At 39.4% G+C, this 136,583-nt stretch overlaps 1 protein-coding gene across 1 annotated transcript; it reads left to right on the top strand.

Moving 5' to 3' along the window:
• The first annotated feature begins 29,010 nt into the window (after nt 1–29,010).
• VCAN (versican) lies at nt 29,011–132,456 on the top strand. The gene is made up of 12 exons (XM_062599602.1): nt 29,011–29,080; nt 37,803–38,174; nt 50,431–50,605; nt 50,720–50,847; nt 63,158–63,451; nt 104,016–104,129; nt 104,994–105,107; nt 112,218–112,376; nt 113,176–113,258; nt 127,763–127,907; nt 129,097–129,279; nt 129,742–132,456. Exons 1-12 carry the CDS (start codon nt 29,011–29,013, stop codon nt 129,870–129,872), a joined length of 1,968 nt encoding a protein of 655 aa, XP_062455586.1. The 3' UTR covers nt 129,873–132,456.
• Nucleotides 132,457–136,583: the final 4,127 nt, after the last annotated feature.

Here is a 136,583-nt window from a genome sequence, read left to right as displayed (position 1 = left end):
TATTCTACATAAGCATCAAGAACATGATACTTGAACATAAGTGGTGTGTGAAGCTAATTATAAAAGCACAACATAAAAAGGAAGACAACAGAAACTTCAACTGCTGTGGGCTAATTGCCCTGAAGCTTACAGAAATGGGAACATTAAAGCCTGATTTACTTTATCAGGATAAGGATTAGCTCTCCCATCTCTTTCATGGTTACATTCTGATAGTCATACTTTTGTGCACCAGAGCCCTGCCTCTGGGTAGAAAACTGCTTATGGGATAAGCTGCTATAGAATAGGAAAGGGCAGAAGCTGACCTGTAATATTTAAATCAAATTGGAGTTAGTCTCTCTTTTTCCTGTGTGAGTGTGTGTATATACATATATATATATATTTATAAATATGTGTGTGTGTATAAGGACAAGAGGCAATGGGCAAAAAATGAAGCACAGGAAATTCCCCCTGAATGTGAGGAGCAATTTCTTCCCTGTGAGAGTGACAGAGCACTGGCACAGGTTGCCCAGAGAGGTTGTGGAGTCTCCTTCTCTGGAGATCTTCAAAGCCCACCTGGATGCAACCCTGTCTAACAGGCTCTAGGTGACCCTGCTGAGCAGGGAGGTTGGACTAGATGATCTCCAGAGGTCCCTTCCAACCTTACCTATTCTGTGATTCTGTGATGTATGTATATTGCTTCTACACAAAGTTCATCCATGATATAACTGAATCTATCTGTGATGAATTTACAGCAGGAAAGATTTTGCCAATTTCCTTAGCCACCCCTCCCCTGCACCACCTGAAATTATCACTCACCTTTTTCAAAAGGAAGCACAATACTTAGATGCAGTATTGAGGCTGTTGGAGTATCTTTTTTTCTGGTTCTGAAATGCATCTGCCACTTAGACGTAGTAAATACAGTAATTTTCCAAAAAGTAATTTCCTACAATAAATTCCTAAACAATTTCCAGAAAATGAATGAAGAATATATTGACTCAGCGGTCCAGTCTGCACCTGGTAAATCTTCACCTTTTGGAAAGACATTTCATTTAAGAGTGACTTATTTATTTTATGGCTGTTCCTAACTATGATCTTTTCTATGCAGGACATTTATCATGGTATAGTCTAGTGCTCAAAGTGAAATAGCAATCCCACCTTAGCCACCAAAATGTTTACATGATGTGATGTTGAGTTCATTTGTGGAGTTGACAGAATAGTTCAGTCTAGTTGCAAAGAGTTCTTGACCTCTTTGCCATGATTCTGTAAATGTGCTAAAGATTGCATTTCTATCCAAATGCAGTTTTCATTGTGGTTATGCTAGTTGTCTGTCATATGGTTTTGGTACAACAAAGAATAAAGATGAAATCACAAGTTAATTTTCAAAGACCAGTGAATATTATTTCAGGTATAGCTGATCTGATCTGAATTTGACCTGCTGATCTCATTTTTCTGCCTCCTTTACAAATTACCATGCACCCTTATACTTGATGCATTCCTCCATGTTACATTTTTCTTGCGATTTTAGGTGGCATATCAGCCTTGCTTTAGTCATAGTTTAGTGCTTGCTCACTATGAGTTTCCACCATTATAAGAATCTCTTGCTTTCAGTCTGGCTTTCTTATAAAAATTATATGGTTGTAAGTGCTTTAAGTTACTGCTGGAGAGTGGAATAAATACAGTATTGCCATTGTACAGCAGTTGTATATCAGTTAACTATCTCCTAGATGATTTACCGTATCTCTCATCAGATGCTGAACTCTCTTAAGTTCTACATACTTCTATTTGAAAAGTGATAATGTAATGACGTTTTATCATGCACTTACAGAAGTCAAAGGTGTTGCGACTTAGATTTCTTTATGCTAGTATAAGCTGGTCTGTCAAGATCTATTTTATACTTACCAACTTCTGTATTGTTATAAAGATACTGAATATTTACTGATTAGCGGTTTGTATGTGGATAGGTCACCTGACTATTTCAAACTAGTATGGGTGTATCTCAGAGATGGGTAGCTGGTAATGCTTTTGGAAAGATTTGATGATGCCTCACACTAAACTGGAAATGGCTGTAATATTCAAATTTCTATCCTTTTATTTGACTGTTAATAGAGTCTCTGTTGCTATAGAAAAGGCCTTGTTGCACAGCTTTTAATCTAAAAAGGTCATTGTGTACATACTTTTCTGTAAGAGCATTCACTTGCTATTTCGAATCCAATAATGGATTGTTCTGTATGTGGGAGCATTTTTTCCAAATTAGGAGTATGAAAAACATGTTTGTGTGACTTGGTGCATAGTAACAGAAATGTTAGTATATGGTATATAGAAGCAGAAGATCTCTACTATAAGGATATTAGAGATGAAGGAAAGCTGATCTGTGGGTGAACTAAAGCTTCTTTATGGTATGTGCCAGCAGGAGTTCCAGCACCGGTATATTTAAGTCTCAGCTTCCAATTTCTTTTTTTGGACTTATTTTTATTGGACCAGTTCTTAAGTGAACACTATAGCTGAGCTTCTCAAAGGTGTCTGCAGAACCTATTCACATCTTTCCTTATAGCGGATGATAGGTAAGTGGCTCAGTCCCCCAGACTGAAAATCTCAATCTAAAACTGTGATCATTTTCCTGAAGCAGTTGTCAACATTGGCTGTGTTTTAAAATAGCTGCAACTGCACCTAAATTAGTTTCCTTCCCTAATCCTTCATTCAAAACCACTTTACCTGTGTATATAAAAGTGTATCAGAATGTGTACTTACATCTAATTCTAATGGTACAAGTTTATCAGAGAAATTATGTTGGGCTTTCTATTTCTGTGTTTAAAATAATACCTTATCCTACTATCATAGTGACCAATTCAGAAAAGTAAAAATCCACCATGCAGTTTCCGACCATTCTGCAGAGGCACCATGCAAAGATACCTGCTACTTTCTGACAGGCTGTTGTATACATCCTATAAACACACTGATTTGCAGATAGGATGAATTCCCAGGCTGTCTCTGGTCTCCCAAAGGGTTTTTTTTTCTCTCTCTCTCTCTGCCCCCAAGCAAAAAGAATAGCTCACTTAGATCAATGCTGCCTTATCTTGCCTTTCTTCAAAGCTTGCCTAAGCTAAAACAGGGCTCAGCTTTCAGCTTGCAAACTCGGAGTTGTGAATTAAGCACCTGAATTGAATGCTGATGATTTTTTCATAGAGTAATAGGCATGCAGTAATGAAACCTGGAGAATGCCATTAGTATTCTCAATAGGTAGTGTGATGTGTATGGGTGCATGAACTCACAGAAACACAGCATCCCACCTTTTCCGATAAAATAGTTGCATTATTATGTGAAAAGCTTGTTGTAGTCTTCTGGGGAGGCTTAAATGGCTAACACTTAACGGCATACATTTCAGAAAAATAGCATTTTTCTATTTAAATATTTTCAGTTTTCCTTTTATGGAAACATAAGCACTGTCACCACATACCTTTTGTTTGGCTTGTTAAATTAGCACCTCAGAGCGTAAAATTATCTGAAGTCAAAAGAAGCCCCCAGTATTTACTTCTTTTTGAAAATTGGGCTAATCTAACACTCTGATAACAAAAATAATAATCTAATAAAACAACTGCAACTATGTGGTTACACATACGCATCCCACAAGCTGAAATTACAGATTAAACCTTAAGAATCTCATTTAGTTTCTTGGGAAATCAGAAAAAAATCTAGAGCTAAGATTGCTTTGGCTCCTTGAAGGTTGCTGAGTAAAATGGCCAGTGAAGCATCCCACTATGAACCAATTGTTTTTGTACAGTATTCCTTTCTGTTAGATTGCTCTGCTAAAGTCCTGAAACAGATCCTTCCAGACTTCGATAGCCTATTTTTTAAAAAAATTGTTATAAATGAAAATGTTATCTTTAAGATCTAATGACACCACTTATTTCAATAGAGATTTCACAGTCATGGTTTCATTCATTCTGCACCTGCTATGTGTAACTATGGCCTAGGCCCTCTTCCTGTGTGTTCAGGTACAGGATGAAGGCTATTAGGTAATAAATATTCGGTAATTAAAGACTGCTGGAGTGAGGAAGTAATCTCTCTGGCATCTCTTTGAAAAGCTTTGTTGCATCTAGAGGTTGAAAACTTTGTTAGAAACATAATATAGCCCAGAAATATTTCATACCTTTGCCTTTTTAATTTTTTCTTGATCAAGTTTTATCATATCCAGTTCACTGTTCTCCTCAAATTCCAGTAACCCCGCTCCATCCACACTTTCATCTTCTTTTTTTCTTTTTCTCACCCTCTACTCCTCCTGCTAGTTTTTTTCATTTTTCTTAGCTTATATTCCTTGTCTCTCAGCACCATTTTCTCTCTCTGACTTGGCACAGGTGTGTTGTGACCCACATTCATTACAGGCGAGAGATTTTCTCAATTTATTTCACTGTAACCAGTTTCTGATCTCCCAGTCACCATGTATTTGCTTTTTCATATTAATATGTGTTAGACCTCAAAAGATTTTTCTCCAAGCTAGATAAACTTCAGGAATGCCTTAAAGGATATTGTTAGAGCTCTGTACTAATAATGATTACCTGAGGTATTTGTCTTTTACAGAGAGTCAACTCATTAATTTTGTTTTGTTGTTTTTTTCTCCATTTCTGCCAATGGAGAAGTTTCCTGATCAAATTCAGCCCTGCCTTGTGCCATCAGCAACTGTTAAATGGTATCTCTGGTTATCTTCCTCCGCTGTCAAGGCGAGATGTGTGTAACTCTTCTGGATGGATGTACTTTATTATGTCCTCCATGCTTGGTCTCCTTTAGGGCAAGAGAGCCGTAAGGGGCATTGCTCATCTACACTGATTAGTGAACTACTGCTAGTCAGGTACCAGCCATCTTTTGACAAATCAAGGTTGTACAAGGATATATAACACATCAGAAGCGGCTAACTGCTTCCTGACTTACATCTTTGCTTCACTTTGCTGCACAAACCCAATGTATTCTTATGTCAAGATCTGGTAGAGACTCTTAGGTAAAGTATTTCTGTCGGTGTTATGCAGGAAGTCAACATCACTTCCAGTCTGAAGGTTAGTATCTTTATAGCTTTTCAGTGCCCAAAGATCATCTACAATGGGATAAGTTATCCATTCCAACAGCAAGGCATTAGTCTCAGGAATTATATATCCAGTGGGTATTTTAATTATGAACCTAATTATAGCAAACAGCCTATTACGACTTTATATCTTGGGGAGCATATTTAAGATAGCTCTTTAATTTATTTTTACCTTTTATTCCTTTGCAATTGTCTGTAAAAGAATGAGGCAAAGTTCTCCACAATGTAAAGATTTCCTCATCTTTTCCTCTGAAGATAAGAAGCAGAGTTGCTTAGCTTATTTTATTGCTATGGTATCAATTCCATTCCTGCCATGCACACAAAGTGTCAGCGAAAAGTTTTAGCATGGAGCAATGGAAGTAAAAACCTTTTCTTCCTCTGTTTGCCATGTTCAGCCCTCCTCTCTTTAGTTTCACAGCTGTTTGATTTAATTAAGAGGAACAAGGATTGTCAAGAAGATATGTGCAACATGAGTATTAGCCCCCATGATTCAGTTTACCTGGTGCTAATGGAAATGATTATGATTTCAGAAATGGAATTAGTGCTGCTGAATGCTTTTCAGACACAATCAGTTACTCTGCAGCACTGGGAATTTGCAGAATGATCCTGTGAAAATAGATGTTGACAAGGCTTGAGATCCTGTTCTCCATCAGTGCCCTGAGATACTGTAAGCATTGATGTGTGGGAACTCAAACACAAATGAAGAGTCAGGATTTTCTTGGCTTTTAAATCAAAATAGAAAGAGTGTTTGTCCAAGAAAAGGAGAGGCCCTGGAAGGAAGCAGATATGCTATACATTCAAGAAAGACATGTATGAACAGAAGACGTTAGGTAAACTTTGCAAGAAAAAGCAAAGCTCATAAAAAGATTTTTCTGCTGTTGACAAGTACAGCGATAGATTTACCAGGGCCTAACAAGGCTTTAGGCCTTCCATTAGCCCTGTCTAGTCAACACATCTTTTGGGGTCTGGTGATGCCAGCCTGCATCCGTACAACCCTCTCATGTGCACGGCAGTCTCGCTGCCTGTCCAGTGAAAAACCACATCTGTGCAGCATCCATACCAAGGAATAAATCCTGGCCTTTAAACCCAGCTCACTTCTAAGGGATTCACCAGTGTGAGAGCCCTTGGCTTGGCCCTCTATTCACAAGCTGGAGCATGCTTTTTCTTGTCAGCTGCGAATATTATGAGGGAAAAATGCTTTCACCTTTTATCCATCCAACATTTTGTACTGAACATTTGTTCTTTTTTTCCATCTTACATACCTGGATTGTGTATAATGAAACTATTGCAGTGTGTGCCCTCAGCAACATAATTAGTATTTGTTAATAACGCACTAACGTACAAAGGGGTGTGTTGAAAGTCTTTAGGGGGATGTTGAAAGCAGCAGAATGGACTGAAATATGTTAGAAAGTTTTAAAAAGCATTAATCCTAAGGGATATTGAGTACTCACAGGCAGAAACAATCCAACCCTCTGTGAATCAGAGTGAAATTATTGCAATACTGTAAGAACTGGAGGGCGATCAGCTGAGTTATACTATGTGAAGGATTTAATTAGAAACCACTTAGACTCTCATATCGCAAAAAGATTGTAACATGCCTTTTAGTCAATGAAATGAACAAATTCTAAGAAGAAAGCATTATTCCAGAATTTCTTTGTGTTACTTCAAGCCTATGAGAGCCTATTAAATCATTCCACAAATCTGAAACGATGTGTTCCTATTCACTTTGATAAATATGAGGACTTCTGTTAAACTGAATGTCTCAAGCCGTTTCACAGAAACACAGACCCTGCCCTGCAAAATAAGGCCTTGATCCTTCTGTGAGAGTAATCCCACTAAGCAGAGAGGAAGGTGACTCAACACAAAAGGGTGTGCAAGACTCCACAAAACTGAAGACTCCTGGTTTGCCAAAGAACAGAATTGACAAAGGTGAATGGATAAAAAGGAAAAAAGTCAATGGGAGTGCGAAGGTATGAATATAGCTGATCACAGATGACACAGTATAGATACATGTGTGTGCACACATTAAAAATATATAAATCTCCTCAGAGTCTTTTCCCATTTGCATCCCACATGCTTCCGCCAAGCCACTCAAAACTGTGTAAAAGAGCCCACTGTTTGTCAGAAACTGGGGTCTGAGCACAGTGTCTGAGTTTGGAAAAAGCCACATTTCACTTATCTTTCCTCCTGTCCTTGCACCCAGATGCTTTGCAAAACAAACAAGCTACATATCTACATATCATAGCCAAAACTACATATCAGAGTACATTCAGTGAAAGCCTTACTGTCTGGAGCTGTAAGATTCAGCAAACCTTGGCTGGGCTGCCTATGAGCCTGCTGGTTGATTTATGTTTTCAGATGGAAACTATATGGAGCTCTTAGTTATGCCTGGTTTTCTGCCAAAATCGGTTTGACCTAATCTAGGCTTTATAGGAACTTAAAACACAAGGTGAAATGTCATATAATCCACAGTAAAACCTCTTTAACCTGGCTTCTTCTTTTTTTTTTTTTTTTTTTTTTTTTTTTAAGAAGTGTATAGTTTCTTGGGCCAAATTCTCAAGTTCTCACTCAGTTTAAATTTTCTCTGTGTAGCTGGAAGGCCCAAATTGGCTTTCCTGTCTTGTCTTCTTTCACAGCGTATGGGTTGAGTCTGATACCAAGGCAACATAGAGGGAATGAATGTTGAATTGGGACTGAAAGTTGTCTGTTTTCAATAACAAGCACTATCTCTAAAGGAAAGGATCCAAGTTTATATACATGTAGGAGGCTGACAAATTTCAACAAAACAAATGCAGAGGCAAAGAGCTCATTGTGAGATCTGAGCATCTGAAGAAAACAAAGATAAGAAGCTAAGCTGTAGAATATTCACCAATCTTGTCTAAAAAAAATTTATCAGGCTTAGTCTCTTTTAGCCTATTGAAAAGAGTGGGCAATGTTCATTATCAGCATCAGATGTTCAATTTAATTACAGTAATATGTAAGAAGGGAAGTGCCACCTAGTGGTAGCGATCCTGTCATTTCTCCCATTGTAGGAGCTCAGCGTGCATGAGTATGTGTTGCATTGCCAGAGGCCTCCACAAATACTGCATTTGCTAAGTTTCTAGGCTGATATGTTATTAATTCTTTATCAAGTGCCAATGGGAATCATGGCACCAGGTAAACACAGGGGGCCTCCTAGTCTAATTTAGATGGGACAATAGATCGCAGAGACCTAAGATGGATATCCTTAGTACAGATGCATGCCTTTAATTCTGTTTGGTTTACCAAATAGGAATTCCTCTAGAAAACCTCAACAAAGAAGTGGATTAATGAGAACCCTAGCAGAGAGTGTTTGCTGTATAAGCAATTCCAAGCCTAAGTAAAGCAAGGGGCAAAGTCTGATCAGCGTTCAGTACCAAACTCAAATAAATTCTGACAGAAGTGGGTGAAAAATGCACCAGCTGCAGGTCAGCAAGAAATGCTAACAACCCTCAAACACTGGGCTGCCTATTTTCATTAAAAAGCAAACAAAGAACAAAACAAATACTTATTTTTCCTGCCTTTTGTTGTTCTGTGGAGTTTGTTTTGACACTCCTTCTCCTTCAGCAATACTGTCTCCCAGTTCCTTCCATTTTGTAGCATGCCACTGGTTCTCAACCCTCTTTGCTTCTGCCTGGCTACATCTAAGACAAACCATTCCTGTGATCACGCCCCAGCAGCCTTCAGAGTACTTTTGCCTTGCTGCTGCCTGGTTGGTTTTCTGTCTCTGCTTTCCCGATGGCTCCTCAGATTCCCTGGTGCACTGAGATGAGCAAACTCTCTGAGTATTAAAGCAGGAAAAACCTCCCTGGCCATCACTACAGCACATATTCTGCATGTTGGGGGGGGGAAGAATCCTCTCTTGTCTTGATCTGACCTGACTCTGCCATGCTAAAGTCTTCCTTAAAGGAAAAAAGGGAGGCTGCTTTAGTATAAAGTGCTTTGTCCTAGCAGCCTGGTAATAGTTGGTATGTGGTAGCTATGTCCAAAGGACCAGCCAGCATTTACTTCACTATGAATTATTGCTTCCATGCAGTGAGATTGCCTCCAACTTATACACTTAGTATTACTCTGCTTTCTTGATAGGCCTTTTCTTTTTTTCTTTTTTTCTTTTTTTTTTTTTTTTTTGGTGGGGGGGAACACGACGTATCCCATGGAATACTTGATAGGAACTAGCCAGAAAGTAGTCTACAAGAGGGAAACTTCCTAAACCCTATGATTCCTTTCCTACCATCCCATGACCAACATGGCCTCTGGGGTGGCTGACACCATCGTCAAGTGGTTTACTGTCCAGTACAAACTAAAATGTGTGAAATCCTGCAATGTTGATAATAGGGAATACACAGAAGCCGTGAAGGAAGTTCCTGGATAGCATTACTTTTGGTTTCAGCAGCGACAGTTGCAAACACAGCTCCCCTTATCTCCTGTGTGTTTGTACTAGGAGGAAAAAATGAGAAAGGAGATGATCAAACAGGTGCTTCTAAGTGGCTTTTCTTGGAATATTCTGTGTAATAATATGGTTGAGGATAAAAACAACAAAAATAAATATATCCCCACTCAATCTGAGCAGACCTGGATCACCTTTCATCCTTTGAAATAGAATACCAAACAGATGAGTTTATCTATGTTTGTTTTATCACAGTCCACTTCATTTCTCGTCTCACAAAACCACTACTAATGGCAGGACCGGCTGGAAGGACGTGGTGATTACAAAACTTCCGTATGGCAGGAGTTTTCTGCAAGTCTGAGAAAAGTCCACACCGATGTTGCTGAGGCAGCCCCCAGCATCCTTATCTCTTCAGGAGCGTGCCACCATCCTCCTTTGCAAACTCATCACCCAGAATAGGTAGATAGCACTAGGCACTATCTAACCCCTTTGGGCATGGAAACGTCAAATGTTGGGCCTATTGTGTTGAAGGTATGTGCTCAGTCAGATGTCTGGTTCAAAACAGAGAAGAGACCCCCTCCATTGTGCTCCTGTGCCAGGAGGAATGAACTTACTTTGGTAAGTTCATTGACATTATTATGGAAGAGTCTTATAAAGTTCATGGTACTTTTGTGTGATTTTCTATGAAAAGGACATTTTTTTAGTTCTTACAGCTAATGTTATGAACGCTAAAGCTCTCCCCATTCTCTCTCTCCTGAGAGATAATGCTCACCATGACAGAGGAAACTTTTCACTGAGTATTTAGATACCAGCAAAGCTTTGTTTTATCCTTCCTTAAGCAGCTACAGTATAATAATGGAACATGCCTTTGGGAGATGGCACGTGCTAACAGAGTGGCAAAAACTGCTGAGTAATACTTGCTTATAGTTGAGTCCTGCTGATACTTGCTTGTAACTGAGTGCAGAAACTGTGAAATGGGGACTTGCAGCTTGCCAGCTCTTTGGGGATTTGGCAGAATACCTCATTCTGTGTCTGCAGAGGCATGTTATGAGCAGAGCTTGATGCATGAGGTTCGAGGAAGGAGGTCATCTGGGGAAGTGTCCTCATTGTTATACTTGCCTGTCATGGCTGTTCGAGTAGGCGTGATAGCAGATTGTGGTGTCCTTGTGGTTTATGTTGAGGTGTGTTCCTGTCAGCAATCATATATTTGGCCTGCAGAGAGATCAAAATAACTGCCCCAGAATATTCTACATTTGTTCATATAATCTGGGGAAGGTCTGTGGCTGCAGATATCCATGGTGCACTGCTGTTCCTACTGGGAAGGACTCTACAGAATCAAGCCCAGGGATGTTTGTGGCTGCTATGATACCAGCCAAATGCTGAAGTTAGAATTTATACAAAGGAAGAGGCAATATTAATTCTTTCCCTATTAATATTTGTATGTTTGTTACAGTTCTATCAGCTTTAGATTTTAAGTTCATTTTCTGTTTCTGATGACTCCTTGGTCACAACAGACCCTCTTTGCTCCCCATCCCTTTCAGCCTCCTCTTCATCTTCCTGGACCTACTTATTGTGTTTCTCACAAGTACTTCAGTGGGGTCACTATTTTCTCCTTTCTCCTTTCCTTTCCCTATTAAATTTATCAGATTTCAGATAATTAGTAAGGGCTGTGTTTTGATGCTCTGGGAAGCTAGTTATGGAACTAGAAGATGAGAATACAGGCAGTGATGATTTATTGTTTAGTTTTCATGTCAAGGAATATGTATTTTTTTTTGTTTGTTTGTTTGTTTGTTTTTTCCACTTTGTAGTTTTCAGGTGGCACCTTCAAAGTTAATAGGTTATAACAGTGCAATTCCTTTCCTTACTCTTTTCTTTTACAGTCTAGAAGTCCCTGGGGTCATATAGGCCTGGAAAGGCACAGACCCAGATTCTTGCTCTGTCAATCAGCCTTTTGCAGCTCTGGGCCTATATCCAAAGGCTGCTGCAGCATTAGTCAAAGTAGGAATTGGTGCAGCTGTGGCCATGTCTCATAACATACATACAGGAATACATGTATCACATCAGTACTAGAAGAGCAAGGCTACAGCTTGCTAGTCTATGGCTGCTTTGATGAGGACTGTTTGAGCTAATATGAAAGCTTTAGTCAGGCATTTGAGTCAGGCAGTAGAAGATGAGTGAAGCTGGGACTGGTATTTCAGACTGATCATTGCATTTGCATTTCTGCAGGTCATGGATGTTGTGTGTGATTGGAAGAGCACAGCTGATTCTGAAGCAAAGATGAGAGCAGCCCTACTTCGGCCTAGAATGGCATGGTACCAGGATGTGTTCAGTCTCCAGAAGCCATTTTACATGTCCCATAGATGTGCCTTCATAGACTGAACAACCTTACATCAAAGCAGAAGGGGAGTTTTCTGTCATTCTCAAGGCTTGGGGGACAGTTTTGCCCCTTCTTTGTTAACAGCGCATCATTGTTGACAGTCCCAGACTTTCCAAAGCATTGAGCTCAACTCTATCCAAAACAGTAAGATTGCCTTATAAATCGTGAGAGTTTTTTGTCTTCAATTAGTTTTATTTGTGCTTTGAGTCTTTACAATGAAGTTGCTTCCTGTTCAGAAAGTTTTCTCTACTGCACAGAGATTCATGTATTTTGATAAATACAAACAAGCTTCTTGAGTAGTATATTTCCTGCTTTGAGGCCTTAAAAAAAAATTAAAAATCACAGGACACTCAGCAAAATGGGATAGTTTTCAGTCTGGCAGGGACTCATCAGACAAGGACTCTTTCAATGGCATAAGGGATAGAGGCTGTGATGAGGAGCCGGTAGTGGTTGGAGCTCTCAATGGGTAGCCAAACTGCTGGCAGAAGCCAAGACTGTGCCAGCCCTGCCTGCCTGCTCCACTTCAGAGAGACGTGTTCCCTAAAGGAAGGGATGGATATGTCTCCCTGCTTATCTAGCCTTTCCCCTCTGAGCAATAAATGATGATAAACATAGCAAGAAAGTGATAGAGATTTTGTACGGAAAATCTTTGCAAATACCCGAGAATCTTCTGAATTGCACATTGTATTGCAAGAGGTATTTGAAGAATTCCCTTGCCCTTTTTATATGAGATTTTATATAAATTCATCAGAGATACTTATCCTGGACACGTCAGAAAACCAGCCAGCGGATGTGAGATATCTGGAATAGGCCTGACTCAGGTTTGCAAACCTGCTTACACCTTCTTTTCCTCAAGGTGGATTATGACTCTGCTTGTAGACATGTATCTCTCTGCTTTTCTCTGCCCATAATAACTACCTCATGGTAAGACCTGTACTAACAGCTACCGAAATATCTAGCTTTTTATTTTGATCTGCCAAAAATACTCACTGGGGAAGAAAACTAGAGATTTTTTCATGCATGATGGAGGACAAGGGAAAAAACAGCAGTGTCCCTTTTTTACTGTTTTGGGTGCCTTCTTGTTCCATTTTATTTCTTTGTTCCCCTTCATATGAGAAGAACCTACTGACTGAAACTAGTGTAATCAGTGACATCTTTCTAGTGACTTCAATGGTTTTTGGATTAAACACATTGCAAATGTTTGTTATTGCTTTAGTCAAAGGGTGAGAAGGCCCAGGAAAGAGAGATTAGTTCAAAAAAAATCTCTCTTAATCTGTTTGAAGAGCTTGCCCTATCAGTGTGGAACCAGACCCTGTGAGTTTATTCTTTGCACAGTGGTGGTACCTTCATATCATAAAAAAAAGAAGAGAAGTTATGAAAGACTCGCTTCATTTGGTAACAGTAAGTGAACAAAAACACATTTGATTCTTCAGGATTACTTCTGTGTTGAAGCTTATGATGCAGCCACTGAATTATCAAAACAAAAATAATGTGTGTCCAGGATAGAGTTTATCAGAGGAAGTGCAGGACAGTAAGGATTAGCACAACACTTGACTATGGCTCAGACTGCCCTGTACTGATAAGTTTCTTCCCCCTGTGCTTTCTTAGTGCTGTGTTCTGTTCTCATATGGATCAGTGTTGAGAAGGACCTCAGCGCTGACCTGTTCACCCCAATGACTCCTCCTCAAAATTACAAAGCAACTATTCTTTAAAGAGTCAGATCTGGCTGCATAAAGCCAATCTACCTAAACTGAAGACAGAAGCTGGTACTTTTGCTTGCATGGGGCTGAACCAAATGCCATCAGTTTTCCTGCACAGATTTCAGTGAGACTAGCCATGGAAGCAGAGCCACTCTGCATCAGTAAAAATATCCCAGACTGGCCCTTTGCCTTCAGAGTAGGGGAATTAGAACAGAATGCAGTGTTAAAATGTGGGAGAAAAATGTACTTTTGTCAAGGAGTCTTTACCATAGTCAAGTTCTGCTGAAAGGCTTGGTGTCCTGGACCTCCTTCTGATAAACTGTCCTGGAAGTTGACTATCTATGTTTAGATAATGTGGTGTCTACATCATTACTGTTAATGCAGAAATAATGCCTAACTATCAATTGTGGTTTGTTCTTTTACCAAATGAAACACACTATTCATAGCTTTTCATAGCTTAGTGCTCTCTCCTCCATCAGAGAAATATGGAGTAAAAATAGGTGGAGAAGGGCTTTGCCACAAAAGAAACATTGACATAAGCAATCAAGTGTTTCATTTGAGAAGGGGTTGTACATGCTACAGTTACTGCTGCTGCTAAGGTTGACTACTTTTAAGAGTTTTAATCTGTCTGTAAAAATGTATTTGGCTTGAAGCATACGAAAGAGAATGACTGAGAAAAGCTTTTCTTAAATACAGGATCAGAGAACTTGCAGAAGTCTATTCTGAATGATTTTGTGGCATTTGAAAACACACTAATTCTAGAGAACTGATTTATATTAGAATCAGGAAGCAACATACATTCATATACCTTTAAGAGGAAAATTGGGGTGATGGATTAATTTTCAGCACAGCTGAACTGAAATGGCAGCTTACAAGTAGAAGGCAATGAGAAGTTAGACCGTTAGAGCTAGTAGGCCAAACAGAAAAACTTTACAGGGATCGCTAATTTGCCTGAACTGACCTTAGTATTGCTGGCATCCAAATTATATGAATTATTTCCATCACTTTTATGTAAGGCTTTTCACTTACAGCAGTTTAGGAGGAAAAAGGAGAAAAAAAAAAGAAGCATAGGAAAAGACTAAGAGAAAGTGATAGTAAAACCACAGAAGTTGGCTCAAGAGAACCAACATTTACCAGGCAAATGTGTTTTTCTTCAGTTGACTAACCTCTTTAACCTGGCTTCTTTTTTTTAAGAAGTGTATAGTTTCTTGGGCCAAATTCTCAAGTTCTCACTCAGTTTAAATTTTCTCTGTGTAGCTGGAAGGCCCAGATTGGCTTTCCTGTCTTGTCTTCTTTCACAGCGTATGGATTGAGTCTGAGGCTCTGTTTCAGATTCATATGCATAATATTCTTTCAAGGAATGGGAAGCTTTTTCTCCACATATACTCAGTTTGACATCTGCATGTTGGACCTTGATCTGATTAATTTCAGATATTTCAAAAACAATGGTTTCTCATAAAGAAGCATTTAAGGTCTGTGTTTCACATGTAAAATGATAACCATTGTTGAGTCAGCAAACATAAAACCTGTGCTTAAAAAGTCTGTTATGAAAATAATATTTTTCATCATCTCAGGACTATGATGTAGCTAATAGGACTTTTTTTTTTCCTCAAACAATATTATTTTAGGATTGAGACAAAGCCTAAACATTTTCCTGTTGTTGGGGGGGTTCACAAAAGTTTGAACATCTGAAAACAATGATTTATCATGGGAGACATTTGGCGGCCTATGTAAAGGTTTACTATTTCTACTTTGCCTAAACTACTTACAAAGAAAAATGTTTGACATTCACAGTAAATCAGACAATGTTTCAGGCCCCAGATACAGAGGAAGTTTGCATGGTCTTGCTGAGAAGAGAAGATTCCTTTTCTGGATGATTTTGGTTCAGCGCAGAAATGTTAGCTCTCAAGGTAAAAGGAGAGTGTTAAATAAAGCAGAATGGGAGGGGGGAGATTTTAGAGGTCTGTTTTTCTAGCCTGATTAGCTCCTCACCTTCCCCAATACTTCTCACCATTTTTAAAAACCCTGAGGGTCTCTAGTGTAAATCAGCCTCCTTCCTCTAGTGTTTTCTTTTCTTCTTGGATTGACGATCCCTTGGATGACTTCCTTTCCTCCTCTGACCCTCCACCCCAGCCCCACATTTCTCGCAGCCTGCTGAAGCACGCTGTGCAAACAGGGCTCGGAGGAGCCAGCTGTACCCTGCTTTTACCTTTATTACTTCTGCATGTGCCTTTGTCTCATGCGGCTCCTGAGGAGACATAGGAGCTTGAAAGCCTCTTTCCTAATCAAAAATGTCCTTTCTGCTGCAGTTGCGGGTGATCCCTGTGAAGCTCAAGAAAGGGACTGTGTGTGTGCTTTCTTTGTGCAGTTGCTAGCTGTCTCTGCATAATCAGTGTTTCCCTCCTACAGGCCCTAGGTCGGTCACTTTTCCTCGCCGGAAAGACGAGAGGCCCCGGCGGTGCCGGGCTCCCGCCGCCGCAGCGCGGGGCCGCGCAGCGCGGCGGGCGCGGAGGCGGCGCGGCGCCCCGCGGCTCCAGCCCCGGGGGCCGCGAGGCTCCGCGGGGTCGCCGGGAGCTCCGGGCCGCGCCGGCCCGCGCCGGGCGGGCGCACAAAGGCCGGGCGCACCGCGGGGGCGCCTCCGCCCGCGCTCCGCGAGCCGCGTTTCGCGCCGCGCATCCTGCCGCGGCCGCGGCGCTGCGAGGCGGCGGCGAGCCACGTCCCGCCGGGCCGCGGGCGGGCGGCAGGCCCGGGCGGGGGCACGGGAGCCCGCGGGGGGGGGGGGGGGGGGAGGAGGAGGAGGAGGGGAAGGGGCGGTTTCGGCAGCCTTGCGCTTTCTTCCTAGCGCTATGAATGAACGTCTGGTCGTCCGGTTCCCATCAGGGCTCTGGTACTTGGGGGGGGGGGGTGTCTTTTTCTTTTTTCTTTTTTCTTCTTCTTCTTCTTCTTCTTTTTTTTTTTTTTTTTTTTTTCTCCTATGGTGAAAAACGAGATACAAACGAGAAAACCTGAGGCTGTCCCGCACTCCATTAGCCCAGGGGTTAACTTGTCATTTCTTCTTGGTGGTGGTGCTAGACAAAAAAAGAGTAACACCCCCCAAACCCTGTCAATACCTACTCATAACCTCCTCCCAGCATCTTCTTCCCCCCCCCCCCCCCAGAGGGATGGCCAGGAGCAGTGGGCAGCCCTCTGGCTGGAGCCCCAGGCACAGGGGGTGCCCCAAGCCCCTGTGGGCAGCTGCGCCTTCCCCACCTTGAGTATTCCTACTTGCTCCTGTGGTGGCCAAAGCTGCAAGAGCAAGCTCATGCCCCAGCCTACTGGTGCCAGGTCTGCAGGGGAATTAAGATCTTCTCAGGGATAAAGAGAGGAGGAATTCATTGACTTTTCTTCCCTTCTTTTGCCAAGAGCAATTATTCAATCTTCAGTAGCCTCATGTCAAGAGGTGATGGAGAAGCAAGTGCAGGGCTGTAGATCTAGCTTCTATTTTGACTGTTAAAAATCACCTCTGTTCTGCCTGAGGCCAAGGAAGGCAAGCAGAGCAAGTGTAGACAAAGCTGGAAAGATATGGGGGGTGGCAGAGGCTAGAGCAGAGATCTGAACTAGCATCAATTTGACCTTGACGCCTGATCATTTAAGAGTCCCTCATTCATTTGGTAGTGCTTCTGGAGGCTTGACTAGGAGAGATGGAAAAAAAACGATGCCCTTGGGCCCCTGCTCCCTTTCCTGTAGCCTAGGGTGGTGGTGGTAGTCCCACCCCATAGTCTGAGAGCTGCGGAAAAGGGAGTGGGCCATTGCCATGGCCTTGGTGCTGACACAAAAGAGGGGATCCATCCAGAGACTATGCGAGTGTCTTCAAAGGGTTTGATCTGTGGCCCACAGACCCGTGGGGAGAGGGGGTAGTAGGGAGTAGCACCTTATATGCATGTATTGCATGGCACCTTATGTCATGGAGAGATGAAGGGGCTGGTCTGAACCAATGCTGAAGAAATGCAAAGTTCAATTTTCTCCTTTAATCATAATGTTGTGCAGAGGAAGTGCTCATGGCTTCAGCAGGAAGGGTGGCCATCTACATGCAACTAGACAGCAGGAGTCAGGCTCAAAACGGTGGAAATAGAGAGCAGTTACACCCTCCCCATCCCCCATGGCTTAAAAATGAACTGTAATGCTTTTGTGTGAAATTTCTTGCATTAAAAAGCCTCAAAATATGCCTGCAACACTTTATAGTGCACATTTCAAAGCATCAAGTTACATTTCTGTCAACTGTTTCACTGCATGATGTTTAAGGATTAAAAAAACGTGCAACCCAACATTCAGCAGGTCTAGTCTGCTCGGACAGGGCATAGCATAGTCAGGACTGGCCCACTGTACATGGGACTGGAGGGGCTGTTGCCAGGGGGCCAATGTGTGGGGCTGCTGTGGCCAAATATAGCCTAGGCTCACACGGGAGAAGGGATTAGCCACGTCTTAAAGCTCTTGATAGCAAGTAATTATGGATTTACCCTATTTAAGGAGGAAAGAGCAACAAGTCAAATCTCTGGAGCTGAGATAAGGATTTGATCCTGCAGTCCTGCACCGTTTGGGCCTGGCCCGGGGCTCAGACAAACCTGAGCTGAGTTAAGCCCCCAGGTCTCTGTCTCCCCCTACTTGGCTGTGATCTCTTCCACCTCTTGCTTCTCCAACTTGGCACTGAATGCTGTGTTTGGAAATGTTCTGGGCTTGTTTCAAACCCACTGTCAGCAAAATCCAGGGATAGAGGAGCCGCAACAGTAATAGCAAGAGTTGCTGAAGGAAACCCCCTCCTGCACCTTCCTAGCATTCCCATATGGGACTGCCAGAAATGTACCCCGAGCACTGTGATCAGACACACCTATTTCTCCAGGCTTTTCTCTGCTGAATCTGGATTTACACCCTCATGGAGGGGAGGAGAATGTGGTACACGTTCCTCTGGCAGTGAGTCTGTCAGTGGCACTGCTTCTTGCTCGTATTTTGTGCCTGGTGAAGGGTGCCTTTAGTCTCTGTCACACAGCAAGATAGGTACATCTTGGGAAAGGCATTGCATGTGAAATACAAGCAGACCTCTAATTGGTGAGAGTCCCTTGTAGAAGGGTGGGTTAGAGTTCTGCTCATGACTTCATTTCCAAGAGTTTTGGACAGCAAATACAGCCTCTAATCTCAATAAAAAAAGAAAAGTGGCTGGAGATGCGTAAAACTAGGGTGGGGAAGCTTGGCTTGGGAGGCTGTAGATGTGAGACTGCCTGTGAATTGGCAGTCAGGGGAAGTTTGGAACAATCACCAATATATTCTTTTATTACAACCTCCGCTGAGACTGGGGAGGCAAAAAGGTTTAGGGGATTTCAGTCCCAGTCACTTTCCCCATTTAACAAGCTTTGGAAGCCAGAGCAGAGGGGGTCTCTCCATTCTCTTTCCAGTTAATTATTTAACTGGAACAACAATGTTTCTTTCACACTTTCCAGCGGGCTGATGCCCGTGCACGGAGAGGCACAATCCGACCCAGCCTCTGCCGAGCCGTGATTCTAAAGACGTTTCTGGGGTGCTTTCGGGCTGGGGCTGCGGGGACTCCCGAGGTGCGGTGGTGGGGCCAGGGCTGGGGCAGTGGCGGGGCCGGGGGCGCAGCTCCGCGGGCAGCGGCGGGGCCGGGGCTGGGCGCGCAGCTCCGCGGGCAGCAGCAGGGCCGGGGCCGGAGCTGGGGGCGCAGCTCCGCGGGCAGCGGCGGGGCCGGGGCGCAGCTCCGCGGGCAGCGGCGCTCCTCCCGCGCCGAGCCCGCCGGGACGCCCCGGGCGGGCCCGCGGGTGCCCGCGGAGGCAGGCGCTGGGGGCTCTCCTGCGCCGAGCAGCTGCGGGAGCTTTGCGATTGCAACGAGGCTCTTGAAGAGCTCGTGAACCCTCCTCTCCCCGAGCCAGCGCCCCTCCTCTGCAGCGCTGACGGTACAAGGATATAATAGTGATGGGTGGCTAGGGCTCGCATTTGAACTTGTAGGCGAGCTCCTTTTGCCCACAACTCAGTTCAGGCTCAGCAGCTCGGAGTCAGGTGCTCGCCAGTGGGGAGGGAGGGGAGACTGAGCTCTGGGAGAAGGGGAGACCCCGGAACCAGCATCTCCTTCCAGCACTAACAAGGGGATTTACTCTTTCATGCGGCCACTGGGATCTCTGGAGTAGCCTAGCACCACGTTGTGATTTTTTGCAATCTCTGCAATACACTACCTTTTAAGGTAACTATACTCTTTTAATGCGTTTTTTTCCTTGCCAGTAAGCACCTAGTGTTAGATTTAAAACGATTGCTTTGCTGTTGGTACCTGTAAGGACAAAGAGTTGAACTGCAGACCTTAAGGGGGAGAGAATGAATATCAGTGACTGGTGAATTTAAACAACCTGGGGTAAGTCCAACGACACGCGGGGGGAAAGGAGAAGGGATTCTCAGGGACCCACAAAAATACCGTTGTGCAAAGAGGAGAACAAAGAAAACTAGGAAATAAAAGACATTGGGGGTGGAAGCGCTGACAGAAGTCTCGGTGTTGGTTGTTTGAATGGATGGGAAGGTAGAGCTGCACCTTGGTTTGTGATGGGGCTCAGGAGGGAGAAAGGAGGAAGCTATTTTGTACGGGTATTAAATACACAAAAGCGCTCGTGTAGCGCAAGCGACAAGAATGGTCCGAGGAAACCTTTCCGGCCACCAGGTTTTCTTGCATTTGGAAAAGTGTGTGCTCAGTCTCCTCTGATGTTATGTGCTCCTTTTTTTTTTTTTTTTTTTTTTTTTTTTCCTTTTTTTTCCTCCTCCCTGATGTTCCTGGAAAGCCGTTTTCAGGGCAGACCGAGGCAGTGGGGCTGAGAGGCTCAGACAGCATCCCTCCAGAGGAGACGGAAAGCAGGCGTCCTTGGAGCCACATTTTCATATTAAAAGGGGGATGGGGGGTGAGGAGGAGGATCACAAGGTCAGTGGAGCAAAACGCCCCCTTTTACCCCCACAGGCAGCTTCTCGGGAGCGCGGGGCACTGCCTTCCCCCCTCCGCTCCTTGGGGTTCCTCCTTTGTTTTACAAAGAAAGTGAGAGCATCGTGAAAGGAGCCGAGGGAGTTTCAGCGGCGGGAAAAAAAGGCGGGGGTGGGGGGAGCCTCCCCCGCCGGAGGAGCTGGGGCCGCGGAGCGGAGCCCGCAGCGGCGCTGCCCGCCCCGGCGGCCCCGCGCCGACTTGGCCGCACAAAGGGGTGCGGGGCCGCGGCGCGCCCGGCGCATCCCGCCGGCTCCGCTTGCCTCGCCCCCCGCCACGCACCGGCTCTACCGCACCGAGCCTCGGAGGTCTGGGGCGGGGTGGCGGCGTTCCCTTTTGTTTTAAAGAAATGACTTGGGGGGGGGGGGGAATTAATTTGCTGTTGAAATGTGTTGCAGAAATCTATCCAGGGACGGGAGGACTTTAAATGTTCCTTTTCTTTTTCTTTCTTTTTTTTTTTTTTTTTTTTTTTTTTTTTTTAAAAAAAAAGGACTGAAAGAAAAGAGTTTCCTTCCAAAAAATGAGTAAGACTTGGCAGATCTGAAACAAAGTGGAGTCAAATATAGGAATGGGTGGCTTTTGCTGTGAAGCATGTTGCTGGGAAGGGAAAAGCAATCGGTGGCTATAACGTGAGAATGTATATGTAGATATACGTACATGTCCCGCTAAGGAGCCTTCTCCCTGGCCTGCTCGGGAGTTTCTGAGCAGGGGAGCGCTCGGAGGTTCCCTGCATGCGGGAGGGCTCGGGCCCTGAAACTTGCGAATCTCGAGCCTGTGGCTATTACTCAAGCATACTACAACGTGCCCAGATTTCTTTTAAATGTCAGGGTGTGGGACGGTCATTTCGATACAATGCAAACGGGAGGGGAAAAATCTATGTCATCGCTGGAAGTAATTGCTTCCCGAACCCAGCTGTTGTACCACATCAGCCAGCCGCCGCGCCGGGGGAAGCGCGGGGCTTTCTCGGCGTGCGGGGACCGGCAGGAGCCGGGCAGCGGCGGGGGCCGCGGGCGCGGAGCGGAGCGCGGGGGCCGCGGGCGCGGAGCGGCGGCCGCCGCCGCCCCCCGCGCGCTGTCGAGGAACGGGGCGGCGGGCGGAGCCCGGGCGCCCCCTGCGGGCGGCGGGCGGCAGCGCCGCGGCGGCTCCGGGCGGCGGCGGGGGGCGGCGGGGGGCTGCCCCGCGCCCGCCGGCGAACCGCGCCCCGCCCGACGGGGCGGCGGCCCGGCGCCGGAGCCCGGCCTCCCCGCGGCGTTTCGGCCTGCGGGCCCCCCCCTCCCCTCCCCTCCGCCTGCCGCCGGGCTGCGCCCCGGGGCCACGCCAGGATCACGGCCATGGGGCGGCCGCACACAGGGGGCCCGGCCGGGGGGTGTGGGGTCCGGCCGGTGGGAGGTAGGGAACCCTGTCGAGGGGCCACGGGGCCTGTGGGACACGTGGGGGGGCAGCCAAGAGACATGGGGTCTGTGGGGAGCAAGGGGCCCTGCCATGGGGACGCAAGCCAGGAGACCCAGGGCTCAGGTGAGGATCGCAGGACCTGTGGGTGACACAGAGGGGCTTGGAGCCAGTGGGGGCCCGGGGGCACAGTTGAGGGAACATAGTACACAAGACCTGTGGGGGACGCAGGGCTCAACGAAGGGTCTGGGACCAATGAGGAGTGCAGGGGCCCAGCTGAGGGGACGCAGGACCCAGCCAAAGGGGCCGTGGGGCCCAACCAAAGGGGCTTGGGGGCAGTGTGGATGGTGAGTGAGCTGGGACTCGAGTGTAGTAGCACAGATTGGTGCTCCCCAGTCTTTGGCTTTCAGGCATTATGTTGCCCCCGTGCCAGCAGCCACAGGAAACTTGCCTTTTGGAGAGCAAGATGAAAGTATATGCCTCCAGCACATAGTGTGCTGAGTGTTAACCGCAGGGGAGGCTGAGGACCACAGGTACAGACCACCTCTGAGGCTTTGCTTGACTCCTCATGCAGGGCTGGACTCTTGTTTGCAGAGGCAAGTGTGCACAGCTGGTAGGACTTGTGGTAGCACCCGAGGTGGTGAAGTTATTACGTGCACTGTGAGGCTGTGCGTGGTGCTCTTCTGAACATGTCACAACCATTTTTAAGGAATGAGAGATATACCTCACATAGTTTTAATAACACTTTTGCAAAAAAAAAAAAAAAAAAAAAAAAAAGCTGAAAGCCTCGTTTAGTCTTTTGTAGAGGTAGAACAGACATGTTAATGTCTTCAATATGTGTTGCATGAGTACCTCTTTACAAATGTCCTTGCATTGTGTTGTATACATGTTTATTCAAGGGCCTTAAGGTCCCTGCACATAGTGCAAATGTAATATCAGCCCTACCAGCCTCAGAGCACTGAAGTTGGAAAAGTCTGTCAGATGTGCAAAAAAAAATCTCCTTCACAAGTGCACTGGCTGGTCCTCGTGCCGAGTCCTTTGCTCAGCTTGTGGACTGTAAATTCCACAAGCTGTGTTTAAGTTGCAGTTAGGTGTGTGCAGCATGTGCAGCTGCATCCGTGCTCCAGGGATGAGCCTGCTGTGTGCTTGGGGGAGGAGGCGCCCTCGTGCTTTGCCTGCTAGCTGCAGGCACAGTGTTTCCTGTCCCATGAAGTTGGATGGGTTGGAGAAAGATGGTTGAGGGGCCTTGTTTTCCCCTTACCTGGGATAAGAGCTCTTGTTCTCTCTGCCCTCCCTCACTCAGTTTTTCTTCTTGTTTCCCCTGCTGCTCCTTTCACTTTTCTCTTGCCTGCATTGCCATAGCAGTGATCTCAGTGCCGGGCAGAAGAGCTGGGGAGAGGTAAGGCAGGAATGTCCAGAGGAAGCGCTGTGGGAGGCAGGAAGGCAGGGCTTGTGTCACGGGAGCTACAGTGGGCACAAGGTGTGGGGGACCCTGCAGGCACATGGGAGCTAGGGCACCCTGCTCTGTGCTCTACCTGAGACACTTTTCTGTAGTATCCCTGTGAGGCTGCTTCCAAGTCCAGAGTCACTGCTGGGATAAGTTAGCGCTGGCCGGGGCAGGGGGGAAGGATGTTCTAGCGCAGCAGCTTCCCTGCAGCTGCCAGAGCAAGCGAGGGTTGCCAGAACATGCTGTGCTCTGGTCACTCTCCCATCTGCTCTCCTGCTTATGCTTCGGACTGGAGACAGCTCTCCTGGCCTGGTATGGCTCCAGCGTGAGCAGACGTCCCTCCTCCCCTGTGGCTGTTGGTGCTGGAAGTGGTGATGAGCGGTTATGGCAGATGCCCCGAGGACCTTCTTGACGGCCTTGTGCCCTGTCATGAGAGGCAACTTTGTAAGTGATGATGGGCCAAGCAGATGCCGGTGATGAAGCAGATACAGGCCAGGCCAACCGAGTGGCAGCACAGTGGAGTAGTTAGTTAATCACATGGCAGAAATATGGTGAAACTGGCAAAGTTAATTAAACTGGGCTTAGGGTAAAGTTAATACATGTGAGCAGTTAACAGTCAGCTGGCATAAAAGGATCAAAGGACAAGGAAAGAAAAAGAAAATGCAGACTGTATGTATTTGAGAAAGGATAGCAGCTGTGAAGGTTTCAACCAGCACTCAGAAGGCAGCAAGAGATGTGCTACATCTGGGTTAGGTCATTTCTAGCTTGTCTGGTTTTCACTGGAAAGTTGTATAATTTACTGTTTTATCCATTAGTAGGAGCAGCAACCTCCATTCGCTTCTCTAGTGCCAGATCCCACTTGAGATTTTTTTTTTTTTTTTTTGCTATGAACCTTAAATTTACTCTATAGGTGGAGAGGATAAATGAGAAGAGGCCACTTTTTTTTTTTTTTTTTTTTTTTTTTTTCCTACGTAGGTAATGTATCCAGCTTTCAAAATGTAGCTATAGAACATGTCACTACGTCATCTCACTATGACCTGAGAAGCTCCAGTCTCTTTTGACAGTGCTACCTCTGTGAAAGTAGCTAATTTCTTACTTTCTCAGCTTCAGGAGAAAGAAGTTTTTGGTGGATCTTACAGGGATAATTCACTTTCTTAACCTGCAATTTCAAAAAGAAAGAGACATGATATTCTCCAGTCTGGTTAAATTAAAATTGCACTGGTATGACATCAAGCTTTCATTGTAAATTAAACACAAGCTGGAATTTGATCAGAACTTATTGCTCATACAAATTCTTGCTCAGCTAATGCTTTTATAGGGCAAAAAGTGAGCTGTAAAAATAGAATCTGTATTCTTGCCTCCCAAAAGAACATGTTTTCATCTTTACTGTTACATTTTTAAATATGTAAAGTTTATTAGGGACTTGGCATCTTTCAGTTAAAAGACACTGTGCTCAGGGTTGCCTCAAATTTAAAAATGACCGCCTAGTGCAAATGACTACCGTAGATCAGTCTGTTTGTACGTAATAGATCCTAGTAAACTGGATCACCCTACTTGGAAACTAGCCAGCAGGCAACCCAAGTTTGGCCACATAAAGTAGTTTTTTTTTTTTTTTTTTTTTTTTTTTTTTAGTAGAGAGTGGAAATTAAACACTTACTCAAATCTTGCAGCCTTGGGTTGGCAGGATTTCCTTACGGTGTCCGTAGTATTATGGCTTTTTCTTACTCTAGGCATAATGACACCAAGTGAAAAAAAGTGTATGGAAAAAAGTGTGGTTAGAAAACTTTTGGCTAATTACTGACTGTGGACTGTGCAGAGGCCTTTGTAAAGTGTAGAGCGTGCAGGAATGGGAAATACAAACCAACATTAGAGCAAGGGATTTTTTTCCAGAAAGCTACAAGGGAGCAGAGTCAGCTGCAGTCTGGATTTGTCAGCACTGGGAGAGGGGATAGAAGTAGTTGCATTAGGCCAGCAGTTAAAGTGGCCTGGAAATGTGGGCAGCACTGAATAGACTGGGGTGCTAACTACAAGCAGTAGCCTCTGTCTCGCCTTTAACTCCTGAGGAATATTGCTGATACTGGATCTGAAGAGTTCTGCTTTCTAATTCTAGACCGAGTTGTCCTTCGGCAGTGCCATTTAGATCTGCGTGTCACCGTTTCGGCGGGGAGACTGGGGTAAATGCACGTCCCGTTCTGGCTGCTGTAGTGGAAGAGCACTTCGTAACCTGCAAGTGTTTGTGGGAGCCCTCTGAGGACGAGGGTGTGAAAACCCTCATGCTTGGAGTGTTGCATGGGACCCGTACCCAAGAACCTAAAGGGTGAAAATTGAACAAACATCTTTCAGTGCTTGAATAAGCACCTAAGGGTAGAGAAAGTTTAGAAAAAGAAGCCATGGATACTCTGTTCTGTACTGATGGTTGGTACCAACTGGGTTTCAGCAGTCATAGGACATCTTGAAAATTATTCTTCCACAGTTGTCTTTCTGTTTTCATGTGCTGCTATTGCACATATATGTGGCGTTTTTTTGTGTTTAGTGATCAAAATTTGCTGCTGATTTCTTTATGTGGGTCCTCAAATTACATTTGGAGTTTGGTTACTGATGTGACGTCTGAGCTAGCGTGTTCTGTGTGTGTGTGCATGTGCGCACACGCAAACTGTAGTGGAATGGGGAGAGGAGGTCCTGCCTTGAGCCTAAGGGCAGCAGGTGCTGCTGGCTCTCACAGCCCCTGTACGGGGCAGTAGTGTTCATGGAATTATTTAGGTGTGGAATCAGTTGCATCACCTTCTTCGTGACACTACTGCAGTGAGTTTCTGAGGGTGAAGGACCTCCTATTGGTGTGTGATGGGTATGTAGGTCTCAAGGCTTGCACCAGAGCCTTGGATTGTCAGTCCTGTTGTGCGGTAGTTCTGAACAGGCTGCTGTCTTATATTCAAGAGTGCCTCATTTAAAAGGCACAATCTAAGATGTCTTAAAAAATTTCCGAACCTTTCAACAATTACAGAATAGATCCTGGATTACCACAGCTTATTCAAGAAAGCTTTCTTGCCAAGCATCAGTTAGATAGAAGCATTTTCACACCTGCTTTTCCTACACTCACTTTTGCCACCCTTGTGAGTAGGGTGATGGGCACCAAGTAATCCTTGACTTTCAACATTGTCTGTCCATTAGAAGCTATTAACCTGAGGCCTCTGAAGAGACTATCAATGATTTCTTAGCCTTCCTGTCTCTGCTTTACTTGTCTTTCTGTTGGCTTTCTTTTTCCATCTGAAGAAAATGCTGTGGAACAACATGCAACTGGCACTGTTTAGGTGTAGCACACCCCTTTTCCAGGAAAGAAATCCTGTATTCTTTTTCTCTGTGAACTTCTTTGATTCCCTTGTTTCCAGTTTGAGAAACCAAGGTTGCCTTCTGGGGGAGGAGGGAGATAAAGGGTATGGGAAAACATGAAAAGCTAAGCTTATAAACAGTTTGTTCTTGACTGTTTTGTTTTGTTTTGTTTAGCTGTTGATGAGCCAGTGGCTGACACATGGGAAACATGGACACAATATCTCAAAAGAAGGTCTGGAGCAACAGTGCTCTCATGAAGGCCAGAATTTTTGCACTATCTTGAAGGCAGATCAAGACTTTTGCTGTCTTTGATGGTGGCAAATTCTACAGGTCTTCTTTTTGTGCCTTCTTTAGAGTGGTTTTGTTGCTGGAGGAACTAATTTGTAATAACTTCTGTGCTTGATGCTTCACAGTAGTTTAAGGATACAAGGGCTACTTAAAGTGCCTTCTGGTTTGTGCACATGTGTAGGCTTAGACTAACTGCTCATTTCCTGAGATGTTGTGTAATGATGAGGGTCATTTAATAAGTACCTAAGCAAATACGTGACTGCCTATATTTGAAAACTGATCCATTGCATTAAAATGGACTCTGATGTCTGCAGCTCTCTTCCTGTGTAACCTTTTCCCTCATGACAGCCTTCCACAATGAATTTCTGAGGAATACAATTACTGTCTAGATTTTTAAAGTTAATTATTAAAGGAATGGTGTTGTTCTCTTCGTGTATAGCTTGCTTGGGTAAGTAGGGGAAAGATAAAATGCAGGTTGGGTGCTGTTAGCGGATATGTGTTAGAGTCTTCAAAAAAAAAGGGTTAGTGGAAGTTAGGGCTCACTAAACGAAGTCAAAGAGATGTCAGTTCTTGTGTGGGATTTGGTCATAAAAAGTGCAAATTCCATGGAGTTAATATTGCAAAAGAAGTGATATCACATCATACTCTCAGTGCTCTTGAATGGATGAAGCAGAGGTAGGGCGTCTCTGGCAATGTGCAGTCAGCTGCATGGAAAGCAGCTGGGTTCTTTCCCCACACACCCTGGGAATAGGTTGCAGCATGTATTTCCCAGTGCAGCCAGCCAGCTCTGGCCATCCTCACACAGGGAATCAAACGCTGTTGGGTTTTCAGTGCTTTTGGGTGGGAATTCTGAACTGCTATGCAGTTATGTTAGAGCTGGGATGCTGTTACGTTAGGGATTGCCTCACTGTAAAGGCTTGGCTTGAGATGTTTTGCATCCTTTCTGAACCATTCAGCTATTACAGGCTAGATCCTAATTTACTCAGAATTGTGTAAAGTTTGGGCTACAGCTCAAAGTTGTGTGGAGGATTATCTTGAGGTTGAATGCATCACCGGTAGTTTTCTGAAGATACGGCTCTGTACATGTTCGTGTAGCTGTCATGATCCATATAGCCTGTGAAGGTCTGTGGATGTATTGGTTAATGTTTTAACCCTAAAACATTATATGGAAATATTAAAGCACTAAAAAGCTAATGTATAAAATACTAAAATATGTAAGTGTAATACAAGTTCTATAGTTATAATGTAGATGTATATCTAATAAATCTCCATTCCAGGGTTCCTAATAGCAGTTAAACTATAATCTATCTTGGACTAGAAAAAAAAATGTCAGTTTGGGTTACTGGCTGGAGTAAAGAGCTCAAGTAGTATATTTTGACAGCAATATCAGGAAACTCAGAGTTTTCATGATAAAAACTTTTCAACAGCAGTGTTTCACAAACTGTTACTGAAAGCTATTTCTTATGATTGATAGGTGTAGCATATGTGTAACTATATGGATGAGAGACTATTTATAAAACCATTATATTAGTAGACATTTATGGGAATTGTATTTTTTTTTAGTGCACTTCTTAAATTTTCGTATTATCTACATATTCAATGCAGTAACTAAGAATAAAGCTAGAATAGGCTGAACTAGAATAAAAATTGCAATATACTACTATGAACACACTATGTATTTTAGAGAACTTTTCAATTGTTAGACTAGGAACCTAAGAAGGAAGCAAGAAGCAAACACAAAGGAGATTGACAAGTCTGACTATCACTTCAGAATCAGTAATGTGAAGTTCATTATGAATCTGTACTAAATATGGCCAAATTGTCATTATAATAAATCTTCATCATAAAATATATGGAGAAATCTTGAAAACAGGAGGTCCTTGGGCAGCATGTTTGCAGATGGAAAGGATCATGAATTGCTTCTAATATCAATGACATATATTGATGTACTAAGTTATAGCACTTGACAAGGACACAGTGGAATGCTTCTGACTAACTTCTTTTTTTTTCTTTATCTGTAGGTCAAGATGTTATTAAATATAAAAAGTATCTTATGGATGTGCTCTACATTAGTTGTAACATATATGCTACCTAAAGGTAAGTCTATCGTACACAGAACTATTTATTATAATTCATTTTATTGACAGTGAAAGGCATAATGGTCCAATTTGTAGAGTGTATCCTACTATTTCCTGCAGTATTGTGTATCCAGCTTCACTTCTATGTTATATAACAAACCTACAGTTCCACTATATATATAGAGAGAGTCATAGAACTGGTAAGGTTGGAAGGGACCTCTGGAGATCCTGTAGTCCAACCCTCTCCCTCCCCCCCCCCCCCCCCCCCCCCCCCGCTCAAGCAAGGTCACCTAGAGCATGTTAGACAGGGTTGCAGCAACTAGAACCCCCTTGCTGAAGCCCAGGCTTGAACCATGGTCCTTTAAGACTCTGTGATGGGGATGTTTCTCCCTAACATTCGTACATGCCCATCTGATGTCTCATGAGGTTTTAAGTGCCACTGTAAGTTAAATAAAGTGCTATAGTGCTTTACATTATGTAAAGTAAACCAGATTCTCTTCTCCAAATTTTCAAGAATAGGATTTTAATTCTGCAACCCGTGCTTGTGAAGTGCTTGACCTGTGGGTCAGACATGTCTCATACTTTCATCTGCATGGTCTGGAGGGGAGTTCCCCTGCAACAGATGAGGAGAGGGCAGCCAGAATGGCTGACTGTAGTGGAGGACAGACACCTTCCACGGGAGCTTCAGCCTGGCACTGTGGAGGGGGCAGGGAGCAGTGCCTGCAGCATGGCACTTGAGAGCAAGAGCAGGCTCCTGGGACTGAGCTAGCCAGGCTGCAGAAGCAGTGCATGAAATTGGGGCATCTCTAGACTACAGGAATACTGGTCCCTTGCACCTCGCGGTCAGACCCCAAAGCATATACTCATGTATATCATGCCACAGCACCATTTTGGATTTATAGGACATACACTCTTCTACAGTTCCTACTTTCTGTATTCAGGGTAAGAGGTTGCATGTAAGAAGGACAGAGAATAAACCAGTAGCCCCAGTTTCTTCTTTGCTGTTAGCTAGTGAGGAGCAGTTGGGGCATGCATCTGGAGTGGGCACGGTGTCAGCCCCCTTGTTGATGGGGGGCTGTTATTAGCTGACCTATGTGATTTGAGTGGCCTTTAAGGTATTGAGAAGAGGCAGGTTCAAGGCTGTTGGGTCTGGAGCAGGGGTGCATTAAGGCAGATGCAGGTGTTCGGTTTATGTGATAAGGAGGAGTCTTTATTACTTCTCATGGTGACTACATGATAACACTGAAATATATATTCATGTGTGGTTGTCATGGTTATTTGAAAGCTTGATTCAAGACTTCAGTAAGGAAGCTACTGCAGACTCACAAAGTTATGATAACAGCAAGCCTCAAAGCAAGACAAGAGTAGTTCTTTTTTTCTGTTCTATTCTCTTTTTCTTTCCTATTCTGTCCTTATCAAACTGATACTAGTCCTGGAAAAATCAAACGTACTTTATTTATTTATTTATTTATTGCCAACTTGTCCATTGACTCTAGCAAAGCCCTTAGGTGGTGCTTTAAGATAAAAGATTCTTGTGCTTAGCAGAGTCAACTAAAAAAAAATGTAATTTTTCTTCCTGGAGCAGGTTGGGAGCACCATGTTTTACTCTTTTCTGCTGTTGCTTCTTCCTTAAAGCTAGTTTTGTTTTTCCGTTCTTCATTAAGTAACAACAGGCCAGGAAGACTACAACTGTCCTCAGAGACAACAGATTCAAAGCCTCAGGGAGATGGCCGGGGACAAAACCTGAGCCTCTGTTCTTTTATTCGCAGAGGGCTGAGACTGATTTGGTTATTAAATATTAATTTACTATGTTGTTCATATGAAGCATTCTGAGTAATTCTGTATGTTCTAGAATAAAATTCTAGGAAGTGTTTATGAGAAGAGGTCTTGGATTGCAAAGTCTATGTGGTGAACTTAAAATTTTTTTACTTCATGAGTTATAGCTTTCTTTAAGGTAGAAATGTCTATTTTAAGATATAGTAAGTGAGGATAAAATGAATAGCTAACTATAATTAGTTAACTTCAAAATGGAGCAAGTAGTTTTATGTCATTCACTTGAGGAAAGGTAGAAAGATAAGATTTTACCTGGAAAGCAGCTTTGGGATGGAGAAGTGCAGGGAAATGGAATAAACAAGGAAAAGGAATCGGAAAAGAAATTTAAACTTGACATTTCTGTTCTGACCTGTTTAAAATCTCCTGTTTACTTAGGGTATAGCTCCATGTCCATTATCTGAAAGATAATCTATTACATTTGTTAAAGGTCAGTTTTTAGCTGGATAAGATCTTTGATCTGACTTTCTGCTTTGCACAAATGCCAATGCTAGCAGAATTAGGGGATTGGGAACTCATCACTGGAAGCAGGGAAAAGTAAGACTGAGCCTTGTAGTGGTAGAATGTGAGTCTGCACCTTCAGATATCCCCTGATTTACTCTGCCTTTCATCACCTCTAAAATGACTCGTGTGGTCTCCAGAGTGGAATTTTTAGTATATAGACAAGTTCTGTATGAGCATCCTGGTTAGAGGTTCTCAAAAGTAGTAGTCGAGGTTCTGAGTAGTCCTTATTTGCCAGAACATTTGGGAAGGAATGTAGAAAGAGCCTTCTGCTCCTAGAAGTACGCTGTGGACATTGCGGCTTTTATTTTCAAAGTCAGGGCTGTACTTTTGTCAGAGATTCTTAAATGTATCCAAAGCATGGCCATAGTGAAGAGAACAATGATCATAAAATATTTTTTAGAATATATAGATTCTATAGGATTGATTCATATCCTTTTACTTTGAGAAATATCAGCTAATTCATGTATTACTGTTTCTGAGTATGGATATTACAAGATCACTGGCAAACCTTTCTAATACATCTGGTTTCTTTAGCTTAAAAAAAAAATCCCTGTCTTTGTGTCTAGAATAATAGACAGGGATTTGTGCAGCTTCATTTTTTTTTCTTTTTAAATTCTGAATTGGAATACAAAGCTGAAGCCTTGAAATCTTTCATGAAACACAAATTTCCACATCTCCATTCCCCAAATGGATTGGGGCACTCCACACATTCTATTTAAATAGTCCCTTGAATATGATGCATAGCAATATTTCCTTTCAAAAGCTTTCAGGCAAAATTATTCTGAAAATTTAAAATCTTTCTTTTCAAGAGTCATATGGGAAATTTGTCAAAAATGACACTTATATATTTAAAAAAAAGTTGAGCTTTGTTGAGCTGACATTTTCTTCTGGGAAAATGCTGTGCTGAAAACTTTCTAAGCATCCGTAGTATTTGGAGACTAACCTATTTTTCTGTCTGCCACTGTACTGGTCTCTAATCATCTGTCATTCAGTCTAAGGTTTAATTTTGGTATTATTCTAGCTGCTTAGTTTATTCAACAGCTTACCATAACATCTTCCCAAGCAACTCCTTTTCTCTGCCAAGTTCCCCAAAAGGCTTTATTTGGATATTTCAATTGAGTTGCCCCCTCCTTTTTTATTTTATTTAATTTTTTTTAAGTGTAAATCCTGGAATTCAAGAGTCTAATAATAGTCATAACAAAACTTTAGCTTTATTTAGAACACAAAGTTATAAGCATGAAACAACTCATCTTTGAGAATGGTCACATTCATAAATACCTAACATAGTTGCATGATGCACTCATTAGATTTTATGCAGCAACATAAGTATTTTTCTCTGCAAGCAAGTAGAGAATGGTCTTGTATGACTTCTTTAAGACTTTAAATTCCCAGGAGATGTATTTGTCAGGAGAGCAGCAGGAAATAGTGTGTAAGCTTCTGGGGTCACAGGAGCTCCCCTTCACAGGACCTGCGCTGTGTGCTCTGGTATACATGAAGGATTAATGACAGAAGTTAATGAACAAGGCTTACACCTATTGCTAGCTTGACATTTAGTCGTTTCAAACTAGCTGATGTTAGGATATTGTAGTTTACAAGCTGGATCTGGTGATTGTGCTCAGTAATGGCATTTATCTTTTAAGTAACTATTTGCCATGTCATGAAAGCCTTGTAATCCAGAAAAGAGTCCAAATCCCCTAAACTGCAGTATATGATATATTTCTAAGGAGTGTGTGCATATACATACATATCTCTATATAAACACTAGTTTATCTGTTGTTGTTGCATATGTGACATAAAATACATACGGGCAATGCATATGACGTTTGCATGTATGTGTATCTGTATACATGCTACATTGAGTTCTGCAGCTGGGATTTACTTTTGCTTGACTTTCTGTGATTTACTTGTAGAGTGCAAAACTAATTTATTCTTTACTTTTTATCTTCTTCAGTTACTCTGATTGCTCTGAGAAATTGCCTGGTAGGCAACTCAGTGAGGGTTTTTTGCTGGGTATCAGTCTCCACTGTCATAGCCCTATACAAGTTTGTGCAAGCAATACATTAATTTTGATTATTTTTTAGTATTCCCATTGAAAGATTTAGGGTTAATGAACATACGTCTCAAGTTCAGTTTTAGTAGTCACGTTCACAGAACACACAAGTTTCATTGATACTTTCTATGACTTCTGACAGGTGGGCCTCTGTAGCATATATGTAGGTAGGCTGTTGAACTCAAAAAGGAGATTTAAATATTCTTGTCTCACAAATTTGGCTTAAGAATTAGAATCTTTTACTCTTTAAATGTATGTTTTTGTCTGCTTATTCAGTAACAGCATTCTGTTCAGTTAAGATTAATTATATAGCAAAATAGTTTTTCTAAACCATGTTACCTCATCTAGGGCAATTTTTTTCTTTTTTGGATGCAGACTTTTTGTCCATTACAAAAACTGATGTTGTGGTTATGGTTAGTGTAATGTAACACTGCAAAGTTCTGTCCTTTTTTTTTCTTCTGATTTCTATTTTAAGAAGTTTGTAACTTTTACAGCAAAAAAAAAAAAAAGGTGTGTGTGTGTGCGCACACATAAACATACATATATGTATATGTACACACTTACACAAAGAATTCCAGGGAAAGAGACCTTGCTTTTGAGCAAGAAGTATGCTTATATTTTTTGTTCAGCTTCAAAAGAAAGATGTCAAGTCATACTTTGTTGCTAAGATGAGCTGATTTTTATAACCCAGATGGTAGACTGGGAGGACCTAAGGCGGTTTTGCTAACAAAAAAGGGATGGAGGGGAGAAACGAGACTTTTTTTTTTTTCCCCTCTCTCTACCTTGAGTAAAGCAAACTATCTTTACTCAAGGTAGAGAGAGGAAACCCTGCCAAAGAACTCCAAGAGATCTGGGTGCAGATTTACAGCTTGCTGAGCTACCTGCTTTTAAGAATGTTCCTTTCTTAACAATGCAGCCCAAACCTATTGCAGCATTTGGTTAGGTGATCTGGTAGGGAATGCCTCCAGGATGTCGGGGCATATGATGGGAAAAGGCTTTTGGCGGCCGCTGGAGCCTACCCAGCCTTTGCATACAGCATTGGCATGTGTCGCATCCCTCAGTGTTCCCTCAGTTCCACATACTGTCACCTCCTTGATAAACTGATACAAATGCATGACCTCAGCTTTGTCTTTGGGGAAGATGAGGCAGGAACAAGTTGTATGGAAGTCCTACCCAGTAACTGAGACATTACAGGCCTTTTTTCCATCAGGATGTCACATGGAAAAAGTTTTCATTCTGCCTTCTCATTACTCATTCTGATGTCTGAGATATTTAATATTTAAATTGAGAAAGACACAAAAGAATAACTGCTGAGGCACAACATCTAGTGAGTCTGCCGTAAATTGACTGTTTTGTGCTGCTCTGGGCCCAACACTGCGGTCTCACCTCATGCAAAACTCTCATTGACTTTGCTGGGATGTGCAGTAGGTGCCCAGGTGATTTGAACTTAGCTGTGTATTTTCTTTCTTTATTTTCTACATATTTTCCCTAATGTATTACTTGTGCTTAAGAGCTGTATGTATTAATTACCAACAGAAAAAATGCTTATTCATCTATTTGTCATCAGGCAGTTTAGTCGCTTCAAAAAACTGTCCCTATCTTTTTAAGGTGCATGGTGTTACTAATATTTTAGGTCCTACGTGGCTGAGTGAAGAGATGGGATTAAAGAATGTTCAATAGTAGAGAATTTCTGTTCTAAAAAAATGGCAAATACCTTCCCGTCTCGGCTTGCGTTCAAATTTACAAAGAGTTACAAAATATTTTGTCGCTTGATGGCTTGTTTCTATTTTGCTGGCCATGTCCCATCTAAAGAATAATTTATACATTCCATGAATAGTAGCTGAAAAAGAGACATAATATGGAGTGTGAGCCTGAGGTAAAATGTAGAAGGGATAAAAGGGGTACATATATGTATATGAGAAGAGATTGATGCTTTCTGCATTGGCCAGTAATTCTGCTTGACTAACTAGCTTGGATTGCTGCAGGAGGTCCTGTTTTTTGGAACAACACAGGAACTTCACTTAATCCAATGCTTCAATTACAAGCTTGTATTCTTTCTCTTCCTCTTGTCCATCTGCAAGTCAAAACAGAGAGTGCTTTTATAAAGTGCTTTATAATACTTTCTACAGTTAGACAGATGTATTTGTAGCTACACAGTCTTCCTTATTCTGGGATACAGCCCAATTTATGATAGATCTAGTTTGCGTATCATGATGATTTGTGTTTGCTGCCAAAAGCTTTCTGTCTACTGAATGTGAAGACACAAATTTTTAAGGGAGGAAATTTCCTCAAGGTTCAATACTGATATTCCAGATCACTTGCAACCAGAAAGAGATCTCTAAAAGTTATTAAAATTCTGTTGGCTGGGATAATTGAGTAGGTCATTTTTCATCTAAGAAGTTCCTGTTACATATCTAAATGACAAGAGATCATGATAAATAGTAAATATTTTGAGACTGATTTTAATCTCCCACCTGTGCAATTTGGCAGTAATTCCATCACAACTGATAGGACTGAGCCTTCATTTTTTTTTTTAGTTCTACTGCACTGTTATTCACTGAAGTTGCAAAAAAAGTTAAAGGTGATATAAGAGCTACTTTTATTTTCCTACTTATAAAGCCAGTCCTTCCTAGTTTATAGCAATCAATTGATTCTAGGGAGACAATCTGTATTTCCTTACAGGTGGTATTCATTACTTCTTTTTAAGAAATATATACCATCAGAACTTTTGAGCTAGTCTTTAAAAACTTCTACTGGCTTGTCTGTAAGCCTTAGGAGTTCTCCAGCCTTCAATTCTCTTATTGGGCCTGGCTTTATCTTTCTGATCTTACAAGTAGGTTCTTGCTAGACCTGAGTTAGGTATGAATGGAAGTAACCTGAGCACTTCTGTTCCAAATTCTGACTCTTCCTTGCTCAGTCCAATTCTTTCATTTTTCTAGTTATTTTCTCTAGTATTGAAAAGTATGGATATCAAGTTGATTATTCTTCTATTGAATCATTTGAAGGTAATACTATTAGTATTTTAGGCTGTATAAAGGTCTCTATCTCCGATTAAAAATAATCAACTTAAGCATTTTTTTTTCTATTTTTCATCCTCATTCTTTTCTTTCAAAATCTCCACTGTATATGCAGAGATGATATTTTTGATGATAGATGGACAGAGAGATAATATTCTTGTGGTGATGTCTCTTATTTCACGCATCACTGTGGTCAGTATTTATTTAAAGATACTGTATTCCTAAACTTTATGAATCCTAGCTTGCTTCAAATTAATGATCAGAATTTTCAGCCTTTCGAAAGTGTTTGAGTGCAGGACAATGAAAGATTAAAGAGATATATGTGTGTGTGTGTGTATCTACGTATATATGTAATTGTACCATACTTAATGTTAAGATTGAAAGCTGCTATATAATAGTGTCTAACAGAAATCCTTTTTTCAGACATTTGCTTTGTGGAGGTTGGATGAACAGTAGTCAACTTTCCCCTCAGGATATTGTCAGATGGAAGCATTTCGCTGTAAAGTGTTTGCAGCTGGCGATGTCGTAAAATTGATAAAGGTCCTATCATATCAAATTTGAGTCAAGTAGGGACTTTCTGTACACTTTATTTCCTTCTTTGTTTTAACATCCTAAAATACTTTATTTCTGCAGTATGTTAAAGGCTCTGTGGCTGCAAGGAAATAATTTTAAAAGAATGACTGGTTAGAATCTGATGGAAAGACTTTTGTTTCAGCATATACGAAATAAAGAGAGTTAGCCCTTGAAAGAATAGTGGAGTAGGAGATGTAATCTATGCAAAGTTATAGGCGATGTTTTACTTTTAGGATGCGAATGCATAAACAAGCAAGTAAGGTAAGGCAGAGTGCGAACGTAGGGCGTGCCAGCGACTGTGCAGGAGCTCCTCTACGTGCATGCTGCTGGCCAGCAGTATGTGCGGCAACTCGCCGTCCTTCACTGAGAGCGGTTTCGCTTCTGTGAAGTAACAAAACATAGCTCTTGCGGTTCAGCTGTCAGCTGAAAATATCAAAATAGTTCGCAAAGGAGCTCAATAACTTTGTGGCTATAACAAATGGAGAAAATAAGTCAGAGCAGTGAATTAATTTGGCCAGATAGGAAAGGGGTGGAGGCAAAATTAGAGCCTTTGGGCTTAATCAAGGGCCCAGGATATTGGAGCATGTTCTCTTTTTAGATTGTACTGATCAATCTGGGTATGAATCAGCTAAGGACCATGAGATTCAGATCTTCAATGACTGTGAATAACGATGAAATAACAATGATGTGATTTCTCTTTTCCTGTTTTCCTGGTGCACTAATGTGATTTCTCCTTTCTCCCCTCTCCCCCCCCTCCTTTCTTCTAGTTAAAGCAGAAAAAAAAGCCCTGGTAAAGGGATCTCTCTCTGGAACTTCAGTCCTGCCATGCTTCTTTTCAACTACACCCACTATAGCCTCCAGCTATGCAGCCGAATATCTTCGAATCAAATGGTCAAAGGTTGAACTGGATAAAAACGGAAAAGATGCAAAGGAAACCACAGTCCTGGTGGCCCAAAATGGGAACATCAAAATAGGCCAGAACTACAAAGACAGAGTGTCTGTTCCAACCCACTCAGAGGAGACCGGCGATGCTTCGCTGACTTTCTCTAAGCTGCGTGCGAGTGATGCAGGGGTGTACCGCTGTGACGTTATGTATGGAGTTGAAGACACACAAGGCATTGTGTCGTTGGCTGTTGATGGTAAGGATTTGTTTTATTTATTGTCAGCAGTGATTCCAGTTAAAACCGTAAAAGCTAGTAATTGCCATATAACTAGAAGTCATTTAAAGGAGCGTCTTTGGCAAAAAAGTTCTTCCTTAACTGTTGACTCTTCCAGTTCTCTTCTTTTCTTTTGTTTATTCTTAAGAATCTTTTCTGGTCTGCAGTTTCCCTATTTCTCCTTTTTACTTTTTCAGAGGCTACTCCTGATCCTCAGAACAAATATTACTTGTTTGTTCTTGAAGTAGTTTGATACTTTGTTTAATTTCATATCCTTTGCAAGATGAGCTCCTGCTTTTACAATCTTTTTTTTAGGAGAAATCTCTAAAGTTTTCCAAAACCAGCCCTTTTGAGCCATGGTGCATAGTGTAATAATATAATGTGTCTGAAAATGTCTTTACAAGTGTCTTTACAAGAAGATAGACTTGGCAGGCAGAAGCAATTTCTTTTTAATTGTTTATGTAGGATGAGAAGAAGGAACCGCCTTGTCACTGGAGCTCTAGTTGGCCTATCTTGCCACTGGGCATGCAAAAAATAACTAAACTGAGAACCACTCTTTTTATGACAGAAACATCAAACACAAAGGAAGAATTTCCTTTTTTCCCAGTTACAAAGTTTGGATAGTTAGGAGGAAATCTATCTGGCTGAAACTGCAGGAAAACAAGAAGGGAGATAACTGCTGATGTCCTCTGACATGGAAGATCCAGGACTAGGAGCTAGCTTTCAAATACCAAGGAAACAGCATCCAAAACTTTGAGGGGAAGAAGTGTCCATGTAAAGGAATATAACCGACAGGACTTTCAAACACGTGTAAGTGACAAAGGAGCACCTGGTCTATATGTTTTGCTCCTAAGAGCATTCTTATGCAGCACAATAAGTACAGGGCAGAGACTGCTCCAGAGCCCAGTGCTGTATAGCCCTGTCAGTGTGGCACTGAGCCTGAGCTAATAAATTGCACTGAAAGGCAGGACATACTAGCCCAGGCACTGTGCCATGTTAATGCAAATTCTGGACACAAATTTTTCTGTGTGCTCGGGGCAATGTTGTGCTAAGTGGATGTACCAGCTTGCATGAACATTAGCTTGCACGCTTTGCCATGTGCTCCTTTGCACTTAGGTGTTTTTTGAAAGTTTCGTGAGAATTTATTCCAATGACTAAATCCCAAAACAAACATTAGTATCGGCTGCTGGAAGTCATGGCTTTGGCTAAGATTTTTCATACGCTTAATACTGCATTGTTCTTCCAATATGTCTAATACAACTTTAGCAGTCTTTTGGCATTGATTCAATGAAAGATTTTGGAGGTGTGGTCTTAAATTGGAAATACAATAAATCAACATAACTATTAATGTCTGTATAACTTCACAGGCTGCTTATTCCTATTGGCAAAAGCAGAAGAAATTCTGTTTTGAACATTATTTTTTCAGTAACTAATGTATCTAGCATTCCTTATTCATTTTAAATTGCTCCCCTGACTGCCTGTCTATATCCAGGAGCAGCAGACATTTACTGCAATAAAATATCTGATGATTTATTCCAATACTTCAGCTTGTATAGTTAATGATGTTACAAATACTATATGAGATTCACAGTTCTTTTTTTTAATTAAAAGAAAGTTTCACACACCTTTCTGCAATGGCTGTTTCTTATGGTTACTCTAATGTCAAAATTTAGGAAAAGGCCAGATCTTGATCTAAATCAAAATAGCATTGTTAAGTTCTCAATTGTGCACTCATTTTTTTTATTTTCTCTAATAAGTAAACAAATGTCATTTATTAGGCTCAAAATTTTCATATGAATATTATTGCCTCTCAATATTTGTGCCCTCATTTCATTACAGATTTCTGGATTCTATGTGATTTCAGCTTTTATTAAAGTAAAAAGTTGGTCCCAAATCCAATCAGTTTTCATTGTGCTGTCTTTTTGAATCTGCAGCCTAAAGTAGTAACAACAGCCTAAGGAGAAATATGATCTTTTGTACTTACTTTGTGTACGTTCCTCACTGACTGTCATTACCGCAGTAGTGGAGAATCTTCTTTTCATACTGAAAGTGTTAACTTCAAAGTTGGCAGTTAACATAGTTCAGCACTGTGTTTTGGTCAGCTCTTCTGAGCTAAGTGGAGCTGATGCAGGTGCTCGTGTGGGAGCCCTGGGAAGCCCTGGGAAGAGCAGTACCAGTTTTGCTGGTACAAGAAATCAGATAACTGATTTCATTACTCCAATATAACAAGTGCCAAGTGTTAGCTGAAGGGCAGTAGCTGAGCATGCGCAAACTTTAAGCTCATCACAAATGGAGAGTGAAATGCATTCTTGTAGCGCGCTTTCTCTGAGGTCTAAATGGTCATGTTTTACTTTGCTTTGCGGTAGATTAAAAGCATGTAGAAAAAGAGGTTATTCTGTCTCGGCTGATGCTGCAGTAACTTGATTGTTGTCCTGAACCTAAAGTGAAGCAGAATCCTTTCATTTAAGATAGGAAGCTTTTGCAAAATTCCCTGTGTAAAGGCAATTCAGATGTAGAAAGAAATGTTATTGATATTTCAGAAAGCAACATGCCTTTTCCTTGTACAGAATGCATATGTTACCTTTCAGATAGTGGAAGATAAAGATTTTGTAAAGCACATGGTCAAAGTCACTTGTAACCATTGTTTGCCGCTATTCTTTAAGTGCCAACACCCTTACGTGTGTTGAACTGAGTCAAATTTAATAAATTTGTTAGAAATGGCCAAATAAACTCTAGTTCAAGTCTCATCTGGCATAAATCTGTATAGTTCTGCTGAAGTAGGTGAATTTTTTGCTTTTATTATTATGATTACTTTCTGGGTTTTGTTTACTGTTTTATTTATTTATTTTTTTTTAATCAATGCAAGATTTGAGTCCTGTATGTTTCTAAATTTTTCCATTTGTTTGGACACTGCCTCAAATAATGACTTTCAAACAAAAAACACACTCCAGCATCAATGAAGCTAGTTGGATAAGTTTAGATAGTTGTGCTGTTTTTTCTTTTTTTTTTTTTCCCCATTGAACTTGTTACAAGTAAGTTAACACAACTGAGAGAGCTTACCTGAATAAGAAAAAAAAGAAAAACATAGTTGCCATTTCTTACCTTTCATCTGGGTTTGTTAGGAATAAAAGCCCTCACTGAACCCAGTGTGTATCAGATGAACAACTTACTAGTGATGCAACTTGCGGTGCAAAATGTGATTTTGCAAAATGAATTCTCCCTTTAGAATATAATTTTTTTTCCAAGTTAAGCTTTACAAAATGAACAGTTGATATCAGACACTGAAAATAAATAGTAAAATATTTGAGACTTGATTTCTTTTTTCTAAACCTCAGAAGACCAAGATTGCTCACAAAAAGATGCATATAATTGTGCATCTAGTTTGTCTGTGTAGGTATCACAAACATGGTTACAAATTTGATAGTTTGCATGTGAATATCTAGTTAATTCGCACTTTTTAGATGAAAAAATAAACTTCTGAAGTTCAGAAGAGTCTGATTTGTATGTTATTAAGCAACGGGATAGTATTAGTTTTATCATTAAATGGGATGTATATGCAAAGCCACCTTCTTTAACCACTAGGAACCTGTTCTCCAATGTTTTGATTCAGGATGCCACAGCATCAAATCGTACATCACCATATGATTATTTAGGTGAGAATCTGAGTAGAAGATAGCATATTTCCTATTCTACAGTCATTTAATGTAATCATTGCATAATTTATGCTCCTCACAAATTAGGCTTAGAACAAACTCAAACCCTAGAGAATGTCTGTACCATTTCAGATGAAAATATCCCCGAATTCTATTCTGATAAAGGAGAGATAGCTGACAGGGAAGAGCAAATGTAACTGTTTTCCCCTGTATGATCTCTTACTGTCAGATTTACAGCCCGTGGTCTTCCTGAGATAGAGGGAGTAGTTTTGTTATATACCCTGCAAAGATTTTTTTTTCAGTTACTTGCTTTTTGAAAGCATGTAAATTTTTTAATATCCATAGCTGGAGTCCTTGTTTAGTTAGTTATTATTTGCAAGGAGACAAATATTTAAGCATCCTTGTTGTCTTTCTTGTTACATATTTCTATTAAGTCCTTCTTGACAGATAAAATCTATTTAAAGAGCAGTCAGCTCCTCTTTGAGAATTTGGAAACTTTGCTAGAATTCTGAGTGTTTTTCTTTGTTTTGGCTATGTATACAATTTATGCCTAGTATTCAAATGATCTGTAGCAGCTTATATTAATTCAGTTTGTTAGGAGCTCACATACACCATCAAGATACTGTAGTTTAACATATCATCTTGTATCACCTGAACAGTGCTCACCTGTGTGCATTACTAGCCTGTGGTTGGTTTGAATTGTTTGATTTTTAACTTGGTTTAAACTGTTCCCACCTAAGGTTGTGTCTGAATACTAGGCATGTAAGAGCTGACGTGAGGCTGGGCTAACTCAGTCTTGCACACTGTCCTGAGGATCTGATCTGATCAGTGTAGGATTAGAAGGACATCCTGGGTCATTTAGTCTAGTCTCTTTGGTACTGCAGGTAGGCATGTTATTTGTTCTGGGTTGTCTGCCTTAGTTAATCCCCAAATAAAGTGGGAAGGTGCCCATTAGCAACAGCTAATGGTTATCAGGTGTTTTGTACAGCTCATCGCAGACCAGTGAGGTTAGATTGAACTGAACCTACCACCCGTACTACTATTTTCGTTCTACAGCCGGTGAAAGTGTAGCAGAGAAGTGTGCAACACTTAATTTGAGTCCACACAGGAAGTTTCAGGGTGGCCAGATGTTCTTGCTAGTTAACTGTAACCACGGAATTGTCCCTGAGGCAGGAGATGAGACAGTGCGGACAGGTCTGCAGCCTACTGCAGAGGGGCGCTTTCATCACACTAGACACCTCCTTTTCTGCTGCTAATTGTAGGGAATGCTTTCCATACACCCTGACTGCAATTATAACTACATTGACTTCATGAACAGGAAAATGTTATGCTCAAAGTAGAGCTAATAGTCTTAGAGTGTTATATGCTTGGACCTATTACAAAAAGTGAATTATGCAAAATGCCTCATTCATATTTATTTTTCCTTTTGAGGTGTAGTCTTCCCTGTCATCTCTATACTTTGCTCTGAAATCTTCCCTTTTTCTCAGGAACTACCCTTCCTTTGTCAGCTTCGGTAATTTTATCTTTCTATAGCGTTTTAGGTTTTTTCTTCAGAATCTTTTTGTTATCAGTGTTATTAAATCCACAGTTCAAACCATTTTGTGGTAGCAAGCCTCAGCATCCTAAATTTTTGAATGCTCGGCGTTTTTTTTCCTTCATTCTTAGTCATTACCTTCCCATTGTTATCTAAAACTGTCAAGCCTCCATATTCTTAGAGGAATGGCTCTTCCTTCTCATTAGCTACCACTATTAGAAGCATCTGAGCTGCCTCTTCCTTTGCATATCAAGCATTTTTTTGCAGGGCTATGGGCTTTCACCTGTGTACCAGCAGAAGCGTATGGATACAAGGTAGAGGTTGACTACTGGCAGGTAATGCCTTCTGCAGATCACCCCTGAGTATTCGGCTGCCCACTAATAGTTCACCAAATGTGATTTCATGACATTGATCTTATGGCTTATAACTCCAGCTTTGAAATCAGGAACCCTGAAACCAGCGGGGGGGGGGGGGGGGGGGATTTATTTTAACTTCAACTATTGAAAGTTGGATATCTAATCTAAGTCCAACATGTAGGCTATTGCCCCAGTCAACTCCTCTTTAAGTTTGGGGTGAGATGAACTCTCTGGCAGTCCATATTACTCTCCATAATCCTTGGATGACTAATTTAGCTTAGACTTCTAATTGTTAGGAAAGCTAACATGGATGAGATGACTCCCACAAAGATTTTAAAAGGAAGTATTGCTACATCTCTCTATATCCCTGTTTATTCTCTCTCTCTGTAGAAACAATAAAATTGACTTTTATGGAATAGTTTTAAGACATCTTGGCAAAAAGCTCACCTAAAAATGCAGAGTAACAGTACTCTTCATTCTGGAGCATAACTGAACATCTAATGAACTTGTTTTGTGTTCTGCTGTAGTGTTGGGCAATAAAAAAATCACATATATGATCAAATGTAATCAAAAAGAAAAATCTGAATAAACTACTTCTTTAAGCTGATGTTTGGTAACCTCCCTGGAAATGTCTACAGATTTTAAAGGGTCAGAGTGGCATGTGGGATACTTGCAGCTTTCTTGCCTTTTTTTATTTATTTATTTTTGCATTCTTGTGAGTGGATATTTTTTAGTAATAGTGTTATCCTTTTCTTTCTAGTGTTTTAGGAGACTGCTGCTTTCATGGGTTTGTTAGTTTTTAATGTGATTTTTGCTGCAAGTCTGAGAGACTTTTTAGAAATTAGGTAAGAAAAGAGAAAGCAAGTAAGGAAAATCCTAGGCTTAAAATACTGACCTAGTTAATGGGAAGAAGCAGCAATTAGAGAAGCAGATTTAGATGGTAATTCACATTTTCGTTTTTATGCAAACTCTTCTTTCTTGCAGGCATTATAATGACAATAAATGGGAATTGTTTCCAATGTGGGAACAGTGCCACTCAATTGTGCTCTTAGCCCTGAGAGATTGTATGTTGACAACTTAATTGATTTATTCTCTCTAAAGCCAGAACTCTCCTTCATTATCTCTTAAGTATGGCATTTGAAGAGATGGTTTTTATTTAATCTTTTAGAATTATCTGTCTTAAACCCTTACCACTTCTTGATGTTCCACTTCTGTGCTTCCTTGCTAACAAATTAAAAAAGGCTGTTACATCTATAGACTTGTGTTTTCCTGTCTCGAATTCCTCATCTAAGGAGGCTCCTGCTTCCATAGCTGAGGAGGAAAGAGCACAATGGTTAACTCGTATCAAAGAGAAGGAGAAAGGAGTTTATTTCTGGGTCAAAAAGACCAGGGTTTATGCACAGTGCATCTCTGAAGCAGGGAAGTAAAAATACCCCAAGAAAGCTGCTGTCTTCCTCGTGCAGGGATTGGCAGAACATTTGCTAACATGCAGGCTGGTGGTGTTTTGTGCCAGCCTGGAGGACTTGCAAGTGGAGAGCTCTGCTAGCTGCATCAGTCTTGCAGCACGGGCTCTCCTGCAGAGGAACTGTGGAGGGCAGTTGCTGGATGTGGCGTATTTTTTTTAAATGAATTAGCACTGCCTTAGCCTTCTTGAGCACTTGCGCCTGTGGCCTAGTACATTGCTGTGCAGAGATAACAAGGCAGGAGATCAGGCCTGGGTGTTCAGAAAAGTGAAGAAGTCCTCCAGTCTGGTAAATCAGCCCTGTGAAAAATACAGGTAGAGATCAGCATTAATTGCTCATCTCAGGACCAGCTTGTTCAAAGCAGCTTGTGTACCCCTGCATACATCAGTGTTGTTCTGTGCAGCTCAGAACCCCAAAACTCCATGCAGAGGAGCAAAATGAGAGTTAGTTTTAGCAGTGTCTGCCTCTGGAGAGCAGGAAGCCCTCATGGGTGCATGAGAGCAAAGTGGTTGGTCTGCACTTTTTCTCCACATTGAGAAGTTCCCAGAGGCATTTGGCAGTGAAGCTCCTGCTGATGCAAGGCAGCCTGTTCTCCTCAGGTTGCCAAAGCCTACAACAGGGGTCAGAAGATGGGTGCAAAACCTCGAATGAGGAATACAAATGAATTATTCATGCAGGAAGCTAAAAATGCTGCGGTATTTTTTCCTTTCATACAGCGTTCTGTTCTATAGCCTCTATTTGGGTGTGCGTTTGTGATGTAAATTGTTTTATGCATTAAAGGCGAGGAGGATTGCCAAATTTATGTGGAACTTGATTAGCTTTGGAAAAAAAAATTGGGGGATATTTGAAGGGTCTATCCCACCAAGACTATCATTTGAACCTAAAAATTAACAGAGTATCAACCTCTGCCATCGTAATCTTAGTCTTTTCTCTTGGCTTGCTATTTGAAAAGGCCAATTAGATATCCTTTGCTGGATCAGACAGCTTGCCAGATTCAGGCTTTATGTGACTCCAGGAGTGTATGTTGCAGCCATATGAGTTCACTAGTGAAAGTGAATGGTAATCTGTTAGCTGCAGTGCCCTTCTCTAGCAATTCCACCAGGTTTTGCCTCACACTGGCAAGTAAAAAAGCAATATTGCAACCCAAAGATGAGGAACCATAGGACCAGTCTCTTACGTAACTATGTCCTAGCTTGTTAAAAGTGAAATACTTTACATTTTCTCTCATTAGTTTACCGCACAGATAATTGACCAGAAGACATTCTTGCTGAGACAGAATTCTGTCATTTAGACAGTGAATTTTGGATACCTCAAATTACTTTCTTATGAGTGCTCTTTCTTACAGTCACTGCTACTCCTTCCTGTAATTATACTTATTTTGTTTGCCAGATGTTCAGTGACAATGTTACACTGCTGTAGTCTGTTTTCCAGTTGCTTTATTTGTCCTAGGACAACTTCTTTCTTGCCTTTTCTTTCAGCAAGCAAACAGACAAAGGGAAAAAAAAATCCTTTACAACTGTTTTAAAGTGCAAAAACTCGGACAATGGATTTTGCCCCTCTCTCTGTGTCTAACTGAAACAATGAAAGTCCTGCACTTTAATCTCCTTAGCCCCAGGGGGTCTTCTAATTATTGCAGCTGCTGCACAGGCTTATACATACTGACCTCCTCCTTCCCATTCATCTTGGAGGCTCTTTTATGTCCATTAGCTCCTCACTGAAAATGGAAGAGCCTTAAACTCTGAGAATAGGTGAAGTTTACCTTTTGGATCAGGGTGAGGAGAACAAAGCATTCTCCAAGTTCCTTTCCAGGATTTACAAATGACCAAAGGCTTTTTCTCAGTACTGCAAAAGCTACTTTAAATTGGGGGTGATACCAACATTGATACAATTCTTTAGTTTTGCCTTATTCAGATATCACAGAGATTACCGATATATGCCAACTGAGAAAAGCAGTGGCTCCTTCAAAAAGGGAAGAAATGAGAGTTGAAAGATAGTTACTTCTTGAGAATGAATTAAACTTACATGTTTAAGCAATATGTGGCTCTGAAAAATGAGTTCAGAAAAATATGTTCCCATCTCCTGCTAAATTAATGAACCTTTTTGTGGTTGCGCTAAGCAGCAATGCTTTTGATCCCAAATGAAATCATGTTGCATCAGGCTAGCGTTCTGGGGAAAAAACCTCAAACATTTATTACAAGCAATGAATCTAAATTCATATGAAATACATTTTAATTAAGATTGGAATAGCAGACCAAATGAACAAAGTACTTCACATACTTGTGAGTTTCTGCTTGGAGTCTGAGTTACAGTCAGAGTCGAATATTGTATATTAGAAACACAGAAAAGTTTTTAAAATGTTAGTACCTACTCATCATAATAAAAAGCAGTAAAGCCAGATGTTCATTTTGCATATATTCTTATAGGTTTGTCCTTAATATTCAGAATAAACGTTTTATCCACTTACCCATTTCTTATTTCTGGGTGTAGAATATCAAGCAAGTCAAAATTAAAATCGTATTTTCATTTTCTACTCCGCTGCTGAATGGAGCAATGGTGATTTATATCAATAAATAACTGGCCCACAGTGTCAACTGATATAACTAAATACCTAATATAGTAAATACTTAATATATTAAAATAAATATTTTAATTGGTACTGCAGCTTTTTTATTAAACCTCTTATTTTTGTTGTTTTATCTGTTAAAACCACAAAGTAATTGGTTGCTGCTGTCTAACTCTTTTTGTATCATAATAGAGTGCTCTATGATGGAAGTGTGATAAGGGACTGTGTGTTTTGGGATATAAAAAAAAATTACTTTTATGCGCATATCTCTCTATATCTCTCTATCTGCATGCCTCTCTATATACATTTTTACACAACTTAGTGCAAAGAGTCTACAAATTTTTCCTAATTAGGTAACAGTGGATGCCACAGAGCAGTGAAACTGCAGAAATGTATGAGCTAGTATAGCTGTCTTTCTGCCATCCCCTCTCAGTCTCTCCCAGTATGGATATTTTATATTAATAAGGAAATGTGCTTGAGACAGTTCTGCAGCACTGAGGCCAGCTGGAAGGATATGGCCCTTGTCCATGCTGTTAGACTATTTTGCCTTCCAAAAGAGGATGGGCCCCTTGAACACGACCCATGGGGATTCGTCCCTGGTCTTTGCTTGCTCCTGAAGTTTTCCCAGAAATTGTTTGGAAGGGTTTAAGGGGCCTGGGCCAAATAATGCAGTGAACTAATCTAACAGTTTAACAGTTTTGATGATTGACTTCCAGAGACCGAGAATGCTTAATTTATTAACATAATTCATTAACATTATGAACAGAGCCATGGTGTTTTAGGATATATTCTTCACTTGTTAACTTGGGTTCATTTGATGCTGTCTGAACTTGTCATTGCTCTGAAGAAACATTGTATGTTAAGGATTAGGTCAGTCATTTTGAAACTGCAGTTTATGGGATGCTGATGCTCTATAGGGTCCTAATAAGTGGCCTGGCTGATGTGTGGATCCATATTAAATAATGAAATATTGGAATTCCCCGAATTTCCTCTTCCATTTCCTATTTCTCTGCCAGTAGTTTTGATGGAATTGGGATTTGATGATTGAGGTTTGACTTAACTGTGTGTGTGTGTTTGTAGGTTTTACGCAATGTATTCCTCTTTCATTTGGGAAACTTTCTTAGCAAAAACATGACAAGAAGAGAAGAGTGTATTTTCTGCATATTGGTCATTGATCATACCTTTGGTAAAATGGCAAAATTTCATTGAATTACTCTCTGTTGGAACTTCTTGAAACAACGTTTTACCAAGTTAACCATATTACTACTTACTGATAAATGATCAGACTATTTCTGTCTTTCAAAAAAGTTGTAGTTAAATTATTTATTGCTACAATGCCACCATTTTTCAAAAATACATTGGAGTACATTATTTCCTCATCATGAAATATTCCAATCAAATTATCAGAATAAAGGAACACTTCATGTTATTTTTCTTGCTTTGTAGCCATTCTGTGCAGTAGATAGTTTATAGTATTGCTGCTGTTTCTGCAGAATTTAGAGTGAAATAAGTGAGGTAATATGCTAATAATGCTCAAAGATCATCAGGAGACATCCTTTTGACACCGGCCTGTAAAAGACATTCACAATAGGAAGAGAAGTGATCCTGCTGAAAAGAGCAGCTGATTTCTGCCACCTCCGTGTTGGTACTGCCTCTGGTTTGTTTTAACTGTGCGTGTGCAGCTGTTGTCGAATTCAGCTGGAGTTATGGACATTCAAGCAACCAGAAAGCGACACATTGACAGAACTCATGTTTACCAAAACCACCTTCACTTGGCCCTTCTCTCTCCAACTGCTGATACGTTCAAGAAACTTTTACAAAAAGATCTAGATTCTTTCCAGAACCAGAAAGGCACCAGAACAAAAGTTTTGTTCAGTCTATATCATATCCAGTGTGTGTAGGAAAACACAGTTATAAAAGATATGGCTGTCGGTCAACTTTTTATAAGTGTTATATTTGTAGTAAGCCTTGAATGCATAGAAACAGATGTGAGGCCGGCTCTGATGATCAGATTTTCATCAAAAGCACAGACCTTTTGGCATCCCCCTTGGCCATTTATGTCGCTGCAGCTGACAGGCCTCATGCACTGAAGAGATCCCAATTCACTGTTGGCACTTGTGTGTGCAGCTACTGCAGCGGGCTGCGTCAGAAAGTCTATTTTTTTAATTCGCCTCTTTCCAAGGGCTGGAAGTGCTTAGCCTCCTCTGGCCACACATTTAGACTGGCAACTGGATGTGTCATATAGGCTCATTCATTAAGCTAAAATGGCAGGCAGCACTATTGGTGTAAACACCCTGCTTTCTGTCCGGTTAGCTGAACACCACTTTGCGTTGAAGGAATCCAAGTGACTATTTGACATAGTTGATGCATTTAATCATTCATCCTCCCTTTTGATTATAATTCACTGTAATGCACCTATTGAAATGCTTATACAGGTTATTTTTATTTATTTATTTTTTTCTGTGTGTACAGTGAAAATAACTTCTCCAAGTATAGTTACTGGTAGCAGCCACTAGAGGTAGACATCATTTATATGACAGAATGTCTTGAAGACTTTTCCTTTTTTTATTATATCAGTCTGTAACAGTATCTCGGTAAAGTTACAGTATAATGAGGATTGCAAAAATGATGCAAGATGTATCAGTAATGTGAATCTGTTATCCTTTCAGGTGTCGTGTTTCATTATCGTGCTGCAACCAGCAGGTATACGTTGAATTTTACACAAGCTCAGCAGACTTGTCTGGACAACGGTGCTGTCATAGCAAGCCCTGAACAGCTGAAAGCAGCCTATGAAGATGGCTTTGAACAATGCGATGCTGGGTGGTTGTCTGACCAGACTGTTAGGTGAGACATTTAAAAGGCCTCTACACAGCGTTTTCCAAAATTAATATGCCTCACCTGTACAGACTTGAAATGCTGACTTACCATAATAACAAATATGATCTTGCTGCTTTTCAGATATCCAATTAGACATCCAAGAATTGGCTGCTTTGGAGATAAAATGGGAAAGAAAGGAGTCAGAACATACGGACGCCGTTTTCCTAATGAAACTTATGATGTATATTGCTATGTGGAACACATGAAAGGTAAGATAGACCTATATTTAGTCTGCACTGCAAAATCTAAAATAACTGGAGAGTCTCATGTGGAAAGGTAGTGAAATAAGAAGTTCTGTGTAAAATACATTTTTGGTTGTTTTCGAACTGAAGAGAGTTGCTGAATGAAGTGACACTTACAGTTTGTGGTCTAGCAGGCCTTTACTTAATAGGGAATGTGAAGTTGTACAGCTTGCAGAGGGACAGGCAGGTTTAAAGCTGCAGCAGTTAGTGATGGTAGATCTCCCAAAAAAAAAAAAAGTTGCTGTTAAAGCATCTTCTTATAGTTAGAATGTTAATAAGTATTTGCAAATACGTTTAATGTTTGTGAAAATGTGTATGTATACATAAAGGTGAATATAGCACATATACTAACTATATTATAGTTCATGATGTTTATAGTTAAGGTTTTACATATTCAACACTTAAAATTAGACAGAATTAATTGGATTTAATTGCCATCTAGGGCTAATAAAATCTTGCCATCAAAAGCACACAAACAAGCAAAACTTTCCAATGAGGAATCTGCATCTTCTTTAATAAGGTGCTTTATGATTCCGTAATGTGGCCACAGCTTTTGCAAAGGCTACTATTAAAAGGCTCTAGTGCAGAAGAGTGGTTGTGTTTCTGTCACATGGTATCTCTGAACCATGGATCATGTTGTGCCATGGTACCCCATGCTCCATGGAAGAACTGGATTCTATGATCAGTATTTATTCAGGAAAGCTGTATGGTAAAAACAAAAAATACTACAATTTTTCCTGTGATTGGGGTGTTCCAGTATGCCCAACTCTCCATATTACCGGTGTGATGCTATAGTAATTTCTTCTAATCTCTCTTATAGAAGTGAATTTACCTATATTCTTCCAGTGCACTTACAGATATATTCCACATACTAGATATCCATGTGCTTACACATTGCTATGACTAGTTAAATATTTATACTTAAAATGTTAATGTAGAAATATCCATTTCTTTCCTGTAGCCTTTTTGTATGTTTTCCCTTCACTGCAGTGATCTGAGTCTGTAACTCTGCTTTATTCCATACCAATTCCATTGTTATGTTCTAAAAAAATACTTACAGTTCATAAGCATAGATCTTAAGGGGCAGATCCTTGCCTGATATGCATTTGGTATAATGCTTTTGACATCAATGAAACAATAAATCAGCTGCAGCTCTGAGCAAACCTGCCTTTGCGTATGTATGTATATTCATAACAATCAATTGTAACATTTAGGTGCTCATTATTTTTTCTATTCTATGTTAGAGTAGAGCTAAATTAGGTAATCAAAAGGTTTTTCTGATGATGATGACCTCTAGAGACTTCAGTCATTAAAATCAATAAATGTTGTTCTCCTGCCTTAGTAACTGAAAAATCTGGCCCAGACTACGTTCACGTTAGAGAGCTATCAAAAACAAGCAATACAAGTTTTGCAAAGAATTTTAGAAGATACAGGCTTAGGAATTCTGAAAACTAGGGGAAATAATTTCATTAGTGCTCAGCACTGTCTTAAGTCTAGTGCTTTACCTATACACATCAGTGAACAGCACACTCAAATATCTGGTGTTTATGACATTGATCCTCCATAAATCCTTGATGGAATTGAATTCTGAATTGAAATCCTGATTCAAGGATTGTAAATTCAATCTTGATCTTCCCTAGCTTGCAAAAGGAAGTTGTGAACAATTTATATCATTTCTGAATGACAGGTTGAGGCCTGGAATCTTCCTTCCCTTTTAAGTACAGATAAATCTAACTACTACTGAGAAATTCATTCTGGATGTGTTCTGACCAGCAGTTTCTCATTGTCAGATTTTCTAACTGAGTTTGAAAAGAGTAGTCAAAACTGAAACCTGTTTTACTGAGGTTAATATTCTGTACTCAGAACAGGCCAGAACCAGTCCATGAGAGTCTCTCAAAGAGGCTGCAGTTATTGCTCAGTCATCTTTGGTGAAGATTCACACGCATAGGTTTTCAGTTCCTCATAAGCATCAAGTAATTCTTCACTGTTACTAAATCTCATTTACCAAGATACATGAGCTGTTTTTCTCCTCTGGATGGCTATATATCTCTGTCCCATTGTAGAAGGTTATGATCTGTTTTCACATATTCATGTCTTTGTGCCTATGAGCTGAACTGCAATAATGTGATCTGTCTGGCTATGAAGCTTTCAGCATTTTGCAAATATAAGCTAGCACAGAATACTGTGGAGATATATCAACCCAGGCTACAATAAGCACATTATTTTTACCTTCTTTATTGCATAGTGGTTTCCTGTGGAATACTGATGAAATCAAATGTACTGTTTCAGCCTTTTTCCTGAAGGTTCTCTATAGTCTAGATCAAGGTTTTTATGAACTGCTTGAAAGTCTGGCTTGAAGCCTGTGATTGACAGCTTCACCTCTTTGATTCAGTGAAGTTCTCAATGACAATAATAAAGCCCATCTTGCAGCGATAGAAAATTCACAGAAATGGATACAAGTTCAGAATGAAATTCTACAGGAAGCAAAGATGCCCACGTTTCACTACCGCTCTTTCCAAATGAGAAGTGTGCTTGACATTGTCTTATTTAAATGATTACCAGTATATATATTTATAAAAATGCACAATAATATGTTTCCCCAAATTAAGAAACCAAAGCATCTCATCTTACACTGGGATATGTGTTGTACATGTTTTTCCTGCTCAAGATGATATGAGAGAAAGAAGGTGGTATGTGATAAATGATGGTTGCATGTTTGTTACACTAGTAGATGATAGTATGCTACTAGGTGATTCTTTGCTGTGGTAAAAAGCTGAATCAGAGAAGACAGGAGAATTCCTTTTAACTCAGCTAGTTTAACCATTGACTTCCAGGGAACAGAGTTAAGTCAACGCTGATCATATAAGAAAATCCTTAAGCTCTCTATTTATGCAGTTTTGTGAAGAGAAAACTGTCTAATAATAGCTGAACACTCTGCCTTACTGCATAATGTTTTTGTTGTTTCAGATTATCTTGATCAACTTTAATGCCAGGTGGAGATCATAAATAGTAGCTAATCGAAGATTTTTGCCTCCTTTTTTTTTTTTTTTTTTTTTTTCTCTACTTTTGCCTATTTGGTCAGAAGTTTTCAAGGAACTGGAATCAGAAAAAGATTTCTCAGACTCTGAAGTAGTCAGAGTCTGATGGACATAGATATGCAGTACAAAAATGTTGTATTGACATGCAAGAGGGGTAGTTTCTTCTCTTTGGATGAGGGAGAAGAGCTGCACTATTAGGAATACTTGGTACCACATCATGGTATGGTGCTTGTTCTCCAGTACCTTCACAGAAACTTGAGCCACTGAGGTAGACTTTCTTTTAAAGATAGAGCTGAAGAGCCAAGATGGTTCCGTCTATATAGTAGAAACAGTTTTTGTAAGAACAAGGGATAGTTTCAAATACTGAACTTTGAAGTTACATAGCACCAAGGGGATTACACTTCGGAACCACTTATCCACAGAAGGCAGAGAATTTTATAAACTACCAACAGAAGTTACTGAAAAGTGGACACTGCATAAAGATAGATCCTTTGTTTTGTCCGAGTGTAACATATTCATCCATTGGTAGAAAGCTTTGGTGTTTAGGGTGTAAGATTGTGTTAAATCTCTGATTGCTCTATCTCTATGACTGATTCTGAAGGGTTTAACATTTCTCTTGTAAAGTATTGTGTGCTTTCAACAAAAGATACATGTGGCATTTAGTACATCGTAGGACTGTGCTCAGACATGATATTTTCCATCTGAATTTGAAAATATTTGTGCAGTGCCAAATCTAATAGACTTACACTAAATAGGTCTTTATTCAGACAGCTGGAGATAACAGGATGACTATTCATGGAATAAGATGGTGTTTGATTAATTATATCAAAATTTAGGCCCTAGTGAGAATCTCATCGTGAAAGCCATCGAACAATTATTGGTCTGTTGGCCTGGTATCAGAGAGAGTGTTAGCCCAGAAGGCCATAAATGGTAGTAAGAATAATTGCAATTCTTTTTAGATTAATTGTGTATTGAATTTACACCACTAATTTGGCTAGTTACACTGAGGAGCAGCACCATTTCAGCTTTCTTCCTTTCTGGTCATATGAAATCACAAAGTTAGCCAGAGACATGGATTTCTTCTTGAAACACAAACAATTAGGTTAAATTAAAACCAGTTGTCTAGGCTAGGTCTTACCATTTCCTTGCTCTGAGAAAAGCCAGAGAGATTAAAGACTGTGTACAATTATGACTAAAATATTTTGAGTCTTGCTAAAGAGCACAGGAGAATTATTATGGGAAAGATTTAAAACTTTTGAACTCATAGCGATAAAAAAAAGAATCTAGAGTCAAAATTTCAACAAAGTAGGTGTGGACATGGTCTCTTCTTACAGACTGGTTTACATTTTTCGTATTTCATTGCAACTCATTTATTAAGCTTTAAATACTTTTATTAATAAATCATGTCCTGCAGTTAAAGGTATCCTCAGTATTATTTTTAACCTAAAGTGATTCAGCTCCAGAGGTCTGGATGTAACCTGAAGGTATACTTAACACCTCCAACTGAAATAGCGTCTTCTCCAATGTCTTCTATAGACTAATCCCTTGGATGGAAATGGGTGATCAGGAAGGAGAGTTTTCTGTTCTGTCTTCAGATAAGCATGTATGTGACTAATTTGTCAGTACTGTGATGTCAGAAATGGAGACAAAGTGAAATCTGCTCGCCAAAGCCCACTGATGAAGTGTGGGGCTGTGAGTATGTGGTGCAGAGCCAAAGCTCAAGCTGCTCCATGCAGCATTGTCTTTTGACCAAAGCCAATGAGAAGCTATATATGTCTAAAAAGCGTATGTAATATGCAGATGGGGAGCCATGCAAAGAAAGCTATTTTGGGGTGGCTGTGGGGAGGATTATAAAGTCTCCTTTCCATGCTCCATTTTCCCCTGCAGTGAGTGTGGGGGAAAAAAAAGAAAAAACCAAAACCAGATGTCCTTTAAATATTTTCCACTTAGTTTCATGCAATTTTTCTATTGTTGTGGGTATTTGTGTGAGGATAATGATAATTTTAAAAAGTCATAGACTAGGTAAAGCTTCAGGAAGAGGTTTCTTCTGCATTTTTGGCAGCTGAAGATCTTCTCTAGATTCCATTCTAATTCTAGAGCAAGAATTAGATTGATTTGCTATTAAATTTAAACTCAGGACACAGAGAAAAAGTTCTTTAATTTTCTTCTATATTTAGAGCCTGTGATAGGGTCATATCCTTTGCATTGGGCTACACTGGACAGGTCTCCAGCTTTGAACTGTGTGACCTAATGTACTTGCAGGATACAAGAGTTTTCAAGAGGAATATAGGGCCCAAATATAGGAAGCTAAATAAGAAATAATGCCATGATGATTTTTATGCATGACCTAATATTTCTCATAACATGAGAAATCTCATCTTTTAAAGAGATCCAAAAATCCTAACTTCTGAATGCTCATTGTGAGAATAAGGCATAGAGAAAAAGATCATACACAATTCAAAATTAATTTTTCTTCTGTGTGTAAGTAAAGGTCAGTGGCACTCTACAACTACAGCAGAGCTCTCTAAGGGGATAGGAGTTACTGCACTACTCTTCATGCTTGAGGGCAGCCTATGGAATAAGTTCAACTCTTCCAGTCCTGCCACATGCAATGAATTCCTGTTAAGCCTATCACTTTGCATCCTAAGACATTAAGGAGAGTTTAGTTAAATCATTACTGATGTATATCAAAGTGAATCAACTAACTTGTTTTAACATGTGAAAGACTTCAACTTATCTAGCTTTCTACTTTGAAGTCATTGAGCTCAAATGTTCAGAGCAGAATAAGTCCATCTATTTTCTCTAAACTATAAGCTTGAATGAAGTTGTACATCCAAAGTACTTAAGTGGTTTCACAGCGCTAGAAAGCGTTTCACAGCAATTTGTGCCTTTGTTAATGGTACTTCTTTCCCAGTTTGGGGTGTCAGAGAAGCAGCCCTTAATAACTGCAGGATGGGGGAAGAGAACTGCAGCTGAGACAAGACATCTTGTCTGTGCAGCTTGGGAACGAGGGGGAAGGCTGAAGCTTAATAAGTAGGACCTTGAAAAAAGTGGAGACAGCTGAAACCTGCCAGGTCTGTTTTGACCCATGTGTATGTTTCTCCAGAGTGATCAAGACAAGGGTGCTGGTCCCCATTGTCTTCACCCATGTGCAGAGGGAAGGGAACAAGGTGGGTAGTGTCTCTACCTCCTGGGTTCACAGGCAGTCTGATACTCCTGTCAATGACTGCTGCAGCTTTTTTTTGGAAGGACCTTTAAGGTGGGCTAAAGTGAGAGAGAAGAAGAGGAAATGGGAATGCTTGGAATATGTGGTCCCAAAGGTGCAAGGGTAAATACTTTAGTTGCTACCTTATTCATTTTTCTCTAGACACCTGTATTCTAGAAATCAAGGGTTAGAGAGCGTTCATGTTCTGAAGAAAAGATGTTAGGATGGCAGAGCCTTGTGGCTGCTTAAGCTTTGAACTGGCAAACATGTGGCTTGAGGCCAAACAAGAATGGTATTTGTGAAGAGGAGTAACATCAAGTTACAGCTGCAGGTGTGGAAATGTCCTCAGATAGTTCCATATAATACCATCAAAAATGATTTTTATCTGTTTTAGCTGTTGTTCAAGACTGACTCAGGACCCCCAGATCTAGCATATTCATGAAGACAGCTTTGCTTGATGATTTTGATAGGTTTCACCATGTCTCAGAGCCAACTAACAAACATGTCTGGAGTTCACTAAGGACTCATTATACTCAAAAACAAGAACTGCCAAATTCCTCGTGAGGAATACTGGCTCTTCTCCTCAAACATGAAGATCACCAAGAGGCTAATGTGGAACATTGGAATTTTTTTGTTATTTTTTATTTAAAGTTGTTAGGAATAATTGGATTTTTTGTGTATTTAGTCTCCCTGTGGATTTCTCTGATGATTCCTTTTGTCTTTCTTAATTGACACTGGAATGTGGTGAAGGTCATGGGATCTAACCACCACCACAAGGTAAAACTTCTGAGTGTTTCTTCCTCACTGGTGTTGCTGAATTTCGGATGAGACAGCAATTAAGGGAAATGTTGCTCTGGGAGAGTAAGATGAGGAAAAAGGCTAAGAATTTGAAAAATAAATAAATGTAAGTTTATAAGGTATTTGACATGTTACCAGATGTGTCAAAAGCACTCAAAGAGAGGTTACCTCTGTCCTCAGCTCCCCTGCAGTTTCAGGGAATCCTTCAGGCATCAGTGTATGTCATGTCATGGAGTTGCATGTGATGCTTTCCTCTACCGGGTGCAAGTGCCTTGTAGCTCATGTGTTCTTCCTGGCACACTGGGTGATGCCATGTGAAGCAGAGGGGATGGTGCTGTGCTCCAGGTGGAGAGAGTGACATAGAGAGACACAAAGTTCTCCTCTAGGAAGTTGCAGCACACCAATCCCTTAATATGATTTCATCTATGGGAAAAGAAATTACTGATGAGATCTATGCCAGAAAGCTATGTCTAGCTTCATTAATGTTGTCCTAGTCAATATATGTTGTGTATTGACTCCTGGCTGTGGTTTAACCTGCTCATATGCTTGCTTTTTGTGATGTGCAATTCATGGTATTCAAACCTACAGACATGCCCAACTTGGGAAGATGTCTCCTGGTGAGAGAGAACAATTGAATTATCCTTCAAAAGAATGAAGCTTGCTATAAAAGCAGCTGATGAATCTTTAGATCTTAAGCTTTTGCTTAAGGGGGTTTTGGTAAATCAGCTTCTGTCTTCAAGATAAAAATTGGCATCTTCATCTGGCTTGAAGTATTTGAAAGAGAGGAATAAAGGATGACTGTAGTCAGGTATCTTTTAAAATTAACTAAACCAAACACCTATAACAGGAAAATCCCAGGGATTCTTTGAGTGCTTTGACTGCTGAGGCTAGGCAATAAATCCAAAACTTGATTTTAAACACATTGCATTATTGTCTGCAGTCTAAACATTGTCATGGTCTCCATTTCACCCGCTGGTACTATAAGACTAGTTTATCTTCATCTGCTGGTCTAAGCCCTGGGGTTTACCTGCATAATATTGCTAGATTATTTAGAGTGGACTCCAGCTATCAAAACATTGCACATGGCTTTTAACACACAGAAAATTTGAATCTTCTCAGCTTTGGTGTTTGTGGCTATGTCATTCATAGCCATTTATCAACTAGACAAGTTTTCTCTTTATTCCTTGGGGTGCACTCCCAAAGTTTTGGCTTGGGAATTGGGGTGTTTTCAGACATCATAATTAAGACACCGTAAGAGTGTAATAGGAGTACAATCTTCATGCTAAATATGGAGCTTAGACCAATTGTGCTTCCAAAATAGGAGTTATGTTTAAAGAATACGTGGATTAAAAATATTTTAGTAGTTCCACCACTGATGACTTATGCTATTTAAAGGAAGTTTTTGTGTAAGAGTCAAATCCTCTTCTATTTTATACTTTAAACAAGCCAGGCTTTCACCTACTGTAACTGACACAGTGCAAGGCAGGATTAGAGCATAAGTCCTTTTTCTCATGCCCTCTGTCAGTTTTGAGGTTGAAGCCCTGAAAGCTGGATGCAGACCCTGAGCTATATAAAAGAATTTCTCCCTAAACGCTTGGCTTTTTCAGAGGAAATTCCAAATGTTCTTCCTTTAAATACCAAGCACCTCTCTTCACACGCATTCTTCTGTTATTTCCCTCCTGCTCTGTTACTCAGCTTGTACATAGACTAAATGGGGAATGGTGTAACTTCCAAACCTAGTTCTTTTTATCTATATAAAATAAAAAGCCAGGTTTACAGTGAAGTAGAACCATCCCCCTTTTCACATGCTATAAACAGAATTACCTCACTCTTGTGAGGACAAAATTGCAGGGGACAAAGTGAGGGGTTGTATAAGCAGCCCTTCCAGAGCATGCACCTTGGATCATTAAACATCAATAATTTGGTAGCCATCTCTTTCTGACCTGATACTCGTGGAGTACTAGCGAACGCCTTAGCATTAATTATATCGGAGAGGTGATGTGCATTGCAGAATGTCCTCTGCGCGTATGCATGGGGGTCTTCTGCAAGGGCGCGTTATTATAGAACGGCCTTTGGGACATACCTGCTGTGCCGAGGGAATGTACACGAGCACTTCCCGTACACAAGCAGGAGGTCCTGACTGGTGACCTATTGTCACCTGTTGGTGACAGTATTGGCCAGCGTATCCCTGAAGTGCTAAGTCCACTGCGTGATCTGCCCATGGTTTGCTCCAGGTGAGAAGGGCAGGAAAGATTGTACAAATGCTTTTGTCACATATCTTAAGGCTGCTGTAAATCAGATTGATGCTATCCTGCCCTTGAATTGTCTTGAGTGCTGTTTCCTTCCTAAGCACTCAACAGAAGAAAAGTCACCTTTCTCATTTCTTTTAAATGTGATTCTGGAAAATAGCAGGACAACTTTAAATGTTTTCAGGTTTATACCGCAAAACCTTTGTTAAACATTTGCTTTGTTTCTTACATATCATCCCAACAGTTATTATGCAGATCAAGTGTTTGTTCAAATGCACAAAATTTTAATTTATTTTTGAACTGGACAGACCAATTGCAAAATCTTATCTTCTAGCATAAATGAGCACTCTTTGGAATTTGCCTTTTGCACTCTGCTGGGTTGTTTTTAAATAGGAGTTCTAGAGTCATAGCAAAATATTCCTTGACTGGGGCAACTGTGAAACTGCATGTTTTAACACAGTTATACTTATGTTGCTGTTATCATTCCCAGAATACATGACTCTATACTCAGTGTACAATGGAATGACAATAAAAGTATTTTGCTGGTTGCTCTGGCACCTCTTCACATTATCTGTTCATTTATTCTAAAAAATTCTGTAATATATCAAATAGATGGCAAAGAATGCAACTTTGGACTTCACTTGCTGGAGTGTTCTGGTTAGCCTGCATTTTTTCTTAAACTTCTACTTTTTATGATTTTGACTTTTCTGTTAAAACACACTTTAGACAAAGACGGTATCTATATGATAGCAGCTGACTTAAGAGGTGAGCCAAATAAGTGGGTCTTGGGTCTCCAGGATAGTTTTAGCATGGAGGGTTCGCTACCCACCTTACAAATGCGTGTCACTATATCAGCACTGTGTATGTAAGCATATTCCAAGGCCAAGCTGAAGGCAGACTTTCATATAAAAATGCCCTTGTGCAACTTGAATGGGTAAGTTTTCAGCAAAGTGGCCTTTCTTATATGAGTACAGTTTGAACCCTGTGCTCTGAAGTTTTGTAGTAAGACATAAGTATTCTCTAAGTTTCCTTGCTTTAACAGTGCAGATATTAGGTCAGAGGAATAAATGCCCCTAACTTTCATGGTGCTCTGCACAAGCTCCATTTGGAGGCAGTTGGCTTCTTACATGCAGTGATCCAGATTAGTTGATGGAAAAATTGCCATTATTAATCTCACTCTGTTTACCTATTTTCCTGTCTTTTCAGCAAGTTTTTGCCCAAAGGGATGTTGTGGGTTTGTTTGACATTATTTACTTTTTGGTGTATCATGTTTGTTAATAGAAAGCCATTAAAATATGTTGGTTTTCTTACTTTTCTTACTGTCTTGTCTAACTAGACGTATAACCTCCTTTCTAATTACAGTCGTTTTAACTACTAATTTCCATACACTTCAAAACTGCTACATAAGGGGATAACTGAACAGTCCTTGAAAGAGGGCGAGCTGCTCTGCAGGGCTCTGTCCTTGCTCCGTTTGTTCGCAGTCCATTGGGACAGTGCTGTGGGTAACTCTGTCTATCGTTCTGTGTTGACTATGATACTAGATCTACCCTGATAAAGACGAGGCTGTCCCCCACGGAAATGTGTGATAAAAAGCGTATTTTATGTGTGCTCTCAAGAGTTGAATAAAACATTTTAGGACATTTGAGGGTGAACGATTGTTCACTGTCCTTATCTTAAAGTTTGCCCACCAGACATGCTCAACAGCTACAGCACTTTATCTCTATATTAGAAACACCCTATAACATGTGTAAAGAAACTTACACTATGGAACTGATATTACAGCTGTAATAACAAATCAGAATTTCTGCCTAGGAGGAAAAAGAAAATTGGCACATTGCCTTCTTTCACACTTACATTCTTTTCAAGCCTGAAACAAGTGTAATGGGAATGAAACTGCTTGGGGTGATGTAGTCTCTGTCTGTCTTCTGCTAGTTTGTCCTGAGAAAACTGAAGAGGCGAGACAGATTGCATGCCCAGTGTGAATTAGCAGCCCTAAGCAACCGTAACCGCTGTGTTCTGATCCATGGTAGATTGGGTGGGGGAAGAGAACATCTCACTACATATATTTTGAATTTATGCTGTTTTCTTCAACTGAACTTCTGGATTTTAAGTTTCACTGGTTCTATCTGAAGCCTGAGCAAAAACTAGAAAGGAGTCAATTTGCTACTTCATTCCCAGGACGCAAACGTTAGAACCTTGATTTTGTTTCTGATAATTTGGTGAGTGAATGGGCCAGCTAAGCCAGCTGCCTAACGGTGACTTAACTTGGAAGATGTGCCATTGGAAGACACTTGATGTGCTGTTTATTTTGATTCAGTGTCCACATAGAAGGGTATTATTTGTAAATTATTATTCCATGGAAGCTAAATTGAATTAGAGCTGTCTAGCTCATTCATCTTTTTCAGCTGGAGTTATGGATTTGGCGCACATATCATGTCAGATGGACATTTTTTTGCCCTCTTGAGGCAAGAGCAAAAGAAATGGAAATATGGCATTAGAAGCTGCTTTGGAGCAGCTAGTGAAGAATATTTGATTTTTGTGTGTGTCTCAAGTGAGATTTTAGTGATGACTAAAAAGGCTGGGTAAGTGGCCTGCAGAGGTAGAAGATTTATTTTACTGAGAAAATAAATGCTGTCAGATAGGATTTAATTAGTGCAGTTAAGTTGCAAAGTCTGCTGCAGTAGAGGTCACAAAGGAGCATCAAGGCTCCCATTACCTCTGCCTAGAGACTTCACCTCCAACCGCGGTGTAATTCATCACATAAAGTTAATATATAAATATTTCCGCTTTGAGGTGTGTGCATTTCTGTATTATGAGCCATTAGATTTTTTGTCTATTTAAATTTTTAAGCAAAATTTTAATAAAAAAAAATTTAAGCCAAATTTGACCAAAAAGCTTAGGGGGCTTTGGCAGGAAAAGGGAAGCTAGATTGACTTGATAACAGAACATGATACTCTGTCTTCATCATCTGTGTTTTCTTCCCCTAGATGAAGTGGTTCATGTTTCAGTTCCTGAGAAGCTAACCTTTGAAGAAGCTAAAGAGTTATGCCGGAAAAGAGATGGCGTTCTTGCATCTGTTGGGAACCTGTACGTTGCCTGGAGGAACGGCTTTGACCAGTGTGACTATGGCTGGCTGGCTGACGGAAGCGTTCGCTACCCTGCCTCTGTGGCTAGGCCCCAGTGCGGAGGAGGTTTACTTGGGGTGAGAACCCTGTATCGCTATGAGAACCAAACAGGCTTTCCTTACCCAGATAGCAAGTTTGATGCCTACTGCTACGAACGTAAGCTTTTTTTTTTAGTTATAATTTTCAGTATACTCACAAATTCTAACCCTGAAAAGTGTTTACTTTAATATATGCTTTGTTTCAGTTTTTTTGTGGAGCGCATGAGTTTAAAACAATTTTTGTTATCACTATAGCATTACAAAAAAAGGAGAAAGCCAAATGTTAAAAAAAGTCTTTAAAAACATTGGCCGATAAAGACTGCAAAATTTTAAGGTAAGATTTCAGCCTAGGCTGTTGTATTTAAGCAGAATGACCCACTACGCGTGGGGCTGTAGTAGGTAATTCAGTGCCTGGCTGATTGCACTTCAGTATCTTCTGTTTGATGTCGATTAACATAGGAAATGAAGAAATGTCCCAAGAAGAAATACTGGATCAAATGAATGACTATCGTCTAGCCTGACATTCTATTTCCAGTGATGGCGATAAGAGAGATTGTTTACAGACTGCACACAGACCTGGTCATTTCCAGGTCTCCCAGATGACTGTTATTTTGGGGCTGTCATTTTGATTCCAGGCATTTTCCCCCATCTTATTTTTTTTGGCTTCTAAAATAGTTTTAATTTCTGCTCTCACTCGGTCACTTGATATTTCGTGTGTGCACTGTGGATGTCTAAATTGCCTTTCTTACTGCAATTGTGCTGCTTGTTTCCCTCCTGGTATTTTCAAAGGCACATTGATTACATCAGTCTAAACCAGATTCTCTTCTATGCCAGTTAGATTTTCTCTGGCTTTGAGCTTAAATATTGTTCTGCAACCTTTTACATCTTCCATGCCAGCAGCCTGGCTCTGCTAAGATTACCATGCAGCCTACCCTTCTTGTAGATGTTCCTTTTTGTCCTCAAAGATTCCCTACCTTCTAATACACCTGTGTTCCTCTTTGCTATACTGTGCATTACAGATCCAGATCCCTGCCTGCTTCTCAGGCCTCCCTGAAACTGGCTGTCTCTCAGTCCACTACCATGGAGGTCCTGGACTCATCTAATTAGCAGCCTCCAGAACATCCCTCCTACATTTGTGTGTGTGATGACTGTTTACTCTTCCCATACTCCTCCAGATAACCTATCCATGCATCTCATGATGTTCAGCATGCAAATTGCTGTGCAGACCTCTCAGACATCATGAACCCAGCTATCTCTGTGTCTGCTAATAGAGACTTCCACCACCTTATTTCTATCCTTTAAGATCCCCTCTGTCACAGAAATGTTCTTGGTGCAAGAGGGCGCTATGATACTAGCTGGAAGGTGAGTCACATCTAAGAGACTGGAGCACTTCTTCCCAGCTGAACATCCTCCTTTCCTGAAATTTGCAGCTGCCTCAGCAATATAGAGAGGTTGAACTGCTCTACAATGTCCTTGTAGGCCTCTCTGTCAGGTGAGGCTCCTGTGGTTGCAAGTAGTATCCTTGACAGCAAGGAGTAAAGGCTACTTGTGTTGAGATAGAGTTCAGAAGTTGGTCTTTATCTAGTTTTCTTGGGCTTTGTCCTGTAGCTGTAGGTCACAGCTGCTTGAAACAAACCTGTACTGTCCCCATTTTTGTGAATGATGAGCCAGCTGTAGCTACGGATCTTTTCAGCTCAGGCACTTTGCTGCTGAAAGCAAATCCTGGCACCTGGTGTAATGTTACGGTCTAGTGACTCTCACTTCAGAAGTGTGTCAGTGGGAGCTGGAGGTGCCCCATGTTCTCACACACTCTTATCTGCAATATTTTAAAATAAGAGGGTTTTTTTCACTTTTTTTTGTGGGTAAGATCTTGCAAAAGTGTGTGTGGAAGCAGTCCTAATGGACTTCAAAGGACCTGCACACAGGAGTAAGGACTAGTTAAACTCAGGAGTATGCATTTTAATCTGCATAGTAGTATTTTGTCATATTGCTTCTTCTGCCCCTCCTCTCAATTGTCTATGATCATTTATGATTGACTCTAATAGGAATCAAATTCATTGTTCTCTTCAAAAAATGGAAGTAGAGAATATACAATTTGCCTGTAATCTTGTGTTAGAACAAACTCCAACTTTCAAACCCAGATGTGTGAGTGAATGTCCCCCATTTCAAACAAAATGTGCATTTTGACTATTCTTTCAGGAAGTTTTACTTAACAAATTTTAGTGACATGCTGTGCATCCTAAAATCATCACTCATAAGCATTTGGTTGGTGCCTTTTTTCCTAAGTGCTCTTTCTGCAAAGTCTTGCCCTTGATACATAGAGAATAAATATTTCATCAGTTTGCAACCCAGGAAGTAGACAGTCTACTGCTTTGGATCCTTTTACAAGAAAAAAAAAGACTAAACAAACTAACATAATTTGTTAGACAGAGGGCTCGCTAGCCTTTTTAATTGAAGTCGATATTACATTAGAATTACTTAAAAGCTGCTAGTTAGATGACTCGGATTTTGTCAAATACAGCTCTTTTACTGTATGGAAACAGAGCAGTGTTAATACTTTGAGCCATGTACCCTCCTTCAGGGAGCCTGCGGGCCACGTATTTCAGAAGTTCTCTAAAGCTCTCTCTTTCCCTCTCAGAAGGTGCTCAGGATCTCACAGGAACCAGCTGTAACTCTTCATTTACTTTGGTAAAAGATTTATACAAGTGGTGAGTAATGAGACTCACTGTCTAATATCTTGGCCTTACACATCTCAAACAGCAGTGACTGTAGAGTGAGTCACTCTCTCCTGTTGGAGTCGGTCCCTTTTCTGGGGAACAGAAGGGGAGAGAAAGGAAAAAAAATGGCTCATGCGGGAAACATGAATATAAGTCCTTGTTCCAAAGGACCTCGTTCCAGTCCTTTGGGCTGGAAGTTTCTTCTGAGACATTTCGGTGAAATCTGTTTCAAAGTTTCAGTGTAAGAATGTATCACATGAAGGTCTGCTATCCCTAAGCCCAAGCTGCTTTTACTCTGTATGAAGCCACCCTGCACAGCTCTTCCCACAGTGCCGGACGACGAAACGGTCCTCCCAAAGACCTTGATTCTTTACGCAGAACTCCGACACAATGCCGATAGCTCTTAGTATGCTCATTAGGTATCTTGTATTACATTGTTAAGTTTTCCTCCTAGCTTGAATACTCAGTCAAACAAACAAAGAACTTTTTATGTTGCTGAGAAAGAATAAAAGAGGGAGATCATTACGTTCATTCGTGGGATCAAGGCCTGCCAAAGGGAAAAACACAGAGTTCCTCTGTGAGCAGGGCAAGATCAAGCTGGCTATCTAGGTAGCACCAGTGCCGAAGGTCTGCAGAACAGAAGTTTCATGCAGTTGAAAACAGTGATGTCACATTTTTACTGTGTCCCAGTAAAGTTTCCTCTGCCTCCTGTGTGAAAGCTAGAGAAGTTCCCACTGACTCAGCTTCGAGAGTGGTATGGCCAAGTGCTGTGCCCTTAGTCTGAAGTGAAATGGCAATGATTAAAGATCTATATCTGCCACTTTTACTCATGCTGAGTAATTTTTTACTCTCTCAGTAAGTCCACCAAAACAAACAACTCTAAGCCCCAGAAAGGATAAGGGTAACTCCAGAATTTTCCCATACTCTGAAGCAATAGATCTGTGTCAAAGCAGACATCTGGTTTAATCATTACAAAAATAGGTCTTCTATTTACAAAGAGGATATCATTCTTCAATCCAGCTTACAGTCTTCATTCCTATTTTGTGATTAAAAGTCTCATTGATAGAAAATCTCGATATATTAATTTTAAATTGTAGTTAAGTTAGAAGAAACTTTAAACCATATTTTGAAAAAATTGAATGATTTTATAAAATGAATTATATGGATTAAAAAACATAAAAAAGTAACCCAAGCAGTAATTTCAAGTTACAAGGAGTAGGCATTAATTTCAGTAGCACAGCCAACCTGGACAATATTTAACTGTAGTGTAGTTAAGTTCAGGATTTTAACTTTAACTTTATTCTGGTTACAAAATCACATTGTACAAAGTGTCTTGACCTTTGGAAAGTAAAAGAGACTTATAATAATGATCTGTGATTTTTAAATATAAATTTTTTTCTTTTTTTTTTTTTTTTTTTTTTTTTTTTAAAAAAAGACCTTCATTACTTTGGTCACAAATATTTTTACTCCACAGAAGCTACATGTCTCTATGTTTCTAAAACACTAGTCATGTTTTTTATCTCATCCCTGCAAAACTTTCTGTTTGTAGAGACTCTTTAGTTCATTTTTTTTCTCTGAAATGTACCTAATGATGTATCTGATGAGGCTTAAAAAATTTTAAAAAGTTAGGTGCATAATTAAGTACTCGAGTCTCCTTGAGTGGCATCAGAAGAAATGTATTTGAAGTGTTAACATACAGGACTCTTCTTCAGTTAAAAAAAAAGAATATTTAAAAAGAGTGGTAGGAGAACAGTTACAGCAAAATGATATTTATTTGTAATTGAATACAAATCAGCAAAAGCTATTTCACTTCTAATGGGTACCTGTTTAATGGCTAGTCACTGCATAGAGATATGGACATTTAATTAATGTGTTTCTTTCTTATTCTCTCATGCTTTCTCTTGCACTATCTCTCAAGATTTGATACACTGAAGTTTGTGGGAATCTTGCCACTGACTTCAAGAGGCTTTGGATTAAGCATCTTATACTGTATCATCTCTAGAATAAATTACGCTACAGAAATGCACTAATCAGAATGAATAAGGTTTTTGTTTTAAACACTGTAACAAAAATGAACTTGATGAAGCTGGTCATAAATAGCGGTGGTTGAATTTTTGAAAAGTAAATCCCTGTTTTGCTGAGAAACACTGAATATTTAAAGCTGAATACTTTCATGTACCTGTATTGATTTTGGTGACCCTTTCCACAAAACATTTTTTGCCTGACTCAAAACATATGTTGACCATTTTGTCTTCATTTTTTTCTGGGTTGACCAGTTTGTTTCAGTTCTGCTTTTTCATTTTGACTTTCTATTTCATGCAATTTTGTTGTTTCTTTTCAGTGTTGCCATTTTGGTTTGGATCTATGATTTTACTTTAGCTGGAAATTGGAAAATTCCCATTTGGAGATGTGTTGTCCTATGTGCTCATTCACTGAATGAAGTCCACATTGTTTTGATTGCTTCAACATAGCCACATCAAGGGTGACTCCAAGCCTTCCTCTCCTTGTGACTGATGGCCTGTTTGTCTGATGCTTTGTCTGTCTAAAACTCAGAATTAGACCATAGTTTTGGTAGAAGAAACATAGGAAGCAACAGCTTTCATAGTATTTAATATGTCAGACCTTTGTTAAATGATGGAAATGAAAAATGTTGTCTCTGTGGCAGCCTCTTCCCTGACCCCACAAAACTTTACCGACCCAAACCCTCTGTTTCTGACAGTACTGTCAGTTTGAGTAAGTATTTCAGCACGTCTGTGTGCAGGTAGTGTAAGGCAGCTTGCAAGCACTGCTCTTCTGTGGAGACCTTTGGAATGGGGAAAAAGAACCTTTGGCAGATCCTATAGCATCAGCCACCATGGCTTCAGGCTGCTGCTTAGAAACCGCTGACTGTATTTCACTTGTCTGGTAACAGAAAGGATACGAGTTTTAGACATAGCTAAAAAGTTGGCAAAGAGAATATTGTCTTCCCTTTCGCTATGTGGACTTAGCTTGGAAAACTTTGGATAACTAGAGAGTTCTGTCTTCTTCAGGTCAAGTGTCAGTAGCTACAGCCGCTCCCCAGAGGAGAGAAATATTTCCAGCCTGATATCAGCCTGGTGATTGTACCCAGGTCTGTGGATTTTTGATCAGTTTTGGAATGATCACAGAATATGGAAAACATCAGACATAATAAAACGTGGAAAGCAAAATTGTAAAGCAAACGGTCTCAAGGAAAAGAACACTGAAAGTTTAACTTAGAAGAAACACAATAGACTGCTAAACATAACAAAGCCAAAGTGTTTCACTATTTTGTCAGCTCAGTCAGTATCAGAATGGGCAAAATACCTTAGAGTAGGGAATGATCTCAGGGTCACAGACTGCTGGCTCTTCTCATGCTTCCTTTTTCCTCTGTGAAGATGAAGGCTTAAACTGCCTTACTGAGGCAGCTACCTTCACGTAACAATTCTCTGGATTTTATTATCTTGCTAAGAGGATAGATTTCTGTGCTTTTTTCAGAAATGCAGTTTAGCAAGACCTACATACCTGCTAAAATCTCCAGTAATATCTTGGATAAGCTGCAAGTTGAATACGTCCCTAAAGCTCTCTACTGGCCAGTGTTACAAAGGATGTGCACAGGAACAGCTTCCTGCATGTTTCTTATCTCACACTACCTTGGTCATATTGTGAAGGAATTTTGAGAAGTCATTCAGACCATACTGAAAATTATCAAAAGTATCTGAATCCTCTTCAGGCAATCCTGTGTTGTATGCCACTAACTTAGAGCAGGATTAAACAAAATACCTCACCCTTAGAAGGAGTGAGAGGTGGTGGTTACATTAATAAAGTTCAACATTTAAATACTGTATGAAGTATAAACAGAGATAACTTGATTTATCCATCAATTCCCTGAACGAGGTCCTCTAAACTTTACCTAGCTGATGAGTGCATTTGGAGAAACTCTTCAGTGCCTCAGGAAGTATAGCTTCAGGAGAATACGCATCTCTTGACAGAAGATGCGAACTTGCCTATGTCTGAATGAATCAATACTGGGATCCTGAAGAACAGTTCCTGAGTGTAAAGATTATAAGCACATGGAAAGAGGAAAAAATGAAAATGAAAAGGACTCTACTGAAGGCATTTTCATTCATTCAGATCACTGAAAGGATAAAGAAATAAGGAGGGGATTAGAAGCAACAAAGTGAAGAAGTAAGCTTGAAACTTCTCTTAGGTATTTAAGTACAGGAGAGATTGATCATTTTTCCTCTTTAATACATTTGCTCACTACTGTGGGAGCTGTGCACTGCTCATGGGACATACAGGTAATTTACCTCCTCCCACATTAGATGGAGAGCGCAAAGGAGCACAATTTTTGGTGTCAGCTCCTGACCCGAGTGACGTTCTTGGCTCTCTTCATTCTTCCATCTGTTTCCTTGGTCAGGAAACAGACTGCTGCTTCTCTTTGGTGCTGGGATACAGATTTCTACAGAAAGAGCTGACTAAAGAAGCCCACCTACTCCTTGTCCTCTTTGGCAGTTTTATTCTTGATAATGTGGAAAGAGTAATGCTTTTACTGTTGCTATTCATTTGTTGATAGATATTCACGGAACTGCACTTACATGTGGGGAAAACAGGCCATAACATACACTTCCCCTTTAGCCAGCTCACTAAAGACATTATGAAACAGCAAGTGGTTTTATGCAGATCACAGAACTAATAGAGCTGCTGCTTTGACGGTTTTCTCTGCTGGAAGAAAAGAACTTTGGAGACTGTGTGAAGAGAATGCATAACCTTTCTTTCCTATGTTAAGCTCTTCCTAGAAGTAGCATAGATCATTAGCTTTTTAAACTTTTTTTTTTTTTTTTTTTTTAAGAATCCGATTTAATTTCTCTGATTTTGCAAACATTTGGAAGTGGCAAAGGATACTGAATATTGATTAGTCTTTTTTTTCCCTCCTTCTCATTACATTTATCTCTTGTTTTAATATCAAAGCACAGTATGGATGAGTGGGACCGTGTTTGGAGCTAGAGGAAAAATCTTATAGTATAGTATCTGAATTTCAGTCTTCCTTATGCCATCACACATTTCATAATTTGTGAACAAAACTCCACAGCCTCTGTCCACCTTGCCGCTTCCTCAACTGAGTGAACAAGTAGGTAATAACCTACTATGCCCAGCTCTCCCTTCATCTTCTAAAAATAATTGTTTGTGCATGTGTGTGTTATCCTTCCTCTGTCTCACCTCCACCACAAAGAATACAATACGATTAGAAAACAAAATAAGCACCATGCCTAAAATGGGCTGGAAGGTATTGAATGATTGATTTTGATTCTCTCTTCGTATACTGACTGATATTTTGGGAGAATTTCATTTGTCTTTTGTGATTTGCAGAAATAATTCACTATTTACAGATTTTGCTCTGATTTAAGGCAATATGTGGTTGTCTCTGGTATTGGCAGTGATTCAGAATAACTCATTTTCTAACTATAAGGTCTACGTCTGTCCAGGTTCTTAAGTATGTAACTGAATGTAAGCACGCAAGCAATGCTACTGAGTAAAAACAAACTGTTCAAGTGGTTCAAGTTAGACAAGTGATCAAAAATTTAGTGGAATTGCTTATCCTGAAAAAATATATATATTTCAATTACATTTAATATAAAGCTTATGCTTTAGAATAAGTATTTTCTCCTCCAGAAAGTATTTTTAGATACCCTGAAAGTATTATTAAGCAGTGCAGTTTATATAAAAATCCTTATTTGGTATTCTCAAAGTCAGAGTCTGCACTCTCAAGCTGTATATTGTGCTTTCCTTGGAAAAAAATCTTAAGTTTCAATATTGCTTCATTATTTTAAATCCTTATTTAAACAATGGTGGGAAAGAAGGTGAAAAAATACACAGCAAAAGCATAAAATAAATAGAGAATGAAACACTATAATATCTTTACAAAACCATATACTTCATCCAAAAGCAACTTCATTCAGGTTGTTCATAACATAAAAGGAATCAATAAAAAAATACGAGATAGTCTTTGATATAACCAGCTGCTGGTGAGATAACTTGCTTTCTTGCTGCTAATAGATTGATGAATTTTATTAGGAAAAATCTGCCTCATGTCTTGCCTCAGAAGAAGAACAAAGGAGATAACATATTGCATGCATTTTGCAAGGACTACAGTAATGTAAAACATCTGGGTGGACCTGACAGTTAAAGCTGGCGTTCAGTCTACTAAAAAAAGCATTAAGAGTTTTTGTTTTCCCATAGAAAAAAGAAAACATTGATAGATTTCTCCATGAAGAAGAAACATCTTTTTCTGATCTACTGAAAAGTTTGCAAACTTAAATGAAGTGTATGAAAGATCTTGTTTCTCCTATTTATGCCAGCACAGTTCTAGTTGTCCTGGAAGTTGATTTTAGCCAGTACAGCTCTTTGAATATTACTAGACTCATGGCAGTTTGCACATGAGAAAATTTGGTTGTTTGTACTCTTCAAAAGTAAATACTTTTCTTACAGCAGTGTGCAAATGAGCTTTTGCTGAATCAAATACCTTTGGTATTTGCTCTGGTTTTCTTCATAAATGGATACTTATTTTATTAAGAAGTTATCAGATAATGAGTGATGAATAAGTAGCTGCATCTCAGGCATAAATCTGTAAATCTCTGGGTCTTCCAAACATTTTCTTGGAGAGTGGGAACTTACCAGTTGTGAATAAGCATACACAAGTATCCAGCAATAAGGAAACAAAAATTAGCTTGTTCTTCACTGATTTTAGAATATGCTTTCTTGCCCTCATTTTTGTCTACCTTTGCTATGGAATATTAGATATTGATACCCTTTCAAACAGTAATCTTCATTGTCACTTGAAATGTATTAATTGGACATTGAATGAGTAACTGCTGTTTGCTTCAAAACAAAGTCTGTCTGCATTAGGGAAACTCATTTTGTGGTTAGAAGGGATAATATAGGATACGTTTTCTGCTTTCCACTTTGCATGAAAAAGAGCCGTAAGACAAATCTGCAAATTCTTTTGCAGAAATACGAGCAGGAGATGGTCACATAACTGGAAATGATTTCAGTTATTACAACACAATAAATCACTACCAGTTAGTAGAAAAAAATGTTAACTAACTTTTAACTAACTGTTAACTAACTTGTGTATACTCTTAACTCCTTAGCTGTGAAGTGAAACTCATTGGTTAAAGTCATCCTCATGCACTTGGGGATGAAAAAAATTTCAAGCATAGTAATCTATTATTTTTTGATTATATGAACACTGTTTCACATTCAAATATCACAAGCATTGTGAAGAGTAATAAACATCTATTTTAGGTCTTAATGTCATTCATAACCCTGCAAGAAGGAGTATAGAAATAGCTAAATCTTCTCTATAAAACCACACCCCCAAAAAATTAACATATGGTAGAGAAGCGAATCCATTCGCTTTCCTGCTGAGAAAGAACACCACTACTTTTTTACCATAGCAATGGCATATCTTTTTACCCTCATAATAACCTTTTCACCTTCACTCCTTGTTCAAGGAGGTTGAAACACCAATTCTTTTCCTCTGTTTTCCTGCTCCATAAGTCTACCCATTCTTTCTGAAATTCTGAACAGCCAGCATCTCGCAAACCACTTCTACCTACTTCAGAATAAAATCAAATAGCTGGCCTGCAAAAGTGACATTTTCAAAGTTTGGTGTGTAAAACTAAACAAATATTTGAGTGACTCTAGCTTACGCAAGCAGAATCCATGTATACAAATATCAAAGGGGTACCTAATTAGACATGGACGTGTGAAAATAACTGATTTGTGCATATATGCTGAGTATGCTTGAGTATAAAATGTCATGACATAGATATACGGCTACAGTTGAGTCTTTCTAAAATTTTCCTTTATTTTCTACCTCTTCTTTGCTTGTACTCTTACATACTCAATTTTTCCCTGTGTTCCTTAAATCCCCAGTCAATAACAGAATGCTCTGTCGTCTAGAACATCTTCATGCCTGTGTGTCAGGCAGTAAAAATCTAACTTCAGAACTCACTTTTTCTCTGAACTGTTATTCATACTTTACACTGAGCAGAGTTTTCCTGATCTCTTTTATTAACTCCCAGCTGTAATACTGAGCTTTTGGCTTCAAGGTTGTCTCATAAAATATAATAACTAACTGCTGCATTTCTGGCAAGTTTGAGAAATAGCTTTCTTTGCCCAATTAGATGTTTGGCAATATTTTCTTTTGAAATAAGCTATACATGTACTTGTATTGGTGTGGTGATCAGTTAGCCCTGATGATCAAAAAAACCCATCTAATGTATACTTCATATACATAGTATGATTTAAAGGACTGTATTTTGCTCTTGACCTGCTTCCACGTAAGGCTTTTGACTCTCGGTCACTTAGCGACTAAGAGCACAGATGTAAGATGTTAGCATCTTCCACCTACCTGTTCCTATTGCCCTTCTGCAGGATATTGACCTAGTAGAAGAACTGGAGAAGGGAAGGTGTTTTCACTCTGGGATTTTCCTGAATAAATCCTGGTTCCTTAGCACACACTCACATTTATCACTGGCTTGAAGTCAGATCCCAGACTTGGCAGTGGAATGGCTGTTGGCACACATTTCCTTCTCGTATAGGGTGGAAGTCTTTGGCAGAAGGAGTGGACAAGGAGTAAGGTTCATTAAACCACAGCAGCTAGATTTACTGGAAAGGCTTTACTTTGGGTCTCTTGTGGATCAGGGGTAGTTACTTAGTAACCCGCTTGTTCACAGGGTTCAATATTCTGTCTTTCCATGTGCAGCTTTCCTGTAGAAAAGCTTTTGTGGGTGAAAGAAGTTCAAATGTATACCTTTGAAGTATTTTCCCGAGATCAACATCATTATAGTACTAAGTTTGTGATCTTAGGGCTTGCTGTTCTCACCTTTCCCCATAATCTAAATTTCTCTGAGTATAATTTAAACATACAGTAGCAAGTCTTGTGGCATTGTAATACAGTGTTTTCTCATGACATGTTTGCTTCTATTACTGAAGTATGCACTCACTCCTGTGAGTGCTCCTTTTTGCAATTTGTAATTATGTGCTGAAAATAAACTAAATTGGTATTTCACTCCCTCTATCCATCTGAATTGGAAAAAACCCACAGATTTGCAGATTCATGACATCATGGAATAAAAGTTTTTATGCTTTGATCAGTCTTTAGCTACCTGATGGGCACATGTATAGTATTAGGACTTCTAGGGGTAATTATGTAAATAATAAATATGAAGACTATTGCTATTGTTCTCATTTCATCTCTAATTGAAAATCATCCAAGTTGGATGTTCTGCAGCATTGTAATGTGGTATTTTATAATGTCATTCAAAGCTCTACTGTATTCTAAACAGCTGTCTAAAACTTTTGACCTTTGTGCTTTCTCTGTGTTTGGTTTTTGTTAGGAACATTCAGACTGAATTAAAATAACATTTGTTTGTGCTTTTACTAAATGATTCCTTAACATGTTTATTTTTTTCTTTTTTTAAGGTAAAAAAATCATACCAGAGTCTACAACTGTTAAGCTGGGTACATCTCTGAAAACTGCATCAGACAGTGGGAAACCGTCATCTGCTAAGATTACACTTAAACCTCCTGTTTTTGAGGCTTCGGTTACTGAAGCGGCTGTCACCAAAACAAAGGTCCCTGATTTGGAGAAAACAACCCTAGAGACTGAAGAAGACACAGAAATAACTGCTGGCCTGGCTGAGGAAAAAAGGGAAATGGAGGTGCTTATGGAGAACATTAAGTTAACCACTGTTCTACCTCAGACTGTCACAGGCAGTGAAATAAGCACTTATGATACACTGGGAAGGACTCAATACGATGTTTCACCTAGCTTAACAGAGAGCACATCTGCAGCTTTGGAACTGGAGCCAACTTCCTCTGAAGCAGAATTGCCCGAGGAACAAGGTAGGTCTGAAAGCATTAAAGACGCTTTCTTGACCTCTGTCAGTTTTCAGGATAGCACAACTGTATCTAAGAGTTCTGCTGGTTCGTGGGAAGATATTGAAACAGGAGATTCAAAAAAGCATGATGCTGATGATCAGACTGAACAAATAGAAGTGGGGCCTATGATGACACCTACAGACAGCTTGGTACCAACTTCATGGAGAGGGTTTCCCAGAACAGGGACTTCAGTTTCACTAACAAAAGAGAAAAACTATCTTGGTAGCCAGTCAACAAAAGAACCCACAAAAAAATCAATGGAAGCAAAATCAGACAAGAAACTTACAACTGTTGTAATCCCCAAAGCTTTATTCACTGATCAGTATGATCTTACTACAGAGGGGGAGGGCAGTGAAAGCTTGTACACTGTTATGCCTGATAGGATTTCTGGCATGGTTACTGGTAGCAGCCCAGAATCAGATGTTCCTGCTGTATCAGAAACATTCTCAGATGAGCATGTGGTAACCACCGGACAATCTCCTACAGCAGATAAGTCAACTCCCTCGGTTAAATTTAGTTCCTCTGTAGCTTTGTTTGATGATAGTGAAGCATCAGCTGAAGGAAGCAGAGAGGACTTGAAAGATGTGCAGCCTACCACATCATCTGGAATATCTGTATCTTTTTCTCCATCAGCTATTAATCAGACAGAATCTGAGGCCATCACTCTCTTAGGAAGTACTACTTCCCCACAAAGCTTTGGAGAAGGTATCACATCCATCATCCGCTCATCTCAACAAACAGAAGGATCAACCATTCTAGAAGGACAGGAAAAAACAGAAGAGCTAGAAGCACGAACAGTAGATGTTACAATCCCTTATGTCACAACAGTCATTCCTGTTTCTGTTACAGCGGAATCTGAGGGACATTTTGCAAGTGAGAAGTTCACACCCACTCCTCCGATTTCCAGCATATGGCTACTGACAGAAAAGGGTCAGGAGCATATAACAAAAGAGTCATCTCATGTTAAGAGAATAAATGAATTAGGTACAGAAGATGACGTATCTGGAATGGAGCCTACATTCTCTCCAGGGCAAATTACAGAACATACAAAGCATCCAGAAGCTACAGGTTCAGAAATAACAGAAGAAATTAAGATAAGCATTGAGCAAATGGAAATAAAAGGTGATGAAGAAGCTGTATCATCTGATTTTGATCAGAGTAAGGATATTACAAGTGTCTTCTCCACCAGCAGCTCTTCAGACTTGGAACTGATCACCGTATCCAAAATATCAGTGGATGAAGGTAGTGCGACAATAAAGCCTTTTAGGTCCTCAGATGATACTGAATTAGCAACTGCTATGCCCACAGCGTTGGAGGTCACTGAACATGAAGGGTATGAAACATCAGGGTATATTTTGAGTACATCCATTCCTACCGCAGAAGTTGGACAAACAGAGGCTACTGAGAAATCAATAGCAAAACCTACTGATGAAGACATCTCTACTGAGGTTTCAAAATATACAGTGGCAGAGGAAGACAAGACCAGCATTCCAACAGTAACTGGGGAGGAATCATTGGCAACTCTTCAAGACATAGAAGGAACACCATCAGTTGGCTTTGTAGGGACAAAAGAATCTATAATATTTACAGATGTAACAAAGATAAGTACTAAGGTTGCCCCAAAAGAGCATGATGCTTCCCTAGTTCCAGCTACTGTAGAAAGTGAGATAACTAGAGATACACAAACTATTGATCAAACTGGTTTTGATGGTGTCATTCATACAGAAGCAACAGAACCATCCGTCCAAATACATGAACAAAAGACGACATCAGAATCTGAATCATCTCAATCAACTGTTCAAGAGAAACAGGATGAGACAGGTTCAGCCTATGATGAGACATATCCAGCAACAGAAGTATCAGTGCCTACGGTAAAGCTGATGGATTATGGAAGAGTTCTAGGACATGTTGAAACTACCACTGGGACCTTGCACCTTACAGTGACTTCCAGTGCTGCAACTGCTACTGATCAAGAAGAAAAGATCACTGAAGCAGTGTCTGTAACAGCAGGTACCCAGGCGAAAGCAGATGAAAGCAGAGGAACCCCTGTCAGAGAAGAGGACAGCAGTGCAGTGAGTTGGGAATCTGTGTTGCCCCCTCATACAGTGCCGACAGGTCATTCTACTGCAGAAAGCATTACTCTTCTGACGTTGGGAGCTTCTCCAAGTCAAACGCTGGAAGGTTCAGGAGTATTAGAAGAACCTGAAGAAATCAAACCAGTTACAATTTCAGCAAATGCAACAGAAAAGCCAATCCTCAGTGATGTAACTGCATTTTCCGTTAGCGCTGTAGACAAAATTCAGCCTGCTTCAGCATCCAAACCTTTTGTTACCCCAAAGTCACCACGTATCATTCTTGAGGATGTCGAGGCAGCAACAAGTAGCGACATCATAATAATTGATGAATCTATTTCTCCCAGTAAGGCCACTCCTGATGATGATCTGACAGGAAGGATGTCAGAACCAGAAATTGATAAAGAATATTTCACATCATCAACTGCTACTGCGGTTGCACAACCTACCGCACCACCCAAAGTGAAGGAGGCCACAGAGGCTTTACAACCTCAAGAGGTCTCTCCTCCTACTTCATCCCCCGATAGTGGAACTGATATAAGATTGTATGTTATTCAAATCACAGGCAATGATACAGGTAAGATTTTGCCTTTTAGACCTACAGTCCAGCACAAGGGACAATTTATCATAACAAACTGGTGTATTTTAGAATATACTGGAGGTGTTTCTTGGATCACTGAAGCATGCAAAGTACCAAGTTTTATCTAGACAGCAACTTACTAAATTTTGGTAGGTCTATTTTTATATCCATTAAAAAAAGCTTAGAAATGTGTAATATATATGATTTTGTGCCAGATTCCTTCTTCTATGCAGGAATGAAGATGAAACACTGTTGTATTTCCTATTAAGAGTCATGATGGTTATACTCCTGTTTTCTTATATGATTTTGTCAAGTCACTGATTTAACTTCAGCTATCTGTGAAACAAGCATTTTAATTTCACAGCTTCCATTCCATGCATTACTGGTCTTAAATGAAGCACTAGTTTATTTTAACATTCCATTAGTCTGTAGCTATTAACAATGCCATTTACAGTGTAGTCAGCTAAAAAAAGTTTAAGACACTTTAAGTCCACAGGTGGATCTCCTGTGGTTTGGGGGAAGGATGTTTGCAGGTTTTTGTAGTGTATCATAATATTTTTCTGACAGTTTTATAGAGTCTGTGATGCAAATTGACATAATTTGTACAGTTTCATCATATTTTTTAGCTGATGGCACTGTATATGTGTACGCTGCTTCTATTCCATGGGTATCCAGAACAGAAACTGCTGAAGTAGCAATGAACTGTTGAGTTTATGATAAATGTGTTTCCATAATATAATAGCTGAAGGCTATACAGTTTCAAATTGAAGAAGCCTGTTATCTGACCATTATTCAAGATCTCTTGATCAAACCTTATTTTTTTAAAATGAGATAAGAAAACTGACAAAAGTGATAAAGCTCAAAATAGTTATTTTAATATTGTACTGTTTAATTTTTTATAATTATTATTTTCTTTTTGGAAAGAACATGGTAAAGTTACATTTTATGTATCTTATGCATCATAACTATATATGCTGATTTTGAATAGTTATAGAACAAGGTGTTTTCCCATTGATTTTTGACCATAACTTCCATATCTGTGAAGGACTTATATTGCTATCTTAATTTATGCAAGTCTTTTGATAGATTTTGTCAGGAGTTATGTTGTGCCTAGCAGAGTTATTTTCAAAAATCAAAAGGCAACAGTAGATCCCTTGAGATCTGCAGCATCATTATTGAACCTTTTATGCAGTGGATTTTCTGTCTTTATTTACTTTATGCTTATTATGCTACTTTATATTTACAAGATTGTATAATTGCACAAGTTATGTCAGTGGTGGTTTAACCTATTTCAGAAAATAATAGCTGTGTTGCTTTTACATTTAAACACTTCCATTTCTGGGATACTTTATAATTATTTTGGCTGAAGTGATATATATTCACTAGTGTATAGGAAGTTGCAATTAAAGGAGACAGTCTGGTAAGTCAGAAAGAAGGTAATTTCTGAAGACTAGAGCTAAGCTACCTATTGAATACTTTTGCAGCTGTGGAAATTTGGTTAATTGAACTTAATAATTAATAGCTGGATTGTACAGCAGTGAACTAGTTTCCTCTGTTACGTTGTTAGGCTATGCTACAGTTTACTGCACACAGGAGAGTAGATTGCATTGAGTAGTTATATCTTCCAGGTAGATGGGAGGAAGTCGTGTGGTTTGGGAGTAGGTAGAAATTTTACATTTTCTTCCAATAGCGTACAAGGTATGTATTTCAAGATTTCTCAGCATATATATCAGGAGAGTCTTGTTTGACGTTTTCCTCGGAACAGTGGGGATATTGAGATTCCATGAGTTGTTAATCCAGACTGTACTGTCTGAAGGACAGTGGATCAGTGCATAGCCACTTCCACAGCTCAGCTTGCTCTTACTTGAGTGATCTAGTCCTGCTGGTGGACTTTCTTCTAGATTTACCTTCTGCGTCTTCACAAACTTTCTAAAGCTGTGCAGGCATATTTGCAAGTGAATGCCTTTGTATATTTGTGGATATTTATATGCAGTTAAAGGTATACAGATTCTGCTTTTAGGAATGATTCATTCTATCACATAGTATATAAAAAAAATTTCTTTTTTCTTGAAATATTACAAAATTCCCTAAATGGCAGAGTCTCTCTCCTAAAACACAAGGAGCTTTATCATGTATTTAGTGCAAGGTCTCAATGGAATTTTCTTTATTACTCTGTTTTCAGAATCTAATAGTACAATTCCTCCAATTTTAGCTACATGCAAAGAAAAGCCACCCTACACCTACTTACCAAAAGTTATGTTAGAGCTGCCAAAGATTTATTCTGTCTAAGGATTTGTATTAGTGTTTTCTTTTCTGTTCTTTCTGGAGAAGTGAAAGATTGCATCTGAAAAACCCTGTCAAACGCATTTTCACTTCATTGTTCCTCAGTACATAAGCTTTTCTTTGTGCTGAAGAAAGTTTATATATGAGGTGGTGGAGAGGAATGGATTTGGCAAATATTACTAATGTATGCCCCTCACTAGGACGTAGTTCAACTTCTTACTCTGTCATTCTTGGTTTGGAAATTGATTCTCAGTCATCCAGGAACTACGTAAACTGTACCTTTAGTTCTCAGCTAAATGGGAACAAGAAATATTTTTCATCATTAAAGCTCTCTAGTAAAACAAGAGTTTTTCCTTCTTTGCCTTGGCATATTTTCAAGGCAATATAGCTTAGCATTCTCAAATATTATAACTGAGGAAGAATATGAGCAAAGGCCTTCATGATTTTGAAGCCAAGCGTTCAAAAATGCATGCTAAAAAATGTCAACTTGATACCATGACCTTCAAATAATAGCTATTGTGAACAGAAATTAATGAGTGGTTTACTGTATAAAAGTTGTTGTATATGAATGAATATAATATTTTCCTTTTTATGTACATAATAGCATTGAAAATATTTGTGAGGGGCTTTTTTAATCTTTCTTCACCTCCTTATTATTCAATTCATGCTAGGAGCGACAGTTTATAATTAAAGCAGAACTCAACGGAAATACGCTATCGTATTTTGTTTCCTATCAGCCGTATCAGTTAATTACAGTGAAAACTTACTATTATGCTAGCACAACAGAATATTGCTCTCTGTAGCTCTATTTCCCATCTGTAGAGTAGGCACAGGAATATTTAAATGCTCCATAGAGGTGCTGTTAGGCTTTGTTAGTTATGAGCAATATTTTATACTCCATGTGGAAAACAGGGATCATGGCAAACTAGAGGAGTTTTGAGAGAGGCAGACAGTTTCAGCAGTTCTCAGCAAGCAGGGCAGCATGTGTCACACGTAGTGTACGACTCTGCCTGTGACCTGTGGGATGTCCTAAGTCCTGGTGAAGCGAAGTGAAGCAGAGTATAGCCCTTCGCTGGTCCAAGTCTAGTAACTGCACCTGTGGCCAGGGTCCGAGAGAAGTAAAATCAGGAAGCATTTCTTGCACCTTTTTTCTCCTTCACAAACCCTCACTAAACAGGCACCGACTTTGCTGAAGTGCTTTGAAGTCTTTAGGTGGAATGTGTTATGGATGTATGGAATGTGTTATGGGTGTATGGAATGCAGGGGATATTATTCTTTATTATTATTTTAGATGCAAACCACACTTGAAAAATGCTGAATGTTCATAGGGTTAAGTTCAATTACATGTACTGGCAAGAATCTTAGGCTGTCCTAGACCCCCTAGATTAGTCCTAAATAGTACAATATATACTTCAAAGATGATGTTAAATATATATATATATATATATAAATACAATATACCCTTAAATTTCTTCAACCCGGCATCCAGAAAGACTTTCTCCTAAAGGATCTCTTCTCTTTGCCATCCAAGAGTTAAATTGTTATACAACTAAGTTTCTCATATGTTTGCCTGCAATCAGCTAAAACTTTCATAAATTAAGTTTCCTTTGCTTTTAGGTATAAAATTTTACACATGGAAACAAAAATAATTAGGAACCTGGCGGTAGATCTTGGTCATTATCTTACAGTTTGGCAAATGCACTCAAACGTTCATAAGAAAGAACATATAGTAGAATGGATTAAGCTGCTTATTTGGATAAGAATACAGCAGTTCTGTGTGAGAAAGCGTATTGTACAAACAATCCATATACTGCCATGTGAGCAAATGTGAGGCAGGTGCACGAATTAAGAGGAATATAAAGCATGCTGTTTCTGAGAGTTTACGGCATGTGAACAGACCTAGGACAGGTGTCCAGATTAATGAGGAAAATAGATTTGTGCATGGGGAAACATCCCTTTTTGTATAAAAAGGAACACACGTGATTCATAATGGAAACTGCTTGAGATGTCATTCGCTTACGTGGCACAACATGTTACTCTCTTTGGCTCGTGACAATGTTGTCAAAATGAGAAAGCTAAATAGCCCTGTGACATGTTACCATATGAGCGGATTTCCATTGCAGCAAACCGGACACAGGAGTTCTGTCTTTCATCGCAGAGAGGTAAAACTTACCACTTTGTGCCCTTTCGTGTTCCAAAAGCTCCTGTGTATTGTAGTGGTGAGCTCTGATGCTGTTGCTAGAAGGTAATGGATTAGCAGCTAAAAAAAAACCTGAAGGAACTTTTCAGCTCATAAATGTTTTATGAGCTGAAAAATGCTTGTGGGGGTGTTGTTTAACCGTGGTTGAAGGGATACTGGAAACATAATCCTGTCTGTATCAGAACTAATTTGCACACCTGCATTTTTTGGAGACATTTAAAAGTCTTTACTTGGTGAATATGTTTCAAAGTGCTTATTGGTGGGACTCACACCAGCTCTGTCTGGTTTCTTGTACCCTTCAGCTTTGAACAGAATGAAATTGCAGGAACTTGTGCTTTGTAGATGTGGAATTTTATTGAAAGAGGTTATAAACCTTTGTGTTTCAACATGCAATTCTCCCATGTGCATATTTCTGTCTTGGAAATGTAAGAGAGTATGTGAAATACTCTGTAGAGTACAGAAAGCTAATGACTCATAAAACTTTTTTTTTTTTTTTTTTTTTTTTTTTAAAAAAAAGGCAGAATAGAGTCTTTTCAGGTCCCTCCTCGACCTTGTCTCAAAGTTCATTTGGTCCTCTTCTCCGCAGTGCTCCTACTGGAAGGTTGTCCCAGAATGTCATGATGCTTTTATAAGTTTGATTCTAATATCTAGCCTAAGTCATTCCTTGGCCAGTTTGTACACATTTATTCTTGCCAGCATTGTCTTTAGCTTGAGTAATTCTTCTTTCTCTCTGACATTTGTCGCTTGATACTCTTATTTCTCTGTTGAGTTACAGTGAATAATCATGTCCCCTTCATTTTGCTAACTCTAGGGGAAACGTGGGCATGGAAGAGTAGCAATATTCTGGGCCAGGAGAAGAGAAGCTGGCTCTGTTCCTGGGGCTGTGGGTGCTGGGATGGTGCTGGCTAGATTACTATCTGGAGGGATAGGAGTAATATGCCTAGCAACGCAGTTTTCAGGCACCACTTTACTTGCACCAGAGCCAGCTTAAAATCATGGAGCATGTATGTTTGTATTTATCTGCCCCCGTACCCACATAGTTCTCCTTTAAGTTATTCTGCTTACACCCACTGGCAAATCTATCTGGACACTGTTCTTTGTGGTATATATACATGTGCTATGTGCTATTTCTGTTGTACTTTTCAAAAATTATGTGCATGAACTATTGTGTTAGGTGGTGAGGAGACTTCTTCATTTATTTTCTGAAATCACTGTCTGTCTTTCCAAAAATGATATGTGTTACGTTACTAAAACCTATTATTTATTCTTAGCACTTATTTCAAATCTAATTTTATTGTAAAGAAAAGTTGCTTTATTGCAGTCATTTCGTCCTACTGTATTATGCAATGACTGATTACATGTCCAAATGAATGTGTATGAATAGGGTTTCCCTGTCTGCGCAAGCTGTTTAGCATCAGTAGCAAGTGCTTAATTCTTGCAATCACTGTCATACATTTAACAGAAAGCAAGCTCCAAATTTGCCTAGGCAACATGGTAAACAGCCTGCCATCTAATTTGCCAGAGCCTCTTGACTTGTATACATTCTGCTCTGATATTCTGTGGCTACAGTTTTATTGGTATTGTGCTAGTAGTCTAGCCTGCATTCATTTCTGGTGAGATGTTGGATCAATAGTAAAAGTGGCTGAATGTAACCTGAACCATCTTCCCAACTTACTAAAAGCAAATTCTCCTACTGCCTTAACTGAAGGTTGGGCCTGTATCCTTATTAACCGTAATGCTTTGGCTGATATTATGGCAGCTGCTGGCTCTCACCAGTCCTGGAGAAAGGATACATACCCTGCTTCCATGAATGCACTGTAGTCAATGGGCATGGTCTTATTTTAAAGCTGCAATCATTAATGTGGTCCTTTCTAGTAATGTTTTGTTTCTAGCACTGTGCTTCTGTGTTCAGCTAAGAAAGGAAAACACCTAATGGTTTTAAAACACATTTCCAAATGAAAGAGGTTTGTTAATGTCAGACAGCTATTCAAGTAATTTTCATATCCTGAATGACCAAGCTCTCCACATTATTCCTAAAACTTGGCATACATTGAGCCAATTTCTCATTTTGTTTAGAGTAACTCAAGTGTTAAATGCTAAGTACTGTGGCCAGATTCTGATATCATGTTCCCCAGTGTAATTACAGCATAATAATTCCAGTGAGCTGACTGAGAGCAGAGTAGTTTTGGGGATGGTAGGTATCAGAATATCTTCATAACCTTTGCCACCTCTGTTTCACTTTATAAATCAGGGTATCCCTTTCTTCAGAATGGATTTGTGTCATAGGGAGTTAAATGAACATATTTAATCCTAATTAATAAACCTGTTGCTTACTTAATCTGGCTGGAATTTTTCTACATTAGAATATTCATGTTGTATTAGCACCGTGAAAGGCTTTTTAAAATGAACTGGAAACAATCACATATAAATTAGGTTTAAAATTCAACTACAAGAGGGTCCTGTATGACAGAAAACACTAATAAACAAATAATTTTAATAAATTCAAGCTTTTTGTACATTACTCCTTTTTCAAAAAAAGGAAAAGAAAAAAATCCAATATCATACCCAACAGAATTGAAATTTGACACTTAAAAAGATTCAGAAGGAAGGAAAACTAAGTCTATGAATTAATAACCAGTCTGTAGGCCACTATTGCTGGCTCTTCCTGAAGACTTATTATAGAACAATAATTTATTTTTTTCACATTCCTTTATAGATTCCCATAGATACAAAGAACAGTGCCCTCACATTAAATACTGTTCAGAGGATGCCTACACATTCCCTGCTGTTTTTGCATTGTTTCCAGGGAAACATCCCAGATATAGACATAGTGATTACACATTTCTAACTTTTTTTATAGCTCTTTCTTTATTCATGAGAGAAATGAAAGAATTTTATTCATAGGTACAATGCAGTTTTCATGCATCTGTTGAAAAGGAAGAGGAATCCTTTTACAAGTTCTGTTTGCACATGTAGAAAGTCTTCAGAAATTGTACTGCGGAAAAGATGAAATGTCTTTTAAATAGAGACTACATACAGAATATGTATTAGATTTTTTAAGGAAGATGATTGTCTGTAGCAGATTTTTCTGAATGAATCAACATTGTAAAAAATCCTAGTATGTATGCTGGAAATACCAGCTTTTTGCATGTTCAAAAAATGTTATCCTTATCATTTCACTTTACATGAAATGATTCCCTGGATACAGCCAAACTCTGGGTAAATACCGGATGTGGTCCCAGAAATGCAAACAAAGATGTTCTTGTAAGTGGCTCACAGACTAAAGCTCTTAGTAGAAAGTCACTCCCTTAAGAAGGGTCACTTGATAATTATTCTGATAATAGCATTTAAAAAATACTTGTTGGCTATTCTTTCTTTTAGAATATGTAGTTCTTCAGGCTATGTTTTTTTAGTAGATTTTTTTGTTCAGTTGTTTTCTGCACATTTTTGATCTCTGTGAATCTTTGAAATGATGAATTTCTTCCTGCTAATGCAGAGAATACCCCCAGTCTTTTTCCATCTCCCTCTTTTTGGCAGTGTGTAGATGATAAATTTGTTCAATAGCATACATAATACCTGTCAGTGTCTTTGAAGATACTTGTGAATTATTTCCTGGACAAGTCAGGACGTGTTCAGAGTGTCTGCAGCATATTTCCTGTAGCCTTTGGGAAAATGGAGCTGAAGTTACCTATCTTGTTCACCTGAATAATTCACATTAAAAAAAAAAAAAAGTTCAGTAAGTTGTACTAGGACTTGTCTGACCAGTCCTGCATTATTACACTTGCTTAAATAAGGAAGATTCAATTTCAAAAAATGTGTAGAAATTTCTCTTCATTTATGGTTAAAGCTGAAATTTCTGAGGAGGAAAAATGCGATTGGAAGTTTGCTCCTGATCAGGAGCAATTTCATCTTCCAGTAATCCATGCCTGCTTTCATATTGCTTCTATTGCACTTTATTACTCTTTTTTTTCATCAAGCATTATAGAGTGCATGAAAAGTATTAATTTTTAACCAAAATCTTGGATTTTTCATGTAGTCCCTAGTCAAACAAGAATTCCATAATTCAAAGGGAGCTTTTTGGCATTAGGAAAGACATTTTTACATATTTGATGTAATTACTATGTCAAGATAACATCAAAGAATATGTATATATATATATACACACAGACCAACATCCTTCCTTTCTAAGTTTTTATTGCAGGATTTTGTCCAAAATTAGTTTTTTCCTTTCTGAGAAGTGATGAGTGAAATGATCCTTGGGTAACTCATGCATTTGCTACTCACTTTCATAGTGAGTTGCCAGAGTTGTTTTCAGCTGAATATTAGATGTTACAAACAAAATTGTACAGTCTTTTGGAAATGTCTTTAGGATAAACAGCACAAGGTAAATCCTCTGGTGAAACTAGGTGGTGTTGATGGAGTTTTAATGGTGAGTGAAGCTTTGCCTTGGTGCAGGTACTCCTTTTGGTGCTTGCAGGAGGTGAAGTCAGCATAAGTTCTCGTGGAATTTCTTTGACTAATCACCTGCTCAACATTTAGTGTTAGCTGATTTTGTAAGTTGAGTCAGAAGCACAATAATGGCAAATTTATCGCAGTTTGAAAATGACTATAGTGGCCAAAGATGATGATGTTTGGTTCTGTTGTATGCTGCTGCTGGACATGGGAGTCCGGCATTCCCAAGCTGGAAGTACTGCTGAGCATCGCAGTGCCCGTAATGGACAGGAGTTTAGCACAAGCCTGAGTGTTAAGTTATCAGGATTATCAAATAACCCAGGAGGGCATCAGATATATTCTTTACCCTGAAAAATTAGCTGCTTATGTATAACATGAAACAAGAATGCCATGAAAATCAATGAAAGTGAAATGTTTCTACATCTCCAAATATCACTCAAACATTTATTTGTTCCTGCTTTATTTGAATTATTTGGCTTCATGAGTATATGGGTATTTTGCAGCTTATTCTGCTCACATTCAGAGACTGTCAGATGTGATCTAATTCTGAATCAGAAGCCATATAGCCATGTTAGTATGGCATGGACGTTATGCTAACAAGATTATAGTCAAAAGTCTGTCTTTTCCATTCTCCCCCATTTTTTAGTACTGCACAAGGCTTACCACAGCTACACAACTATTTTTTAGCTATAGTTGGTTTAAAATCTTCTCAATGTTCTCAAATATTTTCCAGCAAAAATGAATTTTTTTGAAAAACAAATGTCTCTAAAAAAATTAATGTTTTTTCCAAGAAAAAATAATAAAAAGGAAAAAGTTTTAACAGAAAAATGAAACAATTTATATATATGGATATATGGTTAGAAACAACTTGTTCTTATATATGGGTTGTATGTTCTTTTCCAGCTCAAAATAAAATGATTAAATCTTTACAGGTATTTAGTAGCTTGTGCTCACATAAGTCTTCTGCACTGATAAGCTTATTCTATCATCAGGCTTCCTTTTCTGCTATACTTTTCTTTCTATTTCAGCTGCTGTGCACATGTCACCGTGCAGAGTTGAGGGAAGTGTGAGGATCAAAGGCTTCCGAAGCTTGATCCAGGAGTTTGGGAGGAAATTATTTATCAGTTTATTGTTCAGTATTTAATTTTTGAAATGCTCTCAAGTGCATGACAATACACTCTTTATTTAAAGGTTATTTAAGGTTGCATCTGAAAGGGGGAATTACTCTGGTGTCACTCCACCTGCAACAGTGTTTTTACAGTGTTATGCTGGTATAACTGAGAATCAAGTTTCTCTCTTGACTGTGCTGGACTTTCCAAAGCAATCATTTTTATTATTCCCAATGGCTAAATTTCAAATGGATCAATCTTTTTTTTTAGCTTTTTTTCCCACAAGTCAAGAAATGATTCCAAGAACACTCCACTAAGACAGCAATTATAGAATCCATGATGTCTTTCTGAATAAAATTTACACCCAGACCTACTTGCAGAAATACACATGCCATTTATGTCAATATATGTGTGTTTAATCACTCTAGTTGTTTATATTCCAAAACATTTATTTTCACTTAAGATGTGATGAAGATAATTGTAGTAACACTAGTCATTTTGCACAAGGCCAAGGTTTATTTGCCACATATTAGGCAAAGCTTTGGTCATATTTCAGTGAAGAAAACTGAAGGCTAAAAATAGACTTGCTGTGACAGAGTAAATTTGTGTTGTCACATGATTAATAGCTCTAAATATCTCCACAAAAGGAACAGGAACTGCAGCCAATCAGTGTGCATGTGCTGGTGGGGTACTAGAAAGATAAAAACTGTGATGGATAAAGTATCAGAATAGCTTCGTAAGTGACAGCATATATACTAAACTACTCCATATTTCAGTAAAAAGAGCATTGTGGACTAGATCAGGTGGAATAATCAGCATAACTTCAGTTAGCTGAATGAAGTTATTCAGAACAAAGCCAGTCTGCATACAGAGAAAGGATCCTCTTGAAAATTTAATTACTTTTTCCTTCTCTGCTTCTTCTCTCGAACAGTATGTGGAAATAAATCTGCCATATATTCACATAAAATGTATTATTGTATATATAAGCCCAGCTGTCTATCCTAGGACTAGAACAAAAGAGTATTTTCTGGTTTTATTTTTGCTGCATAGAGTTTCCCCTTTGAGACAAATGACATTGTTTAAGAAAGTATCATTTAGCTCATGCCTTCTAAGTAAAACAATCTTTATTAATACTACACTAGTATGATATCAATCTAATTTTTTTTGAACTGCCACAAAAGCATTAATGAGTCTACCACAAGTTTGTTCCTAAAGCCAAAATGTATTTCTTTTCTGATAGTTATCAGGGAAAGGGACAAGGGAGTAAATATTTGTTATGGGATGTCTCATGTCTGAGCAACTACAGCAACAGTCTAATGGTGGGCAACATCTGCTTCAGCATTGTCTGTATCTCTGTAGCATCTTGACATGTGCACCAACTTTTTGTGGTGACAAGTCATTTTTAGGTCTGCTGTGCAGGGCCACTCTCTTCCCATGTTAATAAGAGCAGAGTTTGTTCCTCCTCATTCCAGCTGTGTAATAGAGGCATTTTGGGGTTTCCCTTGTGTAGCACAAAATGCCATGGGGTGCACGTGTAATGGAGAGATGGAGGTGAGAGTGGGCTTGGAATGGACAAAGCCAATTGATTTCACACTGTTTTCTCCTCAGCCATGAACGACCACACATAAGATCAAGTCTGAAGTAGCTTTGGTGAGCAATGGCTTTCATTCCCAGCCAGTGCTTCTGTCTGTACACTGGCCTACTGAGTTGGCCTATGCAGTTGGACTTTTCTATATATATATACAGACAAACCAGCTAATATAGGTATCATGTGACTACACAGTCTGACTTTTTGCTTTGTTTAGGGTTTCAGCTGGAGAAAAGGATTTAATATTTACCAGTTGTTTGGTTTTGGGTGGTTTAGCTCTGCAGAGTTTTTGCATTGTCTTCTCTGTGGGCAATAAGTAAAATGTTATCATTGGAAGGCTACTTGTGGTAGAGCTGCTATGGTAGGGTCCACCGAGGAGGAAACACTACTGGCTAGAGCTGTTGTTAATAACATCTTTGACTAGAAAGGAAATGTGAAGAAAATAGTTGTCCTTAGAATGTCCTATGACAAATATTCACTTATTATCCAGGGAACTAGATCCTGCACTTGCTAGGGCTTAGACTTGACACTACAGGACTGCCATTTTTAACTTGACATTTTGCTCAGTCTGTTTTTTCTTAACAAGCTTGCCACTGGCATGGTGTGCATGGGGGAGAAAGCAGGAAGCAATGAGGCTGGAGGAAACCCCAGAGGTGGTCAGAAGGCTTCATGTAGCTCTTTTGAAATAGAATGGTTGCTTTATTTCTGATATGGTTCTTGCATCATAATGTCTATTACTTTAAAATTTGGCAGAGAAGTTTGAACACGACCATGCAGGCCAGAGCCCTGTCCAAAACAGATGTCCACATAAGTGACATCCACTTTACACAGGTGTTTCTTGTTATAGCCAACAATTCTGGCAAGCTGGAGCTTGTGGGAATATACAGTTGTAAAAAGGCTACAGTTTTAGAGAACTTTCCAATCATTGATTCTCATGTTTTAAACAGGGCTGTATCTTGCATGGTAATACAGACACCTAAATACAGTAAAACACCCTGTTTAAGTGAATTTGACTAGGCAAGACTGACCACCCACCCTGAACTTCTTTAAACTTCTTCCTAGCCACCTGTGCAAAAACTGTTCTTTTCAAATGTTGTCTTCCAAAAATTTACTTGAGAACGGTTGTGAGCTTTATGCAAGGTCAATCCATATTTGATTTGATTTTCTTTTTTTTTTTCACTGCTGATGAGATTTAATAATGCAACCTTTTCTTTCAATTGTCAGAGGGTGAATAAAACATGAATTTTGATTAAATTTAGAAGACTTAAAAACCTATTGAAACACACACTGCATGTTCTAGAGAGAGCCAAAGTTAACAAAATTTTTAAAAGTATATATCCAGCTGGGGAATATTTTTAAATGAACTAAATGAAACCTTTTGTTTATTTAGACTGAACAGTAATCAAGAACTGGATTTTACTAGACCTCATCATACATACTGGTCATGTTAATGTGAGGTAGAAAGATTAAAAAAATCAAAAATGTAATTACTTCTGGACTTTTGTTTGTTATCCTTCACTTAGGTGTGTATAGTAGTAGCTATGTTTCTTTAACACCTTAGACCAGATCCTTGGCACTATTCCCACCTTTTCCTGATGGGGGTGGGGGGGAATGGGGTATGCCTGAAGCACTGATACACTTCACACGTGCTTAGGTAGCTTAATGATATTACAAGATGGCGCAAGTTAGAGGAATTGCAAGTACTGAAGGCTGACACTTGGAATTTTGCTTCAGCAGGAAACATCTATATTTCAAAATCTTATTTCTTTTGAATTGAGATGAAAAGAACAATTAAAAAAACCCTTCTCTGTGAAACACAATGACTCAAAAGATGTTATCAGAATGTTTTACTTTTATAAATTGAGTCATTCTATTCCAATTTAAACTTATCGTTTTTATGGGAAAAAAAAGCATTCCAAATGTAAAGTTTTTTGAAACAAAAAAATTTGAAAGCCTTTTCTATGAGGGTCATTTTTTCGGATTGCTTCTTCACTTCTTTAGTTTGCTTTTAAAACAAAACATTAATTGAGGCTGACATATTCCCATGGAATTGTTAGAGTTTTGTTTAACTGCAAGAGTTTCAGCAAACTGTAGTCATAAAACTGCTTGAATTAGCCTACACTGCCAAGCTCGTCCCTGGCAGAGTTGAAGTTCAGGAGAGCTGAAAAGTGACGTAAGGCTGCTTAAGTCTTTCTTTATTCAAGACCCTAAGACAAGATATGAAGCTTCACTGAAATTTATACAGTTTAAATAATTCATTTTGAACCTTTTTTTAGTTGGAGGACTCCTAAATATTTTCCAGGTGAAGTGGAGACACCTGTTGAGTGAACTCAGTTCTGCTGTTAGTATTCTTGCTCTTGATAGTTCACTTTTGTGAGCATGTCAGGAGGGTCCCACAAGTGTGCAGGAATTTTGAGACAACAGATTAAAGCCATTAGTTTGCATGATGAAGTGTGTCTTAATCAGACACAGTGTGCATGTTTAGTAAATTATTCTATTATTTTCTCTTTGGATCAGCTTTTCAAAGTAGCTTCAAACCTGAGCACAGTGTCGCGCTCAGAGAAATTCTGTGATCCATCTTACAGGGCAGGTTGGAGTAGAGGTTTGTCCTGAATCTGTGAATATACAAAAGTGTGGTATATACTGATTTATGCATCTGCCTCCATCTGTCCTCTTTGTTGTTAGTGTGCTTTTCATAGCAACTTTTAAAATTTAGGCGTGTGTTGCCTTTCTCAGAAAAGTGGTTTAGAAAGATTAAAAGGTCTGTTCACTGGAAACTGGATCTCCAGTCCATTTCCAAAGGTTGAACAATATTATTTCTCACAAACAAGTGGCCAAGTTGTTCGCACAAACACTGGGCAAGTTGCAGGAATCTACAGTGGAATTCTGTTATCTGCGGGATTTCAGCTTAGATGTCAACTATCCTATTATGAATGAGATTTTGCAAAATTGTGCTAAATCCGTAAGTCTTCTGAAAGATATCATTTATTCTTTTGAAAGTTTAGAAAGCATCAGAATCTGTTTTTCATTTAGTTCTCTATGTATTCTTCTTTAGCTACTTCTCTGAAGGCTTTTGGTAGACAAAATGCTTTCCACTGCTTGACCCCTAGAAAATGATCTTAGGAAATGCTTTCAGGGTTCTTGGTAAAATATTAAAATATTACTTTTTTTTGGTAAAATATTAAAACATGAAAAATCTTTTCTAGAAAGGTAACTTAAAACTTATTACATGGGCTTAAAGCACATCAAATGGGTTAAGAAACACTATAGGCTGCATACACAACTTATCCACCTATCTATTCAGCCTCTGTATCCACTGCATACCTGTTCACTTTCCTTAATGAAAGGCTTTACTGATAAATCTGCTCTAGGAGTTGTTTGGATTGGCAGTCTGAACTGCCAACCCTTGCTTTTACAACTTTTTACCCACTTCTTTTTAATTTCTTTTTCTAGAAATTATAGTAAGACATTCCCTCTTTGAACAAGTGCTCCTTTTTGGCTTGTTTGTCATGGTAACGTGTGAACTATTTATAAATTACTTAAAAGCCAAATTCCTTTCCCTTAAAATCCTCACTTTGTCTCCTATGGAAAAGTTCCTATCTGCATGGCTTTCCCTGGAAGAGCATTTCAGCTGCAATGGACATGAACATAAGAATTGGCAACATGTGTCAGCTCTACCTAGCCAGTTTAAAACTATTACAGATGTTTGTGTGTCTGCCCTGAAAGATCTAACAAAGTTCTCTGGTGAACAAGATCTAACAGTTTAATAGCTAAGACTTTTCCCTCCTAAATTCATATTTTATGATAGAATTCAGGTTTTCATCCCAGTGTCTTGCTTATTGTTAGAGAACAAGGTTATGTGTTATATGAGGTGTATTATTGGATAGATTATTGGCCATCTCTAGGTTTTAGAGAATTTACCATAGTTAATCATGCTGAACATCGGCAACTTGGCTTGGTAACACTGAATAATCGATGCTCTAGAAAGGAGAAATTTTGTTAGAAAGAGTTGAGCAGGATTCAGTGTATTACTATTTTTGTAGAAGGTAGTTATTTTGCTCTTGAAACAAACAAAACAGAAATGCTTAGTATATAATGAGAGGCTCCTGAAAGTTTATTATTGGAATATCATACATTTAGCTAAGGTTCTTTTATGTGGATCTTTGTGGCATGTGAGATCTTGAAAAAGCTAACAAAGTGAAAGCAAGGGCTGATAGAGGTCTTCGTGTGTGTAAGAATTTGTGTATGTCTTGGTAGTGTATGTGTAGGTGAACTTGGAACAGATGTTGTTCATTAAATTTATTACTTACCATAAATGATTTAGCGTGAGGTAGTAATTTGAGGGACTCCCAGGTGTGCAGTGCTACAAAAATAATACACTGGTCAGAACTTGTTAGTCATGGCACCCTCCTACAAATTATGGCCTATCTAGTTCCAGCTAGGTTTTCAAAAACTTTTCTGTATAGATGTGTGCAAAAGGATGCTATATACTTTGTGCAGACAATCATGACAAATGTAATTAATGCTTATTCCATTTAGTCTATATACCAGGTCATTTCTGCAAAAAGACTTCAGAAGAATCAAAAGCCTCTCACAAAGTTATGCAACAGTTTAATATGTTTTAATACATTCTTTTCCAGAACGATCACCTGATTACTATATCTTTGAGGGCCCAGTAGTCCTGCAGGTTAGATGATGCTCATATTTAGCAGAATTACTTCAAACCAGTGAAATATTTTACCTGTCATATGTTAATTCTCTTACATATTGTAGATAATTTTAATGAGGAAATTTTATTTATACGTTTTACTCCATCATCTAGTGTGTGTGACAGAATACCTGAAAGTATTTTGTGGGGAGCAACTGTTGCTGATGGTGCTCTAAGAAAGAGGTCCTCTGTGTTGGTTCAGATCCTTACTGGTAGATGTAGACAGAGCGCCATTGGCTACATCAGTTTATACCAGCTCAGAATAAATTTACTTTGAAAAAAATGGTTATAAATGTATACTTACAAGGAAGATAAATCTATGGAATAAGATCTCAGGACAAAGCTTCCAGCTGCATCAGTAGGTTAAGCTTTGTATCAATGAAAGCCTGAAACTTGGCTTTTTTTCTGAGTCAGTTAAATTCTTTTTTTTTTTCCAGAGGGTAGCATACGTTATATAGAACAGAGAGTTCACAGTGATGTTTATACTGAGAAGGAGTGCTTAAAAAGCATCTTTTGAATTTGGGATCATAAATGTTACAGAAATTTATGAGGGCTTTGCAACTAAAACCTTGTCTACTTTGAACTTTCTCCCCCCTTTCTATCTATTTGATTACTTAGAAAAAAAAGGAGAGATTTACAGTGTGTGAATAATTTGAATAATTTTAAGTGAATGATAAGCAGAGAAAAATAACTGGGTTTTGTTTGTGTTACTGTCTGGGTGATGGTTCATTTTTGTATCCAGGATATTTTTCTTATTTGCTTTGTCATTAGAATGCCAAATTGCAACATTTCCGGAATTTAGACTGAGCTAGGGTCCAGGAATAAAGAACCAAGCAGTTGATGGAGTTTTGATGGTGTTGTTGTTTGAATTAGACTACATTGAGGATAAATGGAGCTGTAGAGCAATGTTCTGGACATCCTATTTTGTTTCGAACTCTGTTGTCTAAGCTCAGTTTTCAGTAAAGTTTAGCTAGTGCCACAGATCCACAGAAGCAGTTGCTGCATGTTGGGATCACAGTGTTTGGTTTAAGGATGGTTTTCATCTTGTGCATTTCTTTAGTCTCAAAACTAGATCTGAGCTAATTTATCCTATACTATTCAGTAGAGATAAGAAACACACATATGGCAATCAACAGTATTACATAATAAATGTTTTCAATATACACAAAAACTTCAACTGGAAAGTCAAGTTACCGTAGTAGCCTTTATCATAGTGTCAATAAAAAGAAAAGTTTTGTTTGATATATTTCATTTTGAATTTGTTGTTTTTTTTGTTCCAATAGATAGTTTGTACTACATATCTCTACTATTATGAGCGACCATCTCTGTCACTTAGGGATTATGAAAAGCTTTTTTTTTTTTGCAGATCATCCGGTGAATGAATTTTTGGATCTGTTCAATCGCCACATGCTTCCACATGCAATAGATGTACCCCACATTGATGCAGAATCACCTCAGACTGAACCCTGTACTTCAGACCCAGTGCAGGATTCATCTGAATATATTGGATCCTATATATTGGATCCTTTCTTTCCAAACCTTATAGAATTTGAAGAGGAGGAAGACTGTGAAAATACTACTGATGTTACAACTCCTCCAGCTTTGCAGTTCATCAATGGAAAACAACAAGTGACAAGTGCACCTAAAAGCACAAAAGCTGAAGAAGCCAGAAGTGATCAAATTGAAAGTGTTGCGCATTCCAAAAATGTAACCTTTTCACAAATCAATGAAACAAACACATTTATAATGTCTGAAACTGAAGCTTCTGGTACAAGACAACCAATCAAAGCTGGAGAAATAATAGGGGCATTTGAAGTTACACAGCCGACAGCAGATGTTGCAATGTTAGAACCCATATATAGTGGTGAGTCAGAAGCTGCCACAACAGATAAAGCAGTAGAGATTACTTCTTCATATGAACAGTCTCCACAAAAAAATGAAGTGACTGTAACATGGCACAGAACAGAGGAGAGCTCTACTAAAGACACAAAAAACTTGCTTTTAGTTACTAGTGAATTTTCTGGAGATGGCTCCACTGAATCTGAGTTACCTGGTTCTGTATTCTCAGAAATTGTAACAATGTCAAGAAAGGAAGATGATGAAAAAAATTCAGGTATAACTTCTGCTCCTAATGCAGTTACAGTGGAAAGTTCTGCTGTAACTGCTCCTCTAGATGCAGTTTTTGATACTGCTACTGTAGGCATAGATGTGAAAGACCTAATTCCAGAAGAGGGTACCTTTGCTCCAGGAGATCATTATAAATCAACTGTTAAAATTGATACACAGTCCCTAGCTGAGGGTCTTCTGGAAACAAGAAGTCATACAGAAAGGCCTGAGACAAATGCTTCTTCATTTATAGTTACCGAAGGCTCTGGAGATGTAGAAGAAGATATCACTATAACTTCAGCAATAACAACGGAAACAGCAGTGACTGAAAAACTTTCTGTGCAAGATCTTTCTTTGGGCTCTGGCACACTACTACCAACAAAAAGTTCAGTAACAGATTTGGGAACTACCTCTTCTTTGGCTAGAGGAACAAGCAATCTTTATTCTGCTTTTGATCAAAGTTCTGGAGTAACTGTTCCCACCAAATCTATGCCTGAATTTCTTATGGAAAAAGTAGTTGCAAGCTCTATAGTAACTGAAAATAAAATTGAAGATGAAAATGAAATACAGACCACTGTTTATTCAGCTAAGGAAAATTCAACTTCTGCTGCAGAGGGAAAATCAGAGTTGAATGAACTTGAAGCCACTACTAATGAAGTCAGAACTGTAAGTCAGGAACCCACCACTCTCAGAGAAACGGTACCAATGACAAGCACTGTACATTCTGAAATTAAAAATGTTACCACCATTCCTCTCTTGAAAGAGAAGAGGCTTTTCATAAATGAAGGATCAGCAGAAGAACCAGCAGACATATTTTCAGGGGGTCCCACAAGAAAAGTGGTAAGTACTGACTCCCCATTTATTGATCCAGGTTCTGGAGATATAGATATTATCATTGAGTCTGCTACTTTGACTTCAATTCCATCAAGGTCTGTGACTGAAACACAAGCAGAAAAGCAGGAAGGAAAAGTTTACAGCATAGATGCTTCATTGAAGAACACAACTGTAGAATATGAAGAACATACAAGAAGCGATAAATTAGCAATATCAGTTTTAAGTACTGGGTCAGATGACTTGAAAGAAGCTGGAGTAGTAAGTCAGACATCCCAGGATATTTTTAGTATAGGAAATCGAGGAGAACAAAAACAGGAAACAGAAGCAACGTATACGGTTTCTTCTCAAGTAAAATCTACTCCTGCCTCTAGAAAAGAGGTGACATCTCATGTTGCACCAGGAGTTAAAACTAAGTATTTACAAGCAGGTGAGGTCACATCATCTCCAGAATATGTGGTTAAAAACACCCCTCCTGATATCATGGTGACACATGGTACTGGCAGTCTAAAAGCAGTAGCTGAATCTACAGAAAGCAAAAATGAAAAAGATGATTCTTCAACTGTCTCTTTAGGCAAAATTCTCCTAATTGAGCTCGGCTCTGGAGAAGAATTTAAAGGTGACAGCAGCACCAAAGAATTAATATCTAACGGACCCACTGAAAAAACAGTTGTAACTCATTTCTCATTTACTGATCAGGGATCAGGAGAAGCAGAGACTATTACTGAATCATTTACAAAAACAACAGTTTCACCAGCTGGGAGACCAGAAATACAAGAGAATTACGACGAAGAAGTTGTTAGCATGCCACCTGTGGATTATATCTTCACTACTGAACCTGATGGGCTAGTCGCAAGTACTGAACGTGAAGTAACCACAATGAGAACTGTAACTGACATAAAAATAGAAGAGAAAACAGTTGATGAAGTGACAACAAGAGCTTTTACTACACAACTCCCTTTGGAGGAAGATGCACATTCTGGGGAGGATAGACTGATCTCACCAAAAGCTACAGAATCTTCTGAAGAAACAACAAAAGACCCATTGTTTAAAAGTACACAGTCTAACCTTGAACATCTAGAATTTTTAAATGTTCCCACAGTAAGTCCATATTCAGTAGAAAAGAAACTAGAAACTGAATCTGCTAAAAAAATATCTTTGCCATTTAATGATGATAGAGAAACAGAGTCTGTGAAGTATGAAAGCAAATACATAAGCTCTTCAGTTACAGATACAAAAGGAGAAAATGAGTTGGGTCAAAAAGTTTTCCCTACTGAAGATATTCCCAGATCAGTCCTGACACCTAAGGAAGAAAAGCTGACAAATAATGAGATCACTGGTGATCTATTATTTTCAGGAGAAGGATCAGGAGGTGACCTTACTGTTATTCCTTCTATAGTGTCATTGGCTGTCAAAGATATCACAAGTACCTCAAGCCCCCAAAATTTTCATCCTGCAAATGTGGGATCCAAACTTTCAACTGACAAGACACAAGACTTTGAAAGGGGAAGCACTGAATCAAATGTTGAAGTTAATGAAGAAGTCACAAGTGCTGTAAAAGAGTTTATTCCAGAAACAACAGACTCGATGGTCGCTAGCTCCCCAGCTTCAACAGAAGAGAGTTCCAAGATCTTTGGCTCCAAAGAGGTAAAAGAAATCAAACAATATTTTGTTGTGACTGAAGAACCTCATACTAAAGAAACTGACTATAGACGTGGAGAAAATGAAACATACAGGACAACAACTACTTCCAGAGCTGCTTCTCAAGAGGAAACTTCACATTTGTTGATTAGAGATGGTGTAATTCCTGCTTCTGTATTAATCAGTGGAACTCCTAGTCTTGAAACAGAAGAATCACTCATTATAACAACAACAAAAATGCCAAGCAAAATATTACCTGAAAGTTCCGGAGAAGGATCTGGCTGGGTTGATGTTTCAGATTCATTTTCCCCTGATACATTTACCCATTTGTCAACTCCCTCTATGGCAAAAGTAGAGCTAAATCCTTCATCTAGTGCTCCTGAGGAAGTTTATTCTGAAGTTATGGCAACAGAGGCATCAATAGATGGATCACAGACTGCAATTACAGGATTATCGCCCCTCATTACAGAAGAAAAAGAAACTGTGACAAATCCAACTGCTGCTCAGTCAAGGACAACTACATCAGAAGAACTAATAAGTGATAACGGGATATATGAGAAGAATATTCCAGTGTTTGATGATAAAAGAAATGTTTTGCTGAATATTTCAGTTTATGGTGATATTACACTAATTGAAGAACGACTTGAAATCACATCACAAGAAACAACAATTATAGACATGGATCACTCCACATCAATGCCTGAAGATATAATAAGTGTGCAGACAGTGGCAAATCCTGCCACACAATCAACATATGACAGTGATGATAGCATGAATGTTGAAATGGAGAAATATGATTCAACATCTAATTTTTCCTTAAACAAAGAGAAGTCACTTGGATCTGGTGATGATCTTTTCTTGACTACTTCTAGTCAGCCAATAAACAGTGAATCAGTAACAGCTGAGCACAGACTAAAATCAAATGACAAGGATTTGGGTTCAGGGGATGCCATGGAGTTTACAACAGAAACTTTCATCACTACCAAACTCTCTGAAGGGGACATTTTCCTTCCAACAGTACCATCGCTGGCAAGCCCTCACGTGCCTCATGAATCTAAAGAGACTGAATTTGTGACTAAACATGTTACACTGGCAAGCACAACAGAAGATACCTATGAGCAGAATACTTCAGCGACCAATCAAGTAATAGCATATCCAAGTGAAACCATCTCCATCTCCGGTATTTCTGGAATGGAACAAGAAGAATTGGACAACAAGAAGCCTGTGCTTCCTTCCCTTAGACCAGATTTAACTACTGAGACAGAACAGGCTTTGATAACCAACATGCTTGATGTAAATATTGTCACCACACAGCATACATCCCAACACATAACGGTGTCATCTAGCAAGAACGAAGAAAAGGATCCTACAGTTTACATAGACACAAAAAATCCACCAACGGAATCTGAAGAAACAGGTTCAGTGAGATTTTCTTCTGTACCTCAAACTCCTAAATCCTCAGTAACTGTTCAGTTAGTTAATGGAGTGTCTGAATATCCCAGAGTCATCATTCCAAGTACTTTGTCACCAAAGGATTCAGATCTGTCCAATCATTCACCAGAACAAACCTTCAAAGAGGTTAATTCTGATATTGCAGCAACATATAAACCACCCACTACAGAGTTTCTTGATAAACCAGAGTCTCTCCTAGAATTTTCTTCTGAGCCTGAATCAGAAAGCTCAACTACTGAAAGTGCTCCTCATATTAGTAGGCTTGTAACAGAAAAGACAGAGGAAACAGAGACTTCTGTAACTGATTTGGTTGGTGAAGATGCTACTGTTTCTGGAGATTCTCCATCAATACATGTGTTCCCTACTGCTTTTCTGAGTTTTGGAGAAACAGTGAGCACAGATGTTCCAAAAGTTAGCACAATAAAAATTGAAACTTCTTCAGAGAGAGTGAAAGAGCCCAGTTACGAAGATGATAGCAGTAATGAGAGAGAAATTCCATGGCTTTTTTCCACACCTGTTTTGGGTTCACCTGATAGTGTAGGAGGTAGAGGATATAAACCTGAACAGGAAGCAGTTACAATGCTAACCTTATCTTCACAACCTCTGCATAGGAGCATGGAAACACAATCTTCTTTCTTTATGCAAGAGGAGACCACAACAATTTCTTCTAACATTGCAACAGATGATACAGCCCCTGGAAACAATTCTTATCAGAATAAACAGACAACAATAAGCTCTGAGGAGCTGAACACTGTTGAACTTGTAACTTCATCATTTTCCCTTCCTGAAGTCACTAATGGATCAGATTTCCAGACTGGCACCAGTGTGGGTTCAGTTGAAGGCACAGCAGTGCAAATACCAGGTAACTTCCAAATTGATCAATGTTTGTTTTGATACTTGTATGTGTTTGTCTTAACTCTGACAAGAGGTATGACTTTTGAAGCACCATTGAAATGCATCAAAACCCATGAGCCTCAAGGTTTGAAATCAGCGTGACTGTATACAAAATTAAGGAGAATGGAGAGACTGGAACCAAAGCTCAGTGACTTCTTGAGTGTTTGCACTGTGGAGCTCTGGATCAGCCTTAAGGTGACCAGTCAGTCCTAAAAGGCAGGAAGATAACATTGACTGTGGTAGAGGATTCAGCTGTAATTACTTAACTTTCAAATTAATGGCAATAGATATAATTATATCATCTGATAGGTTTTCTGCATTAGCATGACGATTAACATGCACATATATAGTTGATTTATAAGCAGTTATTTTATAACATATTGCGATTGACTTGGAGAGTAGATGTGGTATGCCTTTTAGACAGCAGCAGAGTCTTAACAAAAATGAACTACTTTCAATCTGCAAGGTTATTTTTCGGATGAAGAGAAAACTGAGGCTCCACAAATTCAGATGTCTGCAGTTTAACTGGTTGACGCAGTGTCCAACTCACATTACAGATCAGAGATACTTTATTAGACATCATTTGTCACAGTATTTTGGTTTATATGACAGTTATTAGGCACCATTTCACAAAATACATAAATGACACAAGCTCCGTTTGAGTAGCATGGCTTCGGTTCATAATTTATCTAGATATAGCTGAGGAAAGAAATACTTAATATTGTGGGGGTTTTATTATTTAACCTCCAATTATACAGGTAGCTGTCAAGTATTTACTAGGGAGATATCCAGTCCTTAGGAGAACCAACAGATAATAAATCCACAATAAGCAAACTTAAGTTCTTAATATATCCCTGAATTCTGGACACTCAGTGAAGCAGTCATAAAACAAGTACCCTGTTTTATGGAGATGATCAGCTTCTTTTGAAGCTTTCCAAAGCAAGGTCCTGCCCACTTAATTACATGGCCAAATTTATGCAGACAGGATCTGAACCTACTTTTTTCCAGTGGCTGGATAGGGAACTTGTGTACTTTAAGAAGTCTGCTTTGTTAAATGTTTAACTTGCAATGGTAAAATAAAAGTTACTTATTTTTTATTTCTTGAAGGATAGTCAAAACATCTTGTAAGACCATAGACATGTATCTAAACTTTTCTCATCTCTCTGGATGCAATTAGGTACAGAACTTTCTTAGCCACTTCGTACATTTTCAAATAAAGCCAGGATTTTGTTCTATAGGGAATGACTTTATGGTTTTACTCTAGCTCTGAAAAGCTGATACTTGAAATGGTTATCTACTGCGTATCCATTTGTGTGAGTGATTACTCTTATTCATTAAATCAAATGCAATTACCTAAGTGTCTAAACTCAGTAGAAATAAACATCAATAGAAGGCATCAAAGCTCTGCAAGAAAAAGCTATTTAAATGGTAACTCCCCTACCAGCTGAGGATTTCACAGCAGGTAAGCTTTTATCTTAATGTTTTAGTGTAGTTATGAATTTAGTACATTTATTTGCTCTTTTGAAGTGTGTCTTAAATATAGACAATGGGGAAATGTGTTTATTCTAAAATATCCTTTCAGAAAAATAAAACTTTGTGGGCATTAACTGATTAAATACAATAAAATGAAACAAAACCAGCCAGCTATTGTGTTAGAGATGTATGTTCTGTGTACCCAGTCATTCTACATAACTAACCTTGTTCAAAAAAATGCATTTTCCATTCATTTTGCATATCTTTAACTGTTTTCAGCTATAATTGTCATGTCATGCCAACTAAATCCTCAATAAAATATTGTGACTGCCAAATATAGTACAAAATGCTATGAAAAAATTGCAACAATCCTAAAAATGATTTATATTTGTTTATAGTAAATATCATATTATTGTTAAAGTTGAAAATAATGACGCCTGAAAATACTAAACTTCACTGTTTTACAAAACTATTTTATTCATAGTATTCTATGATGATATAGTTTCTGTAACTACAGTAAAGCCTACAACATCAAAGCAGAAATGAGGAAATGAATTTCTTCTTCCAAAGGCAACACATAGTTCTTTAAGACTACAGAGCAAACTTTCTTTTTCTACTTTTTTTTTAACAGGCCAAGATCCATGCAAAAGTAATCCCTGCCTTAACGGTGGTACCTGCTATCCGCGTGGTTCATTTTACATCTGTACGTGTTTGCCAGGTTTCAATGGCGAGCAGTGTGAATTAGGTAAGGTGATGCTATCTACAACTGTTGTCTACAGCTTAATTAGAATATAAAGTTTTCATACGTGCAATTTGGAAGTGAAATGGTGTGTTTTAAAGTTGATAAATACTTAGGCATTTAAAAAATTCTACAGTTGGGCCTTATTTAAGAAGAGAACCATAAAATGAAGGAGGTCCACATACCACTTTTCTCTCTTCCTGTAAGTTGTGTGCGCACGCACACACACACTCTTAACTAAACAGAATGACCTAGAATTCATGAAATTAAATTCATGAATGCATCAAGTAAAATCAAATGAGCATTATTATTTGGAATAGTTCCTTAAAAGGTTTGTGTAATGATTTGACAGAATGGTAGAATAACCTCATCCCAAACATAACTGGAAAGCTGAGCACTGAATACCAGCTGATATCTTTTTAGGCAAACTGTAAAGATGATCAGAGTCAGATACAAAGATTTTTTTTCTGTGGTTGTGGAGTCAAATTCTCCACAAGTAAGGGAAAATACTACGTTCTGTACAGCATGCCTTCTTTCTCAGCTACACAATGAAATGAAGATCTACAATGAAATTTTAGAAATTAACTCCGGAGTCACAGTGCAGGACATAAGAGTAGATATGTATAAAATTATGGATCAGTAATGTTGCTTTCCTCAGGGAACTGCTGTTTCATTTGTGGGTAAGGAGTGTGGAAGGATGTGTGTAGTGAAATAAGAACTATACAAAGAAAACCACTCTGCTGGGTCTTTTGCAATACTTCATTTTTCCAGATTGTATTGTGCCTTGTAGTAATTATGACTAAAGAGGAAGAGCATTTCCCTTCTAGGAGGTGGGTGGATTATAAAAACACTTCTATATTTATTTTACAGATATTGACGAATGCCAGTCTAACCCATGTCGGAATGGAGCCACGTGTGTAGATGGCCTCAATACATTTATTTGCATCTGTCTGCCAAGCTACATAGGTGCTCTCTGTGAACAAGGTAAGGCATATTTTTTCATGTGTTTTGATCTAGATCCAAGATATGTTATTATCAGAGAGAAATCCATTAACTTTTCCGGGAGCTTTAATATGAATAAGAGCATTAGAGCACCAAAAGCACTAGCACTATCCTGGTATGGTATTAGCAGTTCCAGGGGATAACAGAGGATATAGTCTCTTGGTATCATCCCATCAGGCTGATTTTTCCACAGGATCTGAAATTTGCCAATTTGTAAAAAGTTAGAATGATGGAAAATGCACAACTAGTCTTCATTATGAAGAAGCATACCAGTCGCTATCTAGGACTCTTCTGATTTTTTACACCTATCTATTTCCATTTTGACACCCTCTGGAAAACTAGACAAAATCTCTTGTAGAAGAGGGAGGAAACCTGAGCATGTCAAACTCCTATGATTTGTGGCTCAGGACTACTTGTTTAAATTTACATCTGTGACATCTTTTGTAGATGGATGAGCGCAAACTCCATCTACATTAACTAGAAGCCGCATTACTTCTATACCTAATATGAGCTAATGCTTTCTTTTTCCTCAGTGTGGCTAATTCACGCAGGCTCAGTGTCTAACTTCAGCCATGCAGCTTCAGGTCTCTCCATGGGAAGCGCAATATGCTCATATTTGCTTGCAAACTACTGGGAAGACACATAACCAAGTTCTCTCATTGTGGTAGTGACATTTATAATAAGAGGGAGTAGAGTCATTTTCTGACAGAGCTCCTGTCTTACAAAGCTGTAAACAATGTGAAAGACCTGTCACTTAGAACAGGCATCACTTGAGAGTTGGAATACTCTACTGAACATATCTGATGACATATTCACTCACCAGGGGCCATAACACTGACATCTGCATCCCAGACTTTTCCAGAGTGACTCTTTCTGTGATTATTTTAGGAAAAATAGGTGCAGGAGCACAATTACAGGGAGGCTGTAAGAGACTTTCTAAACCAGATGATTAAGAACAGATTAAACATCTAAGACTCCATAATTGTTAGAATATTCCCTGCATGAAATCCCTCTATATTTAAGAGAAATATTTTCAGTGCAAGATGCTTACTCAATGTGTGCATGTCTGAGAGGGAAAAGGGTAGCAAAATCTGGTTTCTCAGTAAAATTAACAAAGACCTTTCCATAAGAAAAAAGAAAAGGTGCTTTAAAGTGTACTTTCTAAAGCTCATAAAAATATCTTTATCTTTTTCTTCAGCTGAATGGTTTCATTCACTGGTCAATGAACTAGAAATTATGATATTGTTTCATTAACATTGACTATTTTAAGGCTTGTTCTTCATCTTCAGTTGAATGAGTGAAAGGCAGTTTGTAAACTTCCAGATCAATGTGTACAGATTTGTTTGTTAGAGCTGAAACCTCTGGAAGATGACTAGCTCCAGCAGTTGTCGCTTGTCACTATTTAACTGTTTTTAATCTGGCTCACCTTACAATTTGAAAGGCTTTTCTAAATCTGTTCTCCAGAACTACAAGTTGACCGTATTTTCACAACAGAAGAAAAATGTTCTCACTCCCTTCTTCCTCCCTTTCATTTCAACAAATCCATAGTAGCAAATGGCTCTGAGCACTGTGGTAGCTTTAAGCTGCTTTTTATGACCAGCCTGAGAGTGCATTTTAGGTGGTTAATGGGAACGTTTCCTAGTTTGTCAATCAGAAACAGAACCCTGCTCACTCAGCTTTGGAATTTAAATTTCCTCCACTTAAAATCCTGCAGTGGTTTGGGACCTGGGAAAAGTGTTCAGTGCCAAATTTCCATTCCACCAGACAAAATAAAACTGTGTTGGCAATTTAGACACAGTTGTCTGGCAAGTAGACTTTATTTCAAGGCATCAGTCCTGACCTCACTAGATTTAAAGACCAGCCAGAATGACAGAATGTGTACCTCAGTGCCACAGGAAAGGTGGAGTTGAGCACACTAGGATTATATTTCATTACTTATTCTTTTTTTCTCCAATATATATTATTTATTTTAGAGATCTTCAAAAAAGTAAATTTGGAGGGCTTAGTAGACATGATGCTGAATATTCAAAATGTCATGGAAGTGAATGGAAGCAGTGAGTGCACATTGCCTCTGAAAATGAAATTCAAAAGGAGACAACTCTGTTATGTTCTAGTCCTAAGGCACTGTTGTAGAAGAACAGAGAGTTCAGAATATAGTCAAAATGCCCCCACGAGACTTTCACAGAATAAGGATTCTCAGCTGATATTTGAGCTAGGATATCCACATGGTATTAAGCAAATGTCAGTGTTAGGAGTATGTATGACTAGAGGACAGTGTGGCTGCACCTGGGTGATTTAAAGCCCTTCAAGGAGCATTGACAGGTGGTAAAAGCTAGAGCAGCCTTCAGGGTAATCTAACTTAGCATAAAAGAGAGAAATTCTGAGAATCAGTGAGCTGTAGTTGGCTTCTTGACAGCCATTTTTCTTGCAAGGCGAAATCAGTTCAGCAGAAAATCTGAGGCCAGGAACCTCTTCCTGAAGAGAGCCAAAGTTGTCTAATAATAAAAATAGAGCAATCAAAGGATTTCCTTTTTAAATCCAATTGATAGCACAGTAAACCTGCACTGTTTCTATTTCAGACTAAATTAAAGGTGAGCAGAGCACTTACTCACTGTTAGAAAACTGTTAGAAAATTCCTCCTTTTCCCCACTGTATATGTCTTTTGAAAGTACAGCTTTATATTCTACATACCATTAGGTTACACTTGCGTGTCGCTTTTTAAATGCAGAAATATCCGGAAAAGATTTTCACAGGATGGTTGCAGGCTGAAGAAGGACATGAGTCTAGTCTTTTCCCAGAGGATTCATCAGTCATTCCACTGGCATCACCCTGTGAAAAGCTGTTCTGAGACCTTTCAGAGGGTCCAGATAAAGGAAGTCAGAGCTTGAAGTCTTCCAACTTCAATGCCTAAATGCAAGCTCCATGTTTGGAGAAAGAAGAGAGGAAGCTTGATGATCTAGTTTCACATTAAGACCAACTGCTTCTCTGCAAGTCAGTGGGATTAATCATAGAAACTAATAGTCCCTAAGGACCATATGAGATTCTCTGACTATTGTTCTAATATTTGTTTTTCTGTATTTTTAATGAGGAGCACCTCACTTCCTGAATAGTTACGGGGGTAACAACAAAGAGAACTGCAAGTTGGACTTTAGTTTCTAGAATAAGCTACCAAAGTGTTGGTTGTGAGTAGTGGGTGGATGAGCATCTGTTTACGTATTTCTTTTTCTTCCTTGGTTGACTAGAGTTTCCTTCTGTTTTTCTCTCTCTCTCTCCTTGCTGTTCTAGCTGATGTCTACCTGCTTTCAAGGAATGGTGTTTGTGTGTTAGACTTAGTCTGCCTTTCCGTGCTGCAGGATTTCAGCAGATACTCCTTGCCTAGCCTGTTTACCAAATGCAGCTGCATGCATGGAACTATGTGCCAAAGTGGCGCATATGTGTTTGTTAGTGGACATGCCTCTTTGGGATAATACAACTAGCCGTTTTGTCTTCCAGGTTCCCAAAACAAAACATTTTTTTTTTAATTATCATCAGGAACAACGTTTTTCATAACTCAATTTCTTTGTTCAAATGTTTATGATTACTCCTGTCTCATTTGATTTGCTTTGTTCTCAGAGCTTGGTAGCTTGGGATGGAAGCATTTGAGACGGGCTCAGCCCAAAGATGCCTTCTGAAAACAGATGGTCTCTAACTGATATCTTTCAGCTGAGAAGGGATTTCTTGAATATTTACCAGAGAAATGTTTTCTCCTCAAGATGTGTGGGCTGGGCTAATGGGTCTCTGACATTTGTTCACTACCTGAAGCCAGACAGTCAGATAAAATTCACAGCTGAGCAAGACTTCCATTGTGTTCTAGTATCTGTGTTTCACTCTTTATTTTCTTTAAGCCTCTATAGGATTTGTTTAGAGATAAGGGATCTGTTGTCAGCAGCTTATTGCAGCTTTTGAAGAAGCAGAATCTACCTCTGCATTACACCTGTAGGATAAATATGTGTATCTATCTATCTATATTAAAATGTAGTGTTTAGAGATGTTGTCACTTACCTACAACTGCAGTTATAGAGAACAGAAGCTGTTTGGGTAACTCTTTCCATGCACCACTGAAAATTAGCCTGTAAATTATAATAAATCTTAAGACTAGTGAGACAATTTTAAAAATGCCATAAACATGACAAGTAGTATTTCAGTCTTTCCATCACCGTCTAGAATAAACTCATAAAGCTATTACCTCCTGGGATAAGTATACAATGAGTATGGAATATTGTATTCAGTAAGTCCTTACACCTACTCTGCTCACAGAAAATTTATACCCACTTGCAATTAGGCTTTACTTCTTTGGTAAAGGCTATTAGAAAGGCTGTTATAGTCATATGGAGCCCTTACTTTTGTGTAAGGGCTCCATACCCACCAAATTCTCCCTTCTCCTTCCAAAAATCCTGTGTCTGTTATAGCCTTTAGCTTTAGACTTCTTTTCATGTAGTTTTGGGCTAGAAATAGGTGCAAAAGGAGGTATTGAATTACCCTCCTTTTCCTCTCATGAGGAACAACATACCATTTTGAGTTGGCAGGGGCTGTGCATATGCCATGAGTGCATGTATATCAACTATAAGTACATATGCCAGTTTGGCATCCCCTATCTAAAGCTGAGAATAGAATTGTTGATATTCCTGTTTCAAGGTTAGGCCATTATATCCCTTTCTTTGAACACAGCCTTTTAGCTCTTGTGTTTCCACACTCTCTATCACCCCCATACAGCACTCAGCTGACCTTCCCTCAAATCTTCCACTTCTTCTGCAGTGGTAGAGTCTTAATCAGAGTAGCATGAAACTGCTTTCTTGCCACGACTTTTCTCGGCATGCAAAACTGCTTGTTATCTGACTTGCTTCCTGTGGGACGAGGTGGTCCCCAAACAAGATGAATAATAAAATCTTAAGTGCCTTCACAAAGGACACAGCACTGTTAGTCAGCATTGTGTGGTTAAACAAATGTTCTTGAAAGCCAGAGGCAGACTAAACTTTAAAATGGCCTAGATCCCAGAGACTAAAGCTGTATCTGCAGCATGCACCTAGTGCAGAATACAGTGAGGGAAAACATCAAAAACTAACAACTTGACAGTATAGATTACATTCCTTTTTCATATTTAGGATTACTCAAAGCACAAGCAGTTTTCTACAACTTAACTTGTGGAAAATATAAGAGGGAGTAGTCAGTTTAAGTTCTATTTTGCCTCTGCATTTGCTACATTCATGTCTGTATTGATAAGTTTTAAAAAAAGATTTTGATACCAAATGTCTAGGACAATAGCTACTATGTTATTAATGTTGCGAGGAGTTGTCAAAGAAGTGCCATTGAAGTGACATAAATGTATTTGTATGGATTTAAAAGAGCACACATCTGAAGCGTAGTTTTTACATCAGGAGATTTAAAATGGGCAACAACACTTAGAAGAAATGGAAGCTTTCATACTTCATGATGTGAATGATTCTTTCTGCTGTGAATTAAGAATCAGCCTTGCCTTATGGACAAATTATTCCCTAACTATCCCCTTGTGACAGAGCAGTAGCTGGCCACCACTGAATATACATTAGCAGCCTAATTATGCCAATGGTCTGATCCATTTTGGCACTTTGCATGACACGTGACATCTAGCTAAAGGTTGAGAAATATCATAATTAAAGAATGTGCCGTCATATGTAGTTAGCACATTCTATAATGTTTGGCTTTTTTCTGTACTGTTGCAAAAAGAGCCTCTTTGGCCAAAGCATGTTATTGCTTTTAAGAAATCCCATTTCATACCCAGAGTGTATGAACACCTCTTGAAAGGCAAGATGTTTGCTTTTATACTTGGTGGAGAGCAACAGACTGTTGCCTGAGGAGAAGAAAAAATGCAGCTTTGCGTTTCTGTGCTTTAGCATCCTGTGACAGAGGCCCTTCTGGGTGAGCCGGCAGCATGTTCGGAGAGCTGGAACAGGAGGTAGTCAGGATGTGCTGTAAGCCTGAGCTGAAGTGCCCTTTATGGTGCTATTTCAGCTGTCATAACTCAAAACAGTCTGAGTTTTCTCTACGGTTTCTCCAAATCCTCCCTAAAACTGTCTCCTCTTGGTGGCAAGCTCTTCTTCCCATCAAGCATCGCTCAAGACGCAGTCAGGCATTTGTTACGTCCGTCTTACTACAGTACTGATTTTGTCTGAGATTTATTCCTGAAGTGTTGGTGCAGACTTGGGGTGGGAACTATTGTTTCTTGCCTTCTATTTTGTTTGTAGCTGCCTAATGTTGACAAAATAATTAACATGAAATCCACAGATTGTTACAGCTCCAAGGCTGATGTCTATTTCTCTTTACATGAAAGGAAATACTGGATGATGTGAACTCCTGTCTGTTACATATTCTTCTTAGTACCATCCTTCGTAAGAGTACAGACAATGTGCATTTCATTTCCTTGTATTTCAGTTTTACAGTCTTCTTTAGAAACTGATACCTAAAATTTTATACTTTGTTGAGGAAGGTGGGTTTTGGAGAAGAACTTGAAGGGGTAAATTTGTTCTTCAGAAAGATAATACCCCAGTGTCGCATCTGTGGATTGAATGATGACAAGTATTTTCCTTCATGATTGTTTTAAATTATTGGTTACTTCCAAACAAAAGTAATTCAATACAGTGAATCAAAGAACTATTTGCTGAACAGGAAATAACTCTTATCCCCATATATAAACTCAAAAAACTCAGATGAAATGCAGACTAAAGGCAATCTATCATCCAGGCTTTTCATTCATACAGAATTATGGACTAAAAATGTACTCCTGGGGTTGTCCAAGTACAGCATAATATGATCTCAGTAGAAGCTCAAAAAGTTGCCAGTGAAAACTATATTCCTCATGTGAGTAATATTCATCTTACTTATACTGAAACCTGGTAAATAGGACTACCTGAACTATTATTGAGTCCTCAAGGGTGAGCGGTTATTTTTTGCGTTTGTAGCATTTTATGGATGGATATCTTCTTGAACCTTTGCACTGCAGAAAATCCATCCATTTCTGTGAAACATGCGTGTGTTTCATGCCCGTTGACAGAAATGCGGTTTGTTTATTTGTCACAGACACAGAGACCTGTGATTATGGCTGGCACAAGTTCCAGGGACAGTGCTACAAATACTTTGCCCATCGCCGTACGTGGGATACAGCTGAACGAGAATGCCGTCTCCAGGGAGCACACCTGACAAGCATCTTGTCCCATGAAGAGCAGGTCTTTGTGAACCGTATGTATTATTAGAATTCCTCTGAACAAGAAAGGGCACCGAGGATTCAGAACTAGTGAAATATCCCTCCGATCACTCAGCTTTTTAAAATTCTTTTAAAAATACACTTATAATACCTTTTAAAAATGCACATTGTGTTCTTGATATTTACTTTTGATGTTAAGTCTAGTTCCTAATCACAGTTGTTATTTGTTATTTAGAAAATATTTTTGAGGAAGTGTAATAAATAACTTCTTAGCATTGAAAAATATAGGAAACTTTTTTTTTTTTTTTTTTTTTTTTTTTTTCTGGAAACCTTAGTGTGTTTCCCCACTTGCCACCCCAGGTAGATTTCATTGTCCAAGCCCCCATATATTATGCATTATGCTAGGGAGATATAAAGGAATAGTTCCTTTTTGTTATGTTGAAAAACACATATCAGTTTCCAAAAAAAAAAAAGAAAAAAAATCTGGAAAAAGTTATTGATTAAATATCTATATCATTTATTTTTCTGATATGCAGTCACTGTTTCTTTTGGGAGGCGTAGTAAGAAGGAAAGAGATAAGATTTTTTTTTAAAACTCCTGATATCAGAATCCACATTATTGTAGACTTCCTGAATTAAAATTAAAAAGCTGGAAAACAGCCTGTAAATAGTTGTTTGCATATGAGTAAGAGAATCTTAAGAATAGGAAAAAAATAAGAAAATCTTAAGAATGTCTGATTCATTCTGTGCAAGTTCTTTTGTTAAGATAACGGTGAAAACTCTCCCATCTATGGGAAAGATAATAAAAATACCCTTCTGGTTCCTTTTGCTTTAGGTATTGGGCATGACTACCAATGGATTGGCCTCAACGACAAGATGTTTGAGCGTGACTTCCGCTGGACTGATGGTAGCCCGCTGGTAAGATGCCTTTAAAATGAATCATTTATTCATTTATTTTTGTGGTGGCTTATTAAATTCCCACAGAAATGAGAGACGCTCCCTGAAGAAATGCAGTCACTAAATATGCATCCAAGCAAACAGCCAGGAAACTAGCTTGGTTTGGGATAACTACTTTTCAGTGATATATTTCTAAAATCCTATTCTTGGTTCTTATTATTTTATAGGTGGGGGCCTCCAAAGTTTCCCGACAGAAACTAGCTCAAAAGGTTTAGTCTAAGAACATAAATTAAGGGTCTTTCCTGGAGCTGGTTTGTGCTTATCTGCTCTTATACAACGATACATGCAAGAATTCTTTCTTCTATATGTGGAGCAGAATGCATTTTTCAGATGGGGATATGGCATTCATGCCCTCACATCCGTGGGTCACTGAGAGCACATTAAGGCATCTCTTAAGTATTATTGGAGAGTATTCTAGTGCGTATGGCAACTGTACAGCTTGGATTGGAAAGCAGTCATCCTTAGGTGGTTCAGGAGGCCTGTAACCACTAATTTGTCCCTAACATTTTAAGATGCTCTTGATATATCTTCTACTGCCTTATGACAGGAAGGAAAATCAGCAGAAGGAAAGGGAAAACACTCTCTGCCAACTTTTAGTCAAAATCAAAGTGCCTGGTACAGGATCACTTAGCTCTTCCCAGTTCAAAACAGTCTCTTCTGCAGAAGAGGTGATTTATTGCCATTTAACACCCATTAAAGAAAGCAGAAAAGCACCTGGACTTCAGGAGACACGCATGCACTGCTCATACATGCATACAATGGTCATTGCTGCATGTGGTTAAAATTTACGTGGAAAGACACCTGGAACGTGGCAGGTTTTCTTTATTGCCACTTCATGTAAACAGACTAAGGCTTACACAGCCCTCTAAAATGACTGTAAATGAGCCATTTCTTGGGAAACTATCATGTGTGGAGGGCTACAATACAGGGAAAAAGAAAAGGAAAATCAAACTTTTTTTGTTGCCTGCTCTCTGAGGGGACTATTGTACCATTTGTGTTTGGAGGCACAGTGTCTTCCAGGGTGTGAGCAGAGGACTTTCTTCTGACCGTTTTCTCTCATCTCTGCTCCGGCATTCTCAGGAGCACCTGATGTGCCATGTCCTTGAACTCCACTTATTCTGGAATTCACTCCGTCTCTTACATGGCTTCCTCCATGTCGCTGGCAGTGACAGGCACCCTCTGAGGGTGGTTTAATTTTGAGCAGAGCTCAGGGAAGTGCCAGCCTCTCTGCGTTTGTTGGGCAAGGAGCCTACACTTCACTAAAGGACTTGGAGTTAGGAGAGGAATTTGCCAGTAAGCGCAGTGCTTGAAGGGTCAGCGTGTCTCATAATAGGAGTGTGAAACTGGATATAAACTTGTATATTGAAAGGCAAATTTGATAGATCAATGAATGATGAATCCTAGGAAATTAAAATCGGTGCTGAGATTCTGTTTCTAAATCAAGCTTGCTTGGCAAATATGATGTTAATTTTTTACATTATCTTTGAATTTTAGCAAAAAAAGATATTCTAGGAGGAGGAGAAGACCATCTGCCCAACAGATTTATCTTTTGATTGATCTTTATCCCACTTTCCTACATTTTTTTTTCTTTTAACAAATTTCTCTGTCTCTTCTTCTGAGAACAGCCTAGGTGTCTCTTGGATTCATTTATGTCCATTGTTTCAATAGCTTTCCCCCATCATTTATTCCATATGTTTTATGGATACAGTGGTTCTGTGCAACTAACTTCCTTGTTTGCTTCTTTCTTCTAGATTTTAATTTGTTTTTCATACTTTCTAACCCCCTTTCCAGTGACAGTGATTTAGTACTTCTCTAGCTATTGAGATAGCAACATCATATTCAAATGTATGCATCAACTGTATTTCTCTGACGATGTTTTAGAATTCCACTGAATCTGTACACCATGTAGGTCACAAAATTACATTGCTCCTGTATTTGCAGATGGACAATAAGCAAGATGATGTTAAAAGTATTTATGTAATTCAGGATCATAAAAATCAATATAATTCTATCAGCAGAAATCCATCAGGTTCTAAGCTGAATTTTTGAGATTAGAGATAGCTGTTGCATATAGCCAGGATTTAAACAGCCTTCTGGAGTTTTTCATATTGGGTGCATCTGTAATTGAGCTGTGCTTTTATCTTTGTGATCCAATTCCATGTTTTCTTTAAGACAATGTTATCTATCTAGAATGCTATTTAACACTTCTGTCTTAATAAACTTATCAGGTCTGCTAAGAATTCCACTGTTACCAGCATCTGAATCTGAAAATCATGCTTATAATTCTATAAGTTTTTTTTTTTTTTTTTTTTTTTTTTTTTTTGAAAAAAAGTCCTAATCTTGGTAGGTTTGAAAAAAAGAGAACAAAACAAAATCCACAGGAAATGTTGCTGATCGACTTGTTGGCCCAGTGCTACTGTTTTACCCAGTACAGCCCAGATAAAATAACCGATAAATGTTGTTTATAGTAAATTGTTATGATTTCTTTAATGTGAATTTTCATTCTGCACCAGAAAGTGGGGTGTTGGGGGGGAAGTAAAATTAGGAGTCTCTGGACCTCAGACTCTACCACTGGAGATTATGGAATAAGGTTTGGATTACTTTCGTACACATTTTCCATGGACATGAGAACCCACAACTTAAATAATCAGTATGTTGAAAGAAGCTCTTTCGACAAGTGTTGGCATGCATTTTATTAGCAATTTCTGGAAAGGGACTCAAATGTTCTTTTTATTTCCTTGCATCTAAAAGATATTTCAACTAGTGAGTTCAATAAAAGGAAATCACTCATTTTTGACATTTTCAGCTCATAACCCTGTTCTGTTTTTCTGGATTATTTTTAACTATAGCTAAATGCCAGCCACCATTAAATATAATAGAGTTGGACAAAAACACGTGCAAAAGTTCCTTAGTGAAAACCAATGAATGTACTTCCAAGTGTATTGCACTTACAGTTCCTAATATACACTGAGTTCTTGAATATGCCTGTACACCTTAGCTCTTTTTTTGTGGGCTGCACAGTCATATGCAGTATTGCGTATAAACCTTGCGCTATCTCACTTCCATTGCCTCCCAAAATATAGGATTTTTGTGTCTTACTTGCTGGGTTGTGTGATAAACTCATCCTTGTCATTGGTCTAGTAATGTGGGAAAACTTAAATTCTTGAATGTAGTTGTGGAAATTTCCCTTCCCTCATAAATCAGCGGATGAAAGTTTTGCCAACCAAATAAGCAAGGACCATTCAGTTTTCTGTGCAGTATTACAGATTAGATAACACCAGTTCATGCCATTTTAGTGAGATGAGATGCTTGTTTGCTTTTAATGTGTGTGGGGTGAATTTGACAAAGGTTTAAAAATGTGGGTATGCAGAATTAAGCTTCTTACCTACACTGAAGAGTCCATTAAAGTAACACAGTCCTATTGACGACAACAGTTATTTGTATGCCTAATAAGGCTGTGACCATAGTCAACTATTTCTGATAGTCTTGGCACTGGTTCTCCCCCACCCCCGCCAAATACTGGCTGTTGATAATTCATTAAAACCAACAGCAATCAAAAAAGTCCCTCTATTCCTGTGCATGTTTTTCTTATATCAACTGGAATTTATGTGGGATTATCAAAAATGATGCCAATAAGCAAGTCTTAGAACATATGAAGTGTCATCTTGTAAATATATGGTTTGATCTTTAGTCAGTTATTCACCAAAAGAACTTTTACGATGAGGACAATTATCTTTGCGAAAGAGAAACAGACCCAGTCCTAATTCATAGTATCATAGGCTCTGCTCCTGCAAAAAGAATTTTATGAGGCTTTTTGATCTGCTTCACTGAAGTATGTGATGATGCATAACCATTTGTGCATTTGTAGGGGATTTCTGCAGATTTGGGGTCTTGTTTTTTTGTTGTTTTGTTGTTTTTCATTTAAAACTGCTCAGCAGTTTTCTGCCCTCTGGGCAAAATGACATAAGTCTCACAGTCTCCTGGTAGATAAAACTTTTCTCCAGCATGCTGTGTCCACTATATCTCAAATGCATACTGAGCTTGAAAAGTGCAAAATAACATGCAAAACATTTAGGTCCTACATCTGGTACCCCGAAATTCCGTTGTCAGTCCAGGTGCTACTTTCCCACAAAGAAATTACTGTTATTTCATTATCCTGGATTTTATTGGTCAGGCCATATTTTATTTATATTTATCTTGCTTACAATTTTTTAAAAAACAAATTGAGAACTTCTTGGCTAAGGTCAAGATACCTCTTTAAAGCTGTTCTGTGGCTAAGCTCTGGGTACCTCTTCCGATATATAAAACAAAATAAGCTATAATTAGCCTAAACTGGAATACAGTGTCGGCCACCCATATGAATCTAATTTGTTCTGATTTTGTTGTACGGTATCTCTGTAGCAGGAAATAATCTTTTTTCATTTACAGTGTATTCTTCCTTACCTCCACTTTTTTTTTTTTTTTTTTTTTTTTTTGAAAAGAATATTTCAGTGTTTCCAGTTGTTGGGAGAGGTGGATTCATATTCTGGAGCTGATGGGCCATATGAAAAATCCTCTGGCAGCAGTAACCTCTCTTTTTTTATATCAAGGGAAAGAGATGACTGCAGCTGTGTTAGTACAACGCAAAAAGAGAAAGCTCGTTCAGGAAAGCTGGCCCCACACTTGTGGTGCAAGTTCAGCCCTGACCACAGTGAGCACTGCCGATTATTGGCCGCTGCCTTGAGCACGGACTTGGAATATTGGCAACATAAAAAAATCACATGGACCATTGAAGGCTGCAAGTTTTGGCATATCCGCTTAGTCCCTAACTTGTGCGTATTGTGCCCCACGGCGGAAGGTGGAGAGAGAGCAGGCCCTGAAGCGAGCTCAGAGCGCTCGCGGCACCCCTGCGTTTCCAGTACATCACTAGGCAGTACTTCCCGAAAACGAAGCAAATTTCTGCTCAGGGTGTTTCAGATATGGTCGCCTCTACAGATGCAAGAGGTAGAAGAAAATAATAGGATAGTTTAAAGAGCGTTAGGTCTGCTTGTGTTCTACTGCAGCGTACTCGCAGGGCTGTCTGCTGGTATATGGTGTGAGAAAGATCCCGTTTTCCTCTCAAATACATTTTACTCGGAATGAAAATGGTAAAAGTTTGCTCTGCAGGTTTTTATAGTATCAAATTTATTCTTCCTTTCTTCTTCCGGTTTTTCTCCTGATATTTCTGTGATAGTGAGTTACTTCTTAAGAACGGATCATGGACAAACTTTAGTCTAAGTATACTGTAAAAAGCTCTAAGTAATAAAAGCAAATAAGTTTGGGAAAATCATAGCAGTACAGGAAAAGAAAGCAAGGCCTAAATCAGTCATGCAACTGTGTGTCTCTGCCTAGTTGGATCAATGTGATACAATTAAATAGTAAATGATAATTTTAGCAAGAAAGAGCCAATATTAACAATAAAACTTATCAGTAGGGACACTTGTAGTTGGCTTGATCAAAGATGGTGTGAACACAATGTGACATTTGAAAATATCTTAGGGAAATTGAATTTAAATAATTCACTTAGTTCCGCGAGCAGTAACGTTTACAGCTGTGCGGCGCAGCCGCCCGAGCGGAAGGCGGCTGCTGTTGCTTTTGGCGGTTTCTGCGCTGTGTGCGGGTGGATTGCTGGCGTTTCGCTGTTACGGGCCCTTCTGAGCCGGCGCAGCGGTGCGGGAGTCCGTCGGAACTGCGCGTGCTATGGATTAAGCACATACAGCTACTTGGGGTTGTGCCTTGGGCCTCTGCCGCGCAGGGGGAGTTATTCATAGCCTCTGGAAAATGCTGCTGATAATTAGTGCTTTGTGCGGCGCTGAGCTCGCTCCCGTTGCACGCGGTTGTGCCGTAACACGGAGCTGGCTGGTGTCCGCGGCCAGACCGCCCGTCCCTCGCAGGGGGCTGCCAGCCGGCAGAGCGGCGGGGCGTACTGCCGCTTTTAAAACCGCCCGGAGACTCTGCGCTGGTTTTTCTTCCCGCGGCGCGGGAGTGCTACGCTTTGTGTTTGCAGTACCGGACTTTGGGTTGTCAGTGTTAGGAAGCTACATTAACAAAAAAAATAAAATGAAAGAAACAGAAGCTTCATTCTGGCAGAAACCCCCCCCCCCCCCCCGCCCCGTCCTTTATCGGTCAGTGAATCAGAATGTTTTAACTTAAGCAAATCCATCACTGCTCCCCGCTCAGAAAGAGCAACTTCATTGAACAGAAAAACCTTCAAAAGGTAGAGAATATTGTAGGGGGTAGGCTGCCTCCGAGAGTTAAATAAAGCAAACAAACTAAGAAGTACTGTAGTCGGCTGCAAACAAAAAGCTCATTGTGCCAATGTCCCGCGGGATCCTTGGAGAGGGAGATTTTAAATCTACCAAATGTTTTGATTTTGTGACTGCAAACAGTCATTAGAGCCTCTCTTTAAGATGCTCGTTTGACCTGCATTAAATGGAGGAGAACGATATAATGTTATTAATGACAGGTATATTTTTAGTTCGGTGTGTCTTAGGCTGTAAGGAGGGCCTGTCAGACAAAGTGGTTTTTTGTTTGTCTTATTTTTACGAAGCGGGTAGGTAGTTACTTCAGAGCCTCATTACAGTTGGCCTGGGGCCGAAACTCTTGGACAGCTTCTAGCCTGCAATAATTGTTAAAATAAGTGACAAAATGGAGGATTTTTTTCAGTAAATTGCACATAAAAAATGAATTTACATCATGTTGATACTATATAATTATGTCAGTATGACTTCCAGAGCACATGTATTATACCAACGAACCTCTATCACCCTCCCATGCCTCTCTTCAACACCTGGCCATTACAAAGGGAATTTCAGCAGCAGCGTGTGCCGCTCACTGTTGGCAGCTCCGCGTACTGAGGCGCGTTTGACTTCTGAACGACCAACGCACAGAGCGGACGTGCACCTTCGGACTACGCAGTCCTCTAAAGGGAATATCTGAAACACCGAGAAAGCTAGTTAATGCTCTAAGAGGACGTGGTCCAGAGCCGATGAGGTTTTGCCCGTTGGCTTCAATAGCTTTTTAAGAGTTAATCAAGGAGATAGCTGTTCCGTGCCATGATTCCTCTGGAACGATTCGGGATCGGTACCCGGGCTCAGCGGTGAGTAGACAGTGCCATCTAGTGGGAGCTTCCTGCCATACTGATCAGCCTCCACTTCTCAGAGGAAAATTGGCATGGTTTTGGTGCTGCCCTAAAGAAAAGTCAAAGACCTAACATCTGCTCTGCAACCTGCCCACACCCTAAATAAGTTTGATACTGCTTTTATATTCAGATACATCAGATATCTAAGGAATATAAATGAAAATAAGTAGGTATGAATTTTCTTCATGAAATTTTCTTCTTTCTTTCATGAATTATATGTTTTTCCATAAGTCTTAATATTTATATGAACTGCAATCAGTTCTTGTGGGTATTCATGGAAATACGTAAATATATGTTATCTAGGGTCCTTTCTTTGCAAGCGGTCACATAAGAAATGAAAGAGTTGCCAACAGATTCAACCACTTACTGTGTTAGGAAAAAAATCTTTACGGTGAAATCCTTTGCAAGGTTCATTAGCAAAGCTCCTTCTGTCTGTGTCTGAACCAGCGAAGCCAGGAGTACCTCTGAGCTCCTGGAGCTGGGAGTTTGCCATAGGTTCACTCTGACTCCCTAATGGAGAAAGTGTTGGGTGCATGACCGATCCAAATCCTGGCAGCTTCCCTAATCGTGTGCAAGTAAAGCCCAGGTTAGGGGCTTGGTGCGAGCCATGCAGCTAACATCTAAATAGGAAGACTACCAGGACCGTGGTATGTGATTTTGTATGCGCTCATAGGTGAGGTTAAGCGTAGCAGTTGCCTTCATATGGACTATAGTTTTTCCCAGAAATGATTTACTAACATACTTAGCTTGGTCCCTTGTTCAGCATGTTGTTTTAGCATGTGCCTGAATTAGCCAAGGGACCTGCCCCATGGAGTTTGGGGCACCCCCTGTGTCATTAACAGAAGGTATATGCTCGGACCCTTGCTGAATAGAGTTTTCAAGCTCCTGAATAGTTTTGTGAGTTCTGTCAAACCACTCCAATTCATAAAATTAAACAGTGAATCTTTTGCAAGACTAGGGTGAAATTAAGTGAAACAGAGCCAGTGCTATAAGGTAGTTTCTTGTCTTTCCTAGTGTAGAAATGTATTTAAAGACTAGGTGAACCTAATGGAAATATTACTGTCATTGCCAAATCTTCACAGTAATCTGTTTGTGTTTTTTTTTTCTTTCTGTTGAAAGGAAATTGAATCCCTTTCAAACCTCCCATGAGTCTGTCCTGTAACAGAAGCAGTGCTGTATGACAGCATGTGCCAGAAACCAGGGGATTCTGAACCGATCCATAGAGTCATTGTAACCTTGTGCTGATCTCTTTATAAGTCAGCCAGCCCCTAGAACTGGGTAAGCAAGAACTTACTGAATGCACGATGTAATTTTTAGTTAAGCTATCCAATTATAACAGAACCTCCACATTGAGGAGCCTGTTTAGTAGACTGATCTGACCAAAAAAAAAAAAAAAAAAAAAAAAAAGAGAATTTTTTCTGCTGTTGTGAAAAAGTGTATTCCTGTTCTCAGCAGAGTTACAGGAGAAAAGGACAATAGCTGGTAAGCTTTGCAATGCTGGCTTAAGCTGGTTTAGCGATAAATACCGGGCAGGAAATGTCGCTTCATTTTAAGATGAAATGGCACAGAGTGTATCCATTCAGCTCTTTCGTTGTCTTTCTAATGTACCTTATTAGTCTTGCATTAAGCTGTGATCAGATAGGAAAGCAACTAGAATGAAATAAAACAAAAATCCCACTGGAAATTACAAGTGCCAAAAAATGCCAAGAGAGATTTATAATTTAAGTATATTTAAACATACTGAAAGCATTCTTCCTTTTCCCAGAAGGAAAAACATTAACCCTAAAACCTAAATATTAGATGTATTTCTAGTACATTATTTCTTAGCTTTAGTTATGTACAAAAGAATATCGGCCTTTGCACAATAAAGAGGTCGAGTAGTTAAGTTTCGTTTGCATCACTAGTTTATTCTGTTGTGCTTCGTTAAACACAGTCGTTGTTGACTGCCCAGGAATGCAAAATCCAGGCTATTGATCTGAGCCACTTGGTATGCCTTTCGGAGGTAAAACAACGGCTGGTATTTCTAAATGCATGTCGCAAAGCTGAGGTACTACTTGCGCACAGATTCACCTTGGCGTACGCAAACGTCCGAAAGAGCTGAGTGGATGACTCATTTATACGATATGAATCCCCAAAATAAGGTCGGTTGGCTGAAAATAGAATTAACAAATCTCTCACAAGGTCAGATCATGTTCATGACAGGAAAGCTATGCTCATTCAGTTTGATTAGCAGCCATCTGAATGACAAAACATAGCAATTGGCTAATCAAATCAGCTGCTTTATGATTCTTAAATCCTTGCTTTCTGAGTTTTAATTAATCAGAAAAGTCAGTCTGTCACCCAACTGGCAGATTGTGTCTATGTTTTAATTCAATTCCGTACTAGGAAAACCTCCAAAAACTGGATATTCACTTACCTGGGGAACTTAATAAAATGCCAAGCACCTCCTGTGAAGCAGGAAAACAGTGTCACTATTTTCTGACAGATTAGGAAGTGAGTCAGCCAAATGTATTTCTTAATGTCCTGTAGGAAGCCTGAAGAACTGAATCCCCGTCTCAGCTGTGGTTTTAACCAGTGGGCCATCCCCCTCATTCTGCCAGAAAATTTTCGATATTCTGTAGCAGAGGAAGCTAGTAATTCCAATGTGTAATTGCGGACTTCACTTTTACCAAAAAAATGGTACAAGGAAGACTTCTTACAACATAACATAATTAAAGATGTAAAGAACATAAGGGGAGCACCTGTTTTCGGCTTGAAAATTATGGCAAGTCAGAATAGTTGTGTGGGCTCCTAATGGACCAAATGAATGTGCTGATATCAAAATCCTGTCCCTAAGGCCGGTTCTTGCAGTTCTCTGATTACACTGAAATCTCTATTTTTGATAAAAAGAAGCAGGTTTCTAGCTCTCATGGATGTTAAGAGCTTTGTGAAGTAACCAGTGCAGCAGTATCTACCTGAGTTGGGGAGTTGTGTACTCCCTGCACTCACTCTCGTGCCTTGCTTTGAACTTTCCTCTCCACAGCCCAGCAACGCTATGCTTCATGGCTGGAGAAGAGTGGGTCAAGTACGTATTAAAGATTTTTATGGCCTAAAATGTATGACGTAGAAGTGCTTTGCATTGTAATCTGTGGGAAAATGTCCCATGTGCTGTGTTAATGTTCCACAGAGCACTGCTTAAATGTTAGTCAGGGTAGTAATAATCTCTAGGTCCCTCTGTGGGATAGCCCAATGTGAGTATTTTTGCTGAGGGTCATGGCAGTTTTTTGTCCATGCATTAACTTAACATTTGAAACTATTTAGATTTTTCAGAAGCAGAAAACGTATCTTATGGGTGATGCAGCTAAAATAGTTCGATAGAGCTGTCAAATGAAGTTTTAGTTCTGGCAAGTGGATGCCTTGAACTTTATCAATTCAACATAGTACTCCTTAGTGGTGGTTTCGTTGGTCTGCTGGGACAATAACAATTTACGTGAAGATACAACCCAGCAGTGGGTAGCTGGAATGATGTCAACAATTTTTGGCTCCTCTGTGAATTTGGCTGATCATTTTTGGACAGGATCTTAAAAAGCAAGCAGACCTGAATGGTAGATGTTGACAGGGAACGAAATTGAAAAAAATTTTTTTTGGTATGGTGTATTTTTCTAAAAGACAGTAATTACATTGAAATACAAGGATCTTAAATGACATAGCTGCTTAAAGAAGGACATCTTGTTTAGGATATTTTGGGCAGTGTTTCTCAACAGAAGAGTTATGAATTGAATATTTGAGATACTTTAGTGCAAGGGGAGGGAAGTCTTCACTCTTAGCATGCTTTGTATGAGAGATTATAGGGAATATCTCTGAAAACAAACAGTGCAATGCAGTATGTGACATATGGGATTTGGTTCTTTTTCACTAATTTTATTCTCATGTAGTTTTACTTGACGTAGTGGGAACACCCCAGATTTACACTAGTTTGAGAAAAACAGAATCAAGCTCATGGTCATGCAAAAACGTCATCCATACGGAGAAAGCAAAATATCAGTATATTTGTCTAGCAGCTTATACCAGTCAAACTGTGAGAATCTTTCTGTATCTTATCCCCCTATCAGTGGCTAAATAAGGAATTGAAAAACTACTGAAGAGCTGGGTGGAGACTTAAGAAAGCAATTCAGCAGTCTGGAACTTCCTCTGCTAAGCAATTTTGGCACTAAAGCCAAGGAAAAGCAGAGTTATACAGCCAAAATAAATCCATGCAATGACGATATCAGATGTGAGGTAACAGCATGTCATGCTGGAGGATATCAGACATTCTTGCATAAACCACAGAGCCTAGATATGCTTCTTTGCCATAACACTGCAGCCCTGCCAACAAAGCAAACAAAAAGTTTGGAGTCAGTATGGCAAGGCGCGTAGAGCATTTGGAGTCTGTCCGCTTGGAGCAGGAGCTGGCAAACTGCTGAGCACCTTCAGCTCTCACGCCCCCAAGGGCCACTACACGTCCTTGCTTCCCACACTCAGGTCCGTACGAAAGCAGTCAGCTCTTTGGTGTCATTCCTACCAGAAACGTCTACAGGCTACACTGAAGTCTTCCCTTCTCTTTCAGCACGTTGTTGGTCAAACTTTTCTACCACCTTCCTGACTGTTTTCCTTAATTTTTGTTTGTGTCTGTATGTGTGGTCATATTCTTGAAAGTGACTGAATTGCCGTAAGAAGCTGATTGCCTGTCATCTGAGCAGTATAACAGACCGTACGTACACTCCTGACCTGTGGGCGTTAGAGATGTAAGTGAGGTGTCACTTCCCCCTGCTCACCTTGCCTCCACAGCACGCACAGGTGAACTTCCCCGCAGCAGCAAAGGCTACACCAATATGTGCTGAATGGCTTTTAAGCTGCAGCATTTGTGAAGCTGCATTGGAGCTTCTACGCATCCATGTAGAGGAGATGGGACAGATATCTGGGGCAGTAACATTAGCCATTCCCATGTAAATCGTCTCTGCTCGCAAGCTGGAGCCTTCAGAGTGTGTCTAGTTATCACTGTTTGGTGTAGCAGGCAGTGACTTTCTATCTTGTAGTAAAGAGACCTTTTCTGCTCATATTGCTGTATCCTTAACCAACACTGCTATAGGAAGGTACTAGACTTTTGGCTAAGCAGTTATTCCAAAATATCCTTTTGCAAAAGGGGGGGGGGGCTTGTAGCACTCTAAATTACAGTAGTACACAGCATACATGAGCACATTCCTTCCTCCCCATTTGTCTTCTCGTTAGTTTAGGAGATATATACAGAGCTTTCTTTTCTTTTTTTGCACTAGGTGTTGCAGAAAGCCCCCACACCACAGATCCTCTTTGAGTCATATGTCTGGTATTTAGCTACTGTGCTTGCAAAACTCATTCCGTCATTTATCAGCTAATGTGGAATGCTAAATTCTGGACCTGAGGCTTATGTATACATTGTAGGTTAGGATTATTAAGCATTGAAATGTAGAGATGAAATTACACTAGTCTCACATAAAAAGGGGGGTGTTTTATGAGTTGGTACCAGTAATAAATTCAATGCAAAACAAATTTACTTAGAGCATGATTGTTAAATTGCTTGGATAATTAAAACCTGTGATGGATAAGATGGGACATAGTAGGAAAAGGTTAAGTGTTTAACTCAGGTTTTTAATTAGCTTGATTCACTGTGAGATAAATACTACTTGCATGTGGTTTGTTAACATTATTTCTAAAATATGTTTGCACAGGCACTGAATAGTGGTTATTTCATACAGTTAAAAAAAATAAAAAGCTAAACTTTTATGACATTTATGTGGGCCACCTCTAGTCAGAAAGATGTAAGCACTAAGTTAAAACATAAGCACTGTAGAATCTGTATCATTTTGACCATACAAGGGGCTAGCTGAATGGTTAATATCTGGCATCTATGTACATTCCTGTGCTTTTAGATACTTATTTTTATCCTTCATTAAATTCTTCTAGAAGTGACACAACAGCAATCTCAAAGAAAATCACTAAGAATAGTTTCCTAAATCTGCTCTCACTTTTCTTTACATAACATTATATAAATCTCAGATTGCTCTACTTCATTTAGGTAAAAATTATCCCACCTCTGCGGACTGCAGCATATGCCCCCTATCAAAGATTAGCGGATAGATTTTTCTATCAGTTTGACAATCCCTTTGCTTCTATTTTTCATGCTTACTGGTTGAGTAAATGGACTAAATACTCCCTAATTTTCAGCCAAAAATGATGCTGTGCAATAATGAACTGCCTGAATGTGTGCATCCTACAGTGAAATATAGGTGGCTATAGCCTGTGTGTGGAGCCCCGCACAGCCTGCCACCAGCCAGTGTCACGCAGCTCTTGGCAGGGCTGCCTGGCCACAGTTGGTCTCAGTGGGCACATCCCTTCAGGCAGATGCGGAGCTGAAAGCTGCAGGGCTGTATAGCTAAATAAATGCCTCACATAGCTGGTTTGGAACCCCAAATCTGTGCCATCTGTCCCAAATGGATATGTCAGACGCGTGTTCCAGGTGCAGCGCTGTGGAACTCAGTTATTTTTTATGCTAAATAAATCTGCCATTTGAAGCCTTGTCACATACCAGCAACCAGCTTTCTATTTCTCAAACTAGTTTACCACATTCTGCCTTTATTCACAGCGCTGTAAGTCCAAAGGTCTTTGGAGCTGCCTTTTTCTACAGAGAGCAGAACCTGGATCATCGGTTCTAAAGCTGGAAGGCTGCCGTATTTGTTTAGTCTGCCACCTAAGCCTTCTTAATGGAAATGTCAATCTGTTATAGTTTGGGGTCATATTCTGGCACCACCTTTTCTTATTTTAGGTATAATTCTGCAAGTCAGCCCACCGAGTGACTTTATTAAGTGAAATCACAGAATACCTAATTTGAGCCTGACAGGATCACCTGTGATTTGCCATTTAGCAGACTTGAACTAATAAGAACAGTGGGATATTTACTACATTTTCTGGCATTTCAGTTTCCATCTGTCTATGTAGGATAGAGAGAGTGTGTTTCAACACACTCTGGATCAGATTTTACTTGGTCTGAATTGTGTCGTTCTGTTTTGTTCACCTGACATCAGTTTACAGTAAGTGAAAAATTGGCTCAGTATATTTTTTCCCATCTGAGATTATCTGTTAATAGAGTGGGAGGATATTATAAATCTGGCTTTGTTTAGTTTCTGCTTAACTGCCTCAGTCAAACAATTAAGATTGTTTTACATCAAAGGTAATATTATGTGAACTTCTGTAACATGAAATATAAACATATTCTAACACTGGGAATAATGTTTTTTGCTCCTCTTTTCTGCAGCAATATGAGAACTGGCGACCAAACCAGCCAGATAGCTTCTTTTCTGCTGGAGAAGACTGTGTTGTTATAATATGGCATGAGAATGGGCAGTGGAATGATGTACCATGCAATTATCACCTTACCTATACCTGCAAGAAAGGGACAGGTAGGTACAAACTTTGCAGTAACAGTAGCTTTAGTAGGCATATTTTTCTAAAATCCAGTTTTGTAAAGCTAAAAGGACAAATTCTAGTTGAGGTCTGGTGACTGGCACAGTCCACTGCCTGGGGAACCCACAACTGAGTTCACCCCACAAAATCACCCTTCATCCGTAGCCGCATCTTATATCTCTTTCTAATCTGTTCTTGATTCAGGCGGAGAGGTGTACACAGTTGGAGCTCTTGGTTAAAATCAGGCAACTTTTTTATTTATGCATGGTTTTCAACAAAATGGGCCTCCATATAATTGGTAGGCCTGTTTTTCATGCATACCACGTAAATATTACCAACTCTTCTTTTCTGAGATGGCGCTACTGTGGATTACGTGGGAACAAAATTTTGGTAGATGGTTGTAGCAGGCAGTGGTCCACTGGTATGTAGTTAGTTTTTCAGCTTCTGCTGAGCATAATTTTCACCCATCCTGCTACTCCGCGACTTCTTGTTTTCCAAAATCATATAGTTTAATGGCACCACTGGCAGCTGCAAAAGACATTTGGCTTATACACTGTTAGAACTGAGAAGTACCTGGCAGTAGAGAAGTACCTGAGGAAACCTGGCAGTTCCTAAGTGCTATACATTGACCCCTTAGGAATTCCCTGCCTCTTTGGGGTGGGAAAGTAAAAATCTGAACCAAAACCTTTTGTGCCCTGCATTGCTGCCCGGGTATATTTACAACATTTTGTTGACCTATTCCCTCTACCTTGATGGATCCATCAGTTTTAAGTGTTTTTACATATTCTGGCATTGAGGAAAACATGAAAAGTTTTGAAAATGACACTTTTTAAAAAAGCGTGTAATAATTTCACTGACTATCAGATTCTACAGCTTTCCAGTGAAATCTTTTTTTGTTTGTGAGTATGCCAACCAGTTTGGTTCAAAACTATGTCAGAAATTCAAACCAGAAAGGAAATTCTTACCACACTGTTAGGAATTTCCATTGCTATTGTACTAGGTTTACAAAAAACAGGGAACTACAGAAAAGAACAGCTTTCCCTGTCCTACTTTGACCATGCATCTTTAGATTCTTACTGAAGTCATTTGATACCTTTCCTTAGCCAAGATTGAGAGATCAATGTATCACGTTCACAAGCGTATTCACAAACTGATGTTTTGAGTTTTGTTTTGTTTTCTTCCCAGTTGCCTGTGGTCAGCCTCCTGTTGTGGAAAATGCAAAGACCTTTGGGAAGATGAAACCTCGTTATGAGATCAACTCCCTTATTAGATATCACTGCAAAGATGGTTTCATCCAGCGTCATATTCCAACCATACGGTGTCAAGGGAATGGAAGATGGGATATGCCTAAAATTACTTGCATGAATCGTAAGTTCTTTGAAATGGAGTCACTGCTTGATCAGAACAACAGAATAATTAATGCAAGGATTAATAAGCAGTGAATACATATTTTAAGAGAAGAGTAAGCTTGATATTCCAGATTATGATAGCAAACTGGCCACTTAAAAAAAAAAATCAGCCAGGCCTCCAAAAATAATGAAAATGTTCATCTTCTGGTGTCACAAGTAGCCATTAGGATTATATTTTTAAGTAAGCAACTCTTATAAAAGTCCTGAAATCAGTAGGTTCCTAATAACACTACCAGCACCTTCTGCAGAGGTTTTCTATGTGTAAGAGATGCTTCCCCTGTCTGTGACATGATTATAGTACCAGTTACTCATTTGTTAATGCTCTAATTAATCAACAATAAATGGAACCTTAGTCTGAAGTGTAAGCATCTTTTAGGCTCAAATCATTTAAAAATATTCTTTTTCTTCCTTTTCTTTGCAGCATCCACATACCAAAGGACTTATTCTAAGAAATATTACTATAAACATTCTTCATCAGGAAAAGGAACATCATTAAATTCATCAAAACACTATCATCGCTGGATCAGGACGTGGCAGGACTCAAGACGCTGAGCGCTAAATGGTGAATAGGGATTTCCACCATTTCAGCCAAAGTCCTAACTTTCTGTGCCTTTTCTATCACTTATAGGAGTATTATCAAATTGTTTTGAAACTATGGACTCCGGTATTCACAATGCATTTTGCAAAATATGGTGTTTATCAGAAAATTCAAAAAAAAAAAAAATATAGTGGAAGGGTGCTTGTGGGAAGGAGAGAAAACCATTTCCAGCTTAAAAGGATTATTAGTTTTCTATATGCCATCAGTGTGGACCATTTTATGATATATACCAGCCTACTGCAATATTTAAACAATTCAATTTTAGCACCAATGAAAGTGTAAATAAGATGATTTTAATGTTGTTCAATTGTGTGTTGTTTTTAAAATCCTGTATATAAAATGAAAAGTCACACTAAGTTCAGGCATATTTATGGTTAGAACGGCCTCAGAGGTCTTCAGTCATTTATGAAATTGTTTTTATGTCATTCACCTAGGCTGGAAATGGTTGAAATAGCTGCATTGACTGAGACTTGCTATTACCAGATGAAGATAAACACACAAGTTACATGACTTTTTTTTTTTTTTTTTTTTTTTTTTTTATTTTTTTTAATTGGAGCTGTGCCATTTCCCATCCAAGGTACAGTTTGTGTCAATATGATGCAAAGTTTAAACTTAGCACGTAAAGTGGGATGAAGCATGAACTAGGGACTGCAATGTGGAACTTTTTTGTGCTCTCCATTCCAGCTTCATCACTCATGAGAAAGGACTGCATGGAGGACTTGTATATGACAAGGAGGGCCTGTAAAAATCCAAGTGCTAATACATTAACTTTATCAACCAGGTCCACATTTTTGGAAAAAAAAAAAGAAAAGAAAAAAACCTGACTTTCACAACATTAACCACAAGGTCTATATTACAGGTCTCTGCATTCTAAAATGGAGATAGACCTAGTGTTTGAGAATTTTTTTTGTAAAAAACAAACAAAAATCAAAAAAGTAAATAATTTTGTATATATAACCATTTTTTAATCTTTTTATAAAGTAATGAATGTTTGTGTATGAATGCTGCAGCTGTGAAGCGTACATAAATAAATGAAGTAAGCCATACTGATTTAATTTATTGGATGTTATTTTACCCAAGCAAAGAAGATTAAAAGAGCTTGCCAGTGCCATATTAGCCCCTGAGCTCCACTTTTGGAACCATCTTTCAGTTCAACTGCTATTTCCCTGGAGAACAAAATTCCTGCTAAACCGGATCATTTGTTTGGCAATTAGATGGGTGAGAACTGTGTGACTTACGGAAGAATCAGGATCTTGGCTTTCTAGAAAGAAGTGTGTGCACAAAGAGATTATAGATTGTAGTTGGTGCAGTGTGTATGTAGGAGTTTTCTATTATGATTTTTTACCCTGGTCAGCTCGATGACTGACCTGGATGTGTACAGTAAGTGTAGAAGGTAACGTTTAAAATAACCTCTCCACAAAAAGGACTGTGTACGGTTATTTCTGAAAAGTGCCTTCCACACCTTTGGCACGGGAAAAGAAATGTAAGAAAAGCCCCAGTAAGTTCCCTGTGATACCCCTTTTAAAATAACGTTACAAATACAAACATAAATGGGAGGTTTATGCCTTTGTGTTAATGTGGGGAAATGATGCAAAAAGCTGGAAAGGAAAGGAGAAGAACTGAAAACCCAGCCAACATGTAAGAGTTTGTATGAGGCAGAGCTGCTCACGATCTTGCCTAGCTCTCCAGGTACAGAAATTACAGTTCCTGCCAGCATCTCCTCCGGCACTCCAGTGACCGCTCCACCGGTTTTTGTGCGTTCTCCACGGCAAAGCGTCACTGTGTTGGCCGGTTTGTTCCCCACCCCCCAAACAATGCACATAATACTTTTCTCTATTTATATTATATCTTGTATAGTGTATAATGTGAATGTCTGGTTTTTTTTGTGAATGAAAGTCTAAAATCTTTGTAACTTTTTTATCTGCTTCTGTTTCACCAAAGAAACAAGGTTTTGCTATACTGTGACTTGTCTTGTTATTGCATGTCTTCCTGTTTAAATCTATGCAATGTGATTTTTCCATATGAATACAATTAGATCATCGTGGATGAGCAACTGTCAGGTACTTCACAGTTATTATGGGCTTAGTCTAATGCCCACTGGAATCAAAGAGAATCAGCTGGCTGAACTTTAGTTGGTGCTGGATTTGACTTTATACGAGTAACTGTAAGGGATTTGGGAGTGGTATTTTAAGATCTACAGTGTGTGCTTTGAAGTCAATTATTGCTTGTATAAGTCAAGGCTCTGTTCATAAATATATAGTATTCTACACATCACTTCCTTGTACCAAAACATACAGAACAGAAAATATATTTTAACACTTTGCAAACTTTCTCACCATATGTATAAAAAACCCTGCATAGATTTGCTGTTTTCTTGTCTACTTGTTGGATTTGAACAATATTGTAAGGCATTCAGATAACATTGTGATTGTAGTTTAAATAGGTTAGATACAGTGCTTATATTGATTTTTTTTTCACCTCCTTTTCCTATTACTCATAATAAAATAGGACTGACAACATTCCTTGTTAAAAAACAAACTGTTACCCATGCTTGTTTATTTAGACAGAGAATGGAACTTTCTTCAGCTCTGGAGATTTTTTTTAATACTGATTTAAATCCCAAATGGTCCAGTACTAACCCACTACTAGAATGCCGCTGTTCACATCCCAGAACTGCTGTGCAGTTAGGTCTGGTGTGTTAACCTGCCAGAAAGGAGACAGGGCATTCATTGCCACAACAGTGACATGATTCACTTGCACACAGCATCGCTGAGCTCTAGTTTACAAAAGTGTATTGGGATTAGAGTGTAGGAACAGAATATTAAGTCAGAGATTGAAATACAGATTTTTTTCAAATGAATGTTCCTTAGCTCTATTTTCTTGCCTTCCAAATTTGTTCAATATTCTGTTCAACTTCCTTTTATTTTTTTTAGCTATCCTCTATCTGCTGCAGAGATAGAAGAGTTTGGTTTAGACCGTGAATTTCAAACACAGAAAAGACAAATAGCAGAGTAGTATTCTTGTTTTAATCCCCTGTCTTGTAAGTATTAGCTTTTTCTGTCTACTAGCCCACTTTCTGCCATTTAATAAGATGCCAAAACAGTTATAGATGAGGAGCTGGAGAGGTCGGAGAAGAACGGGGTGTCACTGATGAAAGGCATTAGCTTAAAGGAACTGAGCCCTCCCCTGTGCATTCGTGGCTTGCTGGCAGCACGTGCGGTATTTGGATCCAACTAGGCTCAGGCCACAGGGCTGTGCGCAGAGCGGAGAGTGCCACGGGGAGCAGCTGCATTTTACGTGCCCATGAATATCCGAGCAGAATGGCTCTTATTCCGAGCATCTTCCTGCCCCGTCAGGAACCGGCGGTATTTGACTTCGTGGTGCGTACCTCAGCTGGTGGGGTTCACATCTGGCAGAGGTTACTGCTGCACAGAATCAGCCTAAATCAGGCCGCCTATTGCAGCGTAGAGTCTCCCAGTGGCCAGAGAGCACACTGCTTTTTGGAAACGTTCCTGTATTCTAACTAGGCCCTGAGAGATGCACGTCTTTCTGAACGTAGGAAAGAACAGATCTCTCCTTACGGCAGATCTTCTTAGGGGACACTGGTTTCAACAAGAGCTCCTGGGCTGCCTGAGAGGTCGATGGAGTTAAGATCTCATCAGAGACTCAGGATGGAAGAGCCATGTGGGAGAAAATATGCATTTCTGGAAATGCGACAGGTAGGTCAGCGAGATACAAAGGGACTGGCAAGGGGCTGCCAAAGGAAAGGGGAGCCTGCAAAGAGACCTTTGCAGTGAGAAATTTGTTTCTGAGGCAGTGGCTGGAGGAATGTTGTCTAAGGCTCAACATTTGGGTACAGTTAGGGTCCAGGTCAGCAATTCATTCCAGCAATCAAAGTACTTGCACTGAGCATATGCAGAAGCCAACACACACATGTAGTGACATTTCCTTGACAGCAGGAGGCTGGAGCTGCAGCAGCTGCTGCGAGTTGGAGCTGTAAAAGGCCCAGTAGCACAGCAGCTTGAGGTGATTGGGGAGGAAGGGCAGGAAGAGGAGGAGGAGCTACTAATTTAAGTGCTATTATGTAGCTTCTGAAAGCCTGGATTAGGGTAGCAGTCTTGAGAGTGTGACTTGTGGATATATTTATGGCTATAATTATGTGGATATAATTTATAATTAGATCCTCTGTGAAGATCCATGCTTTGCTGCTCTAGTAAGTTTTACTTTCAGTGTGTATTTCATATTTTCATTTTGTAGAGTGACTTTTGCATTCAGGAGTGTTATGTTTTTTTTTTCTCTGCTAGAGTGGTGTCTGTTAAATGCCTCTCACCTCCTCCACACACACAAAAAAAGAAGTCTTCCCACTATTGCATGTGCAAAAAGCCTCTCAGATGATTTTTTTTGCTCAACTCCATCCCTGGCCAGGAGCTGTAGAGGTTACTCCTAGGGCTTCTGAGTAACTCCATTTGCTTTGGTGGGATTCAGAGGCAGGGTGGTGCACACTCATAGCAAGAAGCAGGTCTAGGCTCAGTCTAGATAGCAGGAAGAGAAAAAGGTGATTGTGTTTTTAGTTTAATTAAAAGGCTAGCAATGCCTAATCTGTGGATTCCTGCGGGTCCTGACCACCCAAGGTGGAAGATGACTCAAGCCTCTCTGTAGGCTTTAGCTCTTTGTATAGAAAACTACTGCTTCATCAGGAAATGATGAAGGGTTTGCATATCAAAAATGGCTGGAAAAATCTCTGGGCTTAGTGTAGTTTCATCGTATCCAAAGAGGAATGGTCAGAGATAAAACTTTTCATTGTATTATTTATTGTAAGCAGTAATGTCTGTAGGTCTCCTATGGTACTCTATTTTCCCTGACAAGACATAAAAGGGATACAAATGATGTTTAGACTAAGTATGAACAAAAGCTGTGACTCACAAACAAGCCACATAAAGCTGTTGATGATGTAAAATTGAAAAGTAGAGTCGTTTATAAGAAGAGCAGAAACACCGTGCAGGAAAAAAGTATGATTTGAACACTCAAGCAGTAGTAAAGGAATGAAATTTAAGAGCCTGCAAAGCATCATCTGATGCAAATTTAGGTTCTCATGAAAAAGAAATGTGTTCCAAGTAGGGAAACCATTAGCTGTTACTGCTTCAGAGGCTAAGTTACTGTTTAAATACAGATAAAGTAAAATAAGACTTTGGGATGTGTCAGTGAGGAGTTTCTTGCAGTGATGGGAACGGATTTATGCTACGTGATGCTGTGAAAGCTGCTCTGGAATTCTGGCTACTAATAGCCAGGAGAAATGACTTCAGGCTGGAACTGGTCATGAGATATGCTTCTAGACTGACTAGAAGAATGGAGAAGTCAAAAGCAAGGTAAAACATGGACTGTGGCCCTGGATTGATACCGGGACTTTGCACAACAATTACACTGCTTCTGGTTTCAAGCTCTAGAAGTTGCATCATGTAGTAGTAAAAAGTTCTGTGAAGGTGCAAGTCCTAACTAATTTAAGGTAGGAGGTAATCAGTTTAGGAAAGAGAATAAAAGGTGTGGTTATCTCCAGTAGCAGCAGTCTGGCAATTTAAATCCTGGATTTCCTAAACTACAATGGTCAGGGTATTACTTTAAAATAATTGTTCATATATGGTAGAGAATTATATAGCTCAGTGTCTTGGCAGAGGAGACAGAGGTCTATAGCAGAGCCAGAATATGTAACTATGTTCCCTAAGGGTCCCATTTCTTCACAAGTTAAGGATATGGGACTTTGCTAAGAAGTCAATAGAAGCTTTGATTCCAAAGGCGCTTGGATCCCAGGCAGTCTGGTCTTTCCAGAGACTGAAACAATCCTTTGGATCATTCATGTACTATGTCTTTGTTAATATTTTTAGTAAGCTTAAAAAAGGAAAAAAGCAACAGATATTCTTTGACAGTATTACTTGCTTCCTGAATAATTCCTTTGATAATGAAAATTGTATGTTTTTCTACTGCAACTTGCTCTTTAACTACGGCAGCTTTTAGATGTGCTCAGATCATGTCTTAGTACCGTGTGTTGTAGATTAACAGGGCAAGCGACCCTTCCCAGTACTCAACCCATACGGATGTCTCGGTGAGAGAAGAAGCAAGCCCAGGTTGTGTGGCTTGGCTCGGCCGCTTCCACACCACCTGTGTGTGCGCAGAGACAGCCGCGTCCAGGGTGCTGCAAGTGAGAGTGCCAAGCTGGGGTTAACATCCCTTCTTAAAAGGCCTGTGAATGGCAATGTGTGCTGTGTTAATGAAATAATCAACTTCTGAGCTCCAAATCATACCAGGCATGTGGTAAGACAGCTACAACCACTGACAGAATAGGGCTTGGGCAAGTGCAGTCTCACTGATTTAGGACTTGTGCATGCGTGAAAGGGAAAGTGAAAAATATAAATATTTCCCTTAGTGTTACATTTCCTTGAGAGAGAGGGCTAAACCTTAGGGTTGACTATCAGGATTTTGAGAGATGGGCAAATGGGCAGAGTGAGGTGGTGTCAAAGGGACAAGCTGAAGTAGGGCATCAGCTTGCTCCATTTGCCTCAGCACTGAGTTTCCTCTTTGCACAAAGTCCCAGTGCTTAAAGTCTGCCCATACCCAAACTGGCAGGGGAAAAGCTGTGGCCAAGCTAGTTATCTGCAGTTTGAAAACTAATG

This window comes from Rhea pennata, chromosome Z, assembly GCF_028389875.1.
Source record: "Rhea pennata isolate bPtePen1 chromosome Z, bPtePen1.pri, whole genome shotgun sequence".
In the NCBI taxonomy this organism is placed as follows: Eukaryota; Metazoa; Chordata; class Aves; order Rheiformes; family Rheidae; genus Rhea; species Rhea pennata.
Note: the sequence above shows the minus strand (reverse complement) of the source record. Positions and strands in the feature narration are given on the sequence as shown.

Bases quoted from the DNA above. Each gene is read 5' to 3' on its own strand.
- VCAN (XM_062599602.1), top strand. From the start codon at position 29,011: ATGTTATTAAATATAAAAAGTATCTTATGGATGTGCTCTACATTAGTT. The intron at 29,081-37,802 runs GTAAGTCTATCG...CCTTTCTTCTAG, and splicing joins AACATATATGCTACCTAAAG to TTAAAGCAGAAAAAAAAGCC. The intron at 112,377-113,175 runs GTATGTATTATT...CTTTTGCTTTAG, and splicing joins AGAGCAGGTCTTTGTGAACC to GTATTGGGCATGACTACCAA.